The 126,787-nt window shown below is 43.6% G+C and overlaps 2 protein-coding genes across 2 annotated transcripts in view; both read right to left on the bottom strand.

Annotated features, from left to right (window-relative positions):
* Positions 1 to 36,619: 36,619 nt before the first annotated feature.
* On the bottom strand, positions 36,620 to 91,576 carry slc39a14 (solute carrier family 39 member 14). The gene is made up of 10 exons (XM_039013789.1): positions 91,356 to 91,576; positions 69,107 to 69,578; positions 68,172 to 68,487; positions 65,374 to 65,551; positions 59,797 to 59,966; positions 58,342 to 58,464; positions 49,772 to 49,921; positions 41,776 to 41,998; positions 39,715 to 39,899; positions 36,620 to 39,511 (listed from the first exon to the last, which is right to left on the bottom strand). The coding sequence occupies exons 3-10, from the start codon at positions 68,457 to 68,459 to the stop codon at positions 39,359 to 39,361; spliced, it is 1,470 nt and encodes a 489-aa protein (XP_038869717.1). The 5' UTR covers positions 68,460 to 68,487; positions 69,107 to 69,578; positions 91,356 to 91,576; the 3' UTR covers positions 36,620 to 39,358.
* Positions 91,577 to 106,369: 14,793 nt separating this feature from the next.
* mamdc2a (MAM domain containing 2a) overlaps positions 106,370 to 126,787 on the bottom strand; it is a 34,676-nt gene continuing 14,258 nt past the window's right edge. The window contains exons 6-14 of the mRNA XM_039012884.1: positions 126,332 to 126,588; positions 117,470 to 117,563; positions 115,781 to 115,927; positions 114,885 to 115,150; positions 114,695 to 114,791; positions 111,792 to 111,947; positions 111,352 to 111,611; positions 109,556 to 109,643; positions 106,370 to 107,176 (exon numbers count right to left, since the gene is read on the bottom strand). Of these exons, the coding sequence (XP_038868812.1) occupies positions 107,115 to 107,176; positions 109,556 to 109,643; positions 111,352 to 111,611; positions 111,792 to 111,947; positions 114,695 to 114,791; positions 114,885 to 115,150; positions 115,781 to 115,927; positions 117,470 to 117,563; positions 126,332 to 126,588 (1,427 nt within the window). The 3' untranslated portion in view covers positions 106,370 to 107,114. The remainder of the gene's footprint in view (positions 107,177 to 109,555; positions 109,644 to 111,351; positions 111,612 to 111,791; positions 111,948 to 114,694; positions 114,792 to 114,884; positions 115,151 to 115,780; positions 115,928 to 117,469; positions 117,564 to 126,331; positions 126,589 to 126,787) is intronic.

Consider the following 126,787-nt stretch of genomic DNA (forward strand, 5'->3'; position numbering starts at 1 on the left):
CAAATCAACTGCATTACACTTAAAAAACACTTCTACTTCCACCAGTAAAATGGCTCTAAGGCTAACTTTTGCTACAATCAATCAATCAAATGTATTTATAAAGCCCTTTTTACATCAGCCGATGTCACAAAGTGCTATACAGAAACCCAGCCTAAAACCCCAAACAGCAAGCAATGCAGATGTAGAAGCACGGTGGCTAGCACAGTGGAAGAAACCTAGAGAGGAACCAGGCTCTGAGGGGTAGCCATTCCTCTTCTGGCTGTGCCGGGTGGAGATTATAACAGAACATGGCCAAGATGTTCAAATGTTCATAGATGACCAGCAGGGTCAGATAATAATAATCATAGTGAACAGGTCAGGGTTCCATAGCCAAAGGCAGAACAGTTGAAACTGGAGGATCAACATGACCAGGTGGACTGGGGCCAGCAAGGAGTCATCAGGACAGGTAGTCCTGAGGCATGGTCCTAGGGCTCAGGTCCTCCGAGAGAAGAGAGAGAGAAAGAGAGAGAATTAGAGGGAGCATACTTAAATTCACACAGGACACCAGATAAGACATGAGAAATACTCCAAATATAACAGACTGACCCTAGCCCCCCAACACAAACTACTGCAGCATAAATACTGGAGGCTGAGACAGGAGGGGTCGGGGACACTGTGGCCCCGTCCGAAGATACCCCTGGACAGGGCCAAACAGGCAGGATATAACCCCACCCACTTTGCCAAGGCACAGCCCCCACACCACTAGAGGGATATCTTCAACCACTAACCTACTACCCTGAGACAAGGCTGAGTATAGCCCACGAAGACCTCCCCCATGGCACGAACCCGAGGGGGGCGCCAACCCAGACAGGAAGATCACGTCAGTGACTCAACCCACTCAAGTGACGCACCCCTCCTAGGGACGGCATGGAAGAGCACCAGTAAGCCAGTGACTCAGCCCCTGTAATAGGGTTAGAGGCAGAGAATCTCAGTGGAGAGAGGGGAACTGGCCATATCAAAGAGCGTTACCATTCTAGCTAACAACTGCAGCCCAAAATAGTTATTTTGCAAAGATCACAACCAAATATAATCTTAGCGCTCTTCAAGCAAGAAACAAAACATAATTGTAAGCATATGAGCACCCAAAGAGGTTATTTTGTTAAGAAGTAATATAGGTTATGTTGAATGGGCACAGATGGCGATTGCTTTATTACTGGCACCAAGAGTCTTACGAGTCTGTGCCTGACGTCAATGTGTCGTGTACTGGAAAAGGGTCTATAGCTTTGCAACAGAAACATCAAACGCAAGACAAGAAGGTTCTGTATGCTTATCGATGATTCCTATTTCCTTTCATCTAGGCAAGGCCAAACGAGTCAATTAATTGTTGTATCATTTTTCTAGTACCCAAAACGGAAATTGGATATCGACTCGTTTTCTTGTTTATGGTTGACAAATTGAGTAACAGAAAACAAGTAACAACAATATGTATCAAATGTTTCTTTTTTTCGTTTAGTTCATACCTGGAAGTACACGCCCCCTAATATAATATTCACGAGAGTAGCGGCTGTGTTTACAGTCTGGGTTGAGCTACAGTACCAGCAGCACAGACAAGGTTGCCATGTTCGCGGTTTCCCCTAAATTTAGGCTACTTTGAAAACGATGTTGCGGATGAAAATGTATTGTTTTGCGGATTGCACGTTTTTTGGACTACTAAATTGCACCGAGGCTGCAATGGCATTTCTCTTTTTTTTATTTTTTATTATCAATTAATTTCACTGTGCTGCTGTTGACTATCAGGTAGTGAAGCAGGCTGCTGTTGACTATCAGGTAGTGAAGCAGGCTGCTGTTGACTATCAGGTAGTGAAGCAGGCTGCTGTTGACTATCAGGTAGTGAAGCAGGCTGCTGTTGACTATCAGGTAGTGAAGCAGGCTGCTGTTGACTATCAGGTAGTGAAGCAGGCTGCTGTTGACTATCAGGTAGTGAAGCAGGCTGCTGTTGACTATCAGGTAGTGATGCAGGCTGCTGTTGACTATCAGGTAGTGAAGCAGGCTGCTGTTGACTATCAGGTAGTGAAGCAGGCTGCTGTTGACTATCAGGTAGTGAAGCAGGCTGCTGTTGACTATCAGGTAGTGAAGCAGGCTGCTGTTGACTATCAGGTAGTGATGCAGGCTGCTGTTGACTATCAGGTAGTGAAGCAGGCTGCTGTTGACTATCAGGTAGTGAAGCAGGCTGCTGTTGACTATCAGGTAGTGAAGCAGGCTGCTGTTGACTATCAGGTAGTGAAGCAGGCTGCTGTTGACTATCAGGTAGTGATGCAGGCTGCTGTTGACTATCAGGTAGTGAAGCAGGCTGCTGTTGACTATCAGGTAGTGAAGCAGGCTGCTGTTGACTATCAGGTAGTGAAGCAGGCTGCTGTTGACTATCAGGTAGTGAAGCAGGCTGCTGTTGACTATCAGGTAGTGAAGCAGGCTGCTGTTGACTATCAGGTAGTGAAGCAGGCTGCTGTTTCTGAGCGAGTGGCGGGGAAGGAGGTTCATATACAGTCATTGGAAGGGAGGGGTGTGCCAGTTGTGAAACAGAAGAGTCGTTGTCTGTTCTTTTGAGATTTGATGTTGAGTCTTTGCCCGACAAAGTGATGTTAGGATATATAAATTATCCTGTACGAGATTGTGTGCTGAATACATTACGTTGTTACAGGTGTCAAGTTTATGTGCATGTGGCAGCAGTGTGTAGGAGGGAGATTCCCAGGTGTGAGAAGTGTGCAGAAGAGCATGAGACAAAGGAATGTGTAGCATTGGGGAAAGTAGTGGTATGTGTTAATTGTAGGGGTGCCCATGGAGATGGGGATCTGAAAATATCCTGAGGGAGGCAGGTTGAGGTTTCCAGGGTTAGAGTAGTGCAGAAGTTGTCGTACGCTGAGGCAGTGAAGAAAGTAGAGGAAGATGGGTCAAGAGGGAGGGATCCTGAGAGGAGTGGTGTGAGTAGTAGATCTGTACCAGTACAGAGGGATAAATCAACAAGTGATATATGTTTCAGTAAGATTGGATTTTTAGCATTTATAGCAATGGTTATGAACTAAACTGCAGGGATAGAACGTAAGCGGCAGAAAATGGAGGTTGTGATGGCAGCTGCAGAGAGGCATTTGGGTGTGCGAGACTTGACGTTAGAAGAGTTACAGGGTGTGTTACGTGGTGGTGTCCCATCCTTTCAGGCTGTTGGCCTGAGGTAGGACTAAATAGATTTAAATACTGGAGTAGAGTGGTGTTTATTTTTTTGTGTATTTAATTTTAAATTGTTTGTTTATTAGTATAATTTTTTAAAGTGTAATGTTAGATGGTAGGGTATTTGTTTATTTATTTCAAGCAAAGTATAAAGGAGTAATACTCCAGTCTAGTAGGTTGCGTTAATGCAACATTTATTGGATGCCAACCGCCGTTAAACCTCATCGAAGAAGAGGGGCGGGCTGGACGGGTGTGTGTGTGTGTAGTACTGTTGAGCACCCGATTAGACTACAATCACCCAATTAGAAGGTGGAAATCATCATACCAATCCCACCATTCATATGGTGAATGTGGTACCCCACACTTACTGGTGCATGCACTCTGTGTTAACTATTAATCAGGTGGTTGTATGGGGGGTGATAAGTGCCAGAATTAAGCCTCGTGAAGCTACAAATATCTCACCAAGTCACCCAACGTCTTCCTATTGCCATAAAATACCGCCATGAATTAACATGGACTGTCAATGGAGACAATTTTTTTGCTACGGCGTCAAATTGCCGACGCGTTAACGTTCATGTCATGTGACATGTACACGTCATGTGTCAGTTTGTACATTTATTATGAAAGATCTTACTATGAATGCCTTAAAAACGTCTTCATGTGTTACGTGTCACGGGTTAGTTTAACCTCTCTGGGGTAACCAGGGAAAATGCAGAGCGCCAAATTCAAATAAAATTCTATAAAAATCAAACTTTCATTAAATCACACATGTAAGATACCAAATTAAAGCTACACTCGTTGTGATTCCAGCCAACATGTCAGATTTCAAAAAGGCTTTTCGGCGAAAGCATAAGATGCTATTATCTGATGATAGCACAACAGTAAACAAAGAGAGTAGCATATTTCAACACTGCAGGCACGACACAAAACGCAGAAATAAAAATATAATTCATGCCTTACCTTTGACGAACTTCTTTTGTTGGCACTCCAATATGTCCCATAAACATCACAAATGGTCCTTTTGTTCGATTAATTCCGTCGATATATATCCAAAATGTCAATTTATTTGGCGCGTTTCATCCAGAAAAACACAGCTTCCAACTTGCGCAACGTCACTACAAAATATCTCAAAAGTTACATGTAAACTTTACCAAGACCTTTCAAACTACTTTTGTAATACAACGTTAGGTATTTTTAAACGTTAATAATCGATCAAATTGAAGACGGGATTATCTGTGTTCAATACAAAAAGAAAACAAACTGACGCAACTTTTCTGGTAATGTGCCTCTCTCAAACAATCCACTTCATGTGACTGTCATTCAAGATGGCCGTACTTCTTCATTACACAAAGGAAAAACCTCAACCAATTTCTAAGGACTGGTGACATCCAGTGGAAGTGGTAGGAACTGCAAACAAGTCCCTTAGAAATCTGGTTTCCCAATGAAATCTCATTGAAAAGACAGTGACCTCAATTTTTTTTTTACTCTGAATGGTTTGTTCTCAGGGTTTTGCCTGCTACATAAGTTCTGTTATACTCACAGACATGATTCAAACAGTTTTAGAAACTTCAGAGTGTTTTTTCTATCCAAATATACTAATAATATGCATATCTTATATTCTGGGGATGAGTAGCAGGCAGTTGAATTTGGGCATGCTATTTATCCAAAAGTGAAAATGCTGCCCCCTACCCCGAAGAAGTTAAGTGTCTGTTTAGTTTATTATTAAAGATCTCACCATGAACACCTTACAAATGTTTACATGTAAAAAAAATGTGTTAAAAATTATTTTAAAAATTATTAGGCTAGTTGATATCACAGCCAGCCACCTTTACTGTGCCTATTTCTCACATCAATACAGACAGAAGGGCTTCTTTGTTGGAGGTAGTCCTATTCAGAAATAAGAGGTAGCCTAGGTCTCTAGCATTCAAAACAACTCGAAACTCGTCAATCTCTGACTTCAGTGCGTTCAAGACAACTGGGAACACAGGAAAAAAAGATCTCAGACTGAGATTTTTTTTTAATGGTATTCTAACTCGGAATTTCAATTCAGAAACTCTGGCATCTTTCTCTGACTTGAACATCACTGATGTCATGATTTGACCTCATTTTGTCCCCCCAGAGTTTCCAGTTTACTGGTTTAACGGACACAATCATTGTCACCATTCAATCCTTAGGCTCTACATATGATTAACTCCACGATTATTTCTACATAGTCTACTAGCCTATCGAAGGTCTTGCTCTGCCTCAACATGGTTTCTTGGTAGTCCTATAGGCTTATGAAAACACTCACTTTTAAATGAAAAGCAAGTGTCACTATCACAGGAAAATATGGTTGTTTAATTAAATACGTCATAATTTAGAATAGTAGTGGTATTCTATGGCTACCGTAATTTAGAATAGTAGTGGTATTCTATGGCTACCGTAATTTAGAATAGTAGTGGTATTCTATGGCTACCGTAATTTAGAATAGTAGTGGTATTCTATGGCTACCGTAATTTAGAATAGTAGTGGTATTCTATGGCTACAGCAAAAGACCAAAAAGATAGGATCGGTATGGGTCTGTCCATAGACCACAAAGTTTAACAGATAAACACTTTTTCTATTCAGGAGAATCACATTGAATCAGGCTATTCATTTCAGTGCAGTTGCGTTCTTACGCATAACCGTAGTCTAAACGGAACTGAGTGTTTTTTGGAATTAAAATCATGAACATTTCCACGCTGCGCCTTGGTCTACTCTTTCTATCACCAACGAGAGCCGTTACAGTCCTAGGATACAACAATGACTAATGTTGAACTAACAAGTACCTGTTAAGGCTGTGTAAGGGAGGCGAAGTCAGGTGCAGGAGAGCAGAGTAGAGTAAACAGGCACACTTTTATTCCGGTCATAAAATAGGCGCAAAATGATATCTAAGTGCCCCAAAAACACAGAACAATAAACAAAAGTATAGAGCGTGAACAAACACCATTAACAATAAACAATTACACACAAAGACATGGAGGGGAACAGAGGACTAAATACATGTAGTGTGATTACGGAATGAAAACCAGGTGTGTATGAAACAAGACAAAACAAATGGAAATATGAGAAATGGAGCGGCGATGGCTAGAAAGCCGGTGACGTCGATCGCCGAAAGAACAAGGAGAGGAGCCGACTTCGGCGGAAGTTGTGACAATACCATCAAGGGATACCTTACAATTTACAACAATGAACACCTTGTGAAACAGCTGTGTGAACCAACCTGGCAATATTTAAGATTTAAATATATAAACTTAGATATTTTTTAGGGTACGGGTGCGTCAATAAAATGCAAATTAATTACTTAAAAATCATACAATGTGATTTTCTGGATTTTTGTTTTAGATTCCGTCTCTCACAGTTGAAGTGTACCTATGATAAAAATTACAGACCTCTACATGCTTTGTAAGTAGGAAAACCTGCAAAATCGGCAGTGTATCAAATACTTGTTCTCCCCAACTGTATATAAAAATACAGTTATTGAATGATTTAATTTAAATGTTTGATTAGACATGTTATTAATGGCAGACAGAAAAGAAAGGACATGTTTTATGTCAGTGGGGTTGATGAGGGAGGTGAGGGATGGTCCCTGGAAAAGATAAGAGATGTGAGTAGTGAGAGAAATTCTGGGGCGGTGTCATAACCACTAGAGTCATACACCTTAACAGTACCAACCTGGCAGAGGAGGTCACTTACCGTGACCCAGTGGTTAGCCTCGAGATTGACTATCTGGAGAAACTCGCGGGCCAGAGTTGGTACTGCTGACAGTACCAACACTAACCCACCGCGAGGAGGCAAATGCTTCTGTTTCTCCTGCGCCTCCTGCGTTCAATCTCACCTTGATTGATAATAGAAATAAATGCAATTTACATTTCATATGATTACAAATACATCTCTTACATATCTCTTGGAGGGCCAGAAAATAAATGAACAGCGGACAATCATTTTTACTTGGTCAAAAACCTCCACATCCTTCTCAGTCCGGGCCTGAAGGTGTTCTGATCTGCTTCTTCAACTTCCACCACATCAGGTGGAGTTTCAGTGACGCAGAGTTTCAGTGATCTGAAAGTACGTGGTACAAAAATAGCAATAGACAAACAATATTAAGTCAATAACAAATTTGAAATATCATTGTGCACTAGTGTTATTTATAAAGCCCTTACATCAGCTGATGTCAAAGTGCTGTACAGAAACCCAGCCTAAAACCCCAAACAGCAAGCAATGCAGGTGTAGAAACACGGTGGCTAGGAAAAACTCCCTAGAAAGGCCAGAACCTAGGAAGAAACCTAGAGAGGAACCAGACTATGAGGGGTGGCCAGTTCTCTTCTGGCTGTGTCGGGTGGAGATTATAACAGAACATGGCCAAGATGTTCAAATGTTCATAGATGACCAGCATGGTCAAATAATAATAATCACAGTGGTTGTCGAGGGTGCAACAGGTCAGCACCTCAGGAGTAAATGTCAGTTGACTTTTCATAGCCGATCATTCAGAGTATCTCTACCGCTCCTGCTGTCTCTAGAGAGTTGAAAACAGCAGGTCTGGGACAGGTAGTATGTCTGGTGAACAGGTCAGGTTTCCATAGCCGCAGGCAGAACAGTTGAAACTGGAGCAGCAGCACAGCCAGGTGGACTGGGGACAGCAAGCCAGGTAGTCCTGAGAGAGAGAGAGAGAGAGAGAGAGAAAGCATACTTAAATTCACACAGAACACCAGATAAGACAGGAGAAATACTCCAGATATAACAGACTGACCTTAGCCCCCCGACACAAACTACTGCAGCATAAATACTGGAGGTTGAACACACCAAACCCTTCCCAGACACGGAGGTATTTAATCAGAAGCAAACACACCAAACCCTTCCCAGACACGGAGGTATTTAATCAGAACCAAACACACCAAACCCTTCCCAGACACGGAGGAATTTAATCAGAACCAAACACACCAAACCCTTCCCAGACACAGAGGTATTTAATCAGAAACAAACACACCAAACCCTTCCCAGACACGGAGGTATTTAATCAGAACCAAACACACCAAACACGGAGGTATTTAATCAGAACCAAACACGGAGGTATTTAATCAGAACCAAACACACTAAACACGGAGGTATTTAATCAGAACCAAACACACCAAACACGGAGGTATTTAATCAGAACCAAACACACCAAACACGGAGGTATTTAATCAGAACCAAACACACTAAACACGGAGGTATTTAATCAGAACCAAACACACCAAACACGGAGGTATTTAATCAGAACCAAACACACCAAACACGGAGGTATTTAATCAGAACCAAACACACTAAACACGGAGGTATTTAATCAGTGCATGCGACAGTATTGGAGTATTTGGCTACACCGACATCTATGGATCTAAAGCATAATTGTGTCTGTCAAACAGGTCAAACCACTTATTTATGGGAATAAGAAGAAATAGGCTCCAATTATATAAGTAATTCTCTGTTTATGCCCATAACAAATGTTGGTGCACATGTGCACATATAGGAGGTCCCAGGCAGAAGGGAATTTGACTTTAACCGCTGCATCGGAGAGTTACAATGTTGCTTTCACTATGCAGCCAGCTGCCTCCTATAGTAGGAAACAAGAGTTTCTTACTGATAATATGACACCTGTTATCACACATGGCACGACCCCACAATTGTTACAATAAAATAACACTTTTATATAACATATTTAAGAAATGTTTTAATATTCCTGTAGAACTGTAAAAAATAAATAAAAAAAGAGTGAGATCATGTTAGCTTTAGAAACGAGTGCTTTCATAAATGCATGGCGGGCCTCGTTTCACTGGAGCAGTGTCAAATAAGCTTTATGTCAATGACCCAGCCTTAAACTAATTTTGTTTATTTACATATCGAATTTGATTGACCAACATCAATTTCACCATGTATTTATTTTGTCTCCGCCTAAAGTGGCCTCTTTCCTCTTCTTTGGCGCTGCATTGCAAGTCAGCGATGTTTTCTCTCGGTAGCTGTGCATGGTCCTGCAATCAAATCATCTGAGAGAGACAGAGAGATAGAGAGAGATAGACGGGAGAGAGAGAAAGAGAGTGAGAGAGACAGAGAGAGAGAGAGACAGAGAGAGAGAGAAAGAGAGAGAGAGAAAGAGAGAGAGACGGGAGAGATGGAGAGAGAGAGAGACAGAGAGAGGGGAGAGAGAGAGAGAGAGAGAAGAGAGAGAGACGGGAGAGAGAGAGAGAAAGAGAGAGAGACGGGAGAGAGAGAGAGAAAGAGAGAGAGAGAAAGAGAGAGAGAGAAAGAGAGAGAGAGAAAGAGAGAGAGACGGGAGAGAGAGAGAGAAAGAGAGAGAGAGAGAGAGAGAGAGAGAGAGAGAGAGAGAGAGAGAGAGAGAGAGAGAGAGAGAGAGAGAGACAGAGATAGACGGGAGAGAGAGAGAGAGAGAGAGAGAGAGAGAGACGGGAGAGAGAGAGAGAGAGAGAGAGAGAGAGAGAGATAGACGGGAGAGAGAGAGAGAGAGAGAGAGAGAGAGAGAGTGAGAGAGAGAGAGAGACAGAGATAGACGGGAGAGAGAGAGAGAGAGAGAGAGAGAGAGAGAGAGAGAGACAGAGATAGACGGGAGAGAGAGAGAGAGAGAGAGAGAGTGAGAGAGAGAGACAGAGATAGACGGGAGAGAGAGACAGAGATAGATGGGAGAGAGAGAGAGAGAGAGAGACAGAGAGAGAGAGAGAGAGAGAGAAAGAGAGAAAGAGAGAGAGAGAGAGAGAGAGAGAGAGAGAGAGAGAGAGAGAGAGAGAGAGAGAGAGATTAGGATGTAGTCTATTTCAATCTAAAGAAATACAAAGTAAACAGGTGATAGATAATTGAGTAATCTTACAAATGAATGCGAGTGTATGATCAACGCTTACCTTCTATTCAGACAAGTTGACTCGCCTGGCCTTCCAGGCAGCAAAAGCATGCACTGCTTCTTGGAGGTTGATTTTGTAAGACAACTTGTGCTCAATTCATATGGTGGCGAGTCCTTTGAGTCTCTCTTGACTCATAGTATAGCGCAGGTAGTTTTTGATGAGTTTGAGCTTGGAGAATGTGCGCTCTCCACTTGCCACTGTCACCGGGAGTGGGAGAAGAACTCTCAGGGCAACAAAGGCATTGGGATACAAGGAGGCCATTTGGTGTCTGGATATATACTCTAGTGCGTCGAGTGGTTTTGCCTCACTGTCCAGTCTCCTGCTCAAGACTTTGAGCTCATTACACAGATCTTTTGCGTCGATGTCCCTAGAATCACCATATGTAACGGCCTTCTCCAGTGTTGCGCAGTCCCTGGTAAGTGCTGCAGTGTCCATGTCCTTGATGGTGGGGATGTTGTACAGGATGCTGAAAACACCGCTGTGCTCTTCAAGCTGCGCTAAAACGCTCGTTGACGGACTGGATAGCAGAATCCAGAATCTGATTAAAGAAATGTACTTTGAATTTCTGCTGAGGGTCAGTCACAGGCTCAACCTCTCCCCCGTAGCCAAACAAAACAGACTCCTTTTCTTCCTGGGACGGACCGTGGGCTGCACTGGGAAACAGGGCTCAATACCCATCTCCTCTGCCAACTCTTTTGCGCTTGCTAATGCGCCAGCGAAAGCTGCATCGGAGCGGTAGTCTTGGAGGAATACCTTGGTTGAGTTCAATTGAGCCACTGCTAGTGAAAGGTTAAAACTCACTGCCTGCAAACTCTTACTGGTGATGTTCACTTCGAACAAGTTGTCATACCAAATGACCACTGCGCACATGAAGCCAAAGTTGTTCATCTTGGCGGCAATGCTGTTTGCCTCCAACCTTTTTTTAGCACCACAGCTGTCTGTGAGCTTGGTGTCGGTGGCGATCGACAACAGGGCATCATAAATCTCCCCGAGTTGGTAACGCACGGGTTTCACAGCCTCCACCCGGCTCTCCCATCTCGTGGTGATGAGGGGTTTCACAGCCTCCACCCGGCTCTCCCATCTCGTGGTGCTGAGGGGTTTCACAGCCTCCACCCGGCTCTCCCATCTCGTGGTGATGAGGGGTTTCACAGCCTCCACCCGGCTCTCCCATCTCGTGGTGCTGAGGGGTTTCACAGCCTCCACCCGGCTCTCCCATCTCGTGGTGATGAGGGGTTTCACAGCCTCCACCCGGCTCTCCCATCTCGTGGTGATGAGGGGCACAAAAAAGTCCCTCGGGTTGATATCCTACACTCTCTTTTGAACGCCGCTGTGCCTCCCACGCATATTCGTCCCTTTGTCATACCCCTGCCCTCTCATGTCTATGATGGCGATGCCATATTTCTGTAGTTTTGACATGAGCAACTCGGTCATGCCTGCCCCCGTTGTGTCAAGCAGTTCACTCAACTCCAGGAAGTGCTCTCTCGTGCGCACTGACCCCATCATCCTCGGTTGAAACAAAACGCACCAACATGGTCATCTGCCCTGTTTTGATCTTGTCTGGTGTGCAGTCTAAAATTATAGAAAAAGATTTGTCTGCTTTTAGATCACTGCACACTGTCTGCTGGATCTCTTGTGCCAGCATGTCAATGATTTAGTTCTGGATTCTTTTACCGAGATAGTGCTCATGTGTTTCTTTGGAGTGCACTCTCCTTACATGCTCCTTCATGATTCCATCAAAGATACCCAGCATTTCTACAAACTTCAGAAAGTTCCCATTATTTGGCTCGTTCAGCCTGTCCGTGGTGCCACATAACGCAATGTTCTGGGTGGCCATTACGCGTATCAGGGCTATGAGCCTCTGCAGCACCTGCTGCCAGTGGAGAGTCTCTCCGTCAATAGCCCGTTGGCCATGGGCATCGATAGTTTGCTTGGACACCAGCCTGATCTCCAGCTCCTTCCAACTCTGGAAACTATCTAGGTGGTCATGCGACATCTCATGTGAGCTGAGGAGAAGGCACAGATTCTTCCAGTTGCTGGTTCCATCCCTGACCAGCCAGATTTGCACTTGTGTGAAAATTTGCAGCAAAAACACTAGTAGTAGCTAGCTAACGTTAACAGGCTTGGTTAGGCTAGTGCTTTAATCCCTAATCGTGTTCATCACACACAAACAAAAAACAATAGAATAATTTAATTGGAAGATTCATTTTTATTAATGTTTCACAATTGGATGATCCCATATAAACACACATATCTGTGACACACACATTCTATATCACCTGTACTCCACACACAGAGACGTGTAAAAAGCTCTCCCTTGCCCTCCATTTGGTAAATCTGACCACAATTCTATCCTCCTGATTCCTGCTTACAAGCAACAATTAAAGCAGGAAGCACCAGTGACTCGGTCTATAAAAAAGTGGTCAGATGAAGCAGATGCTAAACTACAGGACTGTTTTGCTATCACAGACTGGAACATGTTCCGGGATTCTTCCGATTGCTTTGAGGAGTACAACACATCAGTCACTGGCTTTATCAATAAGTGCATCGAGGACGTCGTCCCCACAGTGACTGTACATACATATCCCAACCAGAAGCCATGGATTACAGGCAACATTCGCACTGAGCTAAAGGGTAGAGCTGCCGTTTTCAAGGTGCGAGACTCTAACCCGGAAGCTTATCAGAAATCCTGCTATGCCTTCCGACAAACCATCAAACAGGCAAAGCGCCAATACAGGGCTAAGATTGAATCGTACTACACCGGCTTCGACGCTCATCTGATGTGGCAGGGCTTGCAAACTATTACAGACTACAAAGGGAAGCACAGCCACGAGCTGCCCAGTGACACAAGCCTACCAGACGAGCTAAATCACTTCTATGCTCACTTCGAGGCAAGCAACACTGAGGCATGCGTGAGAGCATCAGCTGTTCCGGACGACTGTGTGATCACGCTCTCCGTAGCCGACATGAGTAAGACCTTTAAACAGGTCAACATTCACAAGACCGCGGGGCCAGATGGATTACCAGGACGTGTGCTCCGGGCATGTGCTGACTAACTGGCAGGTGTCTTCACTGACATTTTCAACATGTCCCTGATTGAGTCTGTAATACCAACATGTCTCAAGCAGACCACCATAGTCCCTGTTCCCAAGAACACTAAGGCAACCTGCCTAAATGACTACAGATTCGTAGCACTCACGTCCACAGCCATGAAGTGCTTTGAAAGGTTGGTAATGGCTCACATCAACACCATTATCCCAGAAACCCTAGAACCACTCCAATTTGCATACCGTCCAAACAGATCCACAGATGATGCAATCTCTATTGCACTCCACACGGACTTTTCCCACCTGAACAAAAAGAACACCTATGTGAGAATGCTATTCATTGACTACAGCTCAGCGTTCATCACCATAGTACCCTCAAAGCTCATCACTAAGCTAAGGATCCTGGGACTAAACACCTTCCTCTGCAACTGGATCGTGGACTTCCTGACGGGCTGCCCCCAGGTGGTGAGGGTAGGTAGCAACACATCTGCCATGCTGATCCTCAACACTGGAGCCCCTCAGGGGTGCGTGCTCAGTCCCCTCCTGTACTCCCTGTTCACCCACAACTGCGTGGCCAGGTATGACTCCAACACCATCACTAAGTTTGCAGACAACACAACAGTAGGCCTGATGACCGACAACGACGAGACAGCCTATAGGGAGGAGATCAGAGACCTGGCCGGGTGGTGCAAGTGACCTACCCATCCCCTTGAATTTGGTTAAAAGGACAGTGAATTTGTTCATACTTTGAAAACTTGCTACCAAGCTCCTGTGTGTATCAGACATACATTGTGTTTTCTCTTAGAGATTATTATGAATTGTGTTACCACGTTGTTTTAGCCTATTGGTGATAGTCATATACTCTGTGTTATTCAGTAATGTATAATGTATTTCATGTACACTATAATTGTTTGAGTGTAAATGATTTAATCCTATTAGTTAAATAGAGTAACTGCATTCCTAGTTTTACAGAGGAATTCTTTGATTGACTAAATGCTTATAATTTAGGTCTATTGGTAGTTGATATTTACACTATACTGTAGCATATTCTTGGGTACCACCTTGACATCTCTGATCTGCTTGCCTCAATTAATTCATGCTAGAACATTGGTTGCCATGATTAGCTATTTGTATCTAGTCTCTTAATAATTGCATAAAGGTGCAAGTTAGATATGTTCATTATAGTCATACCGTGTCGGTGATGCAATGATTCGCTATCTTGCTAGATCCTCCAGAGACACACAGGGCCTGTTGCTTTTTTTTTAAGAAAAGAAAACCACAGAACCACCACTGCAGTATAGGCCTATACTCAGAAAAAAAGATGCTATCTACAACCTAAAAGGATTCTTCCGCTGCCCCCCCCCCCCCCCCCCCACATACACACACACACAACTGAATCCATGAAATTGTCGTGTCTTTGCTATCGTTAAATTGAAGACTTATAGTTTTTATCAAAGATTCCTGTAATTAGGGATTACGCGATCACTTGAGTAATAACGTAACTAATTAACTATGAATTCGAAGGCACCAGGGAAAGTTATTAGATTACAAAGTTATAATTTCCCAATATAACCTTTCAGATATTTTCATATCTGATCAATAGTCTTCTGATTAATGATTTATTTACTTTACCTCACGTTAGTCTCATTCCAAACGTCGTAAATTGTTGATTATCTGCACGAACCCAGTCTTCACTATGAGTCATCCATACATCAATTGTCTTAAATCATTTATTTATTACTAACTAATTAATTCACAGAAATGCATAAACAAACAAACAAACTTAAAATTGGTTACATGAAATGGGAGAAATATGCCCTAGGGGGGGCTGAACCGGCATAGCGGCTTGTTAGACAAAAGGGATGGATGGCGGGTCGATTCAGAAGTCACTACAGAGTATACTCTTTATAACAATTGACATGCTAATCCTTACACATGAACGCTCACTCAATCGGGAACAATTGCAATCAATATATATATAGTTACGCTCGGTGTGTGTCGTCTTGATCGTTGGAGAGAAGTTAGCCTTTTCTCAATAGGGGGTGCTGTTTTCACTTTGTAAAAATGTCGTTCCCAAATTAAAATGCCTCGTACTCAATTCCTGCTCGTACAATATGCATATTATTATTACTATTGGATAGAAAACACTCTCTAGTTTCTAAAACCGTTTGAATTATATCTGTGAGTAAAACAGAACTCAAGTTGGAGCAAACTTCCTGTGAGGAAGTGAGAAATCTGAAATCAGGCTGTCTGTTCTAGGGTCAGTTTATTAATTTGCATGTCTTCTATTGGTCGACATGCACTACATACGCCTTCCCCTAGATGTCAGCAAATAGTGAGAATTGGAATGGAGTTGCTAGGCAGATCTGAGGCCATATAAAGGGTCTGGGAACGTGGGGTGCACTCTTTTCAACATTCGCCATGACGCAAGACAGACCTCAGGATGGCGTTCTGGAAAGCTCCCGTTATAGGCCTTAGATATATCCGGCTCTGATTTTATTCGATATAGGTGTTAAAGACATCATAATGTAGTTATTTTAAACCGAGTTATATCAGTTTATATCAGTATATTGCGATTTTCGGATATTTCTTTGTGCTGCGTTATAGTGAGTTGGGCACGTCTTCGCCACATGGCTAATGTTTACTGCTAATTCCAAAGTTGAAGGCGACAATCTACAACCGAGCAACGATTCTTCTGGACAAAGGACAACTTGCCCAAGATTCTGATGGAAGCTCATCCAAAAGTAAGAACTATTTATGATGTTAATTCGATGTTCTGTTGAAAAATGTGAAACTACTATTGCGCCATTAATTTCGGTGCGGTCTCGCTTTAACGCACGCTGTATGTCGTAGTAACGTTAATTTTAAAAATCTAACACAGCGGTTGCATTAAGAACTAATGTATCTTTCATTTGCTGTCCAACCTGTATTTTTTAGTCAAGTTTATGATTAGTTACTGATTAGATTAGGTGCCTCTCCCAAGATTTCTCCCGACATTTTGTTGGCAGCTTGGCTACTATTCTCATTGTATAACCACGATTTGTGCCGCTAAATATGCACATTTTCGAACAAACTCTATATGTATTGTGTATTATGATGTTATAGGACTGTCATCTGAAGAAGTTTGAGAAGGTTAGTGAAAAAATTAATATCTTTTGCTGGTTTATTCGTTATCGCTATTGTTGGCTTGAATCAATGCTGTTGTGTGGTTGGCTATTGTAGTAAGCTAATATAATGCTATATTGTGTTTTCGCTGTAAAACACTTAAAAAATCTGAAATATTGGCTGGATTCACAAGATCTTTGTCTTTCATTTGCTGTACGCTGTGTATTTTTCATAAATGTTTTATGATGAGTATTTAGGTAATTCACGCTGGTCTCTGTAGTTATTCTAGTTGCTTTGGTGAGAGTTGTGATGGTGGCTGCAATGTAAAACTATGATTTATACCTGAAATATGCACATTTTTCTAACAAAACATATGCTATACAATAAATATGTTATCAGACTGTCATCTGATGAAGTTGTTTCTTGGTTAGTGACTATTTATATCTTTATTTGGTCGAATTTGTGATAGCTACCTATGCAGGAAAAAAATGGTGGGAAAAAAAAGTTGTGTCTTTTGCTATCGTGGTTAGCTAATAGAAATACATATTGTGTCTTCCCTGTAAAACATTTTAAAAATCAGAAATGATGGCTGGATTCACAAGATGTGTATCTTTCATCTGGTGTCTTGGACTTGTGATTTCATGATATTTAGATGCTAGTATTTACTTGTGGCGCTATGCTAGGCTATGCTAGTCAGCTTTTTTACTGATGAGGGTGCTCCCGGATCCGGGATTGTGTGCAAGTAGAAGTTAGTTTCTGTTGGAGTGAAGTTCTGTCTCGGTTATTGTGGATTGTTCAGAGTGACATTCGTTATAGAATGGATGTTTCGGCGGTTGTCTTTCTTCGCGTTCAATGATACCGAATTCCTAGCTGCAGACTAGTAGTCAATATCAAAACTTGCTATTATTCGTATAAGAGTTTAACCACGTGGTATGGTTAAAGATTCAGCAATGGTACTCAACCTTCGTTCTCCTCCTGGAGGATAAACATGGTCTAATGGTAATTTCTCAGAGTTGGCTTTTATTCGGATAGCAGAGAGGGGCTGTCCCATGGTCTCTGACCCAACTGGCTCAGGGGCGGGTCCTCAGATTTAGTTCAAATAAAAAAGGATTTGTATTTTTCTTCATTAAACAGTTCAAAATCATATTACACAATTATACAAACAGTATCATACTCACTCATTCATTTTATACAACAAACAGATGTAAACCTCATATCTGAGGTTATTATATAAACAGCGGTATGGTAATATAGTCCCACAGTCTCTCATGAGTTTCCCACGTGGTGGCCAATGGGCATGTTAATAGCTGGACTCTCCACCGATCCTTTATACTTTTGCAGGAACATGAAATATGTTCGTACCTCAAGTTCTGTGAGGTGGGAGAAAATTCCTTTGTCCTGAAAGTTTACCCTCTGTCTAATACTGTTGGGCCATGAGGAGATTCTCAGGAATTTACGACCTCTCTGTGACCACAGCATGGGTTGAAGAGGCAGGGAAAGGCAGGGAGAGGGGGATAGGGTTTGCAGTACCCAAGCAGGCAACATCATGACAAAATAAATAATACTAACATAAAATGAAGTTATTATTATACGCTATCCAACTCCCCTATCGACACAGTAAATAATACGTGCTTTCGACAATACATTTTCAACTCGTTATCAACAAAAAGGATTTGCCTTTTCAACACAGTTGGCCTAAATATTTCCTAACGATATCACAACTTAAATATAGCCTACTTACTCCTCAATCAGATCAAGGATATCTTGGTCATTATTTTCTCGAATGAAACTATCTGGGGCATTAACTCTCAAAAATCACGTCTGCTGCTTGTAAAAAAACAAAACAAATGAACGTCTGTGTCACCGCCGAGCTCTCAAATACCGTGCCCATCTCTCACTTGTATGAACGGTCACTGCTATCCGGATTCCTTGGGACATCCCTACCCTGAACCCTAAACCCTAAATTATAACCCTAAACTTAACCATTTTACATGTATACTTGATAGAGGTAAGGACATCCCAAGGGTCCCGAATAGCATGGACCCGCTGGGAAGGCATATGAACTCTGTTCGACTGAACGCCACGGACACAACTCTAATTGGTTGTCTGATGTAGGCTACTGGGAACTGGTAACAACACAGTCTGTGATTGGCTAACAACATTTAGATCTGTATACAGTGAGATAAGATAACATACCACGAGGTGTTGAAGGAAAGACAGATTACCTATAGATTGGACATCATCTTTTCTAGGCCATTAGCGATAACAGGAAATAAGGCGTTGGTATGAAAACATGTTAGTTACACGCAGGCGTCACGCAGACGTTAGTATCATGTCATGTCAGTCAGACGTTCAATGGTAGGCGACAGCCACACGGTGGTACGGTTGCCTAGGCTTAATTCTGGCACTTATCACCCCTCATATGGTTGAGACAGAGCGCTTTTGCTGCTGCAGGCAGCTCAGCTGAGTCATGTCAGTGAGAGAGCAGCACGCGCTCACATCATGAAGTCATGTGAGGTTCAACAACAAACAGCAGCACTAGCTGAAGTATGCTAACCGCATTCCGTACAAATGTGCGCAACCGCGACATTCAAACAAGGCTGCAAAGAAAACTAATGGGACTGTAGCGACTGTGTTGACATCAAAATCTGGGGTGTGAACTACGTTTCTATTCAAGTGTTGATTGACATGGTAATGGCTCTATAGTATTGGAGAAAAGTTGAAAAAACTGACCCCTCCGACGCTGTACGTTACATTGTGACGTGTCATGGCGTAACGTACAGCACGCATAAAGCAACTAATTCTGTCTTATAGCCTCTCTCCACCAGGAGTAGCACTTCTCTCACCGTTTAAAAACAAGAAAGGGACAGGGTAAGGGGGGGATACCTAGTCATTTTTTGCGTCATCACTGCAAGCTATCATGACTCTCAAAAGCCGCTGTTTACTTCTGAAGGTCACTTTAGCACCGCCCTAAAAACCAGATTCAAATTCGACACAAACCTTTAAATAGGTATGTAATGACCCATTATATACTCTTTGTGTTTTATTTACATTTTAGAGGCGATAAGGTGATAAGTTGGACAGATCGGGTGAAAAAAGCCGTTTCCCCACACGACATCTCTCTTTCTCACTATCATGCAATAGGTTTCGCTTCCCCACCCGCCATTTTTAAAAAGACCCGACGGAGCTCATTGCCTTCTTGAATCATGCAGAGATGGGCATCATGAAGGTCTCGTCATTAATTTTGTTGGAAATGGGAGAAATTGTGCTTTACAATGGTATTGATATTACAGTTGATCTGGAAAGGTCAATTGTACAGACGAGCGCAATGTACAAAAGTGAGTGAGTTCACGTTAGCTACATACTTCCCCCTCAAAATTATTCTTTGCTTCATTCTTTGTATCCTGACCGCCCCCAGTCTTAACAATTATTACAGAAAACACAGCAAGGCAGAGAAATTGAGAAATAATTATCCAACAGCTTCAGAGAGAGGATCGAACAATGTGCTTTCTCTCTGGGTATGTAGCTAGCTAGCTAGCTAACATAGGCAAGAAAGTTGAAGTCAGAGGAGAGAGAGAGCAACGTGCAGAGGTGAGGACAGATCAATGAACCGATTTGACATGCTAGTTTAGCCTGTTAAACAGCCATCACTAACACAGAGTGGCTGCTGCCTACATACAGACTTGAAATCATTGGCCACTTTAATACATGACTCACTAGTCACTTTAATAATGTTTACATATCTTGCATTACTCATCTCATATGTATATACTGTATTTTATACCATCTATTGCATCTTGCCTATGCCGCTTTGTCATAGCTCATCCATATATTTATATGTTTATATTCATATCCCATTCCTTTACTTAGATTTGTGTGTATTAGGTAGTTGTTGTGGAATTGTTAGATTACTTGTTAGATATTGCTGCACTGCCGGAACTAGAAGCACAAGCATTTCGCTACACTCTCAATAACATCTGCTAACCATGTGTATGTGACCAATAAAATTAGATTTTATTTAGACACGATTCTACTGTCAGAATGCCAGGTAAATTGACAAAATATTACAAAGACTGGTAAAGAGAACGGGGTATAAAAGGAAGGGATTAAGAGCATCCCAGGAGATGACAGAAAAACTTACTGTAAGGTATTGCAAATCAGAAATGCGAGCCCAACCACGCCGATCTTATTTCTCATGCACAAACTCCAGCATTGAAACTGTAGATCGCCTGGGATGTGTTGTTGAAGACATTAAAAAGAAAGGAATCAATATCCACAGAACAAAATGCACAGCGCTCATGAAGGGCCTGCAGTGCATGAATAACTAATGAAAGGACACTGGGAATGTCACAACCAAGAAGCAGCTGTGTGTGGTGATAAGATACCACAATCAGAAACTCTCTCAAATCACACAAGAAAAAAAACAGGGTAAGTAACTTTTTTTACAAGCGTTATTTTTGAGTCTATACACAGACACTTCCTGGAGTCGTCTGTAAAGTCTCATTCCTCCTGTTTCTCTAACACATCCCTCATTAGATCTCTGTCTGTTCCTTTAACTCTGTCTCTGTTATGTGGTGATGGGGAATGGCAGCAGCATTAACTTGTATGGGGATAACCAGCATGTATCCCTCACTGGCTGGAACCCTGTTGCTGACTGTCCCCTGAAGTCCCAAAAAATGGCTTCAACCTGGTAGTGGGGCTTTTGGAGGTGAGCAGAACACACATACACTTCCTTCAGTCATCTGTAAACTGTCATTCCCCCTGTTCATCTAACTCATCCCTCAGTATATCTCTGTCTGTTCCTCTGTTCTCTGTAGAGCAACATATGGGGAATGGCAGCAGCAGCAGCACCAACTTGTATTGGGACCACGGTAGGCCATCATTGTAAATAACAATTTGTTCTTAACTGACTTGCCTAGTTAAATAAAGGTTAAATAAAAAGCCCGGTAGTGCAAGCAAACATTGTTACATTTTTGTAGAGTTCGTTCTATTGGCATGCTAACTTCATGATAAGTTAAGAATTTTAGCTAACATTACTATTTATATCTTCCTGTCACACAAACAACTAATAACTTCTCTGTGCTCAGTGTTGCCAGGTCAAGCTAAAAATTGTAGCCCAATGACCACTCAAAACCCACCCACAAGGTCTGAAAACTAACCCAAAATCTTTTTACAGCATCAAGAGAGTAGTTCGCCCAGCCACACTGTTGCGTATGTTTTGGGGCTGTCATAAACTGTCAGTGTTCTGGGAATTTATATTTAAATGTTTTTCTGATATACATGACACTGTTATAGATCCGTTTCCCCTTACAGCCCTTTTTGGAGTACTGCCCATAGGTACCCCCCTGTCAAGAATCCAGTTGGACAGTGTTGCTTATACAACTCTTTTATACTGCAGAACTGGAAGATGGCAGCTCTCCCATCTTATAAATATTGGGTGAGAGATGTGTTGTGCTCTCTGAAACTAGAAATAAAGTAAATTCAATACACGTGGGAACCCCTAACTGTTTAATGAGGCTTGGTTTTCCGGTCTTACTTTAAACTGTCCATCCTCTGATGGCATTCATATTAAAACAAAAATAAGTCTGTATTTGACCCCCCTGTGACACTTCTTGTCAATAGGGGGGCGCTGTTTTCACTTTGGAAAAAATCGTGCCCAAATTAAACTGCCTCGTACTCTATTCTAGATCGTACAATATGCATATTATTATTACTATTGGATAGAAAACACTCTCAAGTTTCTAAAACTGTTTGAATTATATCTGAGTAAAACAGAACTCATTTTGCAGCAAACTTCCATACAGGAAGTGAAGAATCTGAAAACGATGCTCTGTTCCAGGGCCTGCCTATTCAATTGCCTAATATTTATCGATATGCATGCACTTCATACGCCTTCCACTAGATGTCAACAGGCAGTGGAAGGTGGAATGGGGTGTCTAGCTTGATCTGAGGCCGAACAAGAGCTTTTGGAGTGACAGGTCTGGAAATTTCTTTGTCTTCTCTGGCACGCGAAGTACGTCGACATTGGCTTCTGAAAAGCGTTCGGTATACACGGCGGATATCTCCGGCTCTGTTTTTATTTGATACATATTAGAAAAACATCATAAAGTAGGTTTTTTCAACCGAGTTTCATCAGTTTATTCAACGTTTATTGGGACTTTTGGAGTTTTCCGTTCTTTGCGTCGAGAGAAACTGGGAACGTCATCAACATTGGCTAGCATTGTGGCACGAATTCGACAGGAGAAAAGGACATTCTAAAACCAAACAACGATTTATCCTCGACCTAGGACTCCTTGTACAAGATTCTGATGGAAGCTCAACAAAAGTAAGAACAATTTATGATGTTATTTCGTATTTCGGTGGAAAATATTGATTCCTATTCTCTGCCGTTTTGGCGGGCGCTGTCTCGCAATAACGCAAGCTGTTTGTTATGGTAAAGTTATTTTTAAAGATCTACCACGGCGGTTGCATTAAGAACCAGTGTATCTTTCATTTGCCATACAACAAGTATTTTTATGTAAAGTTTATGATGAGTTCTTTGGTCAGATTAGGTGAGTGTCCAAAATAGCTCCGGACATTCTGGTGAATCGATGCTACATATTCACAATGTATAACCACGGTTTGCAGCTCTAAATATGCACATTTTCGAACAAAACATAAGTGTATTGTATAACCTGATGTCATCTGTCATATAAGACTGTCATCTGATGAAGTTGGTCAAGGTTAGTGATTAATTTTTATATCTTTTGGTGGTTTTTGCGAATGCTATCTATGCGGTGAATAAATGCGGTTGTGTGTTTGGCTATTGTGGTAAGCTAATATAATGCTATATTGTGTTTTCGCTGTAAAACACTTTTAAAAAAATCGGAAATATTGGCTGGATTCACAAGATGTTTATCTTTCATTTGCTGTACACCATGTATTTTTCATAAATGTTTTATGATGAGTATTTAGGTATTTCACGTTGCTCTCTGTAATTATTCTGGCTGCTTTGGTGATATTTTTGATGGTAGCTGCAATGTAAAACTATGATTTATACCTCAAATATGCACATTCTCGAACAAAACATACATTTATTGTATAACATGTTATAAGACTGTCATCTGATGAAGTTGTTTCTTGGTTAGTGACTAATTATATCTATATTTGGTCGGTTTTGTGATAGCTACCTATGCGGTAGAAACATGGTGAAAATTCATATTTTTAAACCTATTTTCAACTTCGGTATCCAAAATGTTCTGGCTGCTCCGATAGGATATAGTAATTAATAAAAGTGTACAACACTAAACTTAGGGCTTGGGTATAAAAGCTCTTGTATGGTGTTTGTCATTAGGGTTTTGGTGGGCACTATGCTGGCCCAAAGGTTCCATGGTCACAGTAAAGCTACACTGAACACAAATATAAATGCAACATGGTACAATTTCAACGATTTTACTGTGTAACAGTTCGCATTAAATAAATTAATTGGGCCCTAATCGATGGATTTCTCATGACTGGGAATATCAATATGCATCTGTTGGTCACAGATACCTTAAAAAAAAGGCGAGGGGCGTGAATCAGAAAACCAGTCAGTATCTGGTGGGACCACCATTTGTCTCATGTACCGCGACACATCTCCTTCACATAGAGTTGATCAGGCTGTTGATTATGGCCTGTGGAATGTTGTCCCACTCCTCTTCAATGGCTGTTCAAAGTTGCTGGATATTGGCTGGAACTGGAACGCTGTTGTACACGTCGATCCAGAGCATCACAAACATGCTCAATGGGTGACATGTCTGGTGAGTATGCAGGCCATGGAAGAACTGGGACATTTTCAACGTCCAGGAATTGTGTACAGATCCTTGCGACATGGGGCCTGCATTATCATACTGAAACATGAGGTGATGGTGGAGGATGAATGCCACGACAATAGGCCTTATTTTAAAACGTTAGTTTTTGGACTGATACCCAACTGAGCATTCTACTCAATGCATCGTCAATTAATGCTGATTAAGATTTCATCATAAGTGTGTAACAGTATAACTTTATGGCCTTCCCCTCGCCCCGAGACGGGCGCGAACCAGGGACCCTCTGCACACATCAACAACTGACACCCACGAAGCGTCGTTACCCATGGCTCCACAAAAGCCGCGGCCCTTGCAGCGCAAGGGGAACCACTACTTCAAGTCTCAGAGCAAGTGACGTCACCGACTGAAAGGCTGCTAGCGCGCACCACCGCTACCTAGCTAGCCATTTCACATCGGTTACAAGTGCATTACAGTGACTTGGAAATACAATGCCATTCAAGAGGCAAATCATTTGTATGAAAACCTTTTGATGTCGCCAGATTGACATGAGATGCAATATAACATTAGCTAAGATTGAGGGGAGGACACCGGATTTTAGCTACAGTACCTACCATTAGCATTGGTAGCTATTTTTGACAAACTTTTCTAGCTAATGACAACATTGCCATCTGTCTAAAGTACATTTGACATTTGACAATGTGATAATGCTGGCAAAGTAGTTTCCTACTAAACATTTGACTACTTTAGCGATGTCATCGTATTTCCAGACACTATAGTGTAATTTAGACAAAACAGTTTATTAAACCCATCAGCTCTTATTCGCTCACAAAACAGTTATTCAAGAAGATCTACATGCATATTACCATGAAACTGATTGCCATCAATCGATTGCCATGCAGACGCAGTTAGTACATTTCTCTGATAGAACGTGAAGAATTGTTATTCACAATTGACAGTGATGATGCCATAGGCATACCTAATTTCAAAATAGCCTAACTTGGTGTTTGAGGGTATATATATATTTTTTAAACATATGTTTTCTTGAGACACTATGGGTGCGTTCGTAAATTCACTCTGGCTGTCTACTCCGATTTCAGACCACTCGTCTGAGTGTGCCAGTGTGCAGAATAACTGATGAATTTACAAGCAGTCAACACCCGTTGAATATGGCCGGTGTCAGTAGACGTTGGCAAAAATGCTCCACGGTTCTGACTAGAGGGAGTACAGCTGATCGGAAGTTACTTTTTCGTAACAGGTTAGGAGAATTAACGTGGCAGGTTAAGAGACTTGGGTTAAGGTTAGGAAAGGTTAGGGTTAGCTAAAATGCTCTCCTAACCTGCTACTACATTTACATTTACATTTACGTCATTTAGCAGACGCTCTTATCCAGAGCGACTTACAAATTGGAAAGTTCATACATATTCATCCTGGTCCCCCCGCGGGAATTGAACCCACAACCCTGGCGTTGCAAGCGCCATGCTCTACCAACTGAGCCACACGGGACCACTACTACTAAAAGTAGTACTTGCACTCTAGTCAGAACGGAGCTTCACATGGTCCCGAAGTAATTTAGACATTAATTGTAGCCATTGACGCTCTGTAGAGTTGCTATTGGGCGCATTTGAGTGGTCAGCCGAAAGTACCAGACTTCCAGAGACAACTTCTTCTGTTTCTAGAAAACACAACAATGGCAGACATTCACCTTTGGTTATTGCCGATGAAGTGGATGCTATCAAAATTCCTCTTCTCCTTCTCGGTATTGGATACATTTGTGCTCATCGGACATTGATTACTCATAATTTCTTCCTGAGACCAACAGAGTAAATAACTCATAATTATCAGCTTCCATTCAGTCAGCACATAAAAACGCTTCGCCAGGCCAAATACAGTATATACACTCCTTTCTTATAACATTAATAGTGTACCTGTAGTCATGGCGGACTGAAGACAGTGGTGCAGAATGCCTCAAGATAAAAAGGTAATATTCAAAATCTGTCAATTTGACTAAATATTAGCACTTCACTCCACATACTGTTCTCATGGGAAATAACCTTCAATCTGGAAAACAACACAAATTATAAGGCTAGAGAAATGTATCGACCAAAATTACCAACACAGTCAACACCAAAACACATCAGAGAGTAATAAGCATGGAGAACCAAACCCCAAAAGAAAACGAGACTCCTCGACGAACACAGACGATTTAGGCTTTACTCCAACGGGGAATGGTAAGTGTAGAAATCGACTTGCTAAAGTTGATAGATGATAAACTGGGCATACTTAAACTAGTCAGTAAAGATATAAAGGAGTTGGAAGGCGAGCCTCGAGATGAGTGACCACAAAGCTGCAACAAAGTGTCGTGGAAATATTCAGTCAATCATATTTCTCAAATACCGGAGCCTGTGAGTTCAAATAGACTTTTATTAAAATATAACAAAAGCCGAGCTGGTTCATGAAAAACAACTAACTTTCCAATCTTGGCACATACTTCTTATACATTTTTCCTACCCCCTGCTACCTCACAAAGCGGAGGCTAGGAAAGAGATGAAGAACCTACCCCCTGCTCCCTAACAAAGCAGAGGCTAGGAAAGAGATGAAGAACCTACCCCCTGCTACCTAACAAAGCAGAGGCTAGGAAAGAGATGAAGGACCTACCCCCTGCTACCTAACAAAGCAGAGGCTAGGAAAGAGATGAAGGACCTACCCCCTGCTACCTAACAAAGCAGAGGCTAGGAAAGAGATGACGAACCTACCCCCTGCTACCTAACAAAGCGGAGGCTAGGAAAGAGATGACGAACCTACCCCCTGCTACCTAACAAAGCAGAGGCTAGGAAAGAGATGACGAACCTACCCCCTGCTACCTAACAAAGCAGAGGCTAGGAAAGAGATGACGAACCTACCCCCTGCTACTTAACAAAGCAGAGGCTAGGAAAGAGATGAAGGACCTACCCCCTGCTACCTAACAAAGCAGAGGCTAAGAAAGAGATGAAGAACCTACCCCCTGCTACCTAACAAAGCAGAGGCTAGGAAAGAGATGACGAACCTACCCCCTGCTACCTTACAAAGCGGAGGCTAGGAAAGAGATGAAGAACCTACCCCCTGCTCCCTAACAAAGCAGAGGCTAGGAAAGAGATGAAGAACCTACCCCCTGCTACCTAACAAAGCAGAGGCTAGGAAAGAGATGAAGGACCTACCCCCTGCTACCTAACAAAGCAGAGGCTAGGAAAGAGATGAAGGACCTACCCCCTGCTACCTAACAAAGCAGAGGCTAGGAAAGAGATGAAGGACCTACCCCCTGCTACCTAACAAAGCAGAGGCTAGGAAAGAGATGACGAACCTACCCCCTGCTACCTAACAAAGCGGAGGCTAGGAAAGAGATGACGAACCTACCCCCTGCTACCTAACAAAGCAGAGGCTAGGAAAGAGATGACGAACCTACCCCCTGCTACCTAACAAAGCAGAGGCTAGGAAAGAGATGACGAACCTACCCCCTGCTACTTAACAAAGCAGAGGCTAGGAAAGAGATGAAGGACCTACCCCCTGCTACCTAACAAAGCAGAGGCTAAGAAAGAGATGAAGAACCTACCCCCTGCTACCTAACAAAGCAGAGGCTAGGAAAGAGATGACGAACCTACCCCCTGCTACCTAACAAAGCAGAGGCTAGGAAAGAGATGAAGGACCTACCCCCTGCTACCTAACAAAGCAGAGGCTAGGAAAGAGATGAAGAACCTACCCCTGCTCCCTAACAAAGCAGAGGCTAGGAAAGAGATGACGAACCTACCCCCTGCTACCTAACAAAGCAGAGGCTAGGAAAGAGATGAAGGACCTACCCCCTGCTACCTAACAAAGCAGAGGCTAGGAAAGAGATGAGGAACCTACCCCCTGCTACCTAACAAAGCGGGGCTAGGAAAGAGATGAAGAACCTACCCCCTGCTCCCTAACAAAGCAGAGGCTAGGAAAGAGATGACGAACCTACCCCCTGCTACCTAACAAAGCAGAGGCTAGGAAAGAGATGACGAACCTACCCCCTGCTCCCTAACAAAGCAGAGGCTAGGAAAGAGATGAGGAACCTACCCCCTGCTATCTAACAAAGCAGAGGCTAGGAAAGAGATGAAGGCTGTTTCAAAATATCACTTTTTTACATGACAGTGTTAAGTTCCCATGACAAGTTTTGTAGGAAACTATCATTTGTATTTTTTTTCTCTCTTTTATGCCGTTATATTCTTAATATAAATATGCGTTGACTGTGATCAGGGTAGGTGTGTTTTATCTGTTTTAATTAACAAAATAGTGAACTATTGATTTCATTAATTTGACATTCTATTGTTTTATAAATATATTTTATTAATCTTATGTTTCTTAGGACATGCCTAAACAAATTAACAATGGATGTATTTTTGATGGTGTATATTCAATGGATTTATTAAAATAAACCTCACCCACATCTGCACACCACTACTACCAGTCCTCTTCGGCATGCGCACGGAGGGTATAAAAGGCTATACAGGCAAGAATGTGGTAAAAATGGTCCTGTTTCTAAATGGGTCATATAAACACTGCCCATATAATTTTTTGGGTGGTAAAATACCAGAAATCCTGTGTGAAAGCAGTATTATTGTACAATGATGTTACTGTATTCTCTGCCGCCCTCCACCCTCTCTCTCACTGGCTGGTATGTTATGTGTATGTGTGATAGGGAGTGTCTGTGGACATGTCAAGACCTGAGGAAGAGAGAACATTCTAGAAGGGCATTCTAATGTTCTTTGAATCTGTCCTGGAATTCCATGCGTTTCTTTACAGAGAAATGTTAAGTCAAAGACATTTGAATGCATGTGAAACCTAGCTTACAGTCTTTAGAAAATACATTTAAATGGATGTTTATCCTTTATGGTACAACGCATGGTTAACAATGTGTTGCTAACTGGCTGTGTCCATCAAAACACATCTACGCACTGGACAGAATAATCTCAAGAATGAATTTACGTTTTTATAGCTTTGGACTAATTTGATCCAGACTATCATTGTGTACTCTCCGGTACATAACCCAAGTTGGTATTAATTTTAAATTAATAGGACTAAGATCGGGGAGCGCATGAAAGAACATTTCACCCAGTCAGTCATTCAGTAAACAAAGTTTGTTTGTCCTTCAGTCAGTCAGTCAGTCAGTCAGTCAGTCAGTCAGTCAGTCAGTCAGTCAGTCAGTCAGTCAGTCAGTCAGTAAACAATTTGTTTGTCCTTCTTGAAGGGCCCAGGGTACACCACGTGGGGAAATAACATATTTATAGGGGTCAGAAGTGGAAGAGTATTTTCTTGTTTCTGCCTTCCACTGTCACTATGGATGTACACATCACCAAGAACCCTGTGTCACCTTTTCCTATTGGACACCTGTCTTCCTGTTTCCCCCATCACTTGGGGAGCACTTCAGCACTGTGACACCTCTTCCTACATAATACCTGTCTCTTCCATCACTAGGGGAACACTTCAGCACTGTGACACCTCTTCCTACATAATACCTGTCTCTTCCATCACTAGGGGAGCACTTCAGCACTGTGACACCTCTTCCTACATAATACCTGTCTCTTCCATCACTAGGGGAACACTTCAGCACTGTGACACCTCTTCCTACAGAATACCTGTCTCTTCCATCACTAGGGGAGCACTTCAGCACTGTGACACCTCTTCCTACATAATACCTGTCTCTTCCATCACTAGGGGAGCACTTCAGCACTGTGACACCTCTTCCTACATAATACCTGTCTCTTCCATCACTAGGGGAACACTTCAGCACTGTGACACCTCTTCCTACAGAATACCTGTCTCTTCCATCACTAGGGGAGCACTTCAGCACTGTGACACCTCTTCCTACAGAATACCTGTCTCTTCCATCACTAGGGGAGCACTTCAGCACTGTGACACCTCTTCCTACATAATACCTGTCTCTTCCATCACTAGGGGAACACTTCAGCACTGTGACACCTCTTCCTACAGAATACCTGTCTCTTCCATCACTAGGGGAGCACTTCAGCACTGTGACACCTCTTCCTACATAATACCTGTCTCTTCCATCACTAGGGGAACACTTCAGCACTGTGACACCTTTTCCTACAGAACACCTGTCTCTTCCATCACTAGGGGAACACTTCAGCACTGTGACACCTTTTCCTACAGAACACCTGTCTCTTCCATCACTAGGGGAACACTTCAGCACTGTGACACCTTTTCCTACAGAATACCTGTCTCTTCCATCACTAGGGGAACACTTCAGCACTGTGACACCTCTTCCTACAGAATACCTGTCTCTTCCATCACATAGTGTACATGTCACAGGCACTGTCTCCTTTCCTGCAGGGATACACAACACACAGATGCACTGAGTGTACAAAACATTAAGAACACCTGCTCTTTCCATTACACAATAATCAAATAATACATGGGACTTATGTAGCGCTTTTTAAAGACCTAAAGTCACTTTACAATTGAAAAAACGAACAAAAAACAGGAGTCAAAATATCAGACTAAACAAAACATGAATAAAAGACAGGGGTGGGTTCAAATAAGGGACAAAGACTGATGTATCAGTGTATGAGGAGGGTTGGGATTAGGATACGAACCCGGTTCAGGGTAAAGGTTTGGGTTAGGTGCTGCCCAGTATGGTGATGAGGAGTGTCTAGTGTATTTCTTTGCTTGTGTGTGTGTGTGTGTGTGTGGGGGGGGGGGGGGGGGGGGGGGGATATGACTTGTCAAAGAGGTGGGGTTTTAGGAGGGACTGAAAGCTAGTGATGGACTCTTGAGTCACGGATGGCTGGAGGGAGAGAGATCCAGAGCCTAGAGCCTGACTAACCAGATTGACCAGGTGAATCCAGCTGAAAGCTATGATCGCTTATTGATGCCACTTGTTAAATCCACTTCAATCATTGTAGAAAAATGGGAGGAGACAGGTAAAAGGAGGAGTTTTAAGCCTTGAGACAATTGAGACATGGATTGTACATGTGTGCCATTCATAGTGTGAATGGGCAAGACAAAATATTTAGGTGCCTTTGAACGGGGTCTAGTAGTAGGTGCCAGGCGCACCGGTTTGTGTCAAGAACTGCAACGCAGCTTGGTTTTTCATGCTCAACAGTTTCCTGTGTGTATAAAGAATGGTCCACCAACCAAAGCACATCCAGCCAACTTTACACAACTGTGGGAAGCATTGGAGTCAACATGGGCCAGCATCCCTGTGGAACGTTTTTTGACATCTTGCAGAGCCCCGATGAATTGAGCCTGTTCTGAGCCAGCAGTGGGATGCAGGGTGATGTGCTGCTGGATAGTCGTTGGCTCTATGACTGGAAGTCTATGGGAACAGCTAGCATGTCATCATTCTGCCACCACTAACAAACAAAAATCCTAGAGGAAATACTGAATACCTCAGAGTAGCAGCCTCTCACTAACGAGAAGCCAATCAGAAACCAGGCAGTTGGTTTGTGATGTGACAACCACAGCTATGGACATAACATAATGTAGCTGAGGGAGTAGTCTTACCAGGAAGGACTGGTTGCGCTCCTTTCCCAGGAGGCAAATAACGTTAGCTAACTTCTGTCACCTTTTGCACGCCAATCAGTATCATGGCCATTGCTTCTCTCAAGTTCAAGATGATTATTCTAATATAGTGATGGATAGCTAGCTGTATTAGCTACATGGATGAGACACACATCGAACTAGTTAGATAGCTAGCTGTATTAGCTACATGGATGAGACACACATCGAACTAGTTAGATAGCTAGCTGTATTAGCTACATGGATGAGACACACATCGAACTAGTTAGATAGCTAGCTGTATTAGCTACATGGATGAGACACACATCGAACTAGTTAGATAGCTAGCTGTATTAGCTACATGGATGAGACACACATCGGACTAGTTAGATAGCTAGCTGTATTAGCTACATGGATGAGACACACATCGAACTAGTTAGATAGCTAGCTGTATTAGCTACATGGATGAGACACACATCGAACTAGTTAGATAGCTAGCTGTATTAGCTACATGGATGAGACACACATCGAACTAGTTAGATAGCTAGCTGTATTAGCTACATGGATGAGACACACATCGAACTAGTTAGATAGCTAGCTGTATTAGCTACATGGATGAGACACACATCGAACTAGTTAGATAGCTAGCTGTATTAGCTACATGGATGAGACACACATCGAACTAGTTAGATAGCTAGCTGTATTAGCTACATGGATGAGACACACATCGAACTAGTTAGATAGCTAGCTGTATTAGCTACATGGATGAGACACACATTGAACTAGTTAGATAGCTAGCTGTATTAGCTACATGGATGAGACACACATCGAACTAGTTAGATAGCTAGCTGTATTAGCTACATGGATGAGACACACATCGGACTAGTTAGATAGCTAGCTGTATTAGCTACATGGATGAGACACACATCGAACTAGTTAGATAGCTAGCTGTATTAGCTACATGGATGAGACACACATTGAACTAGTTAGATAGCTAGCTGTATTAGCTACATGGATGAGACACACAAACTAGTTAGATAGTTAGCCTGCAGATTAAGTTTGCTGATTCCCAGTTTGGCTAACAGCGGAGTAAAAAAAAAATGTGGATGATGAAACTAGCTACAATCATTACGAGTTAGAGTAATAGTAGCTAACTAACTAGCTTGTAAGATCGACGACGGTTTGTGTAGCTGGCATAAATACTGTCGTTTACATGACAGGTTGTGCATAATCTCGGAAGTGGATACACCAAATCAATGTGGCACTGGCAAAGGAAGACCTAGCTAGTTAGCTACAGACAGTTAGCTAGTTAACTATACAGAACAAAAATATGTAAAGTGTTGGTCCCATATTTCATGAGCTGAAATAAAAGATCCCAGAAATGTTCCATACAAACAAAAAGCTTATTTCTCTCAGATTTTGTCCACAAATTTGTTTACATCCGTGTTAGTGAGTAGTTCTTATCTGCCAAAATAATCCATTCACCCGACAGGTGTAGCATATCAAGAAGCTGATTTAAACAGCATGATCATTAAACAGGTGCACCTTGTGCAGGGGACAATAAAAGGCCACTCAAAAAATGTGCAGTTTTGTCACAACACAATGCCATAGATGTCAAAACATTTTTATGGAGTGTGCAATTGGTATGCTGACTGCAGGAATGTCCACCAGAGCTGTTACCCGAGAATTGAATGTACATTTTTCTACCATAAGTCATTTCTACTCTAACGTCATTTTAGAGAATTTGGCAGTACTTGCAACTGTCCTCACAACCGCAGACCACATGTAACCACGCCAGCCCAGGACCATCCTCATCCGGCTTCTTCCCCTGCGGGATCATCTGAGACCAGCCCCCCGGACAGCTGATGAAACCGTGGGTTTGCACAACTGAAGAATTTCTGCACAAACTGTCAGGAACCATCTCAGGGAAGCTCATCTGCGTGCTCGTCATTCTCACCAGGTTCTTGACCTGACTGCAGTTCGGAGTTGTAACCGACTTCAATTGGACACTGGCACGCTGGAGAAGTGTGCTCTTCATAGATTAATCCCGGTTTCAACTGTTCCGGACAGATGGCAGATGTCGTCATGTGGGCGAGCGGTTTGCTGATGTCCACGTTGTGAACAGAGTGCCCCATGGTGGCGGTGGGTTTATGGTATGGGCAGGCATAACCTACGGACAACGAACACAATTGCATTTTATCAACAGCAATTAGAATGCCGTGACAAGATCCTGAGGCCCATTGTCGCTCGACTCGTGTCATTCATCTGCCGCCATCACCTCACGTTTCAGTATGATAATGCAATGCCCCATGTCACAAGGATCTGTACACAATTCCTGGAAGCTTAAAATGTGCCAGTTCTTCCATGGCCTGCATACTCACCAGACATGTCAACACCCACTGAGCATGTTTGTGATGCTCTGGATCGACGTGTACAACAGCGTTCCAGTTCCCACCAATATCCAGCAACTTTCGCACAGTCATTGAAGAGGAGTGGGACAACATTCCACAGGTCACAATCAACAGCCTGATCAACTCTATGTGAAGGAGATGTGTCGCGGTGCATGAGGCAAATGGTGGTCACACCAGATACTGACTGGTTTTCTGATCCACACCCTTACTTTTTTTTTTTTTTTTTTTTAAGGTATCTGTGACCAACCAATGCATATCTGTGTTCCCAGTCATGTGAAATCCATATTAGGGCCTTATAAATTTATTTCAAATTGACTGATTTCCTTATGAACTTTAACTCCGTAAAATCCTTGAAATTGGTGCATGTATATTGTTGTTCAGTGTAGCTACATAGTGAGCTGGCTAATCATTCAGCTCAAAATGAGTTGGTTTGTTCTTACTAGCAAGCTTAGCTACAAAGCATTGGTTAACCCCATTAAACCATGTCATTTTATCATGTCATTGTCCATAAGCACAATGATAAACTCACCTCTTTTGTAATCTATGGCCATTATGAACTGTGCCACTGTTCGGTTTTGCAAGCAAACGAGCTACCCGAGGCTAGCCGGAAGTGCCCAGGCAAGTTTACATCTCGCAAACGCAGCTCCATGTTCGGGGTGACGTGAATTAAGTTGAAGCTTGAAGCGTTTATAAACCCCCATTACAAAACCCCTTTATACCTCAGTGCCTATAGTTCTTCAGAAATCATTCATAAGCGAATGTCATGTATTATGAAAGGGTTGCAACAAAAAAGAAGCCACATTTGGAAAACCACAAGTTTTAAAACGTTAATTTATAAGTTATCTGTTTAGAATATATGTATTAGTTCTAAAAAATGACTTTATGAAGTACCTTTAACGTTATACCTTGTATATTGTGTAACAAAGTAATGAGACATGAGTTAATTTAGGAAAATTGTTTATAAAAAAAATACATGTTCCCAGCTCCCACAACACACTGCAAAAGGTACAACACTTCCTTGACACCACTATTCACAGGAGTCAGACATCTTTACGTCACCAATAAATAACTTCTTTAAAGAGTCTAAAGTCAGTTTGAATCAGAGTTGGGGTCAATTCCATTTCTATTCAGGAAGTACACCGAAATTCCAAATCAAATTCTCAATTAACAACATTCGGAATTGGAATTTGGTTTACTTTCTGAATTGACACCAACCGTGGTTAGTCACACACAATTAAGTGTTTCAGACAGCAAAATCCTGCATGGAGGTATGGACTTGTCGAAATGGAGACTGAACATGTCGAGGTGGAAATGTGTGTTGACTGTGTATGTACTCTGATTTGAGAAGTGTTGTATTGATGTATCCATTTGACTAACAAATCTGTTTTACATGTGCAAAATGTAAAATGATCGCTAAGAAGAAAATGAATAAATACAACAAAAATAGTGCAGCATTGTCTAGTTTCACATGGCTTGTATTTCTAAAACAAAAAAGTGTGTAATGTGCATAAACTTAAAATGTAAAATGCATTTCAAACATTATGGCTTAAACAATAATGTTGATTATCCATACAACTAACCGTTTCAAAACGTTCAATACATTATGGTTGCCATTGTACATAATTCATTTCATGCGATGGTTTATTTCATATAGATTAACTCAGAAAAGGGGAAGAGCAATTATTCACCTAATCTTTAGGATTTTAATCTGCTCTATTCTATGCCAATAATAACTAGATAAATTGTAGACTGACATTGAAGTCAATGCATAGCAACTATAGTACAACTCTGAGCAAATATTCAATGAAGGGAAATATATTCTCTACTGCTCTATACTGGTTCATTTCAGAGGCAGTGTCTCCCTCTAGGGGTCACGTATAATATTACACACAATTGCATCTGCTAATGGTACAATACATTCTTTCCAATCATTAACAACCCTAAATTCTGTTGAGTGAGGAAGCCTACTCGTCCTGCATCATCCTGGTCTTACAGTTCTGTTACTACCACACGGTCCCTGATGGCAAAGCTATAACAACTGTTCTCTTCATATCAATTGTTATATAACCCTATAGCATTGTCATGACCACCGCACTAATAAAATACAGTGCTTCATAACTCACTGATCGAATCAACCGTTGACATTGTAGAAGCTGAATAACAGCCTACCAAACTGTTATTCGTTACAGGCTAAAACATGGCAAGCCTTACAGATTCAACCATGTGGTTTGGGCATTGCTACATGAATGACACCCTCACGTCACTGAAGGAGCGAGATGTTTGTGTCCTTATCCAACACTCTATAGAAACCATCTTAAAAATGGAGTAGTTCACTATTTTACAACTTTGTTAGATGGTTCCTCACCCTGAATGTAGTCTATGGCGCAGGAGAAACTTATCACCCATAGGCCGTCATAAAATTCTTCAGTTTTTTTTATCTTACCCTTTTTCTCCCCAATAGGTAGTTACAGTCTTGTCTCATCGCTACAACTCCCGTAAAGACTCGGGAGAGGCAAAGGTCGAGAGCCATGCGTCCTCCGAAACACAACCGAACCAAGCTGCACTGCTTCTTGACACAATGCCCATTGAACGCTGAAGCCAGCCGCACCAACGTGTCGGAGGAAACACCGTACACCTGGCGACTGTGTCAGGTGCACTGCGCCCGGCCCGCCACAGGGGTCGCTAGTGCGCAATGGGACAAGGACATCCCTGCCGGCCAAACCCTCCCCTAACCCGGACAGCGCTGGGGCTTGTGCACAGCACCATGGGTCTCACGGCCGGCTGCGACAGAGCCTGGGCTCGAACCCAGAATCTCTAATGGCACAGCTAGCACCACTCGGGAGGCCCAATAATTTGTTCTTTACTGACTTGCCTAGTTAAATAAAAAAATCAGTTTTCATTAATCAGCCATTACCAACTTTAGCCACCGCTAGCTACAAATCTATGGAAGTGAATCTATGGAAGTGAGCATGTTTTTTATTTTTAAAGGCCAAATCACTTTAAAGTTCCAGCAAACAAAATATAGAATTGATTGTGGGTGATTTGGACATTCTACTTTTTAAAAGCTGCCCATCACTTCCATAGATTTTTAGCCAGCTGTGTGGCAAAAGTTAGCTGAAGTTTGTTGTGGCTGTTTAAAGAAAACCGAACCATGGATTACAGTTTCTCCTGGCCCATTGACTATGTTCAGGGTGAAGAACCATCGAACATTATCTTGTAAAATAGTGAACTACTCCTTTAAGTGTGACTATGATTCTGCGTACAGTCTTTGATTCTAACCATTCATTCATTACATACAAATAATACAACAATAGACGTTATCTCAATATGACAATGGTATGGATAAGGAATGGAGGATTGCATTCATAGAGATAAAGAGTCTTAGAAAAATCAAGTCAACAACATATGAAGGGCACAGATGGTTAGCTAGATGGGGGAACTGATTGGGAGAAATAGACCGTGGCTTCAGGTGCCACCATAGTCCGTCCATCCATCAAACATAGGCTTTGTCCAAAATGGCACTCTATTCCCTACAGAAAACCTTATTTTAGGAAGTGTACTATAATAGGGAGCTATTTGCTGAGATCTTAGTAGAGAATGTCAGCCGAGGAAACCAGGACAGAAAGCTACAAAATCAAAAGGTTTTTGTTCTTCACTTTTGTCACATTTTGGAGGAAAAACAAGTCCCAATGGAGTCCATCATAAATGGTCTGTCTGTCCTCATTTTGCGTTTGTCTGGTTCCTCCTGAAGTAAAACATAACATCTACTTACTCACAGACACACATCAGTCCTATGTTGGGGAAAGGATTTGTTCTTCTTCACGCCGGCTTGCTCAACTTTCCGGTTGATCTGTGTGTCATATATATATATATATATATATATATATATATATATATATATATATATATATATATGAGAAACACTTTCTTTTTGGTATGTATTGAAAAAAGGGTTTGCACTCTGACAATGAAAAAATGAGAAAGTCCAAGGATGTCTACAATACAACTGCTATTACCTGATTGTGCTGCAGAGGCCACCATAGTTTGGCCCATGGGCACTCAAGAGGCATATGGGTAACATAAATACACTATTTCCAAGTCACTGGACCCTGGGGTGTAATCATTACGCAGATTCTGTTGCAAAACATGTTGCAAAACATTTTGTAACAGAAACCAAACATCATTTCTATTGGACAAATTCTGGTAGGTCCCTTACCGTTTCGTTCCATTTGCTCTGTTTGCTACGGTTTGGTTCTCAAACGGTTTCCGTAATGAATACACCCCTGGTTGCTCAAAATGTCCAACTCGACGCTCATCATGCATGTCCAAACTAACCAATGACAGAATGATCTCCATGACAACAGCAGAGTCTTTGTAGAGCCAAAATGGTCTCTCAGTAGTCTGGGGAACAAGGAAGTGTTTGATTAAATAACTTTATTTATACCTAGTATAGTTGATATATGAACTGTGTTTTTATAATGGTTTGTAGATATTGCATGTCTGTTGGTCATCAGCATAGGAGATAATATGGTGGTCCTACCCCCTGCCTATGACTCGTTCCTGTCCCTGCAGGTGGCATAGAACAGAGGGGAAAGGGATCTCTAGGCTAGTCACCTAGCTGGCAGGGGGGGGGGGGCTGGTCAGAGAAGGCCCAAGAGAGATGAGGAAGGGTGGTACCCCTGCCAGTGTACTAGGGGGGTCAGAGAAGGCCCAAGAGAGATGATGGCGGGCGGTTCCCCTGCCAGTAAACTAGGGGGGTCAGAGAAGGCCCAAGAGAGATGAGGGAGGGTGGTACCCCTGCCAGTGTACTAGGGGGGGGGGGGTCAGAGAAGGCCCAAGAGAGATGATGGCGGGCGGTTCCCCTGCCAGTAAACTAGGGGGGTCAGAGAAGGCCCAAGAGAGATGAGGGAGGGTGGTACCCCTGCCAGTGTACTAGGGGGGGTCAGAGAAGGCCCAAGAGAGATGATGGCGGGCGGTTCCCCTGCCAGTAAACTAGGGGGGTCAGAGAAGGCCCAAGAGAGATGAGGGAGGGTGGTACCCCTGCCAGTGTACTAGGGGGGGTCAGAGAAGGCCCAAGAGAGATGATGGCGGGCGGTTCCCCTGCCAGTAAACTAGGGGGGTCAGAGAAGGCCCAAGAGAGATGAAGGAGGCCGATTCCCCTGCCAGTGTACTAGTAGCTACTGCATTTGGGAACTGCTTAAGTCTTATAGGGTGCGTTCCTGCCGCTAGTACCGAAGCCCCGGGTCTCTAAAGTCCTGAGGGAGAATTCAGGGCAAAATGGGGCCTGGGGAGGGAGGGGCATTTCCATTCAGCTCCAAAGGGAATCATTACAGTTGAAAGCGGTTGGATCTGGTTAAAACCGGTAGGGTGTAGTTGTGTGAATAATAATGCTAGTCTATAGTGATGGCTCCAGAGTAGGTGGTCAGTAGCAGCATGATGGCAAAGCCTGTTAGGAGGCCCGCGTTCTGGATGATGAAGGTCACAAGGAAGCTGCTTCCCCCCGCCTCCTCCTCCTCACGACTCACCTCGTTCATCTCCGGGAACTACGGATAGAAGGGGGGGGGGGGCAGGTCAGTTCCTTATTGCCCACACACAGAGTTATCCTTAGAAATAACACTGGATGGGCGAATGGTATGTTGTGCTCTATATCTATTCTCAGTGGATACACAAACAGACCCCCGACCCCCCCTCATTCCACCGGACCAACACCGACCTTGTCCACCCCCCTACGCTCATCCCCTCTCACCATGTCTGCCAGGGCGATGTAGAGGAACATGCCCCCTGCCAGGGCAAAGATCCATTGAGGTGAGAAGCTGTTTCCTGCCAGGATGCCAAAACCCATGCCCAGGTAGCAGCAGCAGGCAGACAGGAAGTTAAAGAACAGAGCCTGCTGGATGCTCATCCCAGCATTCAACAAGATCACAAAGTCTCCTGGATGGGGAGAGAGAAGAGGAAAACATCAGCACAGCCAGACATATATCGCTTGGATAGGTGGAAGAGTGCTGGATTCACATTAGCCTACTTCATAAGCCTACTTCATAAGCCTACTTATACAGTGCACTTGGGAAAGTATTCAGACCCCTTGACTTATTCCACATTTTGTTACGTTACAGCCTTATTCTAAAATGGATTAAATAGTTTTTTCCCCTCATCAATCTACACACAATACCCCATAATGACAAAGCAAAGACAGGTGTAGACATTTTTGCTAATGTATTAAAAACTGAAATATCACATTTACATAAGTATTCAGAACCTTTACTGAGTACTTTGTTAAAGTGCCTTTGGCAGTGATTACAGCCTCAAGTCTTCTTGGGTGTGATGTTACAAGCTTGGCACACCTGTATTTGGAGAGTTTCTCCCATTCTTCTCTGCAGATCCTCTCAAGCTCTGTTTCTCACGGTCAGAGTCCTTTAGGTGCCTTTTGGCAAACTCCAAGCAAGCGGTCATGTGCCTTTTACTGAGGAGTGGCTTTTGTCTGGCCACTCTACCATAAAGGCCTGATTGGTGGAGTGCTGCAGAGATGGTTATCCTTCTGGAAGGTTCTCCCATATCAACAGAGGAACTCTGGAGCTCTGTCAAAGGGACAATCGGGGTCTTGGTCACCTCCCTGACCAAGGCCCTTCTCCCCCGATTGCTCAGTTTGGCCGGGCGGCCAGCTCTAGGAAGAGTCTTGGTGGTTTCAAACTCCTTTCATTTAGGAACGATGGAGGCCACTGTGTTCTTGGGGACCTTCAATGCTGCAGAAATGTTTTGGTACCCTTCCCCAGATCTGTGCCTCGACACAATCCTGTCTCGGAGCTCTACGGACAATTCCTTCGATCTCATGGCTTGGCTTTTGCTCTGACATGCACTGTCAACTGTGGGACCTTACATAGACAGGTGTGTCTTTCCAAATCATGTCCAATCAATTGAATTGACCACAAGTGGACTCCAATCAAGTTGTAGAAACATCTAAAGGATGATCAATGGAAACAGGATGCACCTGAGCTCAATTTCAAGTCTCATACCAAGGGGTCTAAAAAACAGTTTTTGCTTTGTCTTTATGGGGTATTGTGATGTCATTATGGGGTATTGTGCGGTCATTATGGGGTATTGTGCGGTCATTATGGGGTACTGTGATGTCATTATGGGGTACTGTGATGTCATTATGGGGTACTGTGCTGTCATTATGGGGTACTGTGATGTCATTATGGGGTATTGTGCTGTCATTATGGGTTACTGTGCTGTCATTATGGGGTATTGTGATGACATTATGGGGTATTGTGCTGTCTGTCATTATGGGGTATTGTACTGTCATTATGGGTTACTGTGATGTCATTATGGGGTATTGTGCTGTCATTATGGGGTACTGTGCTGTCATTATGGGGTACTGTGATGTCATTATGGGGTACTGTGATGTCATTATGGGGTACTGTGCTGTCATTATGGGTTACTGTGCTGTCATTATGGGTTACTGTGCTGTCATTATGGGTTACTGTGCTGTCATTATGGGGTATTGTGCTGTCATTATGGGGTATTGTGCTGTCATTATGGGGTATTGTGATGTCATTATGGGGTATTGTGATGTCATTATGGGGTATTGTGATGTCATTATGGGGTACTGTGCGTAGATTGATGAGGTAAAAAATAATCTTTATTCCATTTTAGAATAAGACCGTAACGTTACAAAATGTGGAAAAAGTCAAGGGATCTGAATACTTTCCGAATGCACTGTAAGCCCAAACATTATAAATCATTAACTTTACTTTCTAGAGGTCTTTTGTTTTTGGGGTGCTGGACCCATTCATTAGACTGTAACACTCACCCAGTTCATGGGGAAACTCCTCACAGAGTATAGCCACGGAGGTGCTGATGCCCTGGAACGTCGAGGCAGTGAAGGATGCTCCGATGGCCAGGCCGTCGATGAAGTTATGGAGCCCGTCGCTCAACGTGATCATCCAGGCCAGCGTGCCAATGTCAGAGTACGCTGTACCCTTCAGCCAATAGCAGCCTCCTCTGCTGTTTCCTCCACCCAGGCTCTGAGAGTCCTGTTGGAGAGGAGGAGAGGTGTGAGGGAGAGTGTAGGACTCACCGGTGGGCTCGGTGCGGGCGTGAGTCAGTATGTGTGATGGCGTGTGTGCGCGCTCGCGCTCTCACACCGGTGGGGTACGTGCTGGGTGAGTATGTGTGTTTTAGAGCTGGGACAATTACCGACGTTCCCCTGCTCTTACCGAAGCATTTTGCTTAGGTCGGTAATTTCCTCTGATTTTGCTACACAACGTTCCTGCAGATTGTTTTGTTCTAAAACCATTATTTGGCCAACAGTAATAGCTTATCCATTATGTTGATTCCTGCTATGAAAGTATCTGCCTTTCCCTGTTTCTCTGTCGGCTGCTAAATGAGCGAGCCACTCTCACTCCCTCTCGCCACTATGAACACGGAGGAGAAAGAGGTGCATTTTGATAAGCAAAGCATATAACTGTTGCTGAAAAACGCAATTTCAAAGCAACTACTGTTCTAGTTACAGAGAAGAGAGTAACAGCTTTTCTAGGAGTATATAACTTCTCTCTCACCTCTCAACATTGAGTTCATAGCACCACTAGCCGAGCGGAGGACACCAACTGCAGTGAATAGGCCTACATCAAGTAGCCGAGGCCTGGTACCGGAACGTTTAGTAGGATGTTACATTTACTGATACATTAATCAATTAGCCTATATGGCTATCTAGCAACAATATCATATTCAGAGTTATCAATCTAGTGTTTTGAGTTCCCTCTTCCTCAGGTGGTGAATTATATAGCCTATAGACCAATAGGCCTACGCTTAACGATGTCAGCAAATTCATCTCGGAAGCGACATGAATAAATCGAATCATTCTGGATCCTATTTCAACAGGTTGCACATCAAAATATTATTCATGCATTCCCAGAATACGTTATATGAAAGTTTATCCTATGATGAAAAAAAGTAAACTCTCAGTTGTCTTACTTTGCACTGGAGAAAAATCCCTGCTGCTAATAGAAAGTAGGATGTAATCATTGTATTTATCGTTATCAAGCAAAAGTTACACATTTATTAAGATATTACTTTTTGTCCATATCAACCAGCTCTAGTGTGTTTGTCCTCTCACCGGTAGGGTCAGTGCCGGGTGTGTCCTCCACCCACTCCGTGATAACTTGAAAAGAAGGTTGACGACATCCGCTCCTCATTCACTCAGCCTACTGAGTCCACTGGTCCCACTCACATAGAACTACCCTACTGAGTCCACTGGTCCCACTCACATAGAACTACCCTACTGAGTCCACTGGTCCCACTCACATAGAACTACCCTACTGAGTCCACTGGTCCCACTCACATAGAACTACCCTACTGAGTCCACTGGTCCCACTCACATAGAACTACCCTACTGAGTCCACTGGTCCCACTCACATAGAACTACCCTACTGAGTCCACTGGTCCCACTCACATAGAACTACCCTACTGAGTCCACTGGTCCCACTCACATAGAACTACCCTACTGAGTCCACTGGTCCCACTCACATAGAACTACCCTACTGAGTCCACTGGTCCCACTCACATAGAACTACCCTACTGAGTCCACTGGTCCCACTCACATAGAACTACCCTACTGAGTCCACTGGTCCCACTCACATAGAACTACCCTACTGAGTCCACTGGTCCCACTCACATAGAACTACCCTACTGAGTCCACTGGTCCCACTCACATAGAACTACCCTACTGAGTCCACTGGTCCCACTCACATAGAACTACCCTACGCCCTGACCTTTTTCTCCTCTGTCTCCAGATGAAATCCTACGACTAGCGAGGTCAGGCCACCGACAACCTGCCGCTCGACCCCATCCCCTCATCCCTTCTCCAGACCATCTCTAGAGACCGTCTCCCATTCCTCACTTCCCTCATCCCTGACCACTGGCTGAGTCCCCTCTGACTTCAAAATGGCCCGAGTCGCGCCCCTCCTCAAGAAACCAACACTCGACTCCTCGGACGTACAAACACTATAGACCTGTATCCCTTCTTGCTTTTCTTTCCATAATACTTGAGTGTACTGTTTCAGAACAACTCTCTCGCTAAATCTCTCAGAACAATCTTCTTGACCCTAACCAGTCAGTCTTCAAGACGAGACACTCAACCGAGACTTCTCTTCTCTGACGCTCAGTTCTGCCACCTCTGGTCTCTTGGCCTCTGGTCTCTTGGCCCTCCCACCTCTGGTCTCTTGGCCCTCCCACCTCTGGTCTCTTGGCCCTCCCACCTCTGGTCTCTTGGCCCTCCCACCCCTACAGGAGGGCAGCTCCCACTCAGCCCAGGTCCTCTCTATCCTGGCACTCCGATGGTGGAAACAGCTTCCTCCTGAAGCTAGGACGGCAGAGTCCCTGCCCATCTTCTGAAAACCTACCTCTTCAAATAGCATCTTAAATAATCCCATAGCATGTCCTCTCAACCGCCCCTTCTCACCCCGACCACCCCAAAAAAGCCTTTCATGAAATAACACACATTGACGACCCCCCCCCCCCCCCCCCCCCACTAGCTCTGACTTTGTTGATAGCTACTTTGAGGAAAAATGTACTTACTATGACTGACAAGTTGTGGGAAAAGTACAAAATGTTCATACTGGAGTAAAGATACCTTAATAGAAAATAACTAAAGTCACCCAGTAAAATACTACTTGAGTAAAAGTATTTGGTTTTAAATATACTTACGTATCAAAAGTCAAAGTAACAGTATAAAAACATTTCAAAATCCCTTACATAAAACATTTACGGACAGACAGTCTGCAACACTCATAATTTACAACTAAGCATTTGTGTTTGTGAGTCCGCCAGATCAGAGGCAGTAGGGATGACCAGGGATGTTGATAAGTGTGTGCATTAGACAATTTTCCTGTCCTGCTAAGCACTCAAAATGTAACCAGTACTTTTGGGTGTCAGGGAAAAGGTATTGAGTAAAAAGTACATCATTTTCTTTAGGAATGTAGTGAGGTAAAAGTTGAGACTGGTGTTTTGCGGGTACTATTTAATGAAGCTGCCAGTTGAGGACCTGTGAGGCGTCTGTTTCTCAAACTAGACACTAATGTACTTGTCCTCTTGCTCAGTTGTGCACCGGAGCCTCCCACTCCTCTTTCTATTCTGGTTAGAGCCAGTTTGTGCTGTTCTTTGAAGGGATTAGTACACAGCATTGTACGAGATCTTCAGTTACTTGGCAATTTCTCGAATAATTTCTCAGAACAAGAATAGACTGACGAGTTTCTGAAGAAAGGTCTTTGTTTTTAGCCATTTTGAGCCTGTAATCGAACCCACAAATGCTGATGCTCCAGATACTCAACTAGTCTAAAGAAGGTCAGTTTTATTGCTTCTTTAATCAGAACAGTTTTCAGCTGTGCTAACATAATTGCAAAATGGTTTTCTAATGATCAATTAGCCTTTTAAAATAAAAGACTTGGATTATCTTACACAACGTGCCATTGGAACACAGGAGTGATGGTTGCTGATAATGGGCCTCTGTACGCCTATGTAGATATTCCATAAAAAAAATCAGCCGTTTCCAGCTATAATAGTCATTTACAACATTAACAATGGCTCCACTGTATTTCGGATCAATTTGATGTTATTTTAATGGACAAAAAAATAAAAAAATAAAAATGTATATATTTCAAAAACAAGTACATTTCTAAGTGACCCCAAACTTTTGAACGGTAGTGTATATACAGTACCAGTCAAAAGTTTGGACTAGTGTAGACATCAAAACTATGAAATAACATATGGAATCATCTAGTAACCCAAAAAGTGTTACACAAATCAAAACATATTTTATATTTGAGATTCTTCAAAGTAGTCACCCTTTGCGTTGATGACAGCTTTGCACACTCTTGACATTCTCTCAACCAGCTTCATGAGGTAGTCACCTGGAATGCATTTCAATTAACAGGTGTGCCTTGTTAAAGGTTCATTTGTGGAAGTTCTTTCCTTCTTAATGCGTTTGAGCCAATCAATTGTGTTGTGACAAGGTAGGGTTGGTATACAGAAGATAGCCCTATTTGCTAAAAGACCAGGTCTATATTATGGAAAGAACAGCTCATATAAGCAAAGAGAAACGACACTCCATCATTACTTTAAGACATGAAGGTCAGTCAATCTGGAAAAAGTGCAGTTGCAAAAACCATCAACAGCTATGATGAAACTGTCTCTCATGAGGACCGCCACAGGAAAGACCCAGAGTTACCTCTGCTGCAGAGGATAAGTTCATTAGAGTTAACTGCACCTCAGATCCCAGCCCAAATAAATGCTTCAGAGTTCAAGTAACAGACACATCTCAACATCAACTGTTCAGAGGAGACTGTGTGAATCGGGCCTTCATAGTCGAATTACTGAGAAGAAACCACTACTAAAGGACAGCAATAAGAGACTTGATTGGGCCAAGAAACACGAGCAACGAACATTAGACCGGTGGAAATCTGTCCTTTGGTCTGATGAGTCCAAATTTGAGATTTTGGTACCAACCTCCGTGTCTTTGTGAGACGCCGAGTAGGTGAATGGATGATCTCTGCATGTGTGGTTCCCACCGTGAAGCACGGAGGAGGAGGTGTGATGGTGCTTTGCTGGTGACACTGATTTATTTAGAATTCAAGGCACACTTAACCAGCATGGCTACCACAGCATTCTACAGCGATACGCCATCCCATCTGGTTTGCGCTTAGTGGGACTATCATTTGTTTTTCACAGGACAATGACCCAAAACACTTCCAGGCTGTGTGAGGGCTATTTGACCAAGAATGAGAGTGATGGAGTGCTGCATCAGATGACATGGCCTCCACAATCACCTGAAAACAACCCAATTGAGATGGTTTGGGATGAGTTGGACCGCAGAGTGAAGGAAAAGCAGCCAACAACTGCTCAGCATATGTGGGAACTCCTTCAAGACTGTTGGAAAATCATTCCTCATGAAGCAGGTTAAGAGAATGCAAAGAGAGTGCAAAGCTGTCATCAAGGCAAAGGGTGGCTACTTTAAGAATCTCAAACATAAAATGTTGATTTGTTTATCACTTTTTTGGTTACTACACTATTCCCTATTATTTCATAGTTCTAATGTCTTCAGTATTATTCTACAATGTAGAAAATAGTAAAAATAAAGAAAAACCCTTGAATGAGTCCAAACTTTTGACTGGTACTGTACATACACAACAAAATGTGGACACCACTTCAAATGAGTGGATTTGGCTATTTCAGCCACACCCCCTGCTGACAGGTGTATTAAATCGATCACACAGACATGCAATCTCCATAGACAAACATTCGCAGTAGAATGGTCTTACTGAAGAGCTCAGTGACTTTCAATGTGGCACTGTCATAGGATGCCACCTTTCCAACAAGTCAGTTCATCAAATTTCTGCCCTGCTATAGAGCTGCCCCGGTCAACTGTAAGTTATGTTATTGTGAAGTAGAAATGTCTAGGAGCAACAACGGCTCAGCCACGAAGTGGTAGGCCACACAAGCTCACAGAACAGAACCGCCGGGTGCTGAAGCGTGTAGCACGTAAAAACCGTCTGTCCTCGGTTGCAACCCTCACTACCGAGTTCCAAACTGCCTTTGGAAGCAACGACAACAGAAAAACTGTTCGTCGGGTTTCCAGGGCCGAGCAGCCGCACACAAGCCTAAGATCACCATGCGCAATGCCAAGCATCGGCTGGAGTGACGTAAAGCTCGCCACCATTGGACTGAAACAGTGGAAACACGTTCTCTGGAGTGATGAATCATGTTTCACCATCTGGCAGGCCGAATCCAGGTTTGGCGGATGCCAGGAGAAGGCTACCTGCCCCAACACATAGAGCCAACTGTAAAGTTTGGTGGAGGAGGAATAATGGTCTGGGGCTGTTTTTCATGGTTCAGGCTTGGCCTCTTAGTTCCAGTGAAGGGAAATCTGAACGCTACAGCATACAATTACATTCTAGACTATTCTGTGCTTCCAACTTTGTGGAGTGCCCCCGTGCACAAAGCGATGTCCATAAAGAAATGGTTTGTTGAGATAGCTGTGGAACACCTTGACTGGCCTGCACAGAGCCCTGACCTCAACCCCATTGAACACCTTTGGGATGAATTGAAACGCCGACTGCGAGCCAGACCTCACTAATTCTCTTCGACGAGCAGGTGTCCACATACACTACATGACCAAAAGTATCTTAACTTTAACGAGTCACCAACCCGGATCCGGGATCACCCCCCACTCCCCCCCCACTGATTAGCATCGCTAGCATAGCGTCACAATTAAATAGTAGCATCTAAATATCATTAAATCACAAGTCCAAGCCACCTAATGAAAGATACAGATCTTGTGAATAAAGCCACCATTTCAGATTTTTAAAATGTTTTACAGGGAAGACACAATATGTAAATCTATTAGCTAACCACGTTAGCAAAGGACACGATTTTTTTTACTCCCAACAGCTTTTTCCTGCGTCAGTAGCTATCACTAATTCGACTAAATAAAAATATATATAGCCACTAACCAAGAAACAACTTCATAATATGACAGTCTGATAACATATTTATGGTATAGCATAGTTTTTTTTTGGAAAAATGTGCATTTTTCAGGTATAAATCACAGTTCTACATTGCAGCTGCAATCTGAAATAGTGCTGACCCAGCCAGAACAATTACAGAGACCAACGTCATATAACGAATTACTCATCTTAAAACATTTCAGAAAAATACACAGCGTACAGATATTGAAAGCCCAACATCTGGTGAATCCAAACAATATTTCAGATTTATTAAATGTTTTATAACGAAAACAAAATGTAGCGCTAAATTAGCATAGCTATACCAGGCAGATTCGGCTAGGCGCCCACGGCCAGTTCACATGCACAACAGATATGATATAACATCGTAAATTGGGTCTTACTATGGCTGATCTTTCATCAGAATGTTGATCAAAGTGTCCTTTGTCAAGATGAGTCGTTGGTTCCGTTCAGAAATCTTCCTTTCCCACTCCATTTAGCACAGGTACCGGTCGAGTGGCACAGATCTCTCAAATGTAAATAAATTGTGACAACGGAACACCGCAAAACTCCCAAAAAAATTCAAATAATCTGATTAAACTATATTGAAAAAACATACATTACGTTGATATGGTCACATGTATCAAACAAAATTCGACACGGAGATAGTTTTCATCCATAACGCCAGCAAAACAGTACACAATCGCAGCTCCAACTCGTGCGAATCAGCAAACCGGAAGTTGTCGGTCACGCCAAAGAAATAGGTCTTATTTCACGTCAGTACCAGATAAACAAAGAATTTCTCCTCTGACGTCCTCTTGACACCCAGAGGAAGGCGAATGAGGTGTGTTTCGGGTCATAGGGGGCACGACCATATATAGGCAGAGCTTTGAAGCCAGCATAACACATCTTGATTTTATGTTCTTGGTCATGGAAAGTGCTGTGAAATGACTTCTGTATCACTCAGAGACAAAATTGAAACGGTTTTAGAAACTAGAGATTGTTTTCTTTCCAATGGTATTATTTATATGCATGTAGTAAGAGCAATAATTGAATAAGAGGCAGTTTAATCTGTAGAGCAAATTATGCTAATGGAAAATAGCACCCCCTGTATTCTCAAGAAGTTTTAAGATGAATGCTAAACTATATTACAAAAAAGTTCAATGTAAATTGTCTCACAGGTGGGGTCAGTGTGTCTCTCTCACCGGTGGGGTCAGTGCGGAGGTGAGTGTGTGTGTGTGTGTGTGTCACTCTCACCGGTGGCGTCAGTGCGGAGGTGAGTGTGTGTGTGTGTGTGTCTCTCTCTCTCACCGGTGGGGTCAGTGCAGGGGTGAGCATGCGGTCCCCCTCTCCTCCGTCCACCTTGGGCAGGTTAAGCCCCACCTCTCCACTCTGCTGCAGCTTCTCTGTCACGCCCTCTTCCATGTCTCCGTTGGCTGGGAAATGGCTGTGGTCATGGCCCTGGAGAGAGGGAGAGGGAGAGAGCAGAGAGAGAACGAGAGAGCAGAGAGAGAGCAGAGAGAGAGAGAGAACGAGAGAGAGCAGAGAGAGAGAGAGCAGAGAGAGAGCAGAGAGAGAGCAGAGAGAGAGAGAGAGAGAGCAGAGAGAGAGCAGAGAGCGAGAAAAAGAGAGTGCGAGAGAGAGAGCAGAGAGAGATAGAGCAGAGAGAGAGAGAGCAGAGAGAGAGAGAGCAGAGAGAGAGAGAGCAGAGAGAGAGCAGAGAAAAAGCAGAAAGAGAGCAGAGAGAGAGAGAGAGCAGAGAGAGAGAGCAGAGAGAGAGAGCAGAGAGAGAGAGAGCAGAGAGAGAGAGAGAGAGAGAGAGAGAGAGAGAGCAGAGAGCGAGAAAAAGAGAGTGCGAGAGAGAGCAGAGAGAGATAGAGCAGAGAGAGAGAGAGCAGAGAGAGGGCAGAGAAAAAGCAGAGAGAGAGCAGAGAGAGAGAGAGAGCAGAGAGAGAGAGCAGAGAGAGAGAGAGCGAGGACCATTAGCAAGGGAATCAGAAGTCCATACAAGTCACATGAAAAGTATTTTAACGACGCCACGTTCAAGCACAGCTTTCAGTAGGCCCCTGTACAGTATATGGGTCAAGTAGACCATATAATTGGTTTAAGAGGCCACACCTGACCCGTGTTAGTTAAGGTATTACATTGGCTTGGCTGTTCCATCAGGTCTTAATCATATGGCTCAAAGCTGCACTATGCTGAAGGTCCAATAGGAGGAAGCATCACCTCAAACAATGTCAACAACAGACCAATAAGGCAGATGGCATATTATTATACACTATTACATACAGGGGTTACTCTGGGTCATAGCAACGCATCAAATAGACATCTCATCAAACACTACTGACCAGATTAAAACTATCCACTGATACTAGCGTCGCTAAGCAACCTTCCCGGGACTTTCCCTGGGCTACAGAGACAGGTGCAGTGACGGTAGTGTTCTTTCATGTCGCTATTCTACATTCTCATTTTCATGGCTTGATTGTTTACTGTGGAAAAAATGGCACCAATGTGAAGCATCTTTTTAAGGCAGTTCACACCGTCGCTCCAAATCAAACGGGTTTCTTTCCTGGAAGGTGTTCTCATTCATCATCCGTGGCTACTGTACATGCCTTAGATGCCATTCTCACACTAAACAATGTGAAGCACCTCTCTCGGCGCCTTGCTGGTTAGTCTGGCACGTACAGTAGTTGCTGATAAATTAGAATATCTTCAGAGGAAAGTAGTTACGGCAGTTAACCCACTGTTCCCCGGGCGCCGAAGACGTGGATGTCGATTATGGCAGCCCCCCGCACCTCTCTGAGTCAGAGGGGTTGGGTTAAATGCAGGAGACACATTTCAGTTGTACAACGTACTTGGTATTCCCCTTTCATTACACAAAGCCCTGAGGACACTTCCACTGCCTCCAGAAAGTATCCATAGCCCTTTACTTATTCCACATTTTGTTGTGTTACAGCCTGAATTCAAAAATGGATTAAAACATTTTCTCTCTCACCCATCATCTACACACAATACCCCATCAAGACAAAGTGAAAAAGTTTTTTTTTTTTAAAAGAGCCAATTTATTATAAATGAAATACAGAAATATCTAATTTAAGTAAGTGCACACACACCTCTGGGTCAATACTTTGGAGAAGCACCTGTAGCAGCGAGTACAGCGGCAAGTCTTTCTGGGTAAGTCTAACATGCTGACCAGACAGCACGAGCACGTGCCTCCACTTGCGAAATGGCGCACATGCTGGTTTTGATCACCCACACCAGACGCGATCGGGACACGCAGGTTGAAATATCAATAGAACTCTGAACCAACTATATTCATTTGGGGACAGGTCGAAAAGCAATAAACATTTATGGCAATTTAGCTAGCTAGCTTGCTGTTGCTAGCTAATCTGTCCTGGGATATAAACATTGCGTTGTTATTTTATCTGAAATGCACAAGGTCCTCTACCCGACAATTAATCCACACGTAAAAGGTTAAAAGTTTGTTTCTAGTAATCTCTCGTCCTTCAGGCTTCTTCTTTGGACTTTATATGGCGGTTGGCAACCAACTTTAAGGTGCATTACCACCACCAACTGGACTGGAGTGTGGACCGCAGTTCATCTTTCAATCACCCACGTGGGGATACGCTCCTAAAAACTAAATGAGGAGTTGGAAGAGGCAGGACTTGCAGCACATCAAGCATCACAAATAGAACCAAGTTCTTTTGTAGCGCCTGGTTCCGCTCGTTGACATGCACAAGCAGTGTGGGTGCAATGATTGAATAACATGCATGTGTACATTTATTTTGCAGCGCACACGACGCGAGCGGTGTGGTCAGCAGGTCAGAGCTTTAAACACCTGGATTGTGTAACATTTGACCATTATTATTTTCTAAATTCTTCATGCTGTCAAATTGGTTGCTAAACAACCATTTTCAGGTCTTGCCATAGATTATCAAGTAGATTAAGTCAAAACTGTGCCTCCCGGGTGGCGCAGTGGTCGAAGGCACTGCATCGCAGTGCTAGCCGTGCAACCAGAGATTCTGGGTTCGAGCAGCCGGCCGCAACCGGGAGGCCCATGGGGTGGCGCACAATTGGCCCGGCGCCGTCTGGGTTAGGGAGGGTTTGGCCAGCAGGGATATCCTTGTCTCATCGTGCACTAGCGACTCCTGTGGCGGGGCGGGCGCAGTGCACCCTGACCAGGTCGCCAGATGTTTCCTCCGACACATTGGTGCGGCTGACTTCCGGGTTGGATGTGCATTGTGTCAAGAAGCAGTGCGGCTTGGTTGGGTTGTGTTTCGGAGGACGACAAGACTAACTACTACCAATTGGATACCACGAAATTGGGGAGAAAAAAGGGGTAATATTTTTTATACATAAGGTCAAAACTGTAGCTCGGCCATTCAGGTAAAATTCACTGTCTTCTTGGTAAGCAACTCCTGTGTAGATTTGGCCTTGTGTTTTAGGTTATTGTCCTGCTGAAAGGTGAACTCGTCTCTCAGTGTTTGGTTGTCTGCTTTCCACCAGGTTTTCCTCTAGGATTTTGCCTGTGCTTAGCTTCATTCTGCATATTTCGCAGTATTTAGTGCCTTGATGCAAAACAGGACGCTTGTTTTGGAATATTTTTTATTCTGTACAGGCTTCTTTTCACTCTGTCTTTCCGGTTAGTATTTTGGGACTAACTACAATGTTGTTGATTCATCCTCAGTTTTCGGTGAGTCCATAGCGTTTTATCAGTAAGTCTATCGGTGAGTCCATTAAACTCTAAAGTCCCCATTACAGACTCACCGACAGAACGCTACAGACTCACCGACAGAACGCCACAGACTCACCGACAGAACGCCACAGACTCACCGACAGAACGCCACAGACTCACCGACAGAACGCCACAGACTCACCGACAGAACGCCACAGACTCACCGACAGAACGCCACAGACTCACCGCTTTCTCTTGTTGTGCTCTTTACAATGAACACGTGACTGGCTCAACTGTTCTGGGGAACTATGACGTGCTTCATAATGTGACAGGTGAAATTAAGAACATCTTCTTAATCTAATGTATTGCACAAGTTGACTGCAGGTATTAACTTAAAAGGTTGATACAAATATTAAAATAAATAGTTGTGACGCTATAGACTGTATTAACCATAGCATGGCTTTTTCCAAATAGCCCGGTATACTGACCAAGCCTAATTCAATGTCTGCGTTTTATTTATTTTTACCCATCTACCAATAGGTGCCCTTCTTTGCGAGGCATTGGAAAACCTCCCTCGTCTTTGTGGTTGAACCTGTGTTTGAAATTCATTGCTCGAGTGAGGGACCTTACAGATGTGTGGGGGACCTTACAGAGATGAGGTAGTCATTCAAAAATCACATTAAAACACGATTATAGCACAGAGTGAGTCCATGCAACTTATTAAGCAAATTTGTACTCCTGAACTTAGGCTTGCCATAACAAAGGGGTTGAATACTTATTTTGAATTCATTTGTTAAAATAAAATCATTATTCCACTGACATTATGGGGCATTGTAGGTAGCTCCGTGAAAATAAATCTCTATTTAATCCATTTTAAATTCAGGCTGTAACAAAACGTGTTAAAAGTCCAGGGATGTGAATACTTTTTGTCGTCTCTGAATGTGAACTTGTGTTGCAGGTGTCTACTTCACTTCAGTCTGTTTTAAGTACACGTGTAATTATGAATGTGTCATTGACTCACATCCAAGTAAGGTCTCCTCCAGGCTACACGACACAAAGCAAACAGACCCAACAACATCCGACGTCATCATCCCAGATGCAATAAGCAGAGGCAGCATTCCACACCCGTTTCAGTTGAAGGCCAACTGTTCTGTTACTGTTCATAAAGCCAACGCCCTGATACACAAGCTAAACCAGCCTCGTCTGATATGATTTTATCCACATTGTCACAATGCAAACAGTAATATCTCTCTAATCCATCTAAAGGGCGGATGCTTATCGGTGTGTGTTAAAAGCCCTGGTCGAGACTAGTGGATGTTTATGAGCACCGTAGAGCCCCGCTACAGAACAAGATTTCTCAACCGAGTCTTCTTGGAAGTTGGAATACCGGTCTTTTCACATTTGTTCAATTCCAACACCAGCACACCTGATTGAACTAGCCAAAAGGTGTTACGATAAATTAGTTGACGAGTTGAAATCAGGTGATCTCGTCTTGGCACAAATATACTAGATGACTGTTGGTCCTGAAGCCTGGGTTCATTGGGCTGAGAAACGCTACAATATGGTCAGGTGTATTGGGTCATGTCTATAAGGTTATAAACTCAGCAAAAAAAGAAACGTCCCTTTTTCAGGACCCTGTATTTCAAAGATAATTTGTAAAAATCCAAATAACTTCACAGATCTTCATTGTAAAGGGTTTAAACACTGTTTCCCATGCTTGCTCAATGAACCATAAACAATTAATGAACGCGCACCAGTGGAAAGGTCGTTAACTTCTTTGGGCTGCAGGGGCAGTATTGAGTAGCCTGGATAAAAGGTGCCCATTTCAAACGGCCTCGTACTCAATTCTTGCTCGTACAATATGCATATTATTATTACTATTGGATAGAAAACACTCTCTAGTTTCTAAAACCGTTTGAATTATATCTGTGAGTAAAACAGAACTCATTTTGCAGCAAACTTCCTGACAGGAAGTGGAAAATCTGAAATCGATGCTCTGTTCTAGGGCCTGCCTATAAATGTGCTTGATATGTATTAGTATACATGCACTTCATACGCCTTCCACTAGATGTCAATAGGGAGTGAGAGAAGAAATGGAGTGTATAACTTGATCTGAGGCCGAATAAGAGCTCTTGGCATGACGTATCACCAATTTTTTGTTTTCAGGAAGGCGCGAGAAGTACCCGGGGATTGCCTTCTGAAAAGCTGTCGTTATAGACAGCTAATAGCTGCGGCTTTGATTTTATTTGATAAATGTGACAATATCATCGTAAAGTATATTTTTTCAATATAGTTTTATTAGATTATTGAAATTTTTTTCGGGACGTTAGGCGTGTTGTGTTGTCTGCGTTTGTTCACGAAGGAGAGCTTTGCGCCACTTTGCTAGCTTTCCGTGCTAATTGACTGGAGAAGAGGACATTCTAAAACCAAAAAACGATTGTTCCCGACAAAGGACCCCTTGTACAACATTCTGATGGAATATCATCAAAAGTAGGACCCATTTATGATGCTATTTCATATATCCGTCGGAACATGTTTACTAATAGTTTGCGCCCAGATTTTGGGCACTCTCTCGCCATAACGTAAGCTGGATGTCGTAATGAAGTTATTTTTAGAATTCTAACACGGCGATTGCATTAAGAACTAGTGTATCTATCATTTCCTATACAACATGTATTTTTTAGTAACGTTTATGAATAGTTATTTGGTCAGAATAGGTGAGTGTCATAAAAATATCCGGACATTCTGGGAAAAAGATGCTACGTTAGCACAATGTATAACCACTGATTTCAGCTCTAAATATGCACATTTTCGAACAAAACATAAGTGTATGTATAACCTGATGTTATAGGACTGTCATCTGATGAAGCTTATCAAGGTTAGTCAAAAATTATATATCTTTTGCTGGTTTGTTACGATCGCTAACTTTTGCTGCTGGTAAATGGCTTGTGTTTCTGGCTATTGTGGTAAACTAATATAATGCTATATTATGTTTTCGCTGTAAAACACTTTGTCTTTAATTTGCTGTACACCATGTATTTTTCAGAAATGTTTTATGATGAGTATTTAGGTATTTCACGTTGGTGTCTGTAATTACTCTGGCTGCTTCGGTGCTATTTGTGACGGTAGCTGTGATGGTAGCTGCAATGTAAAACTGATTTATACCTCAAATATGCACATTTTTCGAACAAAACATAGATTTATTGTATAACATGTTATAAGACTGTCATCTGATGAAGTTGTTTCTTGGTTAGTTTGGTTGGTTCTTGGTTAGTTAGGTTGGCTTTGTGCATGCTACCTGTGCTGTGAAAAATGTCTGTCCTTTTTTGTATTTGGTGGTGAGCTAACATAAATATACGTGGTGTTTTCGCTGTAAAACATTTTAGAAATCGGACATGTTGGCTGGATTCACAAGATGTTTATCTTTCATTTGCTGTATTGGACTTGTTAATGTGTGAAAGTTAAATATTTCTAAAAAATATATTTTGAATTTCGCGCCCTGCACTTGAGCTGGCTGTTGTCATGAGTGTACCGACATCGGGCTTGCAGCCATAAGAAGTTTTAAGACACTAACAGCTTAAAGACGGTAGGCAATTAAAGTCACAGTTATGAAAACTTAGGACACTAAAGAGGCCTTTCTACTGACTCTGAAAAACACCAAAAGAAAGATGCCCAGGGTCCCTGCTCATCTGCGTGAACATGCCTTAGTCATGCTGCAAGGAGGCATGAGGACTGCAGATGTGGCCAGGGCAATACATTGCAATGTCCGTACTGTGAGACGCCTAAGACAGCGTTACAGGGAGACAGGACGGACAGCTGATCGTCCTCGCAGTGGCAGACCACGTGTAACAACACCTGCACAGGATCGGTACATCCGAACATCACACCTGCGGGACAGGTACAGGATGGCAACAACAACTGCCCGAGTTACACCAGGAACGCACAATCCCTCCGTCAGTGCTCAGACTGTCCGCAATAGGTTGTAAGGCAGGTCCTCACCAGACAACACCGGCAACAACGTCACCTATGGGCACAAACCCATCGTCGCTGGACCAAACAGGACTGGCAAAAAGTGCTCTTCACTGACGAGTCGCGGTTTTGTCTCACCAGGGGTGATGGTCGGATTCGTGTTTATCGTTGAAGTTATGAGCGTTACAGTGAGGCCTGTACTCTGGAGCGGGATCGATTTGGAGGTGGAGGGTCCGTCATGGTCTGGGGCGGTGTGTCACAGCATCATCGGATTGAGCTTGTTGTCAATGCAGGTAATCTCAACGCTGTGCGTTACAGGAGACATCCTCCTCCCTCATGTGGTACCCTTCCTGCAGGCTCATCCTGACCCTCCAGCATGACAATGCCACCAGCCATACTGCTCGTTCTGTGCGTGATTTCCTGCAAGACAGGTCTGGGGCGGTTACAACCTATTGCGGACAGTCTGAGCACTGACGGAGGGATTGTGCGTTCCTGGTGTAACTCGGGCAGTTGTTGTTGCCATCCTGTACCTGTCCCGCAGGTGTGATGTTCGGATGTACCGATCCAACAGTGTTCTGCCATGGCCAGCAAAGAGCCTGGATCTCAATACCATTGAGCACGTCTGGGACCTGTTGGATCGGAGGGTGAGGGCTAGGGCCATTCCCCTCAGAAAAGTCTGGGAACTTGCAGGTGCTTTGGTGGAAGAGTGGGGTAACATCTCACATAAAGAACGGGCAAATCTGTTGCAGTCCATGAGGAGATGCACTGCAGTACTTATTGCAGCTGGTGGCCACACCAGATACTGACTGTTACTTTTGTTTTTGACCCCCCCTTTGTTCAGGGACACATTATTCCAATTCTGTTAGTCACATGTCTGTGGAACTTGTTCAGTTTATGTCTCAGTTGTTGAATCTTATGTTCATACAAATATTTACACATGTTAAGTTTCCTGAAAATAAACGCAGTTGACAATGAGAGGATGTTTCTTTTTTTTGCTGAGTTTATAATGCATGTGCAGTACATAACACTTTTCTGGTTTCTGACCAATCCCAATAGGTTCACACATTAGTCACACATTTGCACCAGGCAAACAAATGTCATGTTTTTGAAAACCATGCAAAAACAGACAGGGTGAAAGAAATGACATATCTCATGTTTGTCATCCTTGTGCACCCTTGTCATTTACCTCGCTGTACCCAAAACAAATACCAGCAAAAGTTGTTGAACGCGGACTCACCTTATCCTTCGGTTTGAGCAGCATCTTGAGGATCTTCTCAGTGAAGAAGAAGAGGTAAAACCCTCCAAACACCACCGTGGACTTAGACACATAGTTGTCCACCATAGGGTTAAAACCAAATGCCTAGGGAGGACAATATACATAGTTAACTATAACGCATCAGTTAAATTGGTTAATAACAGGGTATTACATCTGACAGTGAAAGGATTTGTGTAAAAATTAGAATTGGCTTGATTGAACTAGCTAGGGACTATTACATGGGAAGAGTGCCAATTATGGCTGCATCATGACTCAGCACAATTGAAGCGGAACATGTCAGTTATGGCCATTTTCTCACTCTACATCCAGGTCTCTGACCTACTTTATGTGTTTATATGTGTTATTGGGAATGATTTTCAGTACATACATTTAAAAGATTGGTAATACCAATCTCTAACTTCACACGGTCAGTGTTCTTTTATAAAATGGTATGTGAACAATACTAGGTGACAACTAATCTCAGGAAGTCAAGTGTTAAGTAAATTCTCCCTGATATCTTATTGAGACTATGGGGGAAGGACATAACAGCCCCTGGCTGGCTGGCTGGAAGGACAGGATATTACAAACGCTAGCCAGTTTCTCTCCTCAAGGACACAGTACCATGCTAAGAGATAGCCTACTGTTATAAACATCACCAATAAAAATACTGTTTAGAGCGCTATCAAATGGCAAAATACTGCTTCAAGCATTTAAAAAGGCAGACATTGTGTCTATATTTCACTGTAATCAGCACATTAGCTAACACCTTGGGCTGTTTGTCTGCTAAGGTCATCTACTGTGGCCTGGTTTCCAAATATGGTAGTACTTTTCAGCCAACTCTTCTCTGCCATGTTGGTTTGGGATCATGTGATGGGTTTTCTGTTGCAAAATGGACCCAGGTGGATGAGGTGAATTTCTAGTCCATCTCAGAACAGACTAAAGCTAGAGAAACTATTTTCCCCAGTGCTTCCCCTTTCCAGGAAGGCCCAGCAGCAGCTCAACGGGTCTGCTTTTCAGAATCACATAGGGGACAATAAAGTGATACTGTTAATTAAGTGGGTGGTTCTCCTAATTAATCTATGGGCCGGGCATGACCGTAGTTAGTCTGGTTTCATTTGGGCTGAGGGCTGCTTGAAGGGGGGGGAAACATCTGAGGTAGTGGAGCACATCCTATTTCCTATATAGTGCACTACTTTTGGCCATAGCCTCAGCCAAATGTAGTGCACTATAAAAGGAAATAGGGTGCCAGAAGTAGTGCACTACATAGGGAATAGGTTTCTGAAGTTGTTCAATAAATAAGGGAAAGGGTGCTAAAGTAGTGCACTACATAGGGAACAGGGTGCCTAAAGTATTTCACTACATAGGGAATAGGTTTCTGAAGTTGTTCAATAAATAAGGGAGTGCACTACGTAGGGAATAGCGTGCCCTTCACACTACCTCTGGGATGAGCTGAAACAGGGCGTTGGAGTAGAGGGTGCCAATGGCCAGGGCTATGAAGTAGAGCAGCAGACGCTTGTAAAAGGTTTTCCTCATGAAGGGGACCACACTGGCCCCAACCAGCGAACACAGAGAAATGAAGGTCACACACAGGAAGCCATAACCCCAAACTGACCACGACCAGAGGGGAGAGAGGGAGGGAAAGATAGAGGAGGGAGAGAGAGAGAGAGGAGAGAGGGAGGGACGGAAAGAGAGAGAGAGAGAGAGAGAGAGAGAGAGAGAGAGAGAGAGAGAGAGAGAGAGAGAGAGAGAGAGAGAGAGAGAGAGAAGGGACGGAAAGAGAGAGAGAGAGAGAGAGAGAGAGAGAGAGAGAGAGAGAGAGAGAGAGAGAGAGAGAGGGAGGGACGGAAAGAGAGAGAGAGAGAGAGAGAGAGAGAGAGAGAGAGAGAGAGAGAGAGAGAGAGAGAGAGAGAAGGGACGGAAAGAGAGAGAGAGAGAGAGAGAGAGAGAGAGAGAGAGAGAGAGAGAGAGAAGGGAGGGAAAGAGAGAGAGAGAGAGAGAGAGAGAGAGAGAGAGAGAGAGAGAGAAGGGACGGAAAGAGAGAGAGAGAGAGAGAGAGAGAGAGAGAGAGAGAGAGAGAGAGAGAGAGAGAGGGACGGAAAAAGAGAGAGAGAGAGAGAGAGAGAGAGAGAGAGAGAGAGAGAGAGAGAGAGAGAGAGAGGAGAGAGGGAGGGACGGAAAGAGAGAGAGAGAGAGAGAGAGAGAGAGAGAGAGAGAGAGAGAGAGAAGGGGGACCAAAGAGGAGTGGAAAAAAGGAAAGAAAGGGGAAAATTAGTTAAATTAACATCATGAAATCATTAAAGATATTATTTTTCGCAGTAGAAGGATTAACCCGAGAACACCAGTTAAATGTCAACCCTGAAGAACATAATCACATCACCCTCAACAGTTCTGTTCCCAGAGAACAGGAAATGCCCAATCAATGGACACTGACTGTCTATTCACAATCAATGTCCATTCACAGACCTGTGTGTGTCTGATCACTGTATGATGGAGACACCATGATTTGTTTCCCATCAGACCAGTGTTCCAACCCCAAACAGCCTGTGATTAAGAGATGAGGGAGTAATTATGTCATCGTAGATCAGAGGAAGCAGAATCCTCAGGCCTTTATGATGCAGCCTGGAACCACTGGTGCTTTAAACTGGAGCGGTCACACAATACAGGTGGGTATTAGGGAGTACGCAATGCAAGACCGATCAGATAAAACCAGAGAAAGATAGAGAAAGGGTAGCTAAGAACACACACACACACCATTGTCTTTCAGGCCAGGTGTGTGTATGCTCTGCACCACTCTACTAGCTAGCTGCCAGCTTCCCCAGGGCATGGTCTGAGCTCCTGCTGCCGCTGGCTCACTGCAGACACACTAAACAGTCCCACTGCCTGAGAGCGTCATTTTATTTTAAACACCAAATTCACCAATCGTATTTTGAGAAAGGGGGTAAAGTTGTGGAACACTGGGAGCAGTAAATTTCCACTTGGCCTGGTTTCCCTGAGGTGAGCTTAGAGAGGTACAGTGCACTGTGCAGCCAGCCAACCAGCAAGTCAGCCAGCCAGCCTCTCTCAAAGGAGAACCAGTCTCACAGATGGCATATATATTCCACAGCCAGCGAACAGTGCAGAGTAGCCAGACCAGCCCGTGTAGACACACACACACACAGATAAGAGAGAGAGAACAACCAGTCCAGAATTCCAGTGGCAGAGAAAATCACTGAAGCAACTGTAGAATCACAGTAGCTCTTTGATGACCACTGGTTGGTTGAACACGACAATTCCCAAGTTGCTAATTACACTCCCAGGAAGAGAGAGAAGGAAATGCCCAGGAGGAAGTGAAGAACAGAGAGAGTGCTGTGGTCAGTGGGGCATTGAGGGAGGGGATGGGGGAGAAATATGTTTTTGGGGGGGGTGACTTTTTCCCAACAGGGGATTGATGGATACCGCACCTCTGGCAAGAGCTGGAACACAGCGGTGGAGTACAGCGTTCCGATGGAGAGGGCGATGAAAAAGACGAGCGCCCGGCGCATGTGCCTCGTCCTCATGAGGGGAACCAGGAACACACCGGTGAGAGAGAAGGCACTGACCAGGGTCACACTCAGAATAGAGAAACCCCACACTGATTGGACAAGGAGGGAGAAGAGGAGGCACACGACACACCAAAGAGAAGGTTTGAAGTGAACACTGAAGCACACATGCCGTTTGTTTAATATGAGAATTACTCTGTGTGCTGTGACAATGATCACAGAGGACTGTGACTACAGGAGCAGTAATGATCACAGAGGACTGTGATTACAGGAGCAGTAATGATCACAGAGGACTGTGACTACAGGAGCAGTAATGATCACAGAGGACTGTGATTACAGGAGCAGTAATGATCACAGAGGACTGTGACTACAGGAGCAGTAATGATCACAGAGGACTGTGACTACAGGAGCAGTAATGATCACAGAGGACTGTGACTACAGGAGCAGTAATGATCACAGATGATGTGTGTGATGTCTGAGGGAGAGGTATCACAGGGCGGTATGGAAGGGAAAGGGGATCAGTGGAAAGGGAGGGGAGAAGTGACATTGTGGAAAGGTGCAGTCGACATGTAGAGCATAAAACTCCTGTAATGTAAATGAAGAGTTAAGAGTTCCAAGTTTCCTTTCAGCACACAAAAAACACCTGTATCCTGTGGGAGAGGAAGATTGGTTAACTTTGGTTGTGGTGTGGATTGCAGAAGTGACAAGGTCTGTAAGAAGAATTTAGTTGATTAATTCGACATTTTAAAAAACAAGCACACATAAAACTTGAAAAAGCCATATATGCACATGGGTTAAATCATTGAGGATAACAAGGTATGGGACTTATTTCCATTGTGGTCCTCTTAAAACAAGATGACTAGGCAAGATCCAACACGGTTGAACACAGTATGACAGAGAGATAATAAAACATTAAAACAAAGAAGAACAAGATCCAACACGGTTGAACACAGTATGACAGAGAGATAATAAAACATTAAAACAAAGAAGAACAAGATCCAACACGGTTGAACACAGTATGACAGAGAGATAATAAAACAAAGAAGAACATCTCTCTCATCATTGCAGTGACATCATAAGGTACGTTCAAATGGATTAAAAAAGACACACAGTTCTTTAACTTTATTTTTAAAGCAGGGCAGAGAGGATGTAGTTTTTATGGGCAGAGGCAACTCATTCCTGTGTTATTCAAACAGGACTAGACTACTACGGTGTAAACACTTGAAAATAATTGATCCATCCCACATCCTTGTCTGAAAGACGCGTCGCTGACAGTTACATCCTGACTCGTGTGGTTAGAACATGACATTTTACATGCGGTTATCGACAGCGACGTACAAGTGACTTACAATTAGTGCACTCAAAGTAGGTCAAACAACCACATAACCACAAAGCAACATCAGCCCGTCCTCCCTAGCATTTTGTTAACGTAACCTTTATTTAACTAGGAAAATTATAGTGTAACCTGCAAAGAAGAGGGAAACATTTGAAGGACGGACCAAACCCTCCTTCCCTCTGCATAATGAACACACATTGTCTCAATAGGAAGCAGTCATCTTCAAATACGGTGCTTGAAATCCTAAACAAAATGAGACAAGCACAAACAGAGACGGTCATTTCTGTGAACAGAGACTTTTAAAAGGAGGGCAATAGGACATATTGAACCGACGTCCCTCTGCCCCCACTGCAGCAGCTAGTAGCACCTCAGCCTGAGTCACAGCTGGCCAAATACCCTTTCCCAGACCTGGGTCCAAATAGTATTCGAAATCTTTAAAATATACTTTAGCTGTGATTGAGTTTGCCTGGCGCAATAGGGCCAATGGAATCGTTTCAAAAGTGTAAACCATGCCATCTACCACTCCAGGTTTGGCTTAAGCAAACACAATAGATTTCAAATACTATTTGAACCCAGGACGGCACTGGGGAGAGTGCTCTAGACATTAGTGGAAGATGAGTGAAAATGTATCTCTGGCCAAAACACATCCTGTATCAATGCCTCTCTTGAGAGAAATTAGGACACAGAAAGGGACAAATAGCATAAAGAGTGAGAGGTTTTTCTTGAACAACATCCAGATAAATCCCTGACACAATCACAATGAAGAGCTCTTTTCCAGCATTGTCAGTTCATGTGTTAGAATCTTTGCAAATTGCAACTAGAACTGTTAGCTGGTATCGAGATGAGAGGGCAAGGCATATCAACATCCTTGAGTTTGGTTTCTAAACACACCACAAGTGCTGTTAGACCACAGAAACAGAATAGGTAGTACCTGACACAGTTCTAACATCCTCATGACTTTCTACAGCGAGTTAGAATGTCCTTTCTATGTACTGTAATTCTAGGTGGAGCGCCCCAGTGGGACGATCACACTAGTTTACTACATTCTCAAAGCCTGTCATTAACAGTCTTTTTATACCCACCAGCTACACCAGGGTCAACTTAGACTGGGCTCTGATGAGAACTAGCTAGTAGCTACTGTTCTTGTTTGCATGTTAAATACTGCCCATTTATACGTAATAAAACTAAACTATACCCTAAAAGCGCCTGTACGAAAGCCTAGGCTGCAGCCTACATACATCCACAACACAATCCCCTAGATTAGAACCAGATACTAAAATGGCTTCCAGAGTAATAACAAGGATATCCAGTTACATGGCCTGCCAACCTCTGATGTCAGCAGGCTGAGAAGCTGTGGGCAGTGTGAGCCAGATCGATCCAAGATGGAGGTGCCTTTACGTATCATCTGTACCTGCTAAGAGGATTCTGTACCTAGTATCTGCTGACAGTGGCCTTCTAATAATGGCTGTTCTGTGCTAAAGTGGACCAGGAAGTACAAGACGTTGAAAGCTAGAGGAGAAACATAACCAACTGCCTTTTAATTTGTGAACCTTCCTCTGAACTTCATACTGCAGACCAAATCTAACCCACAACAGATTTCTAGAGAAGAGGGAATTGTAATTGTTCTAATGAAAACTTCTTGGAGAAAGTTTAACATAAGACAGTCCAGTGGAAAATGGTTGCCCTGGTTGTGTCTGGTGACTTAACTGCCTTGATAAACAGAACGTGAACAGTCAGCAGTATACTGGAACTGCAGTACCGGTACATCAAACAACAACAAATAATATGTAGAAAACACAAATATAAAGTATGTAGAAAAGATAAATGGACGTATACATTCTTTATGAGATCATCTTTACCTAAATAAAAACTAGTCGGGGAGAATCTAAAATTCCCAAAATGTCATTACATGGGTCCCCCATTGATTTTGATATGCTTGAGTCAGACAGCATCACAACACGGCATAAACCATGGCAAAATAGGTGTAATGGCAGGAAACTAGCTTTATAAATGTTTATTTTTATATATATATATATATTTTTTTTTTTACAGGACGGTCTCAACCATTGGCTACGTCCACTACCACGCCCGCCCCCCTTTTTACCGTAGGGAAAACACTGCAAATGTATTACGAAAGACAATAGGAGTTGACAGGCTCACCTTCAGCAGCAGTGGGTTTGGAAGGCGGGTCTATGATAAGCTCCTCCTTTTTCTCCACCCCACAGGCGCCCGAGTCCAATTGCTGAAGCATGGTGGGGCAGAGCTCCTGTAGGCCACGCCCATCCAGACGAGACTGCTCGTTCATACTGTAAACTGCCAGCGTGTCTCCAGGTAAGCACTGTGGAGGGAAACAGGCAAGCCGTCACACACACACACACACACACACACTGACCACAAAAAGAAACCCCAATCACTTCCTATCTGATAAAGGACATGCTGTTTTCCCTTCATGGAAAACTAAAGTGAGATTAACTTATCCATATAGATATGATGGAACTGGAAGGTTCCATGCCTAAGCACACAAACTCTGGACAAAAAAAGTGAACAGTCATTCCCTTAGCTCAGGGACACATGGCCATGAAACACACCTCTAACATGAAGAGAGGACAACTCTGTGTTAACTTGTCCCTCTGCTCTCAAATCAACACGGTAGCGCCTAGTGAGTCAAGCCTACGTGGCATTACGCCTAGTAATAATGCAAAGCGTCCTACATGGCATTAAGCCTAGTAATAATGCAAAGCGTCCTACATGGTATTAAGCCTAGTAATAATGCAAAGCGTCCTACATGGTATTACGCCTAGTAATAATGCAAAGCGTCCTACATGGTATTACGCCTAGTAATAATGCAAAGCGTCCTACATGGCATTAAGCCTAGTAATAATGCAAAGCGTCCTACATGGCATTAAGCCTAGTAATAATGCAAAGCGTCCTACATGGTATTAAGCCTAGTAATAATGCAAAGCGTCCTACATGGTATTACGCCTAGTAATAATGCAAAGCGTCCTACATGGTATTACGCCTAGTAATAATGCAAAGCGTCCTACATGGCATTAAGCCTAGTAATAATGCAAAGCGTCCTACATGGCATTACGCCTAGTAATAATGCAAAGCGTCCTACATGGCATTAAGCCTAGTAATAATGCAAAGCGTCCTACATGGCATTAAGCCTAGTAATAATACAAAGCGTCCTACATGGCATTAAGCCTAGTAAGAATGCAAAGCGTCCTACATGGCATTAAGCCTAGTAATAATGCAAAGCGTCCTACATGGTATTAAGCCTAGTAATAATGCAAAGCGTCCTACATGGTATTACGCCTAGTAATAATGCAAAGCGTCCTACATGGTATTACGCCTAGTAATAATGCAAAGCGTCCTACATGGTATTAAGCCTAGTAATAATGCAAAGCGTCCTACATGGTATTACGCCTAGTAATAATGCAAAGCGTCCTACATGGTATTACGCCTAGTAATAATGCAAAGCGTCCTACATGGTATTACGCCTAGTAATAATGCAAAGCGTCCTACATGGTATTACGCCTAGTAATAATGCAAAGCGTCCTACATGGTATTACGCCTAGTAATAATGCAAAGCGTCCTACATGGCATTAAGCCTAGTAATAATGCAAAGCGTCCTACATGGTATTACGCCTAGTAATAATGCAAAGCGTCCGACATGGCATTAAGCCTAGTAATAATGCAAAGCGTCCTACATGGTATTACGCCTAGTAATAATGCAAAGCGTCCGACATGGTATTAAGCCTAGTAAGAATGCAAAGCGTCCTACATGGTATTAAGCCTAGTAAGAATGCAAAGCGTCCTACATGGTATTAAGCCTAGTAAGAATGCAAAGCGTCCTACATGGCATTAAGCCTAGTAATAATGCAAAGCGTCCGACATGGCATTAAGCCTAGTAATAATGCAAAGCGTCCGACATGGCATTAAGCCTAGTAATAATGCAAAGCGTCCGACATGGCATTAAGCCTAGTAATAATGCAAAGCGTCCTACATGGCATTAAGCCTAGTTAGAATGCAAAGCGTCCTACATGGTATTAAGCCTAGTAATAATGCAAAGCGTCCGACATGGTATTAAGCCTAGTAAGAATGCAAAGCGTCCGACATGGCATTAAGCCTAGTTAGAATGCAAAGCGTCCCATCTCAGTGTTTCCGTTGTAGTCATTTACACTGTATTACAAGCCGCTGATGCACGCCTTTGGAACATCTACATTTAAAAAAGTATAATAAATCAATTTAATATACACCATCACAATAAATACATGATTTATTTTAGTCAGGTCTAAAGAAGCACTGTAATATGAAGAAAATGTAACTAGTTACAAGATCACATTTTGGAATCTGGCTAATGATTAGCCCAATAGGGTAATCATTTTATTTATAGCATATTTATTTATAGCCAATATGCTGCATCAGTTGGGTTGATAATGATTATTGCTAGTAGCATACCTGAAAATATAGACCATGCATACATTGGCTAAATGCATGGTCCAATATGTTAAAAATAATTAAAAATAATTGTACCAACATGTTATTGGGCTCATTTCTGGAGTTGGAAATTATATTTGAGATGGTGTCAGCATAATTTATTTTCATTCATTTTGGAGTAGAATGTCCACTTAGAAAGTCACCAAAACTGAGATGCTCAGTCCTTCTACGTAAAAAATTATCCGGGGGGACCAGAACCTCCAAAAAACAAGGGGGGGGGAGGTGCCCCATTCAACCCCCCCTCTCCACAACCCCGGAGACAGACTGGATATAGGGATGTCACTACCTTTGTTTTGACATGAACAGCAATAAATCAATATGATTCGTTACAAATGTTTTGAAAACACAAAGATTAAAGTTTGTGTGGGACAGATCTCAGGGAGGGGGTCTGAAAGGAAGGAAATGCAGGGAGAGAGCGGCTCCTAATGCTTAGTATCAGTCAATATAAATCGATTTACTTTGGACAGGTTGACTCTGGGCGGCGCCGGTGGAGCTGTCGCCTCTGCAGCGGTGCCGTTGTCTCCCAGGCCAGGTGCACCGAGTCGTGCCAGCAAAGAGCGGAGCTGGGGGACAGAGATGGTGGCATTGTCCCCATATCGCTCCAACAGGCCCTGCAGCACCTGGGCCGGAGAAGCCTGGTCTTCGCCGAGTGCTCTCCCCAGGGGACACAACAGCAGGGCAAGGGAGAGGAAGACTGTCAGCTGGGCCACACAGACCGAGCAGCCATGGACGGGACTCTGAGTCATGATGACCCCTCCACTGGCTGGGTTACGGCTGGGGAACAGAAAGAGAGCAAAATGGGTTAGTTAGTAGTTCTGGCTGGCTGAGGAGAGGTCACTGAGGTGGATTGGTAGGTCTGGCTGAGGAGATGGGAGAGCCAAGGTGACTTAGTTAGTAGGCCAACAGTGGATTCTGGCTGGGGAGAGGAGAGGTCATAAAGGTCACAGAGGGGGTCAGTAGGCCAACACAGTGACTGGTTCTCAAACCTTTTTGTGCAGCCAGCCAGCCAGCCAGCCACACACACCAAGTTTCATTGTCTTACACCTGGTACAATGAACAGAGGAGAGAGCAGGGAAAACCCGATCCCCAGCAACCCGAGCCCAAACACAATTACACCCTGATCTCACATAATAACAGTAGCCATTCCATGACAGGAAAATGGGGTAGCTACAATGACACACAGTTATGCATCAGAGGACAAATTCAGTCAACAGTCCAGAGTCTAACACACACACACACAGAGGACCAATTCAGTCAACAGTCCAGACATCAATAATCCATATTACATCATTGCAGTTGACTAAGTGAGATGAGGGAGGGAGGCTAAATAAACGCAAAGTAAACGGTTCAGAACAAGGTTTCTATTCATTGCCTTGCAGTATGAAAGACTTACCTCTTCCAACCGGAGTAGTGTGACGGGGCTTAGAGCTTTTATGTAGAGCCCTCGGTACAGAGTAGAGCCCTCGGTGCAGAGTAGAGCCCTCGGTGCAGAGTAGAGCCCTCGGTGCAGAGTAGAGCCCTCGGTGCAGAGTAGAGCCCTCGGTGCAGAGTAGAGCCCTCGGTGCAGAGTAGAGCCCTCGGTGCAGAGTAGAGCCCTCGGTACAGAGTAGAGCCCTCGGTGCAGAGTAGAGCCCTCGGTGCAGAGTAGAGCCCTCGGTACAGAGTAGAGCCCTCGGTGCAGAGTAGAGCCCTCGGTGCAGAGTAGAGCCCTCGGTGCAGAGTAGAGCCCTCGGTGCAGAGTAGAGCCCTCGGTGCAGAGTAGAGCCCTCGGTACAGAGTAGAGCCCTCGGTACAGAGTAGAGCTCTTAGGTCTTCCGTCGGACTTGGGTAGTAGAGTGAAGAGAGAGAAAGAGCAGGGCAGTCAACTGTGGGAGAGAAAAAAATATGAGTTTAAAACTTAGAGCTAAAACGGAAAAGTACAAACAAAACCTCAGTGTAGCAGCCAGCCACCATGGAAACACAACTTGTATACCCACTTGCCTCACACTAGACTGTAGCAGTCAGTTCAGACATTGGGAAACCAAGCAGATGCCACAAACCCACAACAGTCTAAGAACTCCAGTCACTTCCACTGACATTCCTTGTCGATTCCGGTTTAGTTCGAAGATAAAAAACAGTTTAGAATGTGTATGTGGCCTGGGATATACAGATAGTTTTTGAAAGCCAGTCTGGTTCAGGGGTCAACAGTATACTGTCCCATAGCAGGACTTGGCGTGTACAGTCTCTCTCTTGCCCTCTCTCCCTTTCTCTCGGTTTGTTTCTCTGTGTGTCTGCTGGGAAGAGGCTCAGTGTGACCTGTCCTTGTATGACACACAGAATTGGAAAGGGCAGAGGGAGGTAAAGAGCCACGGAGGGGCAGAGAGAGGTAAAGAGCCACGGAGGGGCAGAGGGAGGTAAAGAGCCACGGAGGGGCAGAGAGAGGTAAAGAGCCACAGAGGGGCAGAGAGAGGTAAAGAGCCACGGAGGGGCAGAGAGAGGTAAAGAGCCACGGAGGGGCAGAGAGAGGTAAAGAGCCACGGAGGGCAGAGAGAGGTAAAGTGGCACGGAGGGGCAGAGAGAGGTAAAGAGCCACGGAGGGGCAGAGGGAGATAAAGAGCCACGGAGGGGCAGAGGGAGATAAAGAGCCACGGAGGGGCAGAGAGAGGTAAAGAGCCACGGAGGGGCAGAGGGAGATAAAGAGCCACGGAGGGGCAGAGGGAGATAAAGAGCCAGCAGAGACCAGGCTTTGTGGACTCTAGCTCCGACTACATCGATTTGCTCAAGGTCAATACTTCAAAAATGAAAATCATGAAACGCCCACCTTGTAGCTACGTCTGTCCTCTGTAGTTGCATGTCTTTCTTTGTTTGTCAATGACAACTCACAGCAAATGTGTCAGTTGATGTCCTCTCCACTCTGTTGTCTATAATGAACTTCACCTTCCTTCACCATGGAGTGAAGTCCGCCAGAGTAAAATCAAGCAACTGGTGCTCAAAGTTTCATGGCAAAACCTCCAGACTCTGTCTAGCGAGGTGTGGAGCTGGGTGGGAGTGCTAACCATATGGAACACAACCCAGACTACTAAATCATCAGGTTAGAACGAGATGTAGAAGTTTAAACACATCCAAGAGATTAAGCAGGAACTGCTGAGTATAAACATTAAAAAAAGGCCCAGTGCAGTCGAAAATGTGATTCTCCTGGGTTTTATATACACTGAGTGGACAAAACATTAGGAACACCTTCCCACTATTGAGTTGCACCTAGAGCTGTTTCTGTCATGACATTTTGTCAGCCGGTTATTGTCACGTAAAAGACTGCTGGTCTCACTGTATTTGACTGTTTATTAACATAAACCCATTTAGCATATCCAGGTCTCCAGCTGTATACAAGCCTCTGATGCCTTTGGAACGAATACATTTTTAAAAAATGAATCCATGATATATTTTAGTCAGGTCTAAAGAAACACTATGATATGAAGAAAAGGCTTTTTAGAAGAACCGATTATGAGTTTGCCTACTGCATGTTATCTGGCTATGCTCTGTGACCTTGGCTGTAGGCTTGTTCATTTAGCTGACAAGATATGCTTATAAATCCTGTGCCATTATTTTATATTATAGGATTTTACAGTAAGAAGAATATAACTGAACTCAGTTGAATGAAATAGAAAGGACATTTTTCCCATTCCGGAGTGAGAGCACATATGAAGTGGCTACTGTATGTTGTATGTTGTAAAAGTGATCATTTGAAACAGGTCCTATATGCTATTTTTAGAGTTATTTGGCAACTTTAGTTGTGAACGATACAAACCTTAGAATGTGTTAGAAATCTACACATATATGGGCTGCATGATGCGACTACAGGATATTGATGATTTCAAAAGGTTGTGAAAAAAGCTTGCTCTCTGATCCTCGCCTCAGGCTGCACAGCTGTTCTCTCATCAACTGATCACATTTTCACCCATCAGACTATTCTCAACGTAATCTTGTCTTTACTAATATGTAAAATGAGTGTTGATTTAGAATGGCCCATTATCAAAGGGGCGGGAAGAGGGGCAGGGGGGAAAAAATACGTCATCTGTATGTACTCGAATAGTGAATGGGAGGCCGTGCATTCCCGCCGGTCCGTTTTGTAGGCTACAGCCTCAATTGGTTGGCGCATGGACTCTACAAGGTGTCGAAAATGTTCTACAGGGATGCTGGCCCATGGTGTCTCCAATGCTTCCCACAGTTGTGTCAAGTTTGCTGGATGTCCTTTGGGTGGTGGACCATTCTTGACACACACAGGAAACTGTTGAGGGTGAAAAACCCAGCAGTGTGGCTGTTCTTGATGCACTAAAACCGGTGTGCCTGGCACCTACCGCCATACCCTGTTGAAAGGCTCCCTCTGAATGGCACACAGACACAACACGTCTCAATTGCCGCAAGGCTTAAAAATCCTTCTTTAAACTGGTCTCCTCACATTCATTTCAAATAAAATGATATTTGTCACATGCGCCGAATGCTTACAAGCCCTTAAACCTGATGAGGATAGAGGGCGCTATTTACACTTTGGGCGAAAAACGTGTCCAATTTAAACGGCCTCGTACTCTATTCTTGCTCGTACAATATGCATATTATTATTACTATTGGATAGAAAACACTCTCTAGTTTCTAAAACCGTTTGAATTTTGTCTGTGAGTAAAACAGAACTCATTTGGCAGCACACTTTCTGACCAGGAAGTGGAAAGTCTGAAAATTATGCTCTGTTCAAGGGCCTGCCTATAAATGGGCATGACACGTATGAGTATACATGCACGTCATACACCTTCCCCTAGATGTCAAGAGGACGTGAGAGAAGAAAGGAAGTGTTTATCTTGGTCTGAGGTGGAATAAATCATCTTGGCACGACGAGTCATCCATTTTTTTTTCTTCTGGAGAGCGCGCAGATGGACCTGGAATTGCCTTTTGAAAAGCTGTCGTTATAGGCGAATACTTTCTCCGGCTTTGATTTTATTTGATACATGTCACAATATCATCGTAAAGTATGTTTTTTTCAATATAGTTTGAATAGATTATTGAAATTTTTTCGGGACGTTAGGCGTGTTGCTGACGATGGGGTGTTTGTTGACGATGGGGAGCTTCGCGCCACTTGTCCAGTGTGCTGGCTAAATCAAGAGGGAAAAACGATGTTCTAAATCCAAACAACGACTGTTCTGGACAAAGGACCCCTTGTCCAACATTCTGATGGAAGATCAGCAAAAGTAGGACCCATTTTGTGATGCTATTTCATATATCTGTCGAACTGTATACTAGTAGTTTTGCGCCCCGGTTTTGGCCACTCTCTTGCTATAACATAAGCCTTATGTCGTAATGAAGATATTTTTAGAATTCTAACACTGCGATTGCATTAAGAACTAGTGTTACTATCATTTCCTATACAACATGTATTTTTTTGTAATGTTTATGAATAGCTATTTGGTCAGAATAGGTGAGAGTCTAATAGAAATATCCGCACATTCTGGGAAAAAGAAGCTACATTAGCATAATGGATAAAAACTGATTTCAGCTCTAAATATGCACATTTTCGAACAAAACATAAGTGTATGTATAACCTGATGTTATAGGACTGTCATCTGAGGAAGGTTTATGAAGGTTAGTGAAAATTGATATCTTTTGCTGGTTTATTCGCTAACGCTAACGTGCCTATTGCTATCGCTAACGTGCCTTGATGAATGAATGTGGTTGTGTGTAGGCTATTGTAGTAAGCTAATATAATGCTATATTGTGTTTTCGCTGTAAAAAAATTAAAAAATCTGAAATATTGGCTGGATTCACAAGATGCTTGTCTTTCATTTCTGTACACGATGCATTTTTCAGAAATGTTTTATGATGAGTATTTAGGTATTCCACGTTGGTCTCTATATTTACTCTGGCTGCTTCAGTGCTATTTTTGACGGTAGCTGTGATGGTAGCTGCAATGTAAAACTGATTTATACCTCAAATATGCACATTTTTCGAACAAAACATAGATTTATTGTGTAACATGTTATAAGACTGTCATCTGATGAAGTTGTTTCTTGGTTAGTTTGGTTGGTTCTTGGTTAGTTAGGTTGGCTTTGTGCATGCTACCTGTGCTGTGAAAAATGTCTGTCCTTCTTTGTATTTGGTGGTGAGCTAACATAAATATACGTGCTGTTTTCGCTGTAAAACATTTAAAAAATCGGACATGTTGACTGGATTCACAAGATGTGTATCTTTCATTTGCTGTATTGGACTTGTTAATGTGTGAAAGTTAAATATTTCTAAAAAATATATTTTGAATTTTGCGCTCTGCCTTTTCAGTGGAATGTGGGAGGAGTTCCGCTAGCGGAACGCCTCGGCCTTAACCAACAATGCAGTTAAGAAAAATGAGTTTTAAAAAATAGATACGTAAACAAATAATTAGTCTGGTCAGTCTGTCATAAAAAGAGTGTTCCTAATGTTTTGTACACTCGGTGTATATTTCTAAACTATGAGATTGGACATATACTGTGAAATTGTCAACAAAAAAAAAAGCCTTTTTAGTGTAAAATCGCCTGAAATATCAGCCTGTTTTGGTGAGATTAAGTTTTGGCCTGACATCACCAGGCGGTAAATTAGTTTGACCAAGAAGAAAACTTCTCTGCCAATAACAGGTCGTTTTCAGTTTCCCCCTTCCCAAGTCAGATCACTCAGACAGTCCTAGCAAAATTCTTGCTTGAGAAATTCCTCTCTGCTAAGAAGATATTTCTCTTCCTTTTTGACCATTTAATTGAAAACAAAAATCACAGTAAGGTACTTCAATTGTTACCCAGAAATGATTTGATAGAGATAAAAAAAACAGTTGCACTGGACCTTTAAAATACTGTGGTCCTGAATGGATAAAAATACCCATAATACTGTGCAGGGCTGACTCAGAGTTCTCAGGATGACAAGGTAAAGTAATAGTAGTGAAGAGGTTTATAATGTCCAGGCATGTCTCCAGAAGTTATATTTAGACCACATATAGATAAGGTGGTAGGATCAGTCAGTCTTCTCTAGTCAATACCAGCCAACCTGACTCCCTGCCAGGACCCTGGTCTCTGACCTGTGTGTCGGCTACACTGCTGCATAACAAAACTAGGGTTTGGGGACTATGACGTAAAAGATCACACATATTTAGGTTATTACAGGAACATACAGTACTTGACATGGATGGAGAGAAGAGACGGGGGAACCAATAGGCTACATGGATGGAGACAGAAGAGACGGGGGAACCAATAGGCTACATGGATGGAGACAGAAGAGACGGGGGAACCAATAGGCTACATGGATGGAGACAGAAGAGACGGGGGAACCAATAGGCTACATGGATGGAGACAGAAGAGACGGGGGAACCAATAGGCTACATGGATGGAGACAGAAGAGACGGGGAACCAATAGGCTACATGGATGGAGACAGAAGAGACGGGGGAACCAATAGGCTACATGGATGGAGACAGAAGAGACGGGGGAACCAATAGGCTACATGGATGGAGACAGAAGGGCTACATGGATGGAGACAGAAGAGACGGGGGAACCAATAGGCTACATGGATGGAGACAGAAGAGACGGGGGAACCAATAGGCTACATGGATGGAGACAGAAGAGACGGGGGAACCAATAGGCTACATGGATGGAGACAGAAGAGACGGGGGAACCAATAGGCTACATGGATGGAGACAGAAGAGACGGGGAACCAATAGGCTACATGGATGGAGACAGAAGAGACGGGGGAACCAATAGGCTACATGGATGGAGACAGAAGAGACGGGGGAACCAATAGGCTACATGGATGGAGACAGAAGAGACGGGGGAACCAATAGGCTACATGGATGGAGACAGAAGAGACGGGGGAACCAATAGGCTACATGGATGGAGACAGAAGAGACGGGGGAACCAATAGGCTACATGGATGGAGACAGAAGAGACGGGGGAACCAATAGGCTACATGGATGGAGACAGAAGAGACGGGGGAACCAATAGGCTACATGGATGGAGACAGAAGAGACGGGGGAACCAATAGGCTACATGGATGGAGACAGAAGAGACGGGGGAACCAATAGGCTACATGGATGGAGACAGAAGAGACGGGGGAACCAATAGGCTACATGGATGGAGACAGAAGAGACGGGGAACCAATAGGCTACATGGATGGAGACAGAAGAGACAGGGAACCAATAGGCTACATGGATGGAGACAGAAGAGACAGGGAACCAATAGACTACATGGATGGAGACAGAAGAGACGGGGGAACCAATAGACTACATGGATGGAGACAGAAGAGACGGGGGAACCAATAGGCTACATGGATGGAGACAGAAGAGACGGGGGAACCAATAGGCTACATGGATGGAGACAGAAGAGACGGGGGAACCAATAGGCTACATGGATGGAGACAGAAGAGACGGGGGAACCAATAGGCTACATGGATGGAGACAGAAGAGACGGGGAACCAATAGGCTACATGGATGGAGACAGAAGAGACGGGGGAACCAATAGGCTACATGGATGGAGACAGAAGAGACGGGGGAACCAATAGGCTACATGGATGGAGACAGAAGAGACGGGGGAACCAATAGGCTACATGGATGGAGACAGAAGAGACAGGGGAACCAATAGGCTACATGGATGGAGACAGAAGAGACAGGGGAACCAATAGGCTACATGGATGGAGACAGAAGAGACGGGGAACCAATAGGCTACATGCATGGAGACAGAAGAGACGGGGAACCAATAGGCTACATGGATGGAGACAGAAGAGACAGGGGAACCAATAGGCTACATGGATGGAGACAGAAGAGACGGGGAACCAATAGGCTACATGGATGGAGACAGAAGAGACGGGGAACCAATAGGCTACATGGATGGAGACAGAAGAGACAGGGAACCAATAGGCTACATGGATGGAGACAGAAGAGACAGGGGAACCAATAGGCTACATGGATGGAGACAGAAGAGACGGGGAACCAATAGGCTACATGGATGGAGACAGAAGAGACAGGGAACCAATAGGCTACATGGATGGAGACAGAAGAGACGGGGGAACCAATAGGCTACATGGATGGAGACAGAAGAGACAGGGAACCAATAGGCTACATGGATGGAGACAGAAGAGACGGGGGAACCAATAGGCTACATGGATGGAGACAGAAGAGACGGGGAACCAATAGGCTACATGGATGGAGACAGAAGAGACGGGGAACCAATAGGCTACATGGATGAAATACCAGGCAGTAGTCACATCCACCTACCGGCTCTTGATATGCTGTAGTAAATAGGCTAGCCTGGAGACGAGGTCACCAGTGCCCCATCACTGTTCCCACATCGCAACCTGGGCCCTAATCCAAAAAGTGTCTCAGGAGTACTGATCTATGATCAGTTTTGCCTTTTAGATCATAAGGAATCAGATGATATGGATTTATGGACAGATCCTAGATCAGCACTCCTACACAGATGCTTTGCGGATACGAGTCCTGATCTGTCAAAGAGTGAAAGAGCGAGTGAGTTCTTCATCGATTACATAACAGTACAATCAGCAGTGCTATCAGAACAGTGTTGCCCCAATGATCCCCCCCCCCCCCCAGCAGCGGTGGCAAAGTTAGCGTGGCACAGTCTCTGACCTAACATTTTAGAGGTCCCTCCTCTTGGCCGCACAGAAAACATGTTGCTGTTTTAAAATGTTATTTCCTGCATTTCTACACATTTTGCCATAGCATAAGCCCTCTGAGTGACTTAAACACTAGAACAAAATGTGGGTGTCATGAAAGGACATTTTAGAATTTTTGATTATTATTTTTTAATCTTGTGGTTGTTAGTTCTTAAAGATTATATTATTTATAAATATACAGCTCTATTTTCGACATACTTTATATCTGGTTTTAGTCGTTTCAAGTTCAAACTGAAAACTTTATCATCCTGAAAATTATTTTTGGTGGTGAAAGAGCTGAGAAGATATGTTTATTTTTTTACCATTTTAATTTAAAACAAATCACAGTAAGGTTCTTGTTAGCCAGTAATGATTTGATATTGAGATAATAAAAAACTGCTGCATTGTACCTTTAACTAGCCTGCGACTGCACAAACAGCTCTGGGACCAGGTTTAATGACCTTCCTCTGCAGAGTCAGCAGGAAACTCATGATAGAACTCAGGGAAAGTGGAAGACAACCAGCAGGAAACTCAGTGCACTATTACTATAATAACCTCAAAAAAAAGACTGGTGTTGTCTTTCATCACCGTCTGCCTGACACCACACTGCCCCAAGTCTGCTAGAGGTTAGTCAATGTAGGCTATCACAACACACAGACAGGACATCTAGGAGGGGAGTCAATGGAAGGAAGTGAGACGGAGTTACAGTTAAGACACTACAGTAACTTAAATGAGCTTGGCGTTTATGCATGCAATACACACACAGATGACTTTCTCTAAAATCGGCAATAAGTTGTGCCATAAAAGGCGATACGCCATTGCATAAACCATATATTTATGAGAGAAAGTCAATCATTATGAAGGCACTACTTTTGACTGAACACGTCGCAGCTTCTCTCAACTGTGAAGTCAGCCTGGCACAGACAACCCACATTCAGCTACTGTAACAAGTTGCCGCCTGGCCTCCATAACACTCAGTGGAAAGTTCATCAAAGCAATTTGACGATTGGGGAAAAAAAATAAAAAAGAATAGTGACGGAACATTTAAAGTCTGTTTACGGTGTGTCATAAAGTTGCCACAGAATCTGCTGAAAACAGCACTATCCTCAAGACGTAGGCTAGACACATGATACACCGCCAGCAACACACTTAACCAGAGTTCTCAGCCTACTTTAGAAACCTTTGTAATATTCTGTATCCGACAAATCACAATTCCCCCCGAACTCCACATAGCCTAATAAGGAACAAACTATGTAACAGGTTGAAAATCAAAAAGTTAACTTGCCAGCTTTAGAAGATCTTTCTCGTCAGAAAAAAAACGTTGATAAAAGCTGAAGCTTTCACCTCAGAAACAGGTTGCACTTTGAGTCTTCTTCAAGAGGTTTTGACTGACAAGAGTATCTTATAGTGTAGGGGGAGATGGGGGGAGGGGGTGTAAACTATGTAGAGGGGAGATGGGGGAGAAAGCCCACAACACAACCCTAACATTCTGTGAGAACTTAATTATAGAGTTCAGTAAAATCTCAGGACAGGTGATGTTATTAACCAACACTGACATTGTCATTAGATGACAAAGCATTTAATAGATCAGGGAAACTCAGAAAACACACACACACACACACGCTCACCTCAGAATGAGTATGAGGCTGAGTGCTGGCAGGAGTGGCAGAACATGAGAAAGAATAATCTATACATTGTAATTTTATATGTATTCACTATTGGGCTAGAATACTAATCCATCCATTAATAGAATTCCTCACAGTAGTGAAATAATAAGTTACGCCACCTTCTAAAACAGCTTCTGGCAAGATCGTAAAAAAAATAAAAATACAGTGTGCTTCTTCTCTGAGGGTAGCCTTGTGAGAATCCGTAGGCGAGCGAGTAAACTCCTACTTCCATCCGCTCTTCATGCTAAAGTGCAAACATCCCTGTATATATTGTTATTTTTTTACTGCTGCTCTTTAAATGCTTGTTACTTTTATCTCTTATCATTTTTCTTTAACTGCACTGTCGGTTAGGGGCTCGTAAGTAAGCATTTCACTGTAAGGTTGTATTCGGCACATGTGACTCATTTGATTTGATTATTGGAAAATAAAATTGATAACCTACATTTAAGATTATCCTACCAACGGGACATCAAAAACTGTAACATTTTATGTTTCACCGAGACGTGTCTGAACGACGAACCGGACAATATAGAGCTAGCGGGATTTTCCATGCACCTCTGGTAAGATGAGGGGTGGGGGTGTGTGTCTATTTGTCAATAACAGCTTGTGCGCAATGTCTAATATTAAAGTCTTGAGGTATTGCTCGCCTGAGGTAGAGTACCTTATGATAAGCTGTTGACAACATTATCTACCAAGAGAGTTCTCATCTATATTATTCGTAGCCGTCTATTTACCACCACAGACCGATGCTGGCACTAAGACCGCTCTCAACCAACTCTATGAGGCCATAAGCAAAGCAAATGCCACCCTGAAGCGACGCTCCTAGTGGCCTGGGACTTTAATGCAGGAAAACTTAAATCAGTTTTACCAAATCTTTACCAGCATGTCACATGTGCAACCAGGAAAATAAATAAAATCCTAGACCACCTTTATGCAAACAAATCTCTCCCCCGCCCACCCTCCATTTGGCAAATCTGACCATAATTCTATCCTCCTGATTCCTGCTTACAAGTAAAAACTAAAGCAGGAAGCACTAGTGACTCGCTCAATACGGAAGTGGTCAGATGACGCGGACGCTACACTACAGGACTGTTTTGCTAGCACAGACTGGAATATGTTCCGGGATTCATCCAATGGCATTGAGGAGTACACCATCTCAGTCATCGGCTTCATCAATAAGTGCATCAACGACATCTTCCCCACAGTGACTGTACGTACATATCCCAACCAGAAGCCATGGATTACAGGCAACATTTGCGTCTGGAGCTGCCGCTTTCAAGGAGCGGGAGACTAATCCGGATGCTTATAAGAAATCCCGCTATGCCCTCAGATGAACAATCAAACAAGCAACGCGTCAATACAGGATTAAGATTGAATCCTACTACACCGGCTCTGACGCTCATCAGATGTGGCAGGGCTTGAAAACTATTACGGACTACAAAAAGGGAAACTCAGACGCGAGCTGCCCAGTGACGCATGCCTACCAGATGAGCTAAATGCCTTTTATGCTCGCGTCGAAGCATGCAACACTGAAGCATGCACAAGAGCACCAGCTGTTCTGGATGACTGTGTGATTATGCTCTCGGTAGCCGATGTGAACAAAACCTTTAAAACAGGTCAACATTCACAAAGCCGCGGGGCCAGACGGATTACCAGGACGTGTACTCAAAGCATGCGTGGACCAACTGTGTCTTCACTGACATTTTCAACCTCTCCCTGACCAAATCTGTAATACCTACGTTTCAAGCAGACTACCATAGTCCCTGTGCCCAAGGAAGTGAAGGTAACCTGACTAAATGATATCCGCCCTGTGGCACTCACGTCGGTAGCCATAAAGTGCTTTGAAAGGCTGGTCATGGCTAACATCAACAACACCCTCCCGGACACCCTAGACCCACTCCAATTCGCATACCGCCCCAACAGATCCACAGATGACACAATCTCAATCGTACTCCACACTGCCCTTTCTCACCTTGACAAAGGGAACACCTATGTGAGAATGCTGTTCATTGACAACAGCTCAGCGTTCAACACCATAGTGCTCACGAAGCTCATCACTAAGCTAAGGACTCTAGGACTAAACACCTCCCTCTGCAACTGGATCCTGGACTTCCTGATGGGCCGCCCCAAGGTGGTAAGAGTAGGCAACAACACGTCTGCCACACTGATCCTTAATACTGGGGCCCCTCAGGGGTGTGTACTTAGTCCCCTCCTGTATTCCTTGTTCACCCACGACTGCATGGCCAAACACGACTCCAACACCATCATTAAGTTTGCTGACGACACAACAGTGGTAGGCCTGATCACCAACAACGATGAGACGGCCTATAGGGAGGTGGTCAGAGAACTGGCAGTGTGGTGCCAGAACAACAACCTCTCACTCAATGTGAGCAAGACAAAGGAGCTGATTGTGGACTACAGGAAAAGGCAGGCTGAACAGGCCCCCATTAACATCGACGGGGCTGTAGTGGAGAGTGAGGATCGAGAGTTTCAAGTTCCTTGGTGTACACATCACCAACGAACTATCATGGTCCAAACATACCAAGACAGTCGTGAAGAGGGCACGACAAAACATTTTCCCCCCTCAGGAGACTGAAAAGATTTGCCATTGATCCCCAGATCCTCAAAAGGTTCTACAGCTGCACCATCGAGAGCATCCTGGCATCACCGCCTGGTATGGCAACTGCTCGGCATCTGACCATAAGGCGCTACAGAGGGTAGTGCAAACGGCCCAGTACATCACTGGGGTCAAGCTTCCTGCCATACTGGACCTATATAATAGGCAGCGTCAGATGAAAGCCCATAAAATTGTCAGAGACTCTAGTCACCCAAGTTATAGAGTTTTCTCTGCAACAGCACGGCAAGCGGTGCCGGAGCACCAAGTCTAGGACCAAAAGGCTCCTCAACAGCTTCTACCCCCAAGCCATAAGACCGCTGAACAATTAATAAAATTGCCGCCGGACAATTTACATTGAACCGCGCATTTGACAAATAAAGTTGGATTTGATTTCGTCACGTTGAAACAATAGCTATTGAAGAGCGCAAAGTGGTTTAATGAATGACAGAGATAGCAGCAATCAACCCTCTTTAGTTCTAGATAGATGTCTACTGTATCTCCCTCATCCTTGATCAAACAGGTCAGATCAAATCCAATTTCATTTGTCACATACGTCGAATACAACAGGTGTAGACCGAACAGTGAAATGCTTACTTACAAGCCCTTTACCAACAATGCAGTTTTAAAGAAAAATAAGAGTTGAGAAAATATTTACTAAATGAGCTAAAGTAAAATAAATGAGTAATAATAAAATAACAACGACAAGGCAGAGTAGAAGGGGTACAGGTTAGTTGAGGTAATATGTACATTCAGGTAGGGGTAAAGTGACTATGCATAGATAATAAACAGCGAGTAGCACCATGCTAAGAAAAAAAGGGGGTTGCTGGAGTCTTTGGAAATCCAGAGGTCCTGGATGGCAGGAAGCCACACCCCCAGATACTAGCTAATTTAGCTAATGTTAACCGGGTTAGACTAATCCAGATTAGTTAGGGGATTAAAGAACAACTAACGTTAACTAGTAGATAGTAAAGCTAGCTAGCTGGTTACATATATTTATAGCTAACTAGCTTGAGATACGTAGAGGTTGATGCAGCACCTCGAGTTCATAGCTGGAGAGTCGACACCCAACCAGTATGATAGTTAGCGTCTATGTATGGGTTAGCTAGCTGCTAACAACCTTCAGTGCCTATTGATTAAATCAAATGTTATTTGTCACATGCACCGAATACAACCGTACAGTCAAATGCTTACTTACAAGCCCTTAACTCTATTTCTTGAACTGCATTGTTGGTTAAGAAAATATTTACTAAACAAAGTAAAACAAATAACAATAACGAGGCTACATACAGGGGGTACCGAGTCAATGTGCGGGGTACAAGGTTAGTTGAGGATTATGATAGTATCTTCTGGCCGGGGAGGTTTTGTTAGACATACTGCGGTACTTTGGCGACTAAGAAAGTATTTTTTAAAACATCCCGCTTTGGGCTGGATGTGTCCATGTGTAGTACATACAGTGCCTTTAAGTATTCACCCGCTGATACTTTCTCTACATTTTGTTGTGCCTGAATTTAAAAAGGATTTAATTGAGATTTTGTCAATGGCCTACACACAGTAGCCTAAAATGACAAAGTGGAATTATGTTTATATACATTTTAACAAATGAAAAGCTGAAATGTCTTTAGTCAATAAGTATTCAACCCCTTTGTTATGTCAAGCATAAATAACTTCAGGAGCAAAAATGTGGTTAAACCCTTAAAGTCGATATAAATATAGTTTGCCCTAAAAACTATTATGACCCCTCTATGGAAAGCTGAGACTCTCACGATGTCAGTGTTTTTCTCTGGGACGCCCACAGGCCTCAAGACTTATTGAAGGTTCCCCTGTACAAGTCGAAAAAAAATTAATGGAAGTATACTGAAGAAAAATATAAAAGCAACATGTAATAATTGCAGTAACGATTTTACTGAGTTACAGTTCTCAGTAAAAGTACAGTTCTCAGTAAAAGTACAGTTCTCAGTTACATTTAAATTAATTCATTAGGCCCTTACTCTATGGATTTCACATGACTGGGCAGTGGCACAGCCATGGGTGGGCATAGGCCCATCCACTTGGGAGCCAGGCCATCCCACTGGGGAGTCAGGCCCAGCCAATCAAAATGAGTTTTTCCCCACAGAAGGGCTTTATTACAGACAGAAATACTCCTCAATTTCACCAGCTTTCCGGGTGGCTGGTCTCAAGACAATCCTGCAGGTTTAGAAACCTGTATTGGAGGTCCTGGGCTGGTCTGCGTGGTCTGCGGTTGTGAGGCCAGTTGAACGTACTGCCAAATTCTCTAAAACGACGTTGGAGGCGGTTTATGGTAGACAAATTAACATTCCATTTTCTGGCAACAACTCTGCTGAACATTCCTGCAGTCAGCATACCAATTGCACGCTCCATCAAAACTGGAATCTGTGGCATTGTGTTGTGAAACTTTTTGTCCCCAGTACAAAAGTGCACCTGTTTAATGATCATGCTGTTTAAAATCAGCTTCTTGATATGCCACACCTGTAAGGTGCATCTTGGCAAACGGAGAACTTCTAACTAACAGGGATGTAAACACACTTGTGGACAACATTTGAGAGAAATAAGCTTTTTGTTCGTATGGAACATTTCTGGGATCTTTTATTTCTGCTCAAGAAACATGGGAACAACACTGTAACGGCAGCCTTCCCTCTCTTCACTATAAGAGAGGGTGGAACAGGGATCGGACCAACACGCAGCGTAGCCAGTGCTCAACATGTTTAATTAAACAAAAACAGTGAACACTTACAACGAACAAAATAACAAAATGTGGCAAACCGAAACAGTCCTATCTGGTGCAGAATACAAACACAGAGACAGGAAACAACCACCCACAATCCCCAACACAAAACAAGCCACCTATATATGATTCTCAATCAGGGACAACGATTGACAGCTGTCTCTGATTGAGAACCATATTAGGCTGGACACAGAAACAGACTAACTAGACACACAACATAGAATTCCCACCCAGCTCACGTCCTGACCAACACTAAACAAGCAAAACACATAAGAACTCTGGTCAGGATGTTACAGTACCCCCCTCCTGAGGTGCGGACTCCGAACGCACCCCTAAAACTCAAGAGGAGGGTCTGGGTGGGCATCTGTCCGCGGTGGCGGCTCCGGCGCAGGACGAGGACACCACTCCACCACTGTCTTTGTCCCCCTCCTTAGCGTCCTTTGAGTGGCGACCCTCGCCCACGACCTTGGCCTAAGAATCCTCCCCAAGACCCCCACATGATTTAGGAGGTAGCTCAGGACAGAGAGGTAGCTCAGGACAGAGAGGCAGCTCAGGACAGAGAGGCAGCTCCGGACTGAGTGGCAGCTCCGGACTGAGTGGCGGCTCCTGACTGGCTGGCGGCTCTGGCGGCTCCTGACTGGCTGGCGGCTCTGGCGGCTCCTGACTGGCTGGCGGCTCTGGCGGCTCCTGACTGGCTGGCGGCTCCTGACTGGCTGGCAGCTCCTGACTGGCTGGCGGCTCCTGACTGGCTGGCGGGCGGCTCCTGACTGGCTGGCGGGCGGCTCCTGACTGGCTGGCGGGCGGCTCCTGACTGGCTGGCGGGCGGCTCCTGACTGGCTGGCGGGCGGCTCCTGACTGGCTGGCGGGCGGCTCCTGACTGGCTGGCGGGCGGCTCCTGACTGGCTGGCGGGCGGCTCCTGACTGGCTGGCGGGCGGCTCCTGACTGGCTGGCGGGCGGCTCCTGACTGGCTGGCGGCTCCTGACTGGCTGGCGGCTCCTGACTGGCTGGCGGCTCTGGCGGCTCCTGACTGGCTGGCGGCTCTGGCGGCTCCTGACTGACGGACGGCTCTAGCGGCTCGGGACAGACGGGCGGCTCTAGCGGCTCGGGACAGACGGGCGGCTCTAGTGGATCGGGACAGACGGGCGGCTCTAGCGGCTCGGGACAGACGGGCGGCTCTAGCGGCTCGGGACAGACGGGCGGCTCTAGCGGCTCGGGACAGACGGGCGGCTCTAGCGGCTCGGGACAGACGGGCGGCTCTAATGGCTCGGGACAGACGGGCGGCTCTGAAGGCTCGTGGCAGACGGGCGGCTCTGAAGGCTCGTGGCAGACGGATGGCTCAGATGGCGCTGGGCAGACGGATGGCTCAGATGGCGCTGGGCAGACGGATGGCTCAGACGGCGCTGGGCAGACGGATGGCTCAGACGGCGCTGGGCAGACGGATGGCTCAGACGGCGCTGGGCAGACGGATGGCTCAGACGGCGCTGGGCAGATGGATGGCTCAGACGGCGCTGGGCAGACGGATGGCTCAGATGGTGCTGGGCAGGCAGGCAGCTCAGACGGCGCTGGGCAGACGAGCAGTGCAGGCAGCTCAGACGGCGCTGGGCAGACGAGCAGTGCAGGCGGCGTTGGGCAGACGGCCGACTCTGACCTGCTGAGGCGCACAGTAGGCCTGGTGCTTGGTGCCGGAACTGGTGGTACCGGACTGGAGACACGCACCTTAAGGCTAGTGCGGGGAGCAGGAACAGGGCACACTGAATTCTCAAAGCGCACTATAGGCCTGATGCGTGGTACCAGCACTGGTGGTACCGGGCTGGAGACACGCACCATAGGGCTAGTGCGTGGAGGAGGAACAGGGCGCTGGAGACGCACAGGAGGCTTGGTGCGTGGTGCCGGAACTGGAGGTACTGGGCTGGAGACACGCACCACAGGGAGAGTGCGTGGAGGAGGAACAGGGCTCTGGAGACACACAGGAAGCCTAGTGCGTGGTGTAGGCACTGATGGTACTGGGCTGGGGCGGGAAGGTGGCGCCGGATATACCGGACCGTGCAGGGGTACTGGCTCCCTTGAGCACTGAGCCTGCCCAACCTTACCTGGTTGAATGCTCCCCGTAGCCCGACCAATGCGGGGAGGTGGAATAACCCGCACTGGGCTGTGTAGGCGAACCGGGGACACCATGCGTAAGGCTGGTGCCATGTACACCGGCCCGAGGAGACATACTGGAGGCCAGATATGTTGAGCCGGCTTCATGGCACTTGGCTCAATGCTCAATTTAGCCCGGCCAGTGCGGGGAGGTGGAATAACCCGCACCGGGCTATGTACACGTACAGGAGACACCGTGCGCTCTTCCGCATAACACGGTGTCTGCCCGTACTCCCGCTCTCCACGGTAAGCATGGGAAGTGGGCGCAGGTCTCCTACCTGACTTCGCCACACTACCCTTTAGCCCCCCCCCCCCCCCCAAGAAATTTTTGGGATTTCTTCTCGGGCTTCCTGGCCAGCCGTGTTCCCTCATAACACCGGTTCCCCTTCTCAGCTGCTTTCGCTCTCCTAGCTGCCTCCACCTGTTCCCATGGAAGGCGATCCTTACCAGCCAGGATCTCCTCCCTTGTGTAGCAACCCTTTCCGTCCAATACGTCCTCCCAAGTCCATTTCTCCTGGTCCCACTGCTGCTGCTGCTGCCGTTGCTGCCCGTTGCTACGCTGCTTGGTCCGGGTTTGGTGGGTGGTTCTGTAACGGCAGCCTTCCCTCTCTTCACTATAAGAGAGGGTGGAACAGGGATCGGACCAACACGCAGCGTAGCCAGTGCTCAACATGTTTAATTAAACAAAAACAGTGAACACTTACAACGAACAAAATAACAAAATGTGGCAAACCGAAACAGTCCTATCTGGTGCAGAATACAAACACAGAGACAGGAAACAACCACCCACAATCCCCAACACAAAACAAGCCACCTATATATGATTCTCAATCAGGGACAACGATTGACAGCTGTCTCTGATTGAGAACCATATTAGGCTGGACACAGAAACAGACTAACTAGACACACAACATAGAATTCCCACCCAGCTCACGTCCTGACCAACACTAAACAAGCAAAACACATAAGAACTCTGGTCAGGACGTTACAAACACTTTACATGTTGGGTTTATATTTTTGTTCAGTATATGACTGTTTAGTGCCAAAAATAGGAGGATAAATACAACAAACAAAAACATAATATATATATTTTTTTTTTCTCCCCCTGATCTCTCAGATAAAGGATAGACAGTTCAGAATAAACTTCCTTTAAATGTTTATTTTAGGACTGTTGTGCCATGTAGTAAATATGTTATTCAATGTGTTTGTACTGGCTAATAGCAGTAATGCCAAATAAATGTTAATTTAAAAAAAATTATATATATTTTTTGATACTTCAAGGAGTCTAAAAATTCAATATCAAATAGCAAAATGATCCTTGGTATGACCTTCTTTAAAAGAATCCATGTAGCTTAGTAGAACCTCCCCTCCCCCGGCTTAGACAGCTCTTAGACTTATCGGTCGACAAGTAACATAATACGTTGCATGGACTCAATAATAGTGTTTAAAATGGTTTTTGAATGACTACCTCATCTCTGTACACCACACATACAATTATCTTTGGTCCCTCAGTTGAGCAGTGACTTTCAAACAGTCTCAATCACAAAGACCAGGGAGGTTGGTAGATGGGCACCTAATGGTAGATGGGTTTTTAAAAAATAATTAAAAAGCAGTCATTGAATGCCCCTTTGAGCATGGTGAAATTATAAATTACACTTTGCATCCATTCACTGCGAAGACACAGGCGTCCTTCCTAACTCAGTTGCCGAAGAGGAAGGAAACTGCTCAGGGATTTTACCATGAAGCCAATGGTGACTTTTAAACAGTTAAAGTTTAATAGCTGTGATAGGAGAAAACTGAGGATGGATCAACAACATTGTAGTTACTCCACAATACTAACCTAAATGACAGAGTGAAAAGGAGGAAGCCTGTACAGAATACAGATATTCCAAAACATGCATCCTCTTCGCAATAAGGAACGAAAGTAAAACTGCAAAAAAATGTGGCAAAGAAATTCACTTCATGTCCTGAATAAAAAGCATTATGTTCGAGAAAAATCCAACACCACATCACTGAGTACCACTTCATATATTCAAGCATGATGGTGGCTGCATCTATTATGGGTATGCTTGTCATCGGCAAGGACTAGGGAGTTTTTCAGGATAAAAAGAAACAGAATAGAGCTAAGCACAGGTAAAATGCTAGAGGAAAACACTGGGAGACAAATTCACCTTTCAGCAGGTCAATAACCTAAAACACAAGGCCAAATCTACACTGTAGCTTACCAAGACGACATTGAATGTTCCTGAGTGGCCTAGTTACAGTTTTGACTTAAATCTGCTTTAAAATATATGGCAAGACATGAAAATGGCTGTCTAGACATGATCAACAAACAACTTGACAGAGCTAGAGGATTTGTTTAAAGAATAACGTGGTAACACTAATGTTAGATTTTTGTTTTTAAAACTTTGACATTACAGTATTGTGTAGATCGTTGACAAAAAAGTTATAAAATTGAATGCATTTTAATCCCACCTTGTAACACTACAAAATGCGGATAAAGTCAAGGGGTGTGAATACTTTCTGAATGTACTGTACATGCATAATCTATGAGCATAATTACTGTTTAAGCTAAATTACACACAAAATTCCTCATTTGAAAGCAACTTGTATGGACGCTGCTCCGTGTCTTTTCCCCTACATTTCACCCCACATGGGCCAGCCCCCAAGCAATTCAGATTGTAGCCAATGAGCTCCAGCCCCTTGCATTTGAGTGACAGCTACCAAGAGACCTGCCCAGTATTATACATTCTTTATTTAAGCCTTATTTTACCAGGTAACTGGGCTGAGAACACATTCTCATCTTACAGCAACGACCTGTTGAATAGTTACATGGGAGAGGAGGGGATGAATGAGCCAATTTAAGCTGGGGATGATTAGGTGGCCATGATGGTATGAGGGCGAGATTGGGAATTTAGCCAGGACACACCCCTACTTTTAGGATTGGCTCTCTCCAAACATAACACACTTGATTCTATAATGGGAAAAAAATAGATTTTTTTTTTTTTTTTACGCAACGAGCAGCAATTTGAACAATTTTACAGTTACAGTTCATATAAGGAAATCAGTAAATTGAAAAGTTAATTAGGCCCTAATCTGTGGATTTGGGGAGCCCTGCCTATAGGGTTAGGGTCCCCCACACGGCAATATTTCCATGTTTTACAGTGCTTGTTTATGGACAACAGATGAAAGACAGCGGCCTACCTTTGCCTAAACATCAGACTGTTACCATGGTTACCCCATGGATATTCAGTCTGAAATAAATCTGCCTTAAAAAAAATACCACAAGAGTCTCTACAACCCAGAATGTTGAATAAAATATTTATACACGGTTGCACAGTGCATTTGGAAAGTATTTAGTCACCTTGACTTTTTCTACATTGTTACATTACAGCCGTATTCTAAAATGTATTAAATTGTCGTTTTCCCCCCTCAATCTACACAAAAAAAAAAATCTAATAAATTAAAAAATTTGGGGGGGGAAATGTTAGCAAAAAGTGAAATATCACATTTACATAACTATTCAGACACTTTACTCAGTACTTTGTTTTCGCACCTTTGGCAGCAATTACAGCCTAGAGTCTTCTAGGCTATGACGCTACAAGCTAGGCACATCTTTATGTGGGGAGTTTCTCCCATTCTTCTCAACAGATCCTCTCACGCTCTGTCAGGTTGGATGGGGAGTGTCGCTGCACAGGTATTTTCAGGTCTCTCCAAAGATCTTCGATCGGGTTCAAGTCCAGGCTCCGGCTGAGCAACTCAAGGACATTCAGAGATTTGTCCCGAAGCCACTCCTGTAATTGCTGCCAAAGGTTCTTCAACAAAGTACGGGTCTGAATACTTATGTAAATGTCATGAGTTTTTAAAATGTCTAATACATTCGCTAACATTTCTAAAAAACTGTTTTTGCTGTGTCATTATGGGGTATTGTGTGTAGATTGATGAGGTGGAAAAAACGATGTAATACATTTTTGAATAAGGCTGTAACGTAACAAAATGTGGAAAATGTAAAGGGGTCTGAATACTTTCCGAATCCCTGTACATTCTGTTGGTCCTTTGATGGTAGGTGGTGAGGTTTACCCGATTTTTTTGCAGCAGCCTTAGGTCCTGTCGCTTGTATTTTAAATTTCTAGAAGCATTGCACAATATGTAAACAATAACTGATTGTGCCACTCACTGCATGTAACAACAATCAGTTAGCGTGCAGCTCAGGCCCAGTCAATTTAACAACAAGAGCAGGTCCTTGTTTTGTTAACCAATAAAAATGCCCCAATAAATAAATATTTATTTTTTGGGGGGGGTATTGTTGTAACACAATTATTCCGCTATTACTGTAGACATATTAAATACATTTTAAGGAATTACACTGCATACTTGTTACATTTACAGTAGCTCCTTTAACACTGGGAAAAACAGTGTACAGTAAGTGTACATTTCGCATACGCGCAATTATTTTGATGTCATATGAAAGTAAGATAGATGGCTTTATGTTTCTTGAACTGTACCGCAATTGTGAATTGATTCACGTTTAAATTGAGTATTTGGCCGTTTTGGCTGCCAAAGCGAATTCGCGTCTAAACAGAACATGTAAGACCCTTCATAAGGAGTAACGTTAGGCTCATTTAGTCCATTATTGAGCTAGCAGCTAACGTTAGCTAGCTAGCTTTGTTAGCTAGCTTTGTCAGCTAGCCCATTCACAATGAGACCCACATTTAGCAAAGCCTATATGTTAACATTGATAATAGTCAGCTAAATTGTATATTCGTGGACTAGCTAGCAAGCTACGACGAAAGACCAAGAAGCATCATTGGATGATGTGACGCATGCTCACCTACCCGCTGGGGAAGATCAGCTAGCTAGCTAACTAACTCCCGCACGTGTGATGTCTTCCTTACTTTGCATATATTGCAATCAATCGTCCATAAAGAGGGCCCCTTTTCAATGCATCACAAATGCAACAAAGGCTACTGATCTCCCTCTCCCATGCCAAAGATAACGCTGGACCAGATATGATCTTATTTCTCGGCCCATTCGCTGTATGAGAAGCAGTGACAAGCGGTCGATCGGTGACGTCGACAGTTAAAAGACCGCCCCTTACGGCGCATTACATTTTGGACCGGTTTCAATCGGACTCAATGTGTTTATGTTTGAGCTCTCGTTCCTCCCCTCTAAAATGGTCAAAATTGATATTGTAGTTAAACTATGATTTTCAGGTACTATTCTGATTAGGGCATAATAGACATGAGGACTTGTTAGCAGGCTTTGCATTGATATAGCTACTGAAGAGTTTTCTGGAATGATATGTTGATGATGACATTCCATTCATGAATGTCGTTAACCAGTATTTTCTTAGGATTTAGCGCCTTCAAGCGGATATAACAGATCTGCCACATAATACTTATCACAGGATAGGACCCAATTTGGTCAGTGGGTCCCAGGGGACACTAATTAATGGGTAATAGTTAGGTACCATTGACTTGGGCCATGGTTCCGGTCTTGAAGCACGGGTTCGACTGCTCCTACAGTTTTGTTTCAGTACTGCAGTTTAACTGACGTTAAATTTCCATACACGGCCACATAGAGAAATCAGATTAGAAAATTCCTAATAAGACACTTTAGTCATCACCTTTGTGCACAAAATATCCATTACATTATTCAAATAATTGTGTATAGGCTGTGTGTGTAAAGGCTGTGTGTGTATAGGCTGTGCAGTGTATAGGGTGTGTGTGTATAGGCTGGGCAGTGTATAGTGTATAGGGTGTGCAGTGTATAGGCTGTGTGTGTATAGGCTGTGCAGTGTATAGGCTGTGCAGTGTATAGGCTGTGCAGTGTATAGGGTGTGTGTGTATAGGCTGTGCAGTGTATAGTGTATAGGGTGTGCAGTGTATAGGCTGTGCAGTGTATAGGCTGTGTGTGTATAGGCTGTGCAGTGTATAGGCTGTGCAGTGTATAGGCTGTGCAGTGTATAGGGTGTGCAGTGTATAGGCTGTGCAGTGTATAGGCTGTGTGTGTATAGGCTGTGTGTGTATATGCTGTGTGTGTATAGGCTGTGCAGTGTATAGGCTGTGTGTGTATAGGCTGTGTGTGTATAGGCTGTGTGTATAGGCTGTGTGTGTGTGTGTGTATAGGCTGTGCAGTGTATAGGCTGTGTGTGTATAGGCTGTGTGTGTATAGAGTGTGTGTGTGTGTATAGGCTGTGCAGTGTATAGGCTGTGTGTGTATAGGCTGTGTGTGTGTATAGGCTGTGCAGTGTATAGGCTGTGCAGTGTATAGGCTGTGCAGTGTATAGGGTGTGCAGTGTATAGGCTGTGCAGTGTATAGGCTGTGTGTATAGGCTGTGTGTGTGTATAGGCTGTGCAGTGTATAGGCTGTGTGTGTATAGGCTGTGTGTGTGTATAGAATGTGCAGTGTATAGGGTGTGCAGTGTATAGGGTGTGCTGTGTATAGGGTGTGCAGTGTATAGGGTGTGCAGTGTATAGGCTGTGTGTGTGTATAGGCTGTGCAGTGTATAGGGTGTGCAGTGTATAGGGTGTGCAGTGTATAGGGTGTGCAGTGTATAGGCTGTGCAGTGTATAGTGTATAGGCCGTGCAGTGTATAGGCTGTGCAGTGTATAGTGTATAGGGTGTGCAGTGTATAGGGTGTGCAGTGTATAGGCTGTGCAGTGTGTAGTGTATAGGCTGTGCAGTGTATAGGGTGTGCAGTGTATAGGCTGTGCAGTGTATAGGCTGTGTGTGTGTATAGGGTGTGCAGTGTATAGGCTGTGCAGTGTATAGTGTATAGGGTGTGCAGTGTATAGGGTGTGCAGTGTATAGTGTATAGGGTGTGCAGTGTATAGGGTGTGCAGTGTATAGGCTGTGTGTGTATAGGGTGTGAAGTGTATAGGCTGTGCAGTGTATAGTGTATAGGGTGTGCAGTGTATAGGGTGTGCAGTGTATAGTGTATAGGGTGTGCAGTGTATAGGGTGTGCAGTGTATAGGCTGTGCAGTGTATAGTGTATAGGCTGTGCAGTGTATAGGCTGTGTGTGTATAGGCTGTGCAGTGTATAGGCTGTGTGTGTATAGGCTGTGCAGTGTATAGGGTGTGCAGTGTATAGGGTGTGCAGTGTATAGGCTGTGCAGTGTATAGGGTGTGCAGTGTATAGGGTGTGCAGTGTATAGGCTGTGTGTGTATAGGCTGTGCAGTGTATAGGCTGTGTGTGTATAGGGTGTGCAGTGTATAGGGTGTGCAGTGTATAGGCTGTGTGTGTATAGGCTGTGCAGTGTATAGGGTGTGCAGTGTATAGGGTGTGTGTGTATAGGCTGTGTGTGTATATGCTGTGTGTGTATAGGCTGTGCAGTGTATAGGCTGTGTGTGTGTATAGGCTGTGCAGTGTATAGGCTGTGTGTGTATAGGCTGTGTTTGTATAGGCTGTGCAGTGTATAGGCTGTGTGTGTACAGGCTATGCAGTGTATATGGTGTGTGTGTATAGGGTGTGCAGTGTATAGGGTGTGCAGTGTATAGGCTGTGCAGTGTATAGGGTGTGCAGTGTATAGGCTGTGCAGTGTATAGGCTGTGCAGTGTATAGTGTATAGGCCGTGCAGTGTATAGGGTGTGCAGTGTATAGGCTGTGCAGTGTATAGTGTATAGGGTGTGCAATGTATAGGGTGTGCAGTGTATAGGCTGTGCAGTGTGTAGTGTATAGGCTGTGCAGTGTATAGGGTGTGCAGTGTATAGGCTGTGCAGTGTATAGGCTGTGTGTGTATAGGGTGTGCAGTGTATAGGCTGTGCAGTGTATAGTGTATAGGGTGTGCAGTGTATAGGGTGTGCAGTGTATAGTGTATAGGGTGTGCAGTGTATAGGGTGTGCAGTGTATAGGGTGTGCAGTGTATAGGCTGTGTGTGTATAGGGTGTGCAGTGTCTGATTAGGGCATAATAGACATGAGGACTTGTTAGCAGGCTTTGCATTGATATAGCTACTGAAGAGTTTTCTGGAATGATATGTTGATGATGACATTCCATTCATGAATGTCGTTAACCAGTATTTTCTTAGGATTTAGCGCCTTCAAGCGGATATAACAGATCTGCCACATAATACTTATCACAGGATAGGACCCAATTTGGTCAGTGGGTCCCAGGGGACACTAATTAATGGGTAATAGTTAGGTACCATTGACTTGGGCCATGGTTCCGGTCTTGAAGCACGGGTTCGACTGCTCCTACAGTTTTGTTTCAGTACTGCAGTTTAACTGACGTTAAATTTCCATACACGGCCACATAGAGAAATCAGATTAGAAAATTCCTAATAAGACACTTTAGTCATCACCTTTGTGCACAAAATATCCATTACATTATTCAAATAATTGTGTATAGGCTGTGTGTGTAAAGGCTGTGTGTGTATAGGCTGTGCAGTGTATAGGGTGTGTGTGTATAGGCTGGGCAGTGTATAGTGTATAGGGTGTGCAGTGTATAGGCTGTGTGTGTATAGGCTGTGCAGTGTATAGGCTGTGCAGTGTATAGGCTGTGCAGTGTATAGGGTGTGTGTGTATAGGCTGTGCAGTGTATAGTGTATAGGGTGTGCAGTGTATAGGCTGTGCAGTGTATAGGCTGTGTGTGTATAGGCTGTGCAGTGTATAGGCTGTGCAGTGTATAGGCTGTGCAGTGTATAGGGTGTGCAGTGTATAGGCTGTGCAGTGTATAGGCTGTGTGTGTATAGGCTGTGTGTGTATATGCTGTGTGTGTATAGGCTGTGCAGTGTATAGGCTGTGTGTGTATAGGCTGTGTGTGTATAGGCTGTGTGTATAGGCTGTGTGTGTGTGTGTGTATAGGCTGTGCAGTGTATAGGCTGTGTGTGTATAGGCTGTGTGTGTATAGAGTGTGTGTGTGTGTATAGGCTGTGCAGTGTATAGGCTGTGTGTGTATAGGCTGTGTGTGTGTATAGGCTGTGCAGTGTATAGGCTGTGCAGTGTATAGGCTGTGCAGTGTATAGGGTGTGCAGTGTATAGGCTGTGCAGTGTATAGGCTGTGTGTATAGGCTGTGTGTGTGTATAGGCTGTGCAGTGTATAGGCTGTGTGTGTATAGGCTGTGTGTGTGTATAGAATGTGCAGTGTATAGGGTGTGCAGTGTATAGGGTGTGCTGTGTATAGGGTGTGCAGTGTATAGGGTGTGCAGTGTATAGGCTGTGTGTGTGTATAGGCTGTGCAGTGTATAGGGTGTGCAGTGTATAGGGTGTGCAGTGTATAGGGTGTGCAGTGTATAGGGTGTGCAGTGTATAGGCTGTGCAGTGTATAGGGTGTGCAGTGTATAGGCTGTGTGTGTATAGGCTGTGTGTGTACAGGCTGTGCAGTGTATAGGGTGTGTGTGTATAGGGTGTGCAGTGTATAGGGTGTGCAGTGTATAGGCTGTGCAGTGTATAGGGTGTGCAGTGTATAGGCTGTGCAGTGTATAGGCTGTGCAGTGTATAGTGTATAGGCCGTGCAGTGTATAGGGTGTGCAGTGTATAGGCTGTGCAGTGTATAGTGTATAGGGTGTGCAGTGTATAGGGTGTGCAGTGTATAGGCTGTGCAGTGTGTAGTGTATAGGCTGTGCAGTGTATAGGGTGTGCAGTGTATAGGCTGTGCAGTGTATAGGCTGTGTGTGTATAGGGTGTGCAGTGTATAGGCTGTGCAGTGTATAGGTTATAGGGTGTGCAGTGTATAGGGTGTGCAGTGTATAGTGTATAGGGTGTGCAGTGTATAGGGTGTGCAGTGTATAGGGTGTGCAGTGTATAGGGTGTGCAGTGTATAGGCTGTGTGTGTATAGGGTGTGCAGTGTATAGGCTGTGCAGTGTATAGTGTGTGCAGTGTATAGGGTGTGCAGTGTATAGTGTATAGGGTGTGCAGTGTATAGGGTGTGCAGTGTATAGGGTGTGCAGTGTATAGGCTGTGCAGTGTATAGTGTATAGGGTGTGCAGTGTATAGGCTGTGCAGTGTATAGGCTGTGCAGTGTATAGGCTGTGCAGTGTATAGGGTGTGCAGTGTATAGGCTGTGCAGTGTATAGGCTGTGCAGTGTATAGGCTGTGTGTGTATAGGCCGTGCAGTGTATAGGGTGTGCAGTGTATAGGCTGTGCAGTGTATAGTGTATAGGGTGTGCAGTGTATAGGGTGTGCAGTGTATAGGCTGTGCAGTGTGTAGTGTATAGGCTGTGCAGTGTATAGGGTGTGCAGTGTATAGGCTGTGCAGTGTATAGGCTGTGTGTGTATAGGGTGTGCAGTGTATAGGCTGTGCAGTGTATAGGTTATAGGGTGTGCAGTGTATAGGGTGTGCAGTGTATAGTGTATAGGGTGTGCAGTGTATAGGGTGTGCAGTGTATAGGGTGTGCAGTGTATAGGGTGTGCAGTGTATAGGCTGTGTGTGTATAGGGTGTGCAGTGTATAGGCTGTGCAGTGTATAGTGTGTGCAGTGTATAGGGTGTGCAGTGTATAGTGTATAGGGTGTGCAGTGTATAGGGTGTGCAGTGTATAGGGTGTGCAGTGTATAGGCTGTGCAGTGTATAGTGTATAGGGTGTGCAGTGTATAGGCTGTGCAGTGTATAGGCTGTGTGTGTATAGGCTGTGCAGTGTATAGGGTGTGCAGTGTATAGGGTGTGCAGTGTATAGGGTGTGCAGTGTATAGGCTGTGTGTGTATAGGCTGTGCAGTGTATAGGGTGTGCAGTGTATAGGGTGTGCAGTGTATAGGCTGTGCAGTGTATAGGCTGTGTGTGTATAGGCTGTGTGTGTATAAGCTGTGTTTGTATAGGCTGTGCAGTGTATTGGCTGTGTGTGTATAGGCTGTGTGTGTATAGGCTGTGCAGTGTATAGGGTGTGGCGGTGTCATTGCTCTCCTAGTAATTTGTTTGAGGTTTTTGAGAGCCGTTTGAAAACCATGTTGTCCTAAGTGCTAGAATCGAAACATTTGAAAAACGTTAGACTCAAAACATAATTTTGAGCAGTTATCTACAGCAAAAAAATGCTGGGTTGTTTGAATGACCCAACTGCTGGGTTGCAAAGCATTGGGTCACTTAGTTTGGTTGTTTTCTTTAAAAAAGAGCAAGCTTGGGTTGTTAATACTGGGTTATTGATGTTGGTTTATTGAGATATGACCCAGTGGTTGGGTTAATTCTCCCGCCAAATCCAGATAATCAAAATGATCTGGCGAGCGAGGGAATGAGGATTGCTGCAGCTGTGTAGCAAGTCTACCAGACAGTGCAGCCGACACTGAGTGGAATTAGCTAGCTCAAACTCATTTTTTAATATTTAGTTAATGATTTCTTGCACGTCATAATTATTCAACCATTTTTTCAGTTCTCAGTTGTCTTGAAAGCACCATAAATCCAGAGAATGCCAGACTTTGATGACAAAGTTTAATGACAAAATTTGCCCACAAAGGACCGCCGCGCCACCTTCCTGTTCAAGTGAGCACAGCACAACAAGGTGAGTCTAAACACGTCTTGTCTGCTGCTGCATAATTTATGTAATATGCCAGGGAGATAACTAATTACAAGTACTCGCATTACTGTTATTGAGTACCTTTTCCAAGTACTTTTTGTATTTTTCAAAGTCAGTCATTTTACTCCTACTTGAGTCAAATGTCATTGAAGTATGAGTAACTCTACTTGAGTAGGACATTTTAGTACTCCTCCCACCCCTGCTGTAAACCATGCACAAAGTGCCTGGACTCAACTCAATGCAGTTTAACGTCCCACACACCGCAATAGACTGTATTGGAGTATAGCATGTTCTGAGCAATAGACTGTATTGGAGTATAGCATGTTCTGAGCAATAGACTGTATGGGAGTATAGCGTGTTCTGAGCAATAGACTGTATGGGAGTATAGCGTGTTCTGAGCAATAGACTGTATTGGAGTATAGCATGTTCTGAGCAATAGACTGTATGGGAGTATAGCATGTTCTGAGCAATAGACTGTATGGGAGTATAGCATGTTCTGAGCAATAGACTGTATGGGAGTATAGCGTGTTCTGAGCAATAGACTGTATGGGAGTATAGCATGTTCTGAGCAATAGACTGTATTGGAGTATAGCGTGTTCTGAGCAATAGACTGTATTGGAGTATAGCATGTTCTGAGCAATAGACTGTATGGGAGTATAGCGTGTTCTGAGCAATAGACTGTATTGGAGTATAGCGTGTTCTGAGCAATAGACTGTATTGGAGTATAGCGTGTTCTGAGCAATAGACTGTATTGGAGTATAGCGTGTTCTGAGCAATAGACTGTATGGGAGTATAGCATGTTCTGAGCAATAGACTGTACTGGAGTATAGCATGTTCTGAGCAATAGACTGTATGGGAGTATAGCATGTTCTGAGCAATAGGAAAGGCCACAATTTGTGTGTGGATGTACAGGCTTGTGCAAAGGTGGCAACAACAACAATAATTTCACAAAGACAAAAGTACTTGTTTGTAATGTTGCAATATTTTATATCAAAGGTGGCCAACCATCCTCCAGGATAGCGACTGGGAGTGCAGGCTTTTGTTCCTGCCCTGCTCTAACCACGTTGTATCCATCAGCTGCTCAAAAGGACTTTGATAAGCAGACTTGTGTGTTTCAGGGCTGGATCATCATTTTATAATCATATTCTCTAATCCCCAGGCTGGAACCAATATGGCTGAATATCTCTGCCTGGTGAACAAGAGACCCTAACCCTTCGTTCTGACTCTCGGAGACAATCGCTTGGCTCCCTGGCATTCACCGTCATGAAAGGGCAGACTCTGGAGCAGAAGACATTACGTTTCATTGTTGTTGTTGTTTTACATGGATACCTGGTAGGGGTTGGGGGAGTAGAGGGTAAAGGGTGTATTTTCATTCAGCTCTGTTCTTCGGCTTTAACTGGGATTTATATCAAATGGATTGTATGTCTAAAGTTTTAGTTTATTTGTGTGTTTCTTTTGCATGATTTCATTTTGTAGCTGAAATTAATATCTGAAAATAAACATTTTGTATTTTATCTACAATTTGGTCATGATTGGCTATATGTCATGTTAATAACCTGTTGAGGACAGAGGGCGCTGTTTTCACTTTGGGGGAAAATCGTGCCCAATTTAAACGGCCTCGTACTCAAATCTTGCTCGTACAATATGCATATTATTATTACTATTGGATAGAAAACACTCTCTAGTTTCTAAAACCGTTTGAATTATATCTGTGAGTAAAACAGAACTCATTTGGCACAAACTTCCTGACCAGGAAGTGGAAAATCTGAAATCGATGCTCTGTTCTAGGTCCTGCCTATAAATGGGCATGATACGTATTAGTATACATGCACGTCATACACCTTCCCCTGAATGTCAAGAGGCAGTGAGAGAAGAAATGGAGTGTTTATCTTGGTCTGAGATGGAATAAATCCTCTTGGAATGACGTGTCACCCATTTCCTGTTTTCTGGAAAGCGCGAGGTTGGACCTGGAATTGCCTTCTGAAAAGCTTTCGTTATAGGCGACTACTATCTCCGGCTTTGATTTTATTTGATACATGTGACAATATCATCGTAAAGTATGTTTTTTCAATATAGTTTTATTAGACTATTGAAATTTATTCGGGACGTTAGGCGTGTTGCGTTGTGTGCCTTTGTTCAGGAAGGAGAGCTTCGCGCCACTTGGCTAGTGCGCTTGCTAATTCAAGAGGGAAAAAGGACGTTCTAAATCCAAACAACGATTGTTCTTGACAAAGGACCTCTTGTACAACATTCTGATGGAAGATCAGCAAAAGTAGGACCCATTTTATGATGCTATTTCATATATCTGTCGAGCTGTGTACTATTAGTTTTGCGATCAGGTTTTGGGCACTCGCTCGCCATAACGTAAGCCTTATGTCGTAATGAAGTTATTTTTAGAATTCTAACACGGCGATTGCATTAAGAACTAGTGTATCTATCATTTCCTATACAACATGTATTTTTTAGTTATGTTTATGAATAGCTGTTTGGTCAGAATATGTGTGTCAGAAAAAGTGTCAGAAAAATATCCGGACGTTGTGGGAAAAAGTAGCTACGTTAGCACAATGTATAACCACTGATTTCAGCTCTAAATATGCACATTTTCGAACAAAACATAAGTGTATGTATAACCTGATGTTATAGGACTGTCATCTGATGAAGCATATCAAGGTTAGTCAAAAATTATATATCTTTTGCTGGTTTGTTACGATCGCTAACTTTTGCTGCTGGGAAATGGCTTATGTTTCTGGCTATTGTGGTAAGCTAATATAACGCTATATTGTGTTTTCGCTGTAAAACACTTAAGAAATCGGAAATATTGTCTGGAATCACAAGATGCCTGTCTTTCATTTGCTGTACACTATGTATTTTTCAGAAATGTTTTATGATGAGTATTTAGGTATTTGACGTTGGTGTCTGTAATTATTCTGTCTGCTTTCGGTGCAATTTCTGATTGTAGCTGCAATGTAAACTATGATTTATACCTTATGGGGCGGCAGGGTAGCCTAGTGGTTAGAGCGTTGGTCTAGTAACTGAAAGGTTGCAAGTTCAAATCCCCGAGCTGACAAATCTGCCGTTCTGCCCCTGAACAAGGCAGTTAACCCACTGTTCCTAGGCCGTCATTGTAAATAAGAATTTGTTCTTAACTGACTTGTCCAATTTGTAAGTCGCTCTGGATAAGAGCGTCTGCTAAATGACTTAAATGTAAATGTAAATGTAATACCTGAAATATGCACATTTTTCGAACAAAACATAGATTTATTGAATAACATGTTATAAGACTGTCATCTGATGAAGTTGTTTGTTGGTTAGTTTGGTTGGTTCTTGGTTAGTTAGGTTGGCTTTGTGCATGTGCTGTGCAAAATGTCTGTCCTTTTTTGTATTTGGTGGTGAGCTAACATAAATATATGTGCTGTTTTCGCTGTAAAACATTTTAAAAATCGGACATGTTGCCTGGATTCACAAGATGTGTACCTTTCATTTGCTGTATTGGACTTGTTAATGTGTGAAAGTTAAATATTTCTAAAAAATATATTTTGAATTTCGCGCTCTGCCTTTTCAGTGGAATGTGGGAGGAGTTCCGCTGGCGGAACGCCAGAGCAGTACAGGTTTTAAGAATGTCATAGACTGTGTATTAACGTTGTAACATAGAGTTTTATTGTTAGAAGTATTTTTACCTTTAGAAAAGTAACAGATTCTGTAATAGAGAGAAGGTGGACATTTTTCCCCCAGCAATAAAGCTAGAAATAACCCACTTCTGGATCAAAAAATACACGAATAACAATAACACAGCATTTAAAAAAAATACATTTAAAAAACACTTTTGGGGTCATTCACGTAACCCAACAGTGGGGGGTCAAAATAACCCAGTGCTGGGTATGTACTATAGAGACCCAGGGCTGGGTTACAGAAATGACCAAAATTGACCAATCATTTTTTTGTGTAGTTAACTATAGCTGACTAAGCATTAATGTTGTTATTGCCTTTCCACTGGCCTAAATAAATCTGCACCATTGGAAAGCTGGGATTCCCCTCTATTAAACAATGGCCATGTAATTGCAACAACGTTGAAAATATTCGAAGAATATCATAATTGGCAAATAACTCGCTGTGCATAGATCTCCACTGAAACGTGAATTTCTGAGCCTTATATATAAATATGTCTAGTTAGCAACCTTGCTTTGAAGTAGCCTACCTTATCCATTTGATCCCTGATTCTTTGAATGAGGGAATAATTTCATGAAGACAAAAGTATTTGGTTGTTATGTTGCAATATTTTATATCAAAGGTGGTAACCATCCTCCAGGATAGCTACTGGGAGTGCAGGCTTTTGTTTCAGCCCTGGTCTAACCACACTGTAGCCTAAACATCAGCCCTGGTCTAACCACACTGTAGCCTAAACATCAGCCCTGGTCTAACCACACTGTAGCCTAAACATCAGCCCTGGTCTAATCACACTGTAGCCTAAACATCAGCCCTGGTCTAACCACACTGTAGCCTAAACATCAGCCCTGGTCTAACCACACTGTAACCTAAACATCAGCCCTGGTCTAACCACACTGTAGCCTAAACATCAGCCCTGGTCTAATCACACTGTAGCCTAAACATCAGCCCTGGTCTAATCACACTGTAACCTAAACATCAGCCCTGGTCTAACCACACTGTAGCCTAAACATCAGCTGCTCAACAGGACCTTGATAAGCAGACTTGGGTGTTTCAGGGCTGGATCAAACACCAAGTCTGCACACTCAGCAGCTCTCCAGATGGAGGGTTGACCACATGTTGACAACATGTGACTAACAGTCCAGTTCTACTTTGTGGAGGATTAAGTGCCTTGAGTTGATCAAGGGATCAACGGCAGGAGACGGCAGGCCTACAGGAGACGGTAGGCCTACATGGGATCAGACACAGCAGCCTTCCAGTGTCAATAATGGTTACTTTTTCATGTAGGTTATAATAATAGTCATGAAAATGTGGTTAAAACTAATGGAGACATCATGGAAAATGTGTATGAACCCTTAATTAATAGTAAATAACCAGAGATCTTAACAGTAAATAACCAGAGATCTTAATAGTAAATAACCAGAGATCTTAACAGTAAATAACCAGAGATCTTAACAGTAAATAACCAGAGATCTTAATAGTAAATAACCAGAGATCTTAACAGTAAATAGCCAGAGATCTTAACAGTAAATAGCCAGAGATCTTAATAGTAAATAGCCAGAGATCTTAACAGTAAATAACCAGAGATCTTAACAGTAAATAACCAGAGATCTTAACAGTAAATAACCAGAGATCTTAACAGTAAATAACCAGAGATCTTAACAGTAAATAACCACAGATCTTAACAGTAAATAACCAGAGATCTTAACAGTAAATAACCAGAGATCTTAATAGTAAATAACCAGAGATCTTAATAGTAAATAACCAGAGATCTTAATAGTAAATAACCAGAGATCTTAACAGTAAATAACCAGAGATCTTAATAGTAAATAACCAGAGATTTTAACAGTAAATAACCAGAGATCTTAACAGTAAATAACCAGAGATCTTAATAGTAAATAACCAGAGATCTTAATAGTAAATAACCAGAGATTTTAACAGTAAATAACCAGAGATTTTAATAGTAAATAACCAGACATCTTAAAAGTAAATAACCAGAGATCTTAACAGTAAATAACCAGAGATCTTAATAGTAAATAACCAGAGATCTTAATAGTAAATAACCAGAGATCTTAACAGTAAATAACCAGAGATCTTAAAAGTAAATAACCAGAGATCTTAACAGTAAATAACCAGAGATCTTAATAGTAAATAACCAGAGATCTTAATAGTAAATAACCAGAGATCTTAACAGTAAATAACCAGAGATCTCTACTGCATAATGTAATTGATGAATTTAGGTGGACATAGTCTAATGGACCGACTTGGAAAGACAGCTCCTGTACTTTCATCCCAAGTTATGCACTGAGAGCATTGGCCTATTTATTCTGCAACACACTCAACACAAATTGTAAGCATACTAGTTACACTGCCTCCTAAAGACACGATCGACATCAGGTAAAGAGGGTGGACTATCAGCTGATCATTGGCGAGCTCGATTTCTTTTAGTTATTTTGATTTACCTCTCCTTGTCTTTCTGCCTCTCTCTGCTGCGCGTATCAGCCAACCAGACCGAATATTGATGATGATGTAGGCTAAATCAAGTGTTAATCAAATGTTATGCTTTTGTAGGAGCTCTGTTGATATTTAAACTAGGTAGCTAGCTTACGTACCGGCGCTCTTAAAAATTAGGGGTTAAGGGTTCTTCTAAAATCCTCAAAGTTCTTTGAAAAACCTTTGGGTTCTTGGCACTGAAAATGGCCCCCAAAAAGGTTCTTCCAAGAACCCCATAGGAGGAGGGGTTCATCGAAGGAACCTCCTTAGTTGGTGGGGCTTACAAGAACCTAACTGCCCCAACTGAAACATTTGGATTTGAAGACAGCTGGTGCAGGCCCTTAAATGAAACATTTTAAGATCTCCTCAATTTAAGGTAAGTTTTGTCCCTAGTATGATCTAAATAGATATTGTTTTATGATACCATCTATCTTTTCATATCTGTGCGAATCTTTCTAAAACAGAAAATTGCCACAATTCAGTGAATATCAATCAACAGAGTTAAAAATATGTAGGCTACAAGAATATGTTGAAGGATAGCTGTATTGGGTGCAGATGACTGAACTACTCACTTTTGTGTCTGTGTCTGCAGGTATACAGAGGCATACAAAGGTATGTTAATTGGTATTAGTATGTTATGCAGATCACATGTACCATCCTCCTCCCTTATCTCTTCAATGAATGGATATCCCAGAGGCCTCTACCTTATGGACAAGGCGTGTATATGAAAACCATTATCAAAACAGGTTTTTACATTTACCACAAAAACCAAGGTATGAATACTGTTGTGTGCATGTTTTGTTAATCATCTATATAATTACTATTTTTGGGGATTCACAGACATCACCCTCCCTACAACTCTGATGAATATAACTGGAAACCTGTTAGATCACCATGCACTGCAAAATCATTCTGGCTATGGATACGGAGGACATCAACACATTTTAACATCAACACACCAGAGGATAAACCCATTGGATGTGGGTCTCTGCTGGGAGTTTACCTCATATTTAGATTTTTTTATTCTGCTTTGCCACTAAAATCACAATAAACACTGACAACTAAAATATTGTTTTATTGTTATGCTGATTATTATTAATAATAGGGGGGGGGGGGTAGTTCAAAAATGAACCCTAAAAGTTTCTTCAAAAGGTTCTTCGAGGATCCATTAAAATGGGTTCTTATCGGGGTTCCCTCACAGTTTCAATTTGAAGAACCCCTAAAGGATCCTCCAGGGTTCTTTTCTTTTTACAGTGTGCTCCCTGGTTTTTGGCTAACTGTTTTATTTGTCAGTGTTTTTGGTCAGCTGTGAACTTGGTCAGTAGCCTTAACTAGTCTGTAGCGTTTGACAGAGCCGTCAAGTGAAAGGAACTGAGATATTTGTGTACTCGTGCCACTAAGTTTTACTGTAATCCTATTTCAAACAAGCAAATCTAAACCTGAAATATTTAATACACATGGCTTGTTTTTTTATCTGCTTTGTGACTGTTTCCCTATAAATTCTCCTAGAAACTGTGATTGTAATTTATGTTACATTATGAATATGCTTTTACAAAAACAAAAATATATATTAAACATCTTGTCATTTTTATTTGTATTAAAACAGTACTCTATATTTTGCTGCATACATCTGTAAACAAACAGAAGGATTGTTTAATCATGTTCCTTGTGCTTGTTAACCACACTAACTTTTAAACTGTAAACTGGTGACATCATTAGAAGGCACAACACTGAAAGCAGCAAGTAGGTGAGTTAAAAAGGGACTTTTCTGACCAGCATCCCATTGACAGCCCGACTAGACAAAACCTACAACTGACCCATACCTTAACCCTAACCAAATCCTTAACCCTGACCTGAACCTTTACTGAAATTAAATATTGATTTGCACGTCAGCCACGTTCCTTTAGTTCACGTGTCAAACTCATTCCACAGAGGGCTGAATGTCTGCAGGTTGTCAATCTCCCTTGTACCTGTTTGATGAATTAAGGTCACTGATTAGTAAGGAATTCCCCTCACCTGGTTGTCTAGGACTTAATTGAAATAAAAAAATAAAAAATCCAGCAGACACTAGGCCTTCCATGGAATGAGTGTCACTCCTGCCTTAGCTCTTCCCAGGTGAGGGTACCAAACGCTTCTATTTGCTTTGACTGTCAATCAGACATACTGATTTGGTCAAACAATTCCCCTGACAAGTGTTCTAGGTTCTATTAAAACAAATAATGTGTCTGCATTTAATTCAACGTTTATTTGTAGAGCATCATTTACATACTAAACTTCAGCAGAACATAGCTCTACGTAGAAAAACATGTTTAGAAAAGAAAAGTAAGAAACCTGAGAAAGAGAAGAGTAGCCTATCCCAGTAGACTTTGATATATGAATTGCTGGTTATCTTCTGACTTCAGACCTAAAGCTGGACACAAATCCGTTGTCACAGTGAGGAGTTAGATATCATTGCAATGCATAGTGTAAATGTTAGATACACAATCGATATACAGGTGGGTCAGTGCTTTACAAGTTTAGTCAACATTTTACTATTGCATTTGTATACAGACTATTCATGTATTATTTTAGACAGAATAGAGAATTCTCTGCAGTTATGACCTCCCACCACTAGGGGCCAGACATGAACTGTGCAGTAAAAACGTTGAGTTTTTAAAACAATCCATCTTATTTCTGCACTGACAATACGTCAATCGAGGGGAGTAAGAATACATTAACATGCACACATCCAGAAAATATTACGTTTGAACATATTGAATGCTTTTCTACAACAACAAAAAATAAGTTTTGACTGTACAATGGTCTGTAAGCCTACATTTTATCCTACCTTGTACAAGAAGAAGAAACAGTGGGAAAACTAATGACTGGCACTGAGCATGTCTCTACTCTAGGTAAATGGTCTTGCAGGAGTTTCTCCCGTACACACAAGCTCTCACCATTGTCCCCACCCAGTCTTCTATCACAGACAGACACACAGACAATCCAGTGTTTCCCTCAGTACTCAATCTCGTTGAAGTTTTCTGAAAAGCCGGAATATGGAATTGTGTCTCCAGGATCTAGAAGAGAAATTAGAAATATTAACATGCATCCCACAGGAGGTTTGTGGCACCTTAATTGGGGAGAACAAGCTTGTGGTAATAACTGGAGCGGAATCTGTGGAATGGTATCAAATACATCAAACACATTGTTTCCATGGTTTCTATGAATTTGATGCCATTCCATTTGCTCCGTTCCGGATATTATTATCAGCCCGTCTCCTCAGCAGCCTCCTGTAAATGCATCTGTGAAACAATCTCATGTTGGAAGGGAATCGATAACAGTGTCTATCATGATTGGGGTCAATTCCACAAATTCTATTCTAATTCAATTATCTCTCCCTGTATTCAATTGAATTCAATTAAAATTCTAGGTCAGTCTTTGAATTATCAGAGATAATTAAATTCCTCTTAATTCCAATGTTAGGTCAATTCGAATAATTCAATTCCCAAGTCAATATTATCCCAACAATTCTGCAAACTCCAATTTGAATTCAATTCCCTCCGGCGGATCATGCCACTGTTCAGACAACTTAAGTATACTGAAAATATAGGAGTACAGGTTGCAATGTTTCAAAACCAATATTACAGTACATTTTATATACTATGTTCATTCATTCCATTAACTGGGAAATGTAAAAATATTTAATTTAATTCCATGTCAATTCCAATTTAATTTGAAATTCCAATTCATTTTTTAAAATTTACTCATGAAGTGGAGAATTGACACCTGGTGTCTTTTCTATTGTATATCTGGTCCCCAGCCGGCTCTCACGGAGTAACCTGGGGACGAGGTTATTCTATTCATATTTCTATGTATAAAGAACGGTCTTTTCTATACCTGATAAGTCTATGTACAGGGAATTGTGTATTCTATACATCCTATTTCTATGTATAGAGAACTGTCTTTTCGATACCTGATAAGTCTATGTACAGGGAACGGTGTAATCTATACATCATATTTCTATGTATAGAGAACTGTCTCTATTCTGACTGAAGACCTGTGGTAGGATGCTGTACTGCACTGTGTGATAGAGGTTATTATACTGAGCTACTGAACCGTGATTAGACATGATACCGTCTAGCACGTGCTGTACAGACCGCACCAGCCCCTGTCTACACAGCATTAAGCTGTTCTAACAGGTGCTGTACTATACAGACTGCACCAGTCCCTGTCTACACAGCATTAAGCTATTCTAACAGGTGCTGTACTATACAGACTGCACCAGTCCCTGTCTACACAGCATTAAGCTGTTCTAACAGGTGCTGTACTATACAGACTGCACCAGTCCCTGTCTACACAGCATTAAGCTATTCTAACAGGTGCTGTACTATACAGACAGCACCAGTCCCTGTCTACACAGCATTAAGCTATTCTTTCAGGTGCTGTACTGGACAGACTGCACCAGCCCGTGTCTACACAGCATTAAGCTATTCTAACAGGTGCTGTACTGGACAGACTGCACCAGTCCCTGTCTACACAGCATTACGCTATTCTAACAGGTGCTGTACTATACATGCCTCCCGGGTGGCGCAGTGGTCTAGGGCACTGCATCGCAGTGCTAGCTGCGCCACCAGAGTCTCTGGGTTCGCGCCCAGGCTGGGCTGGGTTCGCGCCCAGGCTCTGTCGCAGCCGGCCGCAACCGGGAGGTCCGTGGGGCGACGCACAATTGGCATAGCGTCGTCCGGGTTAGGGAGGGTTTGGCCGGTAGGGATATCCTTGTCTCAGTATGTAAAATGTAATAAAATGTATGCACTCTACTGTAAGTCGCTCTGGAGAAGAGCGTCTGCTAAATGACTAAAAATGTAAATGTAAAATACAGACTGCACCAGTCCCTGTCTACACAGCATTAAGCTATTCTAACAGGTGCTGTACTATACAGACTGCACCAGTCCCTGTCTACACAGCAGTAAGCTATTCTAACAGGTGCTGTACTATACAGACTGCACCAGCCCCTGTCTACACAGCATTACGCTATTCTAGCACGTGCTATACAGACTGCACCAGTCCCTGTCTACACAGCATTAAGCTATTCTAACAGGTGCTGTACTATACAGACTGCACCAGTCCCTGTCTACACAGCATTAAGCTATTCTAACAGGTGCTGTACTATACAGACTGCACCAGTCCCTGTCTACACAGCATTAAGCTATTCTAACACAAAACAGAAATAGCTCAGTGATTACAATCAGAGTACAACTTTGCTGTTGATTTAGCCTGTCATTATGATGTCATACTGGTTGTAGTTTCCCCCGATAGAGTATAATGTGTTAACTGTGTAATGTGTGTTCTCAAGTCCTGAAAAAACATTTTTTCCCCTCTTTCTTTTTTCCCTTTATCTATTCAGGCGAGTCAATTAAGAACAAATTCTTATTTACAATGACGGCCAGAGAACCTACCTGCTGTGCACGGTCCTTTTTTAAACACAATGTCATCAATTGCGATATCACTTCTTATTGATGGTCCTCGGATCGCTTCGAATATAATCTGGAAAGAAAGGCAAAGAAAATCATCACAAACCCCGTTTCCATCCGCAGTTTAAACCCCGTTTCCGTCCGCAGTTTAAACCCCGTTTTCGTCCGCAGTTTAAACCCCGTTTTCGTCCGCAGTTTAAACCCCGTTTCCGTCCGCAGTTTAAACCCCGTTTCCGTCCGCAGTTTAAACCCCGTTTCCGTCCGCAGTTTAAACCCCGTTTCCGTCCACAGTTTAAACCCCGTTTCCATCAAACCCCGTTTCCATCCACAGTTTAAACCCCGTTTCCATCCACAGTTTAAACCCCGTTTCCATCCACAGTTTAAACCCCGTTTCCATCCACAGTTTAAACCCCGTTTCCATCCACAGTTTAAACCCCGTTTCCATCCACAGTTTAAACCCAGTTTCCATCCACAGTTTAAACCCAGTTTCCATCCACAGTTTAAACCCAGTTTCCATCCACAGTTTAAACCCAGTTTCCATCCACAGTTTAAACCCCGTTTCCATCCACAGTTTAAACCCCGTTTCCATCCAGCTGTGATGAAAACAGGGAATTTCGGTACAATTTTCTAAATGCTGACAGATCATTTGTTTGGTCGGCATGGCGGGATGTTTTGGAGTCTGTAAAATGTATTATGCGAGAAATGGCGCTGGAAATATCTTAATGCGCAAATATTGACATATATATACACATATAATAACCATCATATCGAAGTAAACTTATCCGCAAAGTCCATTTGGTAGAAACACACCACCGGTGGGAAAATTTGCATATTTTCTTTATGCAGATTTTAGAATATACGCATGAAAATCTGTTGCCAATTGGATGGAAACCTAGCAACATTTCTCAAAATAGCATCAATATCAATGAATATGGAATAAAACAGAATATTTATTCCAATGGAGTCTGATGAGACAAATGTGTCCCCATTTCCTCTCCGGAAGTTCGGTCAGTCAGTCAGTGTCACTGTGTGTGTCTCTCTGACACTGTGTGTGTCTCTCTGACACTGTGTGTGTCTCTCTGACACTGTGTGTGTCTCTCTGACACTGTGTGTGTCTCTCTGACACTGTGTGTGTCTCTCTGACACTGTGTGTGTCTCTCTGACACTGTGTGTGTCTCTCTGACACTGTGTGTGTCTCTCTGACACTGTGTGTGTCTCTCTGACACTGTGTGTGTCTCTCTGACACTGTGTGTGTCTCTCTGACACTGTGTGTGTCTCTCTGACACTGTGTGTGTCTCTCTGACACTGTGTGTGTCTCTCTGTCACTGTGTGTCTCTCTGTCACTGTGTGTCTCTCTGTCACTGTGTGTCTCTCTGTCACTGTGTGTCTCTCTGTCACTGTGTGTCTCTCTGTCACTGTGTGTCTCTCTGTCACTGTGTGTCTCTCTGTCACTGTGTGTCTCTCTGTCACTGTGTGTCTCTCTGTCACTGTGTGTCTCTCTGTCACTGTGTGTCTCTCTGTCACTGTGTGTCTCTCTGTCACTGTGTGTCTCTCTGTCACTGTGTGTCTCTCTGTCACTGTGTGTCTCTCTGTCACTGTGTGTCTCTCTGTCACTGTGTGTCTCTCTGTCACTGTGTGTCTCTCTGTCACTGTGTGTCTCTCTGTCACTGTGTGTCTCTCTGTCACTGTGTGTGTCTGTCTGTCACTGTGTGTGTCTGTCTGTCTGTGTGTTTCTCTGTCTCTTTGTGTGTCTGTCTGTCTGTCTGTCTGTGTGTCTCTACCTGGTGTCTGCGGTCACACTCGTAGTCCACCGTTGCCCTCATCCAGGAGATGCTCTGCTCGCCGTGACGTCTCCATAGCAACGCGTCCTGCTCGCTATCGCCGCGGCGCAGGAGTACGCTCAGCAAGCCGGTGCCAGAGCCGTACATGTGGTAGTAGAAGACCAGACACTGTGGCCTCGCGGAGCCCCTCAGGTCAGAAGACAGCAGACGGGCTGTGTGACCAGGACGCATCAGGGAGGCCTCGACATACATGAAGTACCCTGAAGAGAGATATGAGATATGACAGGTTACTGGTGGAATGTAAACACTCGGGAGGAGGAAGATATCAGGGGTCATACAAACACGTTGCTGACATACAGTACAGCATATCATCAGCATTACGTGTGTGTGTGTATAACTGATGCTGGGTGTACGGATGAATGAATGAACTGGTGACTCACCCACCCCTGTAGTGTGGTCTCCTCGGGGCCCGGTGTAGGAGGTGGGGGTTTGCCCTCGCACCCGGAGCCAATCCCCTTTATCTGTCTCCTTCTCCTGGCTATAGCCACAGTCCCCTGTCTCAAAGTTACACTGGCCAGGCAAGGGTCTCAGCGGCCCTGGAACACACACACACACACACAGCTGTTTGAAGGATTCTGACAGCAAAGTTCGATTAAATGTAGATACATGGTAATAACTATCTATGGTCTACATCAACAGTGTTCTGACTCCCTGGAGGTTGGCAGTTGACCGTGATGTTTGAATGATGACTCAAGTGATTTCATAACGAGATAAAGAATAACTCCTTTCCCCATTGGGCAAGAACCGGTTGCATCAACATTGTCTCCACGTAATTTCAACAACAAAAATTCGATCTGATGACATTGAATCAACGTGGAAAACTAATTGAATTTGCAAAAAGTCATCAAGGTAAAGGAATTTCATATTTTTGTCACCTAACTTTTAACCTAAATCCAATGACATGGTAAAAAAATATATATTTCACGTTGAGTTCATGTGAGTCGACATCTCAACCAAATGTAAATCAAAACTGACGTCTGGCTGTATTTCCCCATTGCTCTTCACTACCAGGGTCATAGCAGGGTCATAGCAGGGTCATACCAGGGTCATAGCAGGGTCATAGCAGGGTCATAGCAGGGTCATAGCAGGGTCATAGCTGAATCAGCAGCAGTTATGAAAGTCATGAGCAACATCATAACAGCCCTGATGAATGGCAGTTTACTTTGGGACTAAAATAGTCTAAATCCACTGCCGCTTTTAAGGTTTTTAACTGTTGTCTTCATAGTTGATAGTCCTTTGTCATTTCATAGATTTAAGAATGACAACATTACAACAAAACCTTACAAGTAGCTTTGAAATGTATTTCTGTTATGCATATGTGAAATAAATTATAATTACAATCAAAGACAATTCATTTGTGACAGTCTCTGCAAGGTTGGCAGTAATATTATCATATGCCATCTAAACCGTTCCGAAGGCCTTATTTTATAGTTTTCACCACAGCGGCATGAGAACGCAGCCCAAACGGCCCAGAGAAACTGCTGTCAAAGCAAAGAAGCCGTCACTGCCCATGTAATTACCATATAACACCATAGACGGCGACACCAGATGTTTGCCACAATGGCTGATCGTCTAAGGCTGTGTTTACTGTTATGGGCAAAGGATCTGATCTGATTGGTCAAAAGACCAATTAGTGGTAAAAGATCCGAATTGGGCTGCCTGTGTAAACGCAGCCTAAGAGCTTATAAATAGTAAGAGTTTAACTGAAGGACCCAGCCCAGTCTCCCAGCAGCTGGCAACAAAAACCACATATCCACAGCCGGGGCTTGAGTAGAGGAGAGGAGGAGAGTTGTAGTTGATTTTATTCCAGCTTGAAATATTTTCTCATGCTACTAGCTACTCTGGCTTGAGCAAGGCCAGTGCCAGGAGAACCCAGCTTGCAAGGTAGCCCTGCCTGCGACTTTACAATCATTGTCAGCCCTTGGCCCAAGATGGAATTTCCTCTTGTTCTAATGGTTAAGATGTTCGTTTCTCCAGTGGGGTACCCGGGATCACATCCAGCCTGTGACACTTCTTCAGAGCAGGTTATGTAGTGAGGGATTCCTGGCTAAACTACAACACCAAGTCCTGGACTGCTACCAGAGTAGCAGGATGCCACTGTTAAGTAGCACACTCCTAGAGTGGCTCCCGAGTGGCGCAGCGGTCTAAGGCATTGCATCTCAGTGCTAAAGGCGTCACTACAGATCCCGGTTCGATTCCATGCTGTATCACAACCGGCCGTGATTGGGAGTCCCATAGGGCGGCGCACAATTGGCCCAACGCTGTCCAGGTTAGAGTTTGGCCGGGGGTAAGAATTTGTTCTTAACTGACTTGCCTAGTTAAATAAAGGTTAAATAAATAATATAAATATAACTAAGTTTCGATATGTAACCTAGCCAAACTAGCTCGCTGAGCCAGCGGTGTTAACATAAATAGTAAAGTGTTTTAATAAACACTTCACTTTGGATGGAAACTAAAGAGCTTTGGGCTTGGCAAGCACGGTGTGAGAAGAACACCAACTTAACTTAGAAATAGACTGTTTATTTTCACAAAAATCAACAATGGAGATCATCCAGATCTGTAAATCAGCTGACCCTATACACCTCTCTGTTTCAGTTCTGTTTATAAGTATTGATGTCAATGGGAGAAATAGTTCATAGTTGCATGTGTATCACAAGGCAGGATTCAATCCCCTGTGCAGTGGATATCACAAGGCAGGATTCAATCCCATGTGCAGTGGATATCACAAGGCAGGATTCAATCTCATGTGCAGTGGATATCACAAGGCAGGATTCAATCTCATGTGCAGTGGATATCACAAGGCAGGATTCAATCTCATGTGCAGTGGATATCACAAGGCAGGATTCAATCTCATGTGCAGTGGATATCACAAGGCAGGATTCAATCCCATGTGCAGTGGATATCACAAGGCAGGATTCAATCTCATGTGCAGTGGATATCACAAGGCAGGATTCAATCTCATGTGCAGTGGATATCACAAGGCAGGATTCAATCTCATGTGCAGTGGATATCACAAGGCAGGATTCAATCCCATGTGCAGTGGATATCACAAGGCAGGATTCAATCCCATGTGCAGTGGATATCACAAGGCAGGATTCAATCCCCTGTGCAGTGGATATCACAAGGCAGGATTCAATCTCATGTGCAGTGGATTTCACAAGGCAGGATTCAATCCCATGTGCAGTGGATATCACAAGGCAGGATTCAATCTCATGTGCAGTCTCCTTGACATAATGGCAAGGTCAAAGACCTGACGTATACACGCCCAGGCCTGCTGTCTTACCTGCTGTGATTCTACAGTCCCCAATGGTCACTGTGATGTCATCGAGAGCCACTTGGCCACAGTCCCAGAAGTTTTTACAGATGCTGACGAACACTACCTGGGAGAAAGACACAGATATTACCCGGCTATCGCAGAGCAAAAAACTCAACTATTATCCCTCCCTTCCTTCTGTGTACGCATGCGTTGTTACCTTGGTAACCATGGGCTTCATATATGTGACGTCCACCCCTGTCCAGACATCTCTGGTGGTATCAGCCAGGCTCCAGACCTTCTCCTGAGCCACGTTGTGCTGGTCGTAGATGTAGAGAACCAACGCGTTTTCCACTTTCCTGAAGCCGTGAAGGGCGTAGTGGAAACGCAGACAGTACTTATGGTTGCCGGGGAGGAAAGGACCGTGGAGACGACCCACGTAACCCGGCCGCGACGTGAATCGTGTGTTCGCCAGCAGGAACGAGCCTGGAGGGTAGATTTAGGATTTGATATGTTACGTCTCTCTATGCAGGACATCACTTTAACCCCTACCTACATGTTCATATTACCTCAACTACCTCATAACCCTATACATTCACTCTGTACTGCTATTCCTTGTATATAGTCTCCTTACTGTTATTTTATTGTGTTACTATTTTATTTGCTAATTTCTTACTTTTTAACACAGCTTTGTCAGTCTCGTAAGTAAGCATTTCATGGTAAAGTCTACACCTGTTGTATTCAGCGCATGTGATGAATAAATTAGATTTTATTTCCAACTGACTCTAAATACCTGTTATTTAGTCACAATCATTATGGGGCGAAACATAACTTCCAAGTACATTTTTCACTTAGTTATGTATCGATGTTAATGGGAAACATGAGTTGAAATTCGACTTCAGCGGATGTTAGGATTCAGCCCTACGATAATACATAAAGGGCTCATAAATGTTTGTGTCAAGTCTTAGGCGTTATAGTGTGCATCCCAAATGGCAACCTAGTCCCTATATAGTGTACAACTTTTAGCCAAGGCCCTATGGACACTGGTCAAAAGTAGTGTACTATATAGGGAATAGGGTGTGATTTGGGACGTGTCCATAGAGTTGTGTAACTCACCAGTCCCTGTGGTGTGGTCTCCTATTCTGTAGGCGTTGGGTTTCACTGAAACTCTGTTCCACACCTTGCTCTCCACTCTTTCCTGGTAGTACTGACACAGATCCTCCTCAAAGTCACAGTTAGCTATGGACGGGTCAACCACGGGCTCTGAAACAAAACAAGCAGCTATCACACTATAGTCATTCTATGCGGGTAGAAGTGAACAATGGTACCTCTTAATTCCATGGGTTAGAATCATTCCAAATGATCCAGATCAAGGCCAAAAACAGGCCATGGAATAAATGTTGCCAGCTACGGTCACTTTAGAAAATTATACTACACCGTAGGGAGCTTTATAAAATTATACTACACCTTAGGGAGCTTTAGAAAATGATACTATACCTTAGGGAGCTTTGGAAACAATACCCTAGGGAGCTTTATAAAATGATACTACACCTTAGGGAGCTTTGGAAACAATACCCTAGGGAGCTTTATAAAATGATACTACACCTTAGGGAGCTTTATAAAATGATACTACACCTTAGGGAGCTTTGGAAAATGATACTACACCTCAGGGAGCTTTAGGAAATGAAACGACACCGTAGGGAGCTTTAGAAACAATACCTTAGGGAGCTTTATAAAATGATACTATACCTTAGGGAGCTTTATAAAATGATACTATACCTTAGGGAGCTTTATAAAATGATACTATACCTTAGGGAGCTTTATAAAATGATACTATACCTTAGGGAGCTTTATAAAATGATACTATACCTTAGGGAGCTTTATAAAATGATACTATACCTTAGGGAGCTTTATAAAATGATACTATACCTTAGGGAGCTTTATAAAATGATACTACACCTTAGGGAGCTTTGGAAACAATACCTTAGGGAGCTTTATAAAATGATACTACACCTTAGGGAGCTTTATAAAATGATACTACACCTTAGGGAGCTTTGGAAACAATACCTTAGGGAGCTTTGGAAACAATACCTTAGGGAGCTTTGGAAACAATACCTTAGGGAGCTTTATAAATATAAATAAAAACGTTTCTGCTGCAAGGTCTTTTTCAGGACACAGCAGGATACTTACACATGTTTTGAATGTTTACAATAAAAAAGCTATAGATTGTATGTATTGATATGGCTATGACATCAGAACTGTGTTTAAAATACATGTACCATGCTGTACCATGCTGTATCCTAAGCCCAGGGCTGACTGACACAGTAATGGAACACTGGCTGCTGAGAGGTTCTCTCTGGAATTTAGACGGAGGGGCAGAGAGAAGGAGAGCGAGAAAGATACAGAAAGAGAAGAGAGACTAGTTCAACTTCAGAGGATAGTGGAATCAAATGAAGGATAATTGATAATCTGCGGTTAATGTTCCAATCGTAATCTAATCAATTCCAATCCTTTTCTTCAAAGGGAACACACACTTCTCTCCCACCTCGCTTGCTAAATCATGTTGTCTGGAACACTTGAGGAAAATGAGAATGGGTTCCATGGTAGAGTAGGGACTATGTGGTACTTCAGGGCTCTGTGGTGGCGGAGTAATGTAGCTAGTAGCTACTGTTGCTGAAACACACTGGGCCAGTTTCCCAGACACAGATTACGCCTGTAGACCTGGACTAAAAAGCATGCTCAATGGAGATTCTCTAGGATTCTCCGCCCCACTGAGTTGATGATAGTAATACTGTACCCTCTCACCTGTCTCTGTGTGGCAGAACTCTGGGGAGAAGGAGATGTCATCAATGGCCACGTATCCTCCACGGGCACTGTTAAAGGCTACCTCATAAACCACCTGGAAAACATGCTGCACTGTTAAAGAATACCTCATAAACCACCTGGAAAACACAGACCAAACCAAGATATAACCAATATATAATCAGAAGATAACCATACAGTGTAAACTCAATAGTTAGCTCAACAGTTAGCGCAATAAATAGCTCATCAACAGTTAGCTCATCAACAGTTAGCTCATCAACAGTTAGCTCATCAACAGTTAGCTCATCAACAGTTAGCTTCTAAAATGGATTAAATAAATGTCCTCAGCAATCTACACACAATACCTGTCACGTTCGTCGTAGTGAGGAGACCAAAGCGCAGCGTGATGTGAATACATATTTTTTAATAGAAGACGACTGAACACGAAGAACACAAACAAACTAACAAAACGAACGTGAACGCTATAACCACGAAGTGCAGACATGCAACATCAACATAGACAATAACCCATAAAACCAAAATGGAAAATGGCAACCTAAATAGGATCCCCAATTAGAGACAACGATAAACAGCTGTCTCTAATTGGGAACCAATCTAGCCCACCATAAACCTACATTACCTAGACAAACCAAAACCCCATAGATATACAAAAACCCCTAGACAAGACAAAAACACCCATTCCACCTTCGTCACACCCTGACCTAACCAAATAAATAAAGAAAACAAAGATAACTAAGGTCAGGGCGTGACAATACCCCATAATGACAAAGCAAAAACAGGTTTTTAGAAATGTTTGCACAGTTATAAAAAAAAACGTAAATACCTTATTTACATAACTATTCACAACCTTTCCTATGAGACTCGCAATTGACCTCAGGTGCATCCTGTTTCCATTGATCATCCTTGAGATGTTTCTACAACTTGATTGGAGTCCTTCTATGGTAAATTCAATTGATTGGACATGATTTGGAAAGGCATACACGTGTCTATATAAGGTCCAACAGTTGACAGTGCATGTCAGAGCAAAAACCAAGCCCTGAGGTTGAAGGAATTGTCTGTAGAGCTCCGAGACAGGATCGTGTCAAGGCACAGATCTGGGGAAGGGTACCAAAACATTTCTGCAGCATTGAAGGTCCCCAAGAACACAGTGGCCTCCATCATTCTTAAATGGAAGAAGTTTGGAACCACCAAGACTCTTCCTAGAGCTAGCCTCCGGGCCAAACTGAGCAATCGGGGGAGAAGGGCCTTGGTCAGGGAGGTAACCAAGAACCCGATGGTGACTCTAACAGAGCTCCAGAGTTTCTCTTGGGACCTTTATGGTAGGGTGGCCAGACGGAAGCCACTCCTCAGTAAAAGGTACGACAGCCCGCTTGGCGTTTGCCAAAAGGCAACTAAAGACTCTCAGACCATGAGAAAAAATATTCTCTGGTCTGATGAAACCAAGATTGAACACTTTGGCCTGAATGCCAAGCGTCACATCTGGAGGAAACCTGGCACCATTCCTACAGTGAAGCATGGTGGTGGCAGCATCATGATGTGGGGATGTTTTTCAGCGGCAGGGACTGGGAGACTAGTCAGGAGGCAAAGATGAACGGAGCAAAGTACAGAGAGATCCTTGATGAAAACCTGCTCCAGAGCACTCAGACTGGTTCAAATTGTATTTGTCACCGAATACAACAGGTGTAGCCCTTACAGTGAAATGCTTACTTATAAGACCTTAACCAAGTTTTAAGAAAATACCTACAAAAAAAGTAAGAGACAAGGATAACAAATAATTAAAGAGCAGCAGCATATAACAATAGCAGGGCTATATACAGGGAGTACCGGTACAGAGTCAATGTGTGAGGGCACCGGTGTCGAGTTAATTGAGGTCATATGTACATGTAGGTTATTTAAGTGACTATGCATAGATAGTGTAGATGGGGGGGGGGGGGCAATGCAAATAGTCTGGGTGGCCATTTGATTAGCTGTTCAGGAGTCTTATGGCTTGGGGTTAGAAGCTGTTTAGAAGCCTCTTGAACCTAGACATGGTGCTCCGGTACCGCTTGCCGTGCAGTAGCAGAGAGAACAGTCTATAACTAGGGTGGCTGGAGTCTTTGACATTTTTAGGGCCTTCCTCTGACACCGCCTGGTATACAGGTCCTGGATGGCAGGAAGCTTGGCCCCGGTGATGTACTGGGCCATACGCACTATCCTCTGTAGTGTCTTGCGTTCGGAGGCCGAGCAGTTGCCATACAAGGCAGTGATGCAACTGGTCAGGATGCTCTCGATGGTGCAGCTGTAGAACCATTAGAGGATCTGAGGACCCATGCCAAATCTTTTCAGTCTCCAGAGGGGGAATAGGTTTTGTCGTACCCTCTTCACGACTGTCTTGGTGTGCTTGGACCACGTTCGTTTGTTGGTGATGTGGACGCCAAGAAACTTGAAGCTCAACCTGCTCCACTACAGCCCCGTCGATGAGAATGGGGGCGTGCTCGGTCCTCCTTTTCCTGTAATCCACAATCATCTCCTTTGTCTTGATCATGTTGAGGGAGAGGTTGTTGTCCTTGCACCACATGGTCAGGTCTCTGACATCCTCCCTATAGGCTGTCTCAACGTTGTCGGTTCAGCAAACTTAACGATGGTGTTGGAGTCGTGCCTGGCCATGCAGTCATGAGTGAACAGGGAATACAGGAGGGGACTGAGCACGCACCCCTGAGGGGCCCCCGTGTTGAGGATCACCATGGCCGATGTGTTGTTACCTACCCTTACCACCTGGGTGCGGCCCGTCTGGAAGTCCAGGATCCAGTTGCAGAGGGAGGTGTTTAGTCCCAGAGTCCTTAGCTTAGTGATGAGCTTTGAGGACACTATGGTGTTGAACGCTGAGCTGTAGTCAATGAATAGCATTTTCACATAGGTGTTCCTTTTGTCCAGGTGGGAAAGGGCAGTGTGGAGTGCAATAGAGATTGCATCATCTGTGGATCTGTTGGGGGCGGTATGCAAATTGGAGTGGGTCTAGGGTTTCTGGGATAATGGCGTTGATGTGAGCCATGACCAGCCTTTCAAAGCACTTCATGGCTACAGATGTGAGTGCTACGGGTCGATAGTCATTTAGGCAGGTTACCTTAGTGTTCTTGGGCACAGGGACTATGGCGGTCTGCTTGAAACAATACAGTTGGTATTACAGACTCAGACAGGGAGAGTTTGAAAATGTCAGTGAAGACACTTGCCAGTTTGTCAGCGCATGCTCGGAGTACACGTCCTGGTAATCCGTCTGGCCCTGTGGCCTTGTGAATGTTGACCTGTTTAAAGGTCTTACTCACATCGACTGCGGAGAGCGTTATCACACAGTCGTTCGGAACAGCTGATGCTCTCATGCATGTTTCAGTGTTACTTGCCTCGAAGCGAGCATAGAAGTGATTTAGCTCATCTGGTAGGCTCGTGTCACTGGTCAGCTCGCGGCTGTGCTTCCCTTTGTAGTCTGTTATAGTTTGCAAGCCCTGCCACAAACCCGACGAGCGTCAGAGCCGGTGTAGTACGATTGGATCTTAGTCCTGTATTGACGCTTTGCCTGTTTGATGGTTCGTCGGAGGGTATAGCGAGATTTCTTATAAGCTTCCGGGTTAGAGTCCCGCTCCTTGAAAGCGGCAGCTCTAACCTTTAGTTCAGTGTGAGAATGTTGCCTGTAATCCATGGCTTCTGGTTGGGGTAGGTACGTACAGTCACTGTGGGGACGACTTCCTCGATGCACTTATTGATAAAGCCAGTGACTGATGTGGTGTACGCTGCAATGCCATTGGAAGAATCCCGGAACATATTCCAGTCTGTGCTAGCAAATCACTCATGTAGTTTAGTATCTGCTTCATTTGACCACTTTTTTATAGACCGAGTCATTGGTGCATCCTGCTTTAATTTTTGCTTGTAAGCAGGAATCAGGAGGATAGAATTATAGTTAGATTTGCCAACTGGATGGCAAGGGAGAGCTTTGTACGCGTCTCTGTGTGTGGAGTAAAGGTGGTAGAATTTTTTCCCTCTGGTTGCACATTTAACATGCCGATAGAAATTAGATAAAACTGATTTTAGTTTCCCTGCATTAAATTCCCCGACCACTAGGAGCGCTGCCTCTGGATGAACGATTTCCTGTTTGCTTATGGCGGTATACAGCTCATTGAGTGCGGTTTTAGTGCCAGCATCGGTCTGTGGTGGTATGTAGACACCTACGAAAAATACAGATGAAAACTCTCTAGGTAGATAGTGTGGTCTATAGCTTATCATGAGATACTCTACCTCAGGGGAGCAAAACCTTGAGACTTCCTTAGAAATTGTGCACCAGCTGTTGTTTACATACAGTTGAAGTCGGAAGTTTACATACACTTAGGTTGGAGTCATTAAAACTCATTTTACAACCACTCCACAAATTTCTTGTAAACAAACTATAGTTTTGGCAAGTCGGTTAGGACATCTACTTTGTGCATGACAGAAGCAATTTTTCCAACAATTGTTTACAGACAGATTATTTCACTTATAACTCACTGTATCACAATTCCAGTGAGTCAGAAGTTTACATACATTAACTTGACTGTGCCTTTAAACAGCTTGGAAAATTCCAGAAAACGATGTCATGGCTTTAGAAGCTTCGGACAGGCTAATAGACATCATTTGAGTCAATTGGAGGTGTAACTGTGGATGTATTTTAAGGCTTATGTTCAAACTCAGGGCCTCTGTGCTTGACATCATGGGAAAATCAAAAGAAATCAGCCAAGACCTCCACAAGTCTGGTTCATCCTTGGGAGCAATTTCCAAACGCCTGAAGGTACCACGTTCATCTGTACAAGCAATAGTATGCAAGTATAAACCCCATGGGACCACGCAGCCGTCATACCGCTCAGGAAGGAGACGCGTTCTGTCTCCTAGAAATGAACGTACTTTGGTGCAAAAAGTGCAAATCAATCCCAGAACAACAGCAAAGGACCTTGTGAAGATGCGGGAGGAAACAGGTACAAAAGTATCTATATCCACAGTAAAACGAGTCCTATATCGACATAACCTGAAAGGCCGCTCAGCAAGGAAGAAGCCACTGCTCCAAAACCGCCATAAAAAAAGACAGACTACGGTTTGCAACTGCACATGGGGAAAAATATCGTACTTTTTGGACAAATGTCCTCTGGTCTGATGAAACAAAAATAGAACTGTTTGGCCATAATGACCATCGTTATGTTTGGAGGAAAAAGGGGGAGGCTTGCAAGCTGAAGAACACCATCCCAACCGTGAAGCACGGGGGTGGCAGCATCATGTTGTGGGGGTGCTTTGCTGCAGGAGGGACTGGTGCACTTCACAAAATAGATGGCATCGTGAGGAAGAAAAATTATGTGGATATATTGAAGCAACATCTCAAGACATCAGTCAGGAAGTTAAAGCTTGGTCGCAAATGGGTCTTCCAAATGGACAATGACCCCAAGCATACTTCCAAAGTTGTGGCAAAATGGCTTAAGGACAACAAAGTCAAGGTATTGGAGTGGCCATCACAAAGCCCTGACCTCAATCCCATAGAACATTTGTGGCCAGAACTGAAAAAGTGTGTGCGAGCAAGGAGGCCTAAAATCCTGACTCAGTTTCACCAGCTCTGTCAGGAGGAATGGGCCAAAATTCACCCAACTTATTGTGGGAAGCTTGTGGAAGGCTAACCAAAACGCTTGACCCAAGTTAAACAATTTAAAGGCAATGCTACCAAATACTAATTGAGTGTATGTAAACTTCTGACCCACTGGGAATGTGATGAAAGAAATAAAAGCTGAAATAAATCATTCTCTCTACTATTATTCTGACATTTCACATTCTTAAAATAAAGTGGTGATACTAACTGACCTAAAACAGGGAATTTTTACTAGGATTAAATGTCAGGAATTGTGAAAAACTGAGTTTAAATGTATTTGACTAAGGTGTATGTAAACTTCCGACTTCAACTGTATATGTATAGGTCCCCGCCCCGTGTCTTACCAGAGGCTGCTGTTCTGTCCTGCCTATAGAGTGTACAACCCGCCAGCTGTATGTTCTTAATGTCGTCGTTCAGCCACGACTCGGTGAAACATATGATATTACTGTGTTTAATGTCCCGTTGTTAGGATATACGTGCTTTTAGTTCATCCCATTTATTTTCCAGTGATTGAACATTAGCTAGCAGGATGGAAGGCAAAGGCAGATTAGCCATTCGTCGCTTGATCCTCACAAGGCACCCTGATCTTTTTCAGCAAAGTCTCAATTTCCTTCTCCAGCGAATCACGGGGATCTGGGCCTGGTCGAGTGTCTGTAGTATATCCCTCCCGTCCGACTCATTGACGAAGAACTCTTCGTCCAGTTTGAGGTGACCATCGCAGTTCTGATGTCCAGAAGCTCTTTTCGGTCATAAGAGACGGTAGCAGCAACATTATGTACAAAACAAGTTATGAACAACGTGAAAAAACGAACAAAATAGCACGGTTGGATAAGAGCCAATAAGACGGCAGCCCTCCCCTCCGGCGCCATCATGACCTTCTTGTCACATCTGCTCCGACTACGCCTGGTGGTGTTCATTCGGTGTCGTTCTCTCTCTCTCTCTCTCTCTGATTGTGTGGTTGGAGACAGGTGTGCTGGAGTCAGAGCTGATCCCTACCAGCTGCAAATCATTCCATAAATCAAGACCTCTACATATACTCATCCCTGCCACCTCCACTCTGGCAGATCGTAATCTCTGCTCAGTCAGTTATCACTCTAGCCTTTTGTCTATTCTCAAACTCGTGTTGCTCTGCTGTACTCGGTTTCCTGCCTTACACCATTTTTGTCCTCTCCTTGCAGTTACCGCTCTGTCTCTGGCTCCTGTCTCCTGTTCCACATCTCGCCACCAACCACCTTGCTCTGGATATCATTCACCACCATTACCTCGGATTCCCCTCAGGACCTGTTCCCCAGTTCTACTCAGACAACTCCCACCTCACTCTACACTCCTGTTTTTCTGCAACTTATCTGACCTATCCCGGTTCTGCACTCCCCAGTTCTCTGTGTTCAATAAACATTTTTGTGCATTCATCCCGGCTTCCTCTTCCTCTTCCGCTCTTGGGTTCCCCCCCTTCGCTCAACATAACACTTCCAATCATGACCTTCCAACATGACAACGATGCCAAGACAAAGCAGGAGTGGCTTCGGGACAAGTCTCTGAATGTCCTTGAGTGGCCCAGCCAGAGCCCGGATTTGAACCCGATCAAACATCTCTGGAGAGACCTGAAAATAGCTGAGCAGCAACGCTCCCCATCCAACCTGACAGAGCTTGAGAGGATCTGCAGAGAAGAATGGGAGAAACTCCCCAAATACAGTTGTGCCAAGCTTGTAGCGTCATACCCAAGAAGACTCCAGGCTGTAATCGCTGCCAAAGGTTCGTCAACAAAGTACTGAGTAAAGGGTCTGAATACTTATGTAAATGTAATATTTCAGTTTTTTTTTTTTTACATTTACATACATTTCTAAAAACCTGTTTTTGCTTTGACATTGTGGGGTATTGTGTGTAGATTGATATGGAAAAAGTCAAGGCGTCTGAATACTTTTGGAATGCACTGTACACTTCACAACAGAATCTGACAGGAAGTCACCAGTCTGCTATAAGATACATTATAACACTACAGCAGCAGCAGAGAACGAGACCAAACATTTCCTCTCTTTTCAATCTATTCTCTTCCAACAAGAGATTCATAGGAGAGGAGCTGATGGGGGAGGGCTGTCTGTGTGAAATGTGGTTGAGAAGGGGGAGGAGTGGAGAAGAAGAGGAGGGGGAGGACTGGGAGGAGGAGAAGGGGGAGGATTGGGAGGAGGAGAAGCGGGAGGATTGGGAGGAGGAGGAGGAGAAGAGTCATACAAACTCTTCCCTGGATCTTCTTTGTGGTGTTCTACCCTTGAAGGAACTCAGTCAGTCTCTGGCGCTATGACAACACTTCAGTCTCTGGTGCAATGGCAACAGTAATTAATAACACCCTTCTCCTGTCTGGCTATTTATATCTGTCCAGAGAATCCACAGGGAAGAACACTGCACAGACCAAAGATCTCTAGTGCGTGTGTGTGTGTGTGTGTGTGTGTGTGTGTGTGTGTGTGTGTGTGTGTGTGCGCCTGCCTGCCTGCCTGCCTGCCTGCCTGCGTGCTTGTGTCTGTCTGTCTGTCCTTACCCTCTGACCCTTGAAATCTAAGGTTTGTAGGGCCAGTACTGACCTCCAGGCATGTGTTTGTTTGTCAAGCAGGTGTGGTGTAAAACCAGTACTGACCTCCAGGCATGTGTTTGTTTGTCAAGCAGGTGTGGTGTAAAACCAGTACTGACCTCCAGGCATGTGTTTGTTTGTCAAGCAGGTGTGGTGTAAAACCAGTACTGACCTCCAGGCATGTGTTTGTTTGTCAAGCAGGTGTGGTGTAAAACCAGTACTGACCTCCAGGCATGTGTTTGTTTGTCAAGCAGGTGTGGTGTAAAACCAGTACTGACCTCCAGGCATGTGTTTGTTTGTCAAGCAGGTGTGGTGTAAAACCAGTACTGACCTCCAGGCATGTGTTTGTTTGTCAAGCAGGTGTGGTGTAAAACCCGTACTGACCTCCAGGCATGTGTTTGTTTGTCAAGCAGGTGTGGTGTAAAACCAGTACTGACCTCCAGGCATGTGTTTGTTTGTCAAGCAGGTGTGGTGTAAAACCAGTACTGACCTCCAGGCATGTGTTTGTTTGTCAAGCAGGTGTGGTGTAAAACCCGTACTGACCTCCAGGCATGTGTTTGTTTGTCAAGCAGGTGTGGTGTAAAACCCGTACTGACCTCCAGGCATGTGTTTGTTTGTCAAGCAGGTGTGGTGTAAAACCCGTACTGACCTCCAGGGGGTGTGGGGCCTTAATATCCACGTTGACCAGCCTCCAGGAAGTTGTAGCGTAGACCTCAGGCCTCCAGATCTCCTCGTAGTGTCCCAGCGTGTCTCTAGTGAACACTGAGAAGATGTTCCCTCTCTCTTGGTCCCGCTGGTAGTAGAACGACAGGCAGCCTGATACCGGTGTGGTCGTCATGGGAGACGTCAGCTTGGCCACTTCCTGGAACCGCTTGGCATAGACTGAGTCCACATACATGTAGTGGCCTGGAGAGAGATGAGAGAGGTGAGACAGGTGAGGTGTAGAAACATGACAGCAATATTGGGTTATCGTATTGTATAGAACAAAAACTAGTACACATTCACCAATGAACAGAACACACACTCAGGTCAGGCCCCTCAGGTCAGGCCCCTGGGGTGATCTTTGTGTGTGTGTACCTCTCTGGTTGCTCATGGTGTATGTATG

Source organism: Salvelinus namaycush, chromosome 18 (assembly GCF_016432855.1).
Source record: "Salvelinus namaycush isolate Seneca chromosome 18, SaNama_1.0, whole genome shotgun sequence".
Lineage (NCBI taxonomy): Eukaryota > Metazoa > Chordata > Actinopteri > Salmoniformes > Salmonidae > Salvelinus > Salvelinus namaycush.

What these genes read in the sequence shown, in the direction of transcription:
- slc39a14 (XM_039013789.1), bottom strand. Translation starts at nt 68,459, where the DNA reads ATGACTCAGAGTCCCGTCCATGGCTGCTCGGTCTGTGTGGCCCAGCTG. An exon ending in CAAACCCACTGCTGCTGAAG is followed by an intron (nt 59,967 to 65,373) that starts GTGAGCCTGTCA and finishes GGTCGTGGTCAG; the next exon opens with TTTGGGGTTATGGCTTCCTG. An exon ending in CCCCTGCACTGACCCCACCG is followed by an intron (nt 41,999 to 49,771) that starts GTGAGAGAGAGA and finishes CCTCTCCAACAG; the next exon opens with GACTCTCAGAGCCTGGGTGG.